The sequence below is a fragment of the Moschus berezovskii genome, chromosome 15 (assembly GCF_049115385.1).
Source record: "Moschus berezovskii isolate FMDL1 chromosome 15, NW_MosBer_1.0, whole genome shotgun sequence".
Taxonomy (NCBI): domain Eukaryota; kingdom Metazoa; phylum Chordata; class Mammalia; order Artiodactyla; family Moschidae; genus Moschus; species Moschus berezovskii.
Genome location: NC_142474.1, coordinates 16,305,777 through 16,444,082, shown reverse-complemented (window position 1 = coordinate 16,444,082; position 138,306 = coordinate 16,305,777). Strand labels below are relative to the sequence as shown.

General features: G+C 45.6%; 2 protein-coding genes across 2 annotated transcripts; both read left to right on the top strand.

The window, feature by feature from the left end:
- Positions 1 to 24,573: 24,573 nt before the first annotated feature.
- Positions 24,574 to 54,478, top strand: BPI (bactericidal permeability increasing protein). The gene is made up of 15 exons (XM_055437226.2): positions 24,574 to 24,770; positions 27,931 to 28,045; positions 29,309 to 29,437; positions 31,214 to 31,375; positions 32,833 to 32,896; positions 34,668 to 34,731; positions 36,284 to 36,375; positions 40,192 to 40,368; positions 41,374 to 41,433; positions 43,236 to 43,403; positions 44,444 to 44,511; positions 47,042 to 47,084; positions 51,121 to 51,184; positions 52,402 to 52,478; positions 54,086 to 54,478. The coding sequence occupies exons 1-15, from the start codon at positions 24,644 to 24,646 to the stop codon at positions 54,122 to 54,124; spliced, it is 1,449 nt and encodes a 482-aa protein (XP_055293201.1). The 5' UTR covers positions 24,574 to 24,643; the 3' UTR covers positions 54,125 to 54,478.
- Positions 54,479 to 67,129: 12,651 nt separating this feature from the next.
- LBP (lipopolysaccharide binding protein) lies at positions 67,130 to 101,317 on the top strand. Its single transcript, XM_055425659.2, has 15 exons — positions 67,130 to 67,269; positions 70,108 to 70,222; positions 71,679 to 71,807; positions 77,899 to 78,054; positions 79,285 to 79,348; positions 82,544 to 82,607; positions 85,100 to 85,191; positions 86,264 to 86,440; positions 88,305 to 88,364; positions 91,278 to 91,445; positions 92,942 to 93,009; positions 93,645 to 93,687; positions 96,512 to 96,575; positions 97,578 to 97,654; positions 100,040 to 101,317. Exons 1-15 carry the CDS (start codon positions 67,146 to 67,148, stop codon positions 100,082 to 100,084), a joined length of 1,446 nt encoding a protein of 481 aa, XP_055281634.2. The 5' UTR covers positions 67,130 to 67,145; the 3' UTR covers positions 100,085 to 101,317.
- Positions 101,318 to 138,306: the final 36,989 nt, after the last annotated feature.

The window sequence follows — 138,306 nt, the reverse complement described above, 5'->3', positions numbered from 1 at the left end:
TGTCGAAGGGCAGCTTGCAATCATAGGAACAACAAGGGTGGATCCAACTCAAACATTTATTAATGGGCTGAGACCAGCAGGCAAGTTGGCTGGATTCAATGATTGCCCTTGCAGTTAGCCAAGGGGAATGCCCCTTTTGGGCTTCCTAGGTGGCTCAGGGGGTAAAGAATCCATCTGCAATGCAGGAGACACAGGAGCTATGAAGGTTCGATCCCTGGTTGGGGAAGATCCTTTGGAGGAGGGCATGGAGACCCACTCCAGTATTCTTGCCTAGAGCATCTCATGGACAGAGGAGCCTGGCAGGCTACAGTCCACAGGGTCAGAAAGAGTTGGCATGCCTGAAGCGACCTTTTCTTCAGTTCAGTTCAGTTCAGTCGCTCAGTCGTGTCCGACTCTTTGCGATCCCGTGGACTACAGCACACCAGGCTTCCCTGTCCATCACCAACTCCCTGAGTTTACTTAAACTCATGTCCATTGAGTCAGTGATGCCATCCAACCATCTCATCCTCTGTCGTCCCCTTCTCTTCCCACCCTCAATCTTTCCCAGCATCAGGGTCTTTTCAAATAAGTCAGTTCTTCGCATCAGGTGGCCAAAGTATTGGAGTTTCAGCTTCAGCCTCAGTCCTTTCAATGAATATTCAGGACTGATTTCCTTCAGGATGGTCTGGTTGGATCTTCTTATAGTCCAAGGGACTCTCAAGAGTCTTCTCCAACACCACATCAATTCTTCAGCGCTCAGCTTTCTTCATAGTCCAACTCTCATGTCCATACATGACTACTGGAAAAAACCATAGCTTTGACTAGATGGACCTTTGCTGGCAAAGTAGTGTCTCCGCTTTTTAATGTGCTGTCTAGGTTGGTCATAACTTTTCTTCCAAGAAGCAAGTGTTTTTTAATTTCATGGCTGCAGTCACCATCTGCAGTGATTTCGGAGCCCCCCAAAATAAAGTCTGTCACTGTTTCCAGTGTTTCCCCATCTATTTGCCATGAAGTGATGGGAACGGATGCCATGATCTTAGTTTTCTGAATGTTGAGCTTTAAGCCAACTTTTTCACTCTCCTCTTTCACTTTCATCAAGTGGCTCTTTAGTTCTTCTTCACTTTCTATCATGAGGGTGGTGTCATCTGCATATCTGAGGTTATTGGTATTTTTCCCAGCAATCTTGATTTCAGCTTGGGCTTCATCCAGTCCAGCATTTCTCATAATGTACTCTGCATATAAGTTAAATAAGCAGGGTGACAATATACAGCCTTGACGTACTCCTTTCCCAATTTGGAACCAGTCTGTGGTTCCATGTCCTGTTCTAACTATTGCTTCTTGATCTGCATACAGAGTTCTCAGGAGGCAGGTCAGGTGGTCTAGTATTCCCATCTCTTGAAGAATTTTCCACAGTTTGTTGTGATCCACACTGTCAAAGGCTTTGGCATAGTCAATAAAGGAGAAGTAGATATTTCTCTAGAACTCTCTTTCTTTTTCTATGATCCAGCGGATGTTGGCAATTTGATCTCTGGTTCCTCTGCCTTTTCTAAATCCAGCTTGAACATCTGGAAGTTCATGGTTCACATACTGTTGAAGCCTGGCTTGGAGAATTTTAAGCATTACTTTGCTAGCGTGTGAGATGAGTGCAATTGTAAGGTGGTTTGAGCATTCTTTGGCATTGCCTTTCCTTGGATTGGAGTGAAAACTGACCTTTTCCAGTCCTGTGGCCACTGTTGAGTTGTCCAAATTTGCTGGCATACTGAGTGCAGCACTTTCACAGCATCACCTTTTAGGACTTGAAAGAGCTCAACTGGAATTCCATCACCTCCACTAGCTTTGTTCGTAGTGATGCTTCCTAAGGCCCACTTGACTTTGCATTCCAGGATGTCTGGCTCTAGGTGAGTGATCACACTATCGTGATTATCTGGGTCATGAAGATCTTTTTTGGACAGTTCTTCTGTGTATTCCTGCCACCTTTTCTTACTAGCCACCTAACTCAGGTGGGGACTCCATCTGAGAAAGGAGCACCACTTGCTGGGCTTGTCGTGTTGCTAAGTGCTTTTGCATACTGCCCTCTCTGTGGTATATTGCCTGCGTAGCTAACCCAAAATGCTCAGGCTACTGTGATCATCCAGAAGGTCTCTCCAGAGAGCATGATCAAGGCCATTCAGTTTAAAGAGACAATTAGACCACTCCAGTGTTCTTGCCTGGAGAATTCCAGGGACAGGGGAGCCTGGTGGGCTGCCGTCAATGGGGTCGCACAGAGTCGGACACGACTGAATTGACTTAGCAGCAGCAGCAGCAGCAGACCACTAATTACAAAGGCTTTAATTGACTATAATTGTGCATAAGGGCCTTCTACATCTCAAGGCGAAGAGGAGTTAAGGTGGGGGGATTGGATCCCAGGGCTATTGTCACTGCCCAGGGAGAGACTCTGGGCTAAATATACCAAGAAAAAGATTCCCATAAGTAAGGGGGGCAGGGAAGGTGGGAGAACTCAGCCTGCACAGAGCCGGTAAGTTGTGCCTGGACTGCATGTCCTAACCTGGAAGTGAAATAGTCTTAGAACCGGAAACAAATGGCAACACCATAAGGAAAATCTAACAGGCCTAGGGCTTTGGACCTCCACTTCACCCACAACCATTATTCTTCATTGCTCTTCTGTTTACTGTGGATTCAATCTCTGATGTGATGTGGCTGGCAAAAGCCAAGCCCTAAAAGTTCTCTTGGGACATCCTGGGGGGAAAAAAATTGTTGCCACCTACAAAGAGGGCTCACAGTGACATCATCCAAAATTTGCAGGTAGCAACACAGAAGATTAAAATAACAGGAAAAATCATATAAAACTGGAGATTCCCTGACAGTCCGGTGGTTAGGACTCTACATTTCCACTGCAGGGAGCATGGTTCAATCCTTGATTAGGGTATTAATATTGAGAACTAAGATTCCGAGAGTTATAAGACACAGTCAAAAAAAAAAAAAAGAGAGAGAGAGAAGTAAAAACTGAAATCAGAAGCTATATTATTAAAATTCAAATCTTTCTTAAAGGTTTTATGCAACAGAAAGGAGGAAAAGAAACTAGGAACTAATTGACTATTGTGGGATTTTATCTATTTGAAGAGTCTTCCCAGGTGGCTCAGTGGTAAAGAATCAGCCTGCTAATACAGGAGACGTAAGAGACATGGGCTTTGACCCCTGGGTCAAGAAGATCCACTGGAGGAGGAAATGGCAACCAGCTCAGTATTCTTGCCTGGAGAATCCCATGAACAGAGGAGCCTAGATGGGCTACAGTCCATGGGGTCAGAAAGGGTCAGACATGACTGAGCACATGCATTATAAATACTGAATTATTATTCTTGGCTGCCAAAACACATTGAGCAACTGGTATCTCTGAGGACCCTAAGTTCCATAAAGATTTATCCAGGCTACATGCTCATTGCCTTCAAGACACCAGAGATCCTAAGTCCCCTCCTCTTTCCCTTGAAAGGGACAAGATTTAAAAAACACACCTTATGAGGAGTCCCTGCCACCAAGGGAAAAGCTGACAGGGTTATTGAGGCCTTCAATGAGGATCACTGCAAAATGTCTCAGTGAATGAAAAACGTTAAGATGAGACCCATCTCCCATTGCACAGAGTTGACCTGGTCCAATCTTTTCCGTGACCACAGTGACCCAAAACACCCACTCCTCACTTCCACTCCTGAAGAGGCCCCATTTGACCTTGAATCCAAGGAATTATTTTAACAGAAGTGAAAGTGTTAGTCATTCAGTCAGGTTGGGCTCTTTGCAACACTATGGGCTATAGCCCTCCAGGCTCCTCTGTCCACAGAATTCTCCAGGCAAGAATAATGGAGTGGGTAGCCATTCGCTTCTCCAGGGGATCTTCCCAACCCAGGGATCAGACCTGGGTCTCCTGCATTGCAGGCTGATTCTTTACCCTCTGAGCCACCAGGAAAGCCCGATTTTAACAGAGACCTCCCCTAATTTCAGGGCAGTGCTACTACATTTTATTGGGACTGCTGAAATCATCCAAACAACATGAAAACTCCTAGGAGAAGACTTACATTCTTTCCCTGTCCCTTGAAGCTGTAATTCTTACCATGTCTTTGAACAAACAAATGGAGATGAAATTAAACACCCTAGGAGGTAACTTAAGATTATAAATGGATCCACAGAGTTCAAACTCATTTTGGTCAACTGAATTTTTTTTCTCACTACTGATCCCTCCAGAATTTAGAAACTCTTATTAAATATTCTTATGTTCACAGCAATATAATTATTCGCCTAAATTCAATAAGAATCTGTTCTCTTTGTGACAGGACACAATTGGAATCATTGGGCATATTACAAAGGCTTTGGCTGGGACATCATATTTGAGAATGTGCGTAAACATACATACGACCAGGTTTAAAGAACTAAGGCTGACTCTGTGGAGTCAATAAAGCCAGAAACCAAGTTCCCTTAAAACCAAGTGCCCTTACTGAGTGTATGATTGATTTCTCTACCCAAAACTTTATTCCCTTGCTTGTCTCCTCTGACCTCAATCCCTTTCTGATCTCCTCTGACCTCAATCCTGTGCTAACTGAACACTAATCAACCAGAATCAGACGACTGATTGCTGTGGTCAATAAAATCATTAATGTACTAAAATTGCCATTATTAGATATAATCATTCATATACAAATTCAAGTTGTTTCTCCAAGGCAAGATGACCTAAGAGACCCCCATTTTATGGACCACCTGGCCTGAGAATTGTAAACGAAAGAATTCCTACTCCTGAAACTATGATTAAGAAATGTCACAGAATTGCTTAGATGGAGGTGATTTTCTACATTCCAAAGAAGATCCCATTAAATCCAAGTTAACCCCTTATGTGCTGATGCAAACATTAATTTCATTCCCGGACGATTGGTGGTTATTCACTCACATTCCTCTGTTAGAATCTAAAGAGGATCGGGAGGGCCAGCTCACCCTGTCAGGTACATTATCTTCCTATTACCAATTTTTTGTATTGTATGATTTTGCTATAACCAAACTTACTGTAACTCTGTGGCTATACAAATATTTTTCTTATCTCTGTTTAAAAAAAAGAAATGTCACAGAAATGTCTCAAGATGATGATCACTCCCAATTCCTTTTTTCTTCCCTTTCAATACATCCCTAACTCAAAAAGCAAGTTGGAGTGGATTTGAGACTTGTTTCTCACTTGCTTGCTCTGTGTCCTGCAAATAAACCCTTACTTTGTTGCAAACATTGCCCGTTAGCATTTGGCTTTCTGAACTAGGGGTACTTGAGCCTTTGCTCAGTAACAGCCCCCTTGGGTAAATCAGCCTGGCACATATAGATTTCCCAGTAGCCTTACCAGGTGAGTACGAAAGGTCAGGCCCAGGAACCTCAGGGTATTTGGAAGACCTTGAGAAGAGAGGAATTCATCTAAATCTATAGGTACTGCAGTCAAAGTTTGATGGTAAGTGTTTGGCCCCGCTTCCTAGATTCTTTTTTTTGGCTGCACTTCAGGGCATGTGGGATCTTAGTTCCCCAATTGGGGATTGAACCCACACTCCCTGCGGTGGAAACACAGTCTTAACCATTGGGTCACCAGAGAAGTCTATCCTAGCCTTTAAAAGTTCAGTCCGAGATTCCTTATGAAAAGTTTCAGCAAATCAGACATAAGAGTCTGTATGGTCAATCACTATTCTTACTGCACTTATATGAATAATAAGATCAAGTTTAATGAGACTAGATTTCTTTTGCAAATGAATTAGTCTCACTTTGATTATCTCTGATAGAAAAGGGGTGACTATAGAGGGAAAAAAAGAACTATGTTTCGGTAGAAACTATAATACACACTTGTGGATATTAGAGTCTAGCTCTGGTACTGGTCTTTGTGGTTTTGTTTTCTACCTGTAAACTGGACTGGATATGAACTGTTTTCATTTTCTCTGATATCTGGCTTCAACTCTCCAAACTAATGTTTCCAATTTTTCTCCTTTCTGACTTGCAATCACTGAGAACTAAACCTGCCCTTTTCCTAAAGTCATGAAAGCTAAAGCAAAGCAACTTGAAATAAACTTTAGAGAAATCACCACACCAGCTCATAAGTGGAGGATCTTCATAGTTATTGCTGTGTGGGACCCTCAGAAAGATCACCAGATGCATTCAAACTGGAAACAAGGAAAATCTATTAGATCACCACTGCCTGCCCTCACTCCATCTGAAGATACTTCAAGCTCGGCATCCAGAAATCTTCTCAACTGATTGCCTTCAAAACTCAGAATCTTTTGCTTCCATAGAAATGCCTCTTACTAAATAACCTGATGCAAATACATGCACTGTGTAGGCCTAACCTGGAGAGCCCACCTGCATTGTTCAGTTCAGTTCAGTCACTCAGTTGTGTCTGATTCTTTGCGACCCCATGGACTGCAGCATGCCAGGCTTCCCTGTCCATCACCAACTCCCAGAGCTTGCTCAAACTCATGTCCATCGAGTTGGTGATGCCATCCAACCAACTCATCTTCTGCTGTCCCCTTCTCCTCCTGCCTTCAATCTTTCTCAGCATCAGAGTCTTTTCCAATGAGTTAGTTCTTTGCATCAGGTGGCCAAACTATTAGAGTTTCAGCTTCAGTATCAGTGCTTCCAATGAATACTCAGGACTGATTTCCTCAACTGAAATAAGACACAACCCTTTAACTAAAGCAACTCGTCAGGATTAAGAGACCAATTCAATCAGATATGGAGCAATCTACCAAATCAGGATAGATTCAAACATATTTATACCAAATGGCTGAAGATGTTACAATATTTCATGCATGCATGTGTGCTAGGTCTCTTCAGGCTTGTCTCACTCTTTGTGACCCTATTCACTATAGCCCGCCCGGCTCCTCTGTCTGTGGGATTCTCCAGGCAAGAATACTGAAGCAGTTGCCATGCCCTCCTCCAAGGGATCTTCCCGACCCCGGGATTGAACCCCACATCTCTTACGTCTCCTGCCTTGACAGGCAGGTTCTTTATCACTAGCACCACCTGGAAAGCTAAAAAATATTTCGTAATATGACTCTAATCTTTGAAAATATTGCTAGGGCTCCCAAATCACTGACTTGGTTTCATCATGAGGCACTTCAAGTGTGAGATAATGGCCACGAAGTGGGTTTCAGACTACTGCCTATACAATTATTGTAGGCTCTGCTACTATGATCCTACTTAGGTGTGCAATTTCCGGGTTACAGCTTGACTTACCCCTAACTTTTAGCAACTGTCTACCCAGGCAGTTAGTTGACTCACCTTTAATTCTGTTGCCTCCATATCACAGGGTAGATTGTAGTGTAAACCTTGACAGATGACTTTTCCTTTTGGCATGGAAGTGTTTGCCTTAAGCTTTGATTACCCAAGCACCCTCTTCAAACAGGTCTATCTTGAAGAAGCAATTAGGTGAACAATCAGGCCAGCTTTCCCTACTGAGGCCTTTGTTTTAGAGATCTTGGTTGATTCCAATATATGACCGTCTGGGTCACTTGTTTTTTCTCTTCCTGCACTTTAGATTCCGGCTGTGACATTTTAAATTTATCAATAGAGAGCGAGCCCAGGAAACACACTCTTCTCCAATAAAAGCAGAACCCCCGGCTCTCACATGCATTCTCTCTTCTTTCTACTTGCAACCTTGCTGGGTGGCCTCAAGTGTGCTGTGTACTTTCCAGGACTTGTAAGTATTAAACCTTCATTTTTTTCGAAGTTTCCTAATGGTTATTGCTTAAGGGCACCTTGTAATCATAATAAGAACCACAAAGGCCATTCCAACCACTTTGCTTATTGATAGACTGAGATGAGCACAAAATGGGCGGAGTGTCTTTTCTCATGTTTATGGGTCATTTCTGCTTCCTTTTTGAAATTTCTGTTTGTATTTTTGCTCACTTTCTATTGTGTTATTTATTAGTCTGTTTTATTGATTCATAGGTGTTTGTTTACATGTCTTAGTTGCAGCTCTTTGGTTAGTTATGTGTTACAAATATAGACAATTGTGACTTTTCACTCTCTTCATGGGGCCTTTTGATGAATGGAAGTTCTCAGTTTTCAATTAGTCAAACTTATGTATTTCCTTTATGGTTTGAACCTTTTGTATCTTGTTCTTAAAAGCTTTGGTTAAAGGACCTTTCCATAAAGATGCTCTTCTACATTTTATTCTAAACTTATAAGATTTACCACTTACATTTAAATTCTCAATTCACATGGAATGGGTTTTTAATATATGACATGAGATAGAGAATTGTTTTCATTTTCTTTCTTATGAATAGACAGCTATTCTGGCAGTTTATTGGAAAGACCAATATTTCCTTCTGCATTTGCAATGTAGGTTATGTTATATACCAACTTTTCATATATGCATAAGGGAAAAAATATTAAGGAAAAAGTAGAATGAAATAAAGTGGCATGGAGGTCTTTGTCCAAGCAAGTCCATGTCTATGTATTTATCCTAAAGGAATAACTATAAATGAAAGAAAAAAAAAACTTTTGGCTCAAGGATGTTGTTTACAAGATGTAAAAACAAAACAAAAAGTCTACTTATATATCCAACAAGAGGGGATTGTTTAAATAAATTATTGTACATCCATACAAAGGAACACTGTAATCTAAGAAAATGTAGTAGGTTTTAATGTGGTGACATATGGTGACTGAAAAAAAAATGCACAACCTAAAAGTTGAGAATTATGTTTTATTCAGCAGATTTGCTGAGGACTTAAGCCTGGGAGGCAGCCTGTCAGATAGTTCTGAGGGACTGCTCTGAAGAGGTAATGGAGAAACCAGGATATACAGGAATTTTTGCAACAAAAACCGGGTAGTCTGAACATAAAAAAATTATTGTTAATTAAAGAAATGAAACATTTCAAGTTAATGAATTTAGCAGTTTATGTGTTTTGTTCACGTTTTTCATAGTGATATCAGAAAAACATAAATAAAACAGTTAGCTTTTCCTATGTTAAAAAATAAATAATATTGCATACATTAACAGGACCCAGAAATTCTACTCCTAGGTTCTTATCCAAGAGAAACAAAAGCATAATTATGTGAGTGTTTATAGCAGATCTGCGCATAGTGACCAAAAACTACAAACAATGCAGATTACTTCATGTGGTGAATGACTAACTGTGGTATATCCATACAATAGAATATTACCCAGGAATAAAAAAACACTACAGATGGATGGATATGCCTCAGTGCTATAAAAGAAGCAAGACTCAAAAGGCTATATACTCCATTGATATGATGTTTGGGAAAAGGCAAATGTATATAAAAATAAAATATCATGGGTTGCCAGTGGTAGGGGTGGTGGGAGGGGCTGATTACAAAAGAGGACAAAGAAACTTTTGGGGTTGAAGGAATGTGTACCATGGGTTTTTCAAAACTCAGATATAAACAGTAGAAAGTGTGACTGTATGCAAAGTGTTCCTATATGCAAACTACACCTCAATTAAAAAATGCAAATTATAAAAGGTGTATAATACCTTTAAGCAGAGACATTACTTTGCCAACCAAGGTCCGTCTAGTCAAGGCTATGGTTTTTCCAGTGGTCATGTATGGATGTGAGAGTTGGACTGTGAAGAAAGCTGAGCGCTGAAGAACTGATGCTTTTGAACTGTGGTGCTGGAGAAGACTCTTGAGAGTCCCTTGGACTGCAAGGAGATCCAACCAGTCCGTTTTAGAGGAGATCAATCCTGGGTGTTCATTGGAAGGACTGATGCTAAAGCTGAAACTCCAATACTTTGGCCACCTCATGCGACGAGTTGACTCACTGGAAAAGACTCTGATGCTGGGAGGGATTGGAGGCGGGAGGAGAAGGGGACGACAGAGAATAAGATGGCTGGATGGCATCACCGACTCGATGGACATGAGTTTGAGTGAACTTCGGGAGTTGGTGATGGACAGGGAGGCCTGGCGTGCTGTGATTCATGGGGTCGCAAAGAGTCGGACACGACTGAGCGACTGAACTGAACTGAATACCTTTAGAGAAAAATATGCTAAGAATATTTAATGATATAGATAAACATTCCCAATATTGCCAAATGAATATCCATGCCACACAACTGTGTAACAGTCTTCATCTGCTTGTGTGTATGTATATACACACATGCACATGAACATACACACACACTGGTAGGAAGACTCACTTCTAGCTAAACACCAGAAATAGTGTCCACATCTTTCCGAGTGGAGGGATCACAGCTGATCTTTATTTTCTTTTGCTTTTCTTTTGGTTGATTTTCCCACAATGACCACACTTGGTCCTGACTCCTTGGAACCGCTGGAGTCCAGGGCTGGCTCTGGGAGCCTGGGAGGAGGCGTCCACTCCACAGCTGGGAAAACAGCAGCCCCCAGATGAACCCTGAGCCCTGTCCCGTCAATGTTTATTTTTCCTCCTTGAGTAGACAAAGCAGGAGACTGCGCAGGGGCTGGGGGAGGGGGTGCAGTAATTCAGACCCAGAAGCCCCCTTCAGTTGCCACAAGGCAGCCTGACCATATCAGAGGCAGTGGCTCACACCTGCTCGCTCCTTCCCCATGACCTAGGCTCTAGTACATGAGGGGTATGGTCAAGAGGGTGTGCTCTGGTGCCTCCCACCCCAATTGATGCCCAATTAATCACTTATCAACTGTGTGTCCCTGAGTCAAGGACTCAGCCTTTCTGTGTCTCCGTGTCTTCCTCCGGTAACATAAGGATAAAGATGGAGGCTAGCTCATCAGGATGTCATCTGTGTATATGAGCATGCACACATGTACAAACGGCTTTGAACAATGCCTGCCACCTAAGTGCTGGGACAGATGATCAGCAGCATTGCTGTGAAAATCCCACTGATAGATGTATGAGCCTACTGGTCCCATCTCAGGGCAGGTGGTGCTCACAGGGTCACGGTCCTGACAGCCCCCAAATAATTTTTAAACAACTCAAGTTCTTCACTTGTGATTTAGAGCATTCTGAAAGGAATAAGCACCATCTCCTGAGACATTTCTTTATATATATATATATATATATATATATATATATATATATATAATTTCATTATTTACTTATTATTTTTGGCCCTGCTGGGTCTTCACTGCTGCTAGGGCTTTTCTGTAGTTGCAGTGAGCAGGGGCGAATCTCTAGTTGTAGTGCATGGGCTTCTCCTGCTTGGAGCACAGGCTCTGGGGGGTGTAGGGGCTTCAGTAGTTGCAGCTCCCAGGCTCTGAAGCACAGGTTCAATAGTGAAGGTGCACAGGCTGAGTTGCTCCTCAGCATGTGGGAACCTCCTGGATCGGGGATGAAAGCCACCTCTCCTGCATTGGCAGGCGGATTCTTTACCACTGAGCCACCAGGGAATTCCGATATATTAATACTTCTCAATATTTCCCTCTCCTCAATTGTTCACATCGCTCACCACCATCACTATCAGCTTTCTGGAGGTCTCCCGTCTCCAAACTCCCCTAATTCAGCCAACAAGCACCTACCGTGTGCCAGAAGCCAGCCGAGTTTGCTGCTGCTGCTAAGTCACTTCACTCATGTCCGACTCTGTGCGACCCCATAGACAGCAGCCTACCAGGCTCCCCTATCCCTGGGATTCTCCAGGCAAGAACACTGGAGTGGGTTGCCATTTCCTTCTCCAATTTGTAAAAGTGAAAAGTGAAAGTGAAGTCGCTCAGTCATGTCCGACTCATAGCGATCCCATGGACTGCAGCCTACCAGGCTCCTCCATCCATGGGATCTTCTAGGCAAAAGTCAGAAGCAAAACAGCTTGTTTTCTTGGAAGCAAAACAGCTAAGAACCTCTTTATCCATATGAAGATTAAGAGCCAGCCTCCAGAGCTAGCCCTGCCCTAGAACCTCTATCATTTCCCTCTTTCTCCCCGCACCGTCCCTTCTTCATCATTTTGCCACTCAGAACTCCCAAACCCCTGCAACTCCCTCCTCAGAGAGTGGGGGACGGGATGAAGCTAAGCCAGACTCTCCTTAGCAGGCAGGACTGGGCACCTCCAGTCATCAACAGCTATGTCCATTACAAATGGAGAGTTCCAGCTCCAGCCAGCACAGGAGGGGCTGAGCCATGGTGGCCTCATCTTGCAAAGGTCATCTCAATCCCATTTGGATTGGCAGCAACTTCCAGGCAGAGCCCCACTGTTGTTCACTCCTCAGGGAAGGTACACCATTGGGCAAAATGTACAGTAGGCTCTTGGTGGCTAGTATAGCCCCCGAAGATGGACCCTGGACAGATCTCATGGCCCACGTCGGAATCCACTGATGTGCTGGGGTGGCGTGTGGAGCAGGGGTTTGCTGTATGCTTATAGAGATCAGTACCCCATGCTGGCAGAGCACTCCACCCCTTTTGAAGACCCCCAACTGGCCAATCTCCCACTCATTTTGAGCTCCAGGGGAAAGGCAATGGGTACAGTGGGAGGGGGCCAGGGTTTCAACTTGTCCTCAGCTCCACCCCTTAGTAGCTCTGAAACTTTGGCAGCCTTCCAGACTCTAGGACCCTCTGTGTCTTCTGTAAAATTACAAATGTTAACTCCTTCCTGAGTGGACAGGACTCAGTGAAATGTAGTACCTGGAAACATTTTGTTAATGCTTGTCTGCCCTTTCCTCTGAGAAAAGAAGCCTCCACTTTCAGACTATCAGACACCTGGGAACAGAATCTGAGACACTGATTCATGTGCTTCTTATCACTGGGGTCACTGCTTATCTACACATGCAAGCTTGTGTACAACACACACACACACGTATGGGTATTGTTCTAACCAGTTTTCCTAATGACAGCAACAGAAAGCAGCTGTGCTGATTGGAGCAAGGAAAGAAATGTACAGAAAAGATAAAAGTTTGGCTTATGCAATCACAGGAATCACTATGCCTTAACTCTGAAGGCAGAGTGAATTAATTAATTAAAATTAATTGAGAGGCACACATAGTATTGGACTTCCCAGTCCAATACTGGGACTGAAAGAATAAAAGTGAAAGTTGCTCAGTCGTGTCTGACTCTTTGCGACCCCGTGGACTATACAGTCCATGGAATTCTCCAGGCCAGAATACTGGAGTGGGAAGCCTTTCCCTTCTCCAGGGGATCTTCCCAACCCAGGGATCGAACCCAGGTCTCCTGCTTTGCAGGTGGCTTCTTTACCAGCTGAGCCACAAGGAAAGCCCAGTAAAGAACCCGCCTGCCAATGCAAGAGACATGAGAGGTGCGGGTTTGATCCCTGGGTCAGGAAGATCCCCTGGAGGAGGGCATGGCAGCCCCACTCCAATATTCTTGCCTGGAGAAGCCCATGGACAGAGGAGCCTGGTGGGCTACAGTCCACAGGGTCACAAACAGTCAGACACGGCTGAAGCAACTTAGCACGCACACATAGTATTATGCCGCTCGCAGTGCTTCCTAATTGCTGTCTAAGAGAAGAATAACCTTTTCATGTGACACCTCTGTTCGAAATCCTTTAATAGCTCCTGTCACCAAGGTAGTCCTGGCCTCAGGCTGTGGTGGGGGCGGGGTGGAGGATCTGAATTCTTTCTAAGGATCTAGGAATCCAAATAGTTAAGGAAGGCTTGTCTGGAAGCCAGCACACATTCCCCAGGAGGGTAAGAAATGCTCTCAACCCCACCTGCTTCCCTGCTCTCACCATCCTTCTCCCCTTCCCCTAGGAATCTAGAATTTGTACTCCAATTGGCTGGATTCTAGAACGCTCATGGGTTCTTGTCTGATGGTAGGCAGGAGTCTCGGGGGCTAAAGGGCACACATCCAGGTGCCCATTTTCAGTTCTTCTGCTCTGTGCTATGTGACCAGTAAGCCTAACCCAAGCTCACTCTGGTTTTCTCCCTCTCCCTCTCTCCACCCAAGCCAGCCATTGGGATTTCTCCCCCACGCAGTCAGCCAAAGGCTGGAAGGGGATGAGACGTAGGAAGAGACCTGCCCCTTTGCCTCTGTGTTCCAGGCCAGCCTCAGCCACTGGCCACTGACCCAACTGACAATGAATCACTACTTTGCTTCTGAGTGTGACAGTCTGAGTCAATGAATCACTACTTTGCTTCTGAGTGTGACAGTCTGAGTTCAGCTCCCCAGGTGCAGAGGGAGCCAGGGGGCGGGGAACTGGTCGGGCAAGTTTTGGTCATTTAGAGGTCCCTTAGCCTAACTATCAAATATCATCCAAATGTGCCCCTGCCTCTTCATCTCAAATGCCTCTAAACCCTGAATTTGAAAAATGCAAATTCATTTTTAAAAAGTCTCTAGATTTGCAGTGGCTTTTTTTCAACTTACTGGTTGCAAACTTAACTATTATCACATGAGAATCGTTATACTTGAAAAACTTAGAGGACACTGGGCTCTGAGAACAAGACTACAACATGCCTTTGCTTACCTCCACCTGGCCTACCCTTCCCCCACACAGTCCATGGAGGATGCTCAGGGGTCTAAGGGGATGTGCTGCTGCAGGAGTCCTGACATTTCAGAGTCAATTTCATCATGCAACCTAACAAGAAGCACTTCCTCCCCTCTTTTTGAGGTCCTCGATATCCACATGCCACTTCTCAGTTGTGTGGCCTTGGGGAAGCTACTTAATTTCTCTGAGCCTCAATTTTCTCATCTGTGAAATAGAGCCAATGATACCTACTTTCAGAAACAGGTGAAGGTTATTAAAAGAGAATGTTAGCCAAGGGTTTGGCTTGGTTCTTGCCAAGGGATTCGTTTACACCTTCCAAAGACAGGACTGCTCTTACAGGTGAGGACTCTGAGACCCAGAGAGGAGCAAAGACTCGTCCAAGTTCACATAGCCGTGTAGAGGCAAAGCCAGGGCTAAAAGCCTGGCCCCGGTCCTCACTGTCCACCCCTGATCCCAGCCTGTCCAGGTCTCCGGCCCCGTGCTCTCACCACTACAAAGAAGGGCCAGGGTGGCAATGGTTTTTTCCTTACCAGCAGCGGTCTCCAGGGCTGGCTGAGTACACACCTATTTCCCAGTGTGGCTGAGGGGAAATGGCTCTGGGTGTTCCTTGGACATTTGGCAACTATGTGTTGCATTACTTCCTGTAATCATCCCTGGGGCTGAAGGAGGCCCAGCCTGCTGGAGCCAACACTGTAACCCTGGCGAAGCTTTTCAGCTTCCAGAGAGAAATGAGAAGTGAGAGGGACACACTCCCTCCCGGCTGCTCCCTGGGAGAACCTCTCTGCTTTCTGTTTCCCTTTCCCACGGAGAGAAACTGCCCCTCCTGCAAAGCCAATACCTTCAGGCTCAGAAGTGGCCTGCTTCTGTCAACCCCAAGGCTGCTCCTCCAGGGCCAAGGTCAATTCTCACCTCCTCCAGGAAGCCTCTGGGGATTGTCAGGCTGCATTTGTCCTCCTTAGGCTCCAAACAACCTATTGTCTGCAATATATGCTCTGGGCTCTGACTTTTCTTTCAGTAAATATTTTTATTGACAACATTTTTTAAAATTTTAATTTAAAAAATTGCTTGCAAGGATCTTAGTTCCTCTACCAGGCTTGAACTGGGCCTACAGCAGTCTTAACTGCCACGCTGAGTCCTGACTACTGGGCCATCAGGGAATTCTCCTAAACTTTCAATTTTTATAAAATTTTAAAGGTTGTGAAAGGTTGTTGCTGAGCCATGAAAGATGCTGGGATTCTTGGCCTCCAGAGGAGAGGAATTCAATCTGGGGCCAGGCTTGATCGCTCAGAGCTTTTGTGTAATAAAGTTTCATTAAAGTATAAAAGAGAGAAAGCTTCAGAGATAGACATCAGAAGTGGGCAGAAAGAGTGCCCCCTGCTAGCCTTTACAGGATGTTATATACCTATCAGCAAGCTGTTAATTAGAGAAAGGAGATGCCTCAAAACTCAGCGGCACCAGGCCCCTCACCCACAACATGCACTTTGAGATAACATTGGCACCAGGTGAGTCATCCTGGGCCATAGAACGATTGACATGAATCATGAAGAAAGGCAGGTTTCCAAGTAAATGTGGAGATTCACTAACACAGATTAGGGGAACAATGTATGAGCAAAACATACAGGTTTGTTGGGCCCTTATCGGTTGAACACTTCATGCAAAGATGGGCTCGATAAAGGACAGAAATGGTATGGACCTAACAGAAGCAGAAGATATTAAGAAGAGGTGGCAAGAATACACAGAAGAACTGTACAAAAAAGGTTTCATGACCCAGATAACCATGATGGTGTGATCACTCACCTAGAGCCAGACATCCTGGAATGTGAAGTCAAGTGGGCCTTAGGAAGCATCACTACGAACAAAGCTAGTGGAGGTGATGGAATTCCAGTGGAGCTATTTCAAATCCTGAAAGATGATGCTGTGAAAGTGCTGCACTCAGTATGCCAGCAAATTTGGACAATTCAGCTGTGGCCACAGGACTGGAAAAGGTCAGTCTTCATTCCAATCCCAAAGAAAGGCAATGCCAAAGAATGCTCAAACCACCTCACAATTGCACTCATCTCACACGCTAGCAAAGTAATGCTTAAAATTCTCCAAGCCAGGCTTCAACAGTATGTGAACTGTGAAATTCCAGATGTTCAAGCTGGATTTAGAAAAGGTAGAGGAACCAGAGATCAAATTATCAACATCTGCTGGATCATTGAAAAAGGAGAGTTCCAGAAAATTATCTACTTCTGTTTTATTGACTATGTCAAAGCCTTTGATTGTGTGGATCACAACAAACTGTAGAAAATCTTCAAGAGATGGGAATACCAGACCACCTGACCTGCCTCCTGAGAAATCTGTATGCAGGTCAATAAGCAAAGTTAGAACTGGACATGGAACAACAGACTGGTTCCAAGTCGGGAAAGGAGTACATCAAGGCTGTATATTGTCACCCTGCTTATTTAACTTATATGCAGAGTACATCATGAGAAACCCTGGGCTGGATGAAGCCCAAGCTGGAATCAGGATTGCCGGGAGAAATATCAATAACCTCAGATATGCAGATGACACCACCTTTATGGCAGAAAGTGAAGAGGAACTAAAAAGCCTCTTGATGAAAGTGAAAGAGGAGAGTTAAAAAGTTGGCTTAAAGCTCAACATTCAGAAAACTAAGGTCATGGCATCCGTTCCCATCACTTCATGGCAAATAGATGGGAAACAATGGAAACAATGAGATACTTTATTTTGATGGGGGGGCTGCAAAATCACTGCAGATGGTGACTGCAGCCATGAACTTAAAAGATGCTTGCTCCTTGGAAGAAAAGCTATGACCAACAATATGCAGCTAGGCAGCATATTAAAAAGCAGAGACAAAAGTCCATCTAGTCAAAGCTATGGTTTTTCCAGTAGTCCTGTATGGATGTCAGAGTTGGACCACAAAGAAAGCTGAGCACCAAAGAATTGATGCTTTTGAACTATGTTGTTGGAGAAGACTCTTGAGAGTCCCTTGGACTGCAAGGAGATCATACCAATCCATCCTGAAGGAAATCAGTCCCGAATATTCATTGGAAGGACTGATGCTGAAACTGAAACTCCAATACTTTGGCCACCTGATGCGAAGAACTGACTCATTGGAAAAGACCCTGATGCTGGGCAAGATTGAGGGCAGGAGGAGAAGGGGACAACTGAGGACGAGATGGTTGAATGGCATCACCGACTTTATGGACGTGAGTTTGAGTAGGCTCCGGGAGTTGGTGATGGACAGGGAAACCTGGCGTGCATTAGTCCACGGGGTTGCGAAGCGTCAAACAGGACTGAGTGACTGAACTATCAGTTCTGGGGCTTCCCTTGTAGCTCAGCTGGTAAAGAATCCACGTGCAATGCAGGAGACCTGAGTTCGATCCCTGGGTTGAGAAGATACCCTGGAGAAGGGAAAGGCTACCCACTCAGTATTCTGGCCTGGAGAATTCCATAGGCTGTATAGTCCATGGAGTCTCAAAGAGTTGGACATGACTGAGCCACTTTCACTTCACTTCACTTACGGGTTCTGCATCTTAAGCGGAACTGACTTGGAGAAAGACAGAGTCTAGAGTAAATACATAGTTCATTAGCATAGATTAAGACAAACATTTCCATAAGAAAGACACATTGGTGAGCTCAAGGTTTGAGAAAAGTTAAGTTCAGGTGGAACCAGGTATCATGGCAACTCATATTTTAAGAGAATCCTCCTTTTAATTTTGTATAGAGAAGGGGAAAAAAAATCTGATACTTGTTTTTTTCCTCCTGCCGCCTAAGAGAGAGATAAAAAATGTCTGACACTTGCAGCCTATTTCCTCTGTTTGGAGACCCCTGGGCTTCCTGCCTGTCACCCGCTCAGTTGCTTTCCATTTACAGCTATGACAAAATATTGGCTAGATTCCCCATGTTGCTCAGCGCATCCTTGAACCCATCTTACACCCAAAAGTTTATGCCTCCCACTACCCCGCCCCTCTATTACCCCTCCCCGCCTCCCCACTGGTAACCACTAGTTTATTCTCTATGAATCCGCTTCTTTTATATTATATTCACTAGTTTGTTGTATTCATTCCCTCACTACTGAATGTATCTTGTGATCTAAGACTGAACTAGTAATAAAAATAATAAGAGAAGGATTTACGCTCACCTCTAAGACAAGGTACCCAAAGGGGCCTTTTTATGAGACTCTAGGCTCTGGAAGAGACTTTTGTTAGCCTAACAAGGTAGGGGAGACACTCTCTCAAGAGGTTGTTGTTTTTGTTCGGTCACTCAGTCATGTCCGATTCTTTGCGACACCATGGACTGTAGCCTTCCGGGCTCCTCTGTCCATGGGATTCTCCAGGCAAGTGTACTGGAGTGGGTTGGAGTGGGTTGCCATGCCCTTCTCCAGCAGGAGATTATCTCCATAGTACAAAATATCTTTTTTCTTTTGGCTGCTCTGGGTCTCAGTTTGTCACGGTGAAGGGACACGGGCTCGAGAGGAGCAAGGGCTCAATAGTAGCAGTGCACAGGTTTTTGTTGCCCCTCAGCACATGGGATCTTAGTTTCCTAACCAGGTATCAAACCCCTGTCCCCTGCATTGGAAGGTGGATTCTGAACCACTAGACCACCAGGGAAGTCCTATGATTGCCTTTTAGATACTACCCACCCTGAGGCCTGATCTCCATGAGGCCCTATTCTTCTCCTCCCCTCCGCCCCCCAGGACCCTGCACAAACCCCTTCCTGTTCCTGCACCCCCAATCCAGGGTCAGAAAATAACTGACAACATACATGGGAAGCCAGACACCCAGAGGAAGTGAAACCAGGAGGGAAAGGGCTGGAGGATCAGGGGCAGAGGGGGAGGGAGAAGTTTCCGGGACTTCCACTAACCACGAGGATGGCCTCATCATAACACTGGGTGGGGCCTGAAGAAGAGCTGCCCCCGAGGATGGAGTGTGGGGACAAATGAGGAGACAGGTGCAGCAAGGTTAAGTGACAAAGTCAAGCTCACAAAGCAAGTAAGTGGCGAACTGGGATCTGCGCCCATGTCCATAAGGTTTCAGCCTACACCCCTAACTGCTGTGCTGTGCTGGGAGGGGCCGTTTCTCCCCACAGTGCCTGGCTGAGTGGCAACTCACAGAGGCCACGTGAGCACTAGACCTCTCCCTCTGCACATGTCCAGCCCAGACCCAAAGACCTGACGACCTAGTGCTCAGTGCATTCAACCCTAGTGTGTTTTCCTGGCGGCTCCAGGACTCTCCAACCAGTTGGCCATGATGGTTAAATTATGACTATTTCTTGAGCACTTTCTCCATGCCAATCGATTCACGCCTATTATTTAATCCCCAGAACAACCCCCATGTTGGGCATTATTTCCCCATATTTAAATGAGGAACCCAAATTTCAGAAAGGTCAAAGAAGTTGACCAGAGCAAATAACTTGGCTGGAACCATAAACTCAGGGCTCCAAGACAAATGCACTTTCTTTTGGAAAAAATCAACATCCTAAGGAGCATGGATTAGAAAAGAACCAGCCCATGAATCATCCACTCTTGACCCATCCCACCTCTAAATTTCTGCTGAGGTAGTGTATTTTCCTATGTTGTTGAGTTGGGACAACAGGAGAGCGTTTGAATGGATGACAGAACTATTCTATATTCCTATGGTGATCCTAGTTATACATAGCTGTACGTGTATTAACGATTCATAGAGCTAAAAGAAACTATATGAAGTAAATATGGCATAATGTTAAGATTTTACAAATTTGGGTAGTCTGTTCTTATCTTTATATTTGAAAGATTTTACAATAATAACAAAAAAGCCAAAACAGAGGAAGAAGAAAAAGAAGAGGAGGGGGAGACACTAGAAAAAGCCTGTTTAGATGCAATGGCTGGAGCTGCTGCAATAATCTTGCAACTCTCAATGAAAAATTAACCAGTCAATCTAAGAAAGAAATGAAAATTTTTACTTGAGCCAAATTGAGGATTATAACCCAGGAATATGAGAAATTAATCTGTGAATTTAGTTCCCCCTTCTCCATTCTTTGGCCACTGAATAAAGCTTGTATTTTTTGAATCTCAAACAAAAACAGGAACAGCATCTCAGAAACCTCGGAGAGCTGTTCTACCATTAGAAGTCAAAACACAGTTACATAAGTTTTTTGAGACAGAGGACTGTAGATTAGATGACAAATCACTGACATTTTACACAATCCAGATATTCAAGTAAAAGATGATGATATGATCCCCTTACAAGATCAAGAAAGAATGTTACTTTTAAGGAGTTGTCTTTTGATGCTGGGAGAATGTTTCTCTATAGGGCTGAGCTGGTATTTCTGCCAACAGGGAAGATTTGGTCGATGCCTAACGCAGATACACAATGCACAGTAGAAGGGAGAGAGGAAGCCAAAGGACAGAAATAAATTTTTTATGTTTAGATTTTTGTCTTGCCATAAAATATGAATTTTATTTCACACAACCATGAAAGAAGCCAGCGTAAGGGTACATCTGAGATTTAGGGTGACAGAGCAGACCAGTGTGGAGAGACGGAAAATGCCTGTTAATTAATGAATTTTTTTAATTCGCATTTTTGTTGCGAATTTGGTGGGGATTTTTTTCCTGGCCAAACAGCATGTGGGATCATAAAGGTGCCCCAACTGGGGATCAGATCCACAGCTCCTACAGTGAAAGTGCAGAGTCTTAACCACTGGATGGCCAGGGAAGTCTTGTTAGCTGTTGAATTAATCAGATCCTCAAACCTGCTCTCTCTCTGGACTTCATCTCTGAGACATGAGTGGACTGTTGAAGCCAATGTGAGCTGGGGATTTCTGTTGCTTGGGCTGAAGATACTGTCACTCACACCAAGAAAAGAGTCAGGTCTGAAGCAGTGGGGCCCCTCCATGGCCAGGGGCAGAACCGAAAAGAAGGTCAGAGGTTTGCTGATGGACTCATCTGGATTTGACTGAGCACAAGCATCAGAAGCCAGTGGGGCTGGCTTATTCAGAATCTTGCCAGTTGGTTTTAAGATTCTTACGTCGTGGTAATTTCAGTTATCATTCTGTGAGTTTCCTCGTAATACCCCTTTCCTGTCTGATATCCTCACAGAGGCAATATCTGACTGGACCCAGGGGACTCAGGAATTTGGGGCAGTTAGAGCTGCAGATATTCGAAACTGTGTAAGATAACTTTCCAAAACACTAATTTTCTGACAAGTCATCCATCTATGTGTTCTAGCATGTGTCTTCCTTGTATGGATACAGACATGGGAGTCTGGGGGCCCAGGAAGGCAGAGCTGGGGTGAAGACCCAGGGTGACAAGTTCTCTTAGAAACTACGCCAAGAAGAGAGGAGAATATTTCTCTCCATGAAAGGCACTGTGACCTTGACAGGGACATAATTGCCTTGTGATTCAGTTTCCCTATCTTCAAAATGGAAGATAATTGTTCCTCTCTCACAGGTTATTTGGGGCTTCCCTGGTGGCTCATATGGCAAAGAATCCTCCTGCAATGCAAGAGACTCGGGTTTGATCCCTGGGTTGGGAAGATTCCCTGGAGAAGGGAATGGCAGCCCACGCCAGTGTTCTTGGCTGAGAAATCCCATGGACAGAAGAGCCTGGCGGGCTACTTTACTATATCCATGGGACACAATTGAGTGACTAACAATTTCTTCACTTTTCACTGGTTATTTAAAGGCTTGAAGACAATATATATAAAGTGTCATAGTAGATGCTCTGTCCACAGCCACTGTTTTCATTCTACAGCAAGCCAGAAGGATTCTTATTGTGGTGGGTGGCGGCAGGAAGGGAGATCCTTTCAGAAACAGTGGAAAGAGAAGAAAGAAAAAAACTCAGAAAGTCTCATGTCCTCCAGGCTCAATGGGCTTCATTAGACTTTCATCAAATCAGAGTCGGGGAGACAGGGCGCCAGGGGGCTGATGAGGACCCAGCAGGAGAGAAGCTGGCCTCCCTCTCTGCAGCCCCGCCCCTCCTCTCATCACCATGGAGACAGTGCCTGCTGCCCAGTGGGGTTCCCGCCCACACTGGGCCCAGGCTGCTGCAAAGGGAGGGGCAGGGACCCAGCAGACAGAATTCTGTCTGGAAAGTTGGAGGGAGGGTGGGGAATGTGTGTGCTGATGCCACCCCGCCACCCCGCCCCAGCTCCCAAGACGCTGAAGAATTCAGGTTGGTGTGGGATGCGTCTGCGTTTGAATCCCAGCTCTGCTAGTGGCCGAGCTGCATGACTGTGGAAAGAACACTTCACCTCTCGAAGCCTCAAGCTTCACATCTGTCAAGGAAAGGGGAAAAAGTATAAGAACAAAAGCCTGGTGAAGAAAACTGTAGGGTAAGGAAGCAATGAAATACAGAGAACCGCACACACTGTTTATGAAAAAAGGGAACTTGACAAAACCGGTGTTGATTACACATTTCTGTGTTGAAAGACACACTCACTCTACACTTACCAAAAGTGGGGAGTGAGGACAGAAATACTCTAAAATACACTTCTGCTTGTCCTCTCTGGAACTGGGGATTGCACGTAATTTTTATTTATATTTTTTTGGTTCTTTCTCAAATTTTGGCCCATGAACATGGATTGCTTTGAAAGTCAGAGTGACAGTAATAGCTACCATTTGTGAGCATATTATGCATGGGGTATTGTGTTAAGTGCTTTACATGATTTAAAGCCTTTTATGTCTTCACAGTAACCCAAGGTTGGGGGTGTACTCTGGTTATCCTTACTTTACGGAGGAAATTGAGATTCAGAAAGGTTAAGGGGCTTGCCCAAGGTGAAGCCACCACACAGTGGCAAAGCTGAGTTTTAAAACCAGTTAAAATACCAGACTCAAAATTCAAGCATTTAATTATTACCACTATTGCCTCTTAGGACAAGAAAATGCTTCAGGCTCTGTTTCCTTAAAGGTTTTACTGTGGAAAACACCAAGGAAATCAAAAGTAGAAAAAAAATACAATTCTCAGTTACAAAATGAGTAAGTTCTGGGGATCTAATCTACAGTTAAGAATACTATACACTTGGAATTTGCTAAGAGAGTAAATCTTCATTCTCATAACACACACCAAATGATACCCACGTGAAGAGAGAGATGAGTTAATGAGTTTGGTTGTGGCAATCACTTCACAATGTATACGTATATTGAATTATCACACTGTACACTTTAAATGTACATTTGACCCTTAAACAACGCAGGGGCTAGGGGTGCTGATTCCCACATCCCAAACAGTCAAAAATTCGAGTCTAACTTAGAGTCAGACCTCCATATACGCAATTCCATCATATCCGAGGCGCCACATCTATGGATTCAACCAACCACAGGTGGTGTAGGACAGCAGTACATATTTATTGAAGGAAATCCATATACAGATGCACCTGCACAGTTCAAACCTGTGTTGTTCAAGGAGCAGTTGTATACAATTTTGCCAATTATACCTCAATAGAGCATAAAAAAAGAAGACAAAAAATATGATCAACTCTGATATCCCTACCACCCAGCTTCCAGGAAGTCCTTTGATGGAGGGATTTGGGTGGAGGGTTCAGGGAGCGGGGAAAGGGAGGGGAATGACGCTCAGAGCCAGAAGTCTTGACTTACACATACCACACACACCGCACACACACACTGCATATACATACACACACCACACCACACACAACCACGCACCACACATACATATACACACACCACACACAAACTCACCACATGCATACACACATCACACACACACACCACACATGCATACACACATCACACATACACACAACATACCACACCACACACACCCCAAACGTACATATACACACACCACACACAAACACACCACACATGCATACACACATCACACCACACACAATCACGCACCACACATACATATACACACACCACACACAAACTCACCACACATATATACACACACACCACACATGCATACACACATCACACACACAATACACCACATCACATACATACACAAACAACAAACACAACCACACACACAACACACATGCATACGCACTGCACACCACACGGACATACACACACACCACACACAAATACACCACACACACACACACACACACACAGGGCTCCCAGGCTCCACTTCTGGCTGTTCTGGGGCTGTGGCCCCAACCACATGGTTGGGAACCACAGGCAGGCAGCCGTCCACCCCCTCTTCCGCCCCTGCTCATGTTCCTTCCTTCTTTCTCCGTTCTCCTAACTTGCATTTCCACAGCTGCCTCCTTTATAGGTCCCTGGTTCCCCTCCAAGACCTCAAGGTTTTGGCAGCTCTGCAGGACGAAGACATGGCCAGGGGCCCTGACAGTGTGCAGAGGTGGGCGACCCTGGTGGCGCTGGCGGCCCTGGGCACGGCTGTGACGACTACCAACCCTGGCATCGTGGCCAGGGTCACCCAGAAGGGCCTGGACTACGGTAACTGGCTGCCTTCCTTTCCTTCTCTCCCATCACTCTCTGAGCACCTGCTACGCGCAGCCCTTTAAATCCAGGGTATGGCCTGCTCACTGCTCCCAAAGGCAGCCCTCTCACCCTGTCTTACAGAGCAAGAAGCCGGGCCAGGGTGAGTTACCCAAGGTCACAGAGCTGGGAAGCCACAGCCGGGGGGGATGGAACCCTAGTCTGGAGGACTCTGAGTCCAGTGCTCAGGCCCCTCATGGCCCCCCTCCCTCTACCCAAAACTGGATTCGGGCTTGGGCCCTTCACTTCCTTCCTAGCTGATTCTCAGCCCTGATACTCATCTGGCAGCCCCTGGCTCAGTCTTCAGCGTGGGCAGAGCTCAGGCTCCGTGAGGAGCGGTGGTGCTTGGCAGCCACACTCTGCACAGTAGCCAGCCGGATGCCACAGAGAGGATCCCTCCAGGCCACTCCCTCAGGCCCAGACACAGCGGAGAATGTTATGAAGCAGCCTCCCGACCTGCTCAGATCAGTGCCAGGCACTATGCTAAAAGCACAAAATGTTACTAGTGACCTTTACAGATGAGCAGGCAGACTGGAAGGAGGGAGGGGGAAAGGGGTGGCCTGGATCTGAGCTCTGGTCTGTGTAGAAGTATCGGCGTGGGGCTGCTCAATGCTGCCTCTCGGTGGCAGAGAGATGACCTGCAGAACAGTGGGGGACAGCCAGTGCCAGAGAAATCAGACCGAGGAGAAGGCAGGCTCTCAGGGGCGGTGGACCCCTGGGGAATCAGGACAGGACCGAAGTGAAGTGAAAGTCGCTCAGTTGTGTCCGACTCTTTACAACCCCATGGACTATACAGTCCATGGAATTCTCTAGGCCAGAATACTGGAGTGGGTAGCCTTTCCCTTCTCCAGAGGCTCTTCCCAACCCAGGGATGGAACCCAGGACTCCTGTATTACAGGTGGATTCTTTAGCAGCTGAGCCACAAGGGAAGCCCAGGAATACTGGAGTGGGTAGCCTATCTCTTCTCCAGGGGATCCTCCTGACCCAGGAATCGAACCAGGGTCTCCTGGATTGCAGGTGGATTCTTTACCAATTGGGCGCTCAGGGAAGCCCCGGACAGGACCAAGAAGACCTGGTATTCCATCCCTGAATTCCAACCCCAGCCCAGGCAGGACACCTGTGAATCCCAGGGTTGCAGACGGAAGGCTCCCCATGAGCTAGGAGAAAGGATTATGCCCCTGTTCTGTACCCAGACCTGGGGTGCCTCTGGTCGCTTCCTGGGAACAGAGACTTGGGCTCCAGCCTCATTCCCTCCTTCCATTCACACGCCATGCAGCCATCAGTGAGTGTCCTGAAGTGCAGCATATCGGTTCAGGACCCTCACTACTGACACTATTCAGTGGCTCCCGAGTGCCTTCAGAAGGTGTCCTGCGCTTGGCATTAGAGACCCTTCAAGACCCGGCCCCTGCGGATCCACAGATGGTGGCCATCTCACATTTTCATTTCTCCCTGGGCAGTGCCAGTCTGTGCTTGGTTTACTTTTGGACCCCCAGAAGGCCTGTCCCAGCAGGGCACGGGCTCTGGGAACAGAAGGCCTGAATTCAGATGCTGCCTCCCTCACCTGTCAGCTGTGTGGTCACCTTTCTGAGTCAGTTTTCTCGTCTGTGAACTGGGAGGTGTAACGACCCACTAGGCTTCTTCTCTGGTGGCTCAGTTAGTAAAGACTTCCTGCAATGTGGGAGACCTGGGTTCCAAACCAATTCCTTTCAACCAGACCTGCTACCCAGGATTGTTCAGATTCGTGTATGTTCAGTTACACGTATGTAACTTAATACATGTATGGAGCCCAGAACTGTGCCAGGAGCAGAGTAAGAACCTGATAAATGTTGTTGTTGTTACTATTATTCCTGCTATTGTTATTATTACTATGCTTAACTGGCTCTTAGAAAAACGCAAGTCCTGGGATCCATCATTTTACTGCTTACTCTTCTCATTTAACATGTTTGCCATCTAACTGGTTCTCTGACACTGTTAACCACATAATAACGGATGGCAGAATTCCTGACCCTGGGGACATTCATTCCTTTTAGTCATCCATCAGGTATTAAGTTCCAGTCCCTGTGGTAAATGTGGCGGATGTCTGTGACATCGGTCCCTGGCCTTGGGCGGCTTACATCTAGTAGGGGAGAGAGATATTAATCGGAAAATCACATGAATAGTTGCATAATTACAAAAGGTAATATGAGCTCCAAAAAAGGTACCCACAGCATCATGAGAAGGATAACAAGCAGGATCGCACTCTTCTGATGAACCAGAGAAAGTTCCTAGAAGAAATGATGACTAGAAGCTGACCAGGTGAAGATGAAAGGAAAAGGTTTTCTAGGCAGTGGGAAAGGTGCATGCAAAGATCCTGTGGCGAGAGAGTCCAAAATCCAGAGAGACGCAGTTTCTGTGAGGGCAGAGCACAGAGCAGATGTTCAATAAACACTCATAGGATGCATGACTGTGTGTTTGGAGTGGGTGATATTTCAAACTAAGTGTTGGCAAACAATAGCCTGTAGGCCAAATCTGGGTCACCATGTTTTTGTATGGCCCAGGGTTGCTAAGCATGGCTTTTACATTTTTAAATGGCTGGAAAAAATTCAAAAGGAGAATCCTATCTCAGGCCGTGTGAAAATGATGCATGTGCTGTGTATGCTAAGTCACTTCAGTCTTCAGTGTCCGACTCTTTGCGACCCCATGGACTTCAGCAAGCCAGGCTCCTCTGTCCATGGGCTTCTCCAGGCAAGAATACTGGGGTGGGTAGCCATGCCCTCCTCCAGAGGATCTTTCCGACCCAGGGATCGAACCCATGTCTCTTATGTCTCTTGCATTGGCAGGCGGGTTCTTTACCACTAGTGACACTGATGTGAAATTCAAATTTCAATTTCTATCAGTAAAGTTTTATTGTAACAAAGCCATACCTATTCATTGACTTACTGTCTATGGCTGCTTTTGTACAATAACATCCAAGCCGAGTGGTTGTGACGGAGACAGTAAGATCTAAAAAGCAGAAAATATTATCGGGATGTTGACAACAGCTCTTAACTGAGCCCTGCTATAGACCTTTCCAACCCCACCGTCTCTGCTATGAACCAGCCACATGCCTCTGACCTCTGCCTCCTCTCTCTCCTCTCAGCCTGCCAGCAGGGAGTGCTTACTCTGCAGAAGGAGTTGGAGAAGATCACAGTCCCCACTTTCTCAGGAAGCTTTAAGATAAAATACCTCGGGAAAGGGCAATACAGCTTCTTCAGGTAAGCCCTGTCCAGCTCAGTCCTCCATGTTCAGGACTGTCATGTGTTGGGACCACCAAGACCCAGACTCATAGAGCCACAAATTCCTAAACTCAGAGAGGTTAGAGGATCCCAAAGCTAATGTTTACATCATTCCAAGGGGATACAATCCCCAAGCTGCGTGTGGAAGAAACCACCCAAACTGTCTTTCAGGCACTCACTGTGACTCCCGAGGGGATGTCATGAATCCCCAATCTCTGTGCCAAGACCTTATGTTAACTGGGATTCGGGGCGGAGGTGAGGTTTCTATGACAGAAAACCTAATCAGAAATGACCTTAACCAGAATGTAGGGGCTCAGAGGACTGAGATGTCCCTGGAATCATCTGGCTTCAGGTTCAGCTTGAGGAAGGCTCAAATATCACTGAACCCTGTTTTTCTCTTGCCATCTCTCAGCATCTCTTCCCTCTGGAAAGGCTAATTCTCGGGTAGGATGTCCCTATAAAGAGGCCGTCAGCATCTTTTCCACTCCCAACCCTGTAGGAGGAAGGCACTGTCTTCTTACCACTCAAGCAAAACTCCTAAGATTCACTCTGATTGGTCCATTTTAGGTCCATACACACTGCTGGACCAATCACTGTGGCCAGGGAATAGAAAACACGAATGAGCTTGTACTGAAGTCTCAAGCTCCACCCCCTGAAGATGACCTGTGAAGTCAACTTTCTTGGGAGCAGCATGGGCTAAATGTGGGGAAGAGTTCCTCCAAAGTAAAAATGGCAGTTCTGTTAACAAGAGAGGGATGTGGGTGCTGGGGAGAAAACCCATAAATGTCCTCTGAAGAATTTTACACACTCACTTAGCAGATATTTTTGAGCACCGACTATGTGTCTGATTCAGCAGGCTTTGCTATTGTACAATAGGGAAAAAAAGACAAATTCCACCCCTTACAGAACATGTAGTCAATGGAATGACATCTGTTATCTTCACTGATCATCACACACCCTGCAAGAGAGAGGTTATTGTGCCTGTTTTACAAATGAGGAAACTGAGACTCAGGATGATTAAGCGATGTGGCCAGGATCACACAAAAGTAAATCGAAGAGCAGGATTCAAATGCAGATTTGTCTGACTTCAGAGTTCCCAAGGCTGCTCTCATCATAATTTTTGGGCTCTCTTAAAATGGATGGGGTAAAAGACCAGGCTGGAGGGGAATGAGTCTGCACTGACCATTGACTGAGTCCTTGTGGGGACCCCGAGGAGACTAACTGATCGTTTCTTCCTTGCAGCATGGTTATTGGAGGATTCAGTCTTCCCAATTCCCAGATAAGACCGTTGCCGGGTGAGGGGCTTGATCTCTCTATCAGAGATGCCAGTATCAAGATCAGAGGAAAATGGAAGGCACGAAAGAACTTCATGTGCGTTTCCAAGCTTGTTGTTTGTTGAGTGTGTGGGTAAGCTCTTGGTGATACTTAGAAGAGAAGAGAGCCAAGATCTCAAATATGCCCAATTTTTGCCTGGCCGAATACCATCTGCCCCCTCAGAGCTACTGGGAAAATTTTTCACAAAAGAAGTTTTAACATGCTGCTGCTGCTGCTAAGTCGCTTCAGTCGTGCGACCCCATAGACGGCAGCCCACCAGGCTCCCCCATCCCTGGGATTCTCCAGGCAAGAGTACTGGAGTGGGGTGCCATTGCCTTCTCCAAAGTTTTAACTTAACTCTTGGTTAATAGCTGAGCATGTTCCCACATCTCAATGCAGGACACCAGTAAGGCTGAGTTGGTACATATGGCTTAGGATGGAAGGCTAAGTGGGACCTTTACTTCACCCCTTTATCAGTTGGCAATTGCTGTGTTACAAACCATCCCAAACTCAGTGACCTAAAGCAAGTCATATATCTCCACTTATGTATCTGTGTTGGCTGGGGTTCCCTGCCACAGGTTGGCCTCAGCTAGGGGTGGCCCTGTTCAACATGTATCTCCTCCTCCTCCCTGGACCAATGAATGGGCTACACAGAGCATATTCTTAGTGGCAGCAGAGGTGCAAAAAGGGTAACCAGAAGCATATTAAGTCCTAGACTCTGAACTGGTCCATAGTCACTTCTACTCATATACCATTGGTCAAAACAAGACACGTGGCCAAGTCCAAAGTCAAGAACATGGAAATATACATGTATCCTCCCAAGATAGGCAGTGGGGAGGGTATGGATGCAGGGAGGGTGAAATTGGGGCAAATCATTCAAACTACAACTGTGAATCTAAATATTGGGCTCTCACTGCGGCGACTGTGCAGCAGTGACCATGGCTCAGACTGACCTGCTGTTTTAGCATTCTCCTTTGTGGGGAATCCAGGGAGTAAACAGACACTTTGATGAGGATAGAGGCGTAGGTCTGCCCTTCGTTATAAGGACTGCTGATCTGTCATTCCCCACAATAAGCATTGCTTAATTTTTCTTTTTTTTAGCTTTTTATTGTATATTAACAATGCTGTTATAGTTTCAGGTGGACAGCAAAGGGACTCAGCCATACATATACATGTATCCATTCTCCCCCAAACGTCCCTCCCATTCCAGGCTGCCACATAACATTGAGCAGGGTTCCCTGTGTTATACAGCAGAGGTAATTGCTTAATTTTTCATGTGAGCTCTTTCACATCTATCATTTCACTTACTGATCGTAAACAAATAAATAGCAACACTTCCTCACATTATAGAAGAGTTGACAAATTACATTCACATCCACTGTCTTATCCCAAACTCATTTCAGGAGGGAGTAGTTATTAACCCCATTTAATGAGCGAAGTCGTTAATTAATTAAAGACACATCCCTCCCCAAAACTCAGCTTTCTAGTGGCAAACCTCGTGTCCCACCACTGGTCCAAGGTCTGAGTAAGGAAACTGAGGCTCAGAGAGGTTGAGAAATACTCCCAGTGCCACACAGCACAGGCAGGCGCTGAGGCAGTGGCTAAGAGGAAGGTTCTGCCAGGCAGACATGGCTTCGGACTTCGAGTTGGAATTCTGGTTCCTTCACTCAGCTGCTGTGTGACATTGGGCAAGCAGCCTTCCCTCTCTGGACTCCATCTCCTCATCCTGAGTGGGGATAATAGCAAAGCCTACCTTCCAGCACTGGTGTGGCATTTGAATGGCAGAGGGGAGAAAATGCTTGCTCCAAGTCTCATCTTTGTGTTTCCCTTCAGCAAACTCAGCGGCAACTTTGACCTGAGTGTGGAGGGCATCTCTATTCTGGCGGGTCTGAATCTGGGCTATGACCCTGACTCGGGCCACTCCACTGTCACCTGCTCCAGCTGCAGCAGTCACATCAACACCGTCCGCATACGCATCTCTGGCAGCAGCCTGGGGTATGACCTCCTGGGGCTGTGGATGGGAGGAGGGACGAATGTGCATGTATGCTCAATCACTCAGTCGTGCCTGACTCTTTGCAACCCCGTGGACTGTAGCCCACCAGGCTCCTCTGTTCATGGGATTCTCCTGGCAAGGATACTGGAGTGGGTTGCCATTTCCCCCTCCAGGGGATCTTCCCAACTCAAGGATTGAACCCACAGCTCCTGCATTGCAGGTGGATTCTTTACCACTGAGCCACTTGGGAAGTCCTGGGAGGAGGGACAGGATTATCCTAATCATTCTTGTATTCAGAAAGCACATCCCAAGTGCCACTTCCATGCCAGCCTTTTCCAAAGGTCTCAGATGTAAGGCGGGGACAAAGGTTCACAGATGGAACACACCCTCCCTGCCTTGAAGGGTCCCTTGCTCATTCACTACTCATTCAGCAAACTTTTACTGAGCACTTATTATGCTGCAGGCTCTGCACTAAACACTTTAAGTGCACCAAGTTACACAATCCTTATCACAAGCCTATAGGCATTCCTCTCTCCATCCAACTAACAAGTATCAACTAAGAAACTCCTGTGCATGAGGCTTGTTCATTGTGTTCAAGAAAGAGCAGTGGTCACTAAAAATCTGGCCTTGCTGACAGTGATTGGAGGCTTGATGGATGCCTAGCACTGTTCAGACATAAGCCTTATCCCATTCTATCCACACAAAGACTCTATGAGGTTAGTCTATTATTACCCCACTTTCAGAGGAGAAGATCAAGGCACAGAAGAATAGGAAGTAGCCTGAGTTTTCATACCTAACGAGAATTGAGAAGGGATTCAATCCAGGACTCCCAGCCCCCAGATTCTTAGCTTCACAGTCCCCTGTTCTCTTGAAGCTTCAGCCTATGGGGAAGACAGACATTAATCAAATCACTGCACTAATGAATGGCTCACAAAGAATTACAAAAGGATATCAGAAGTAGGAAAAAGAGGTACAAAGTGTGGTGAACACGTAGAACAGAAGGTTCTGACCTAGTCTGGCGGTTGCCCAGTTCTTTGATGAAATGACATTTGAACTGAGATGAAAAGAAGAAGTAGGAGTTAATTAGACTGGGGACAGGGGGTGTTTTAAGCAGAGTGAACAGCGTGTGCAAAGGTCCTGTGGCAGGAGGAAGCAGAGGACACAGGAGGACATGGCAGAGCTGTGGGGCTGGAGGACAGAGAGAGAGGGAGTGGTGAGGAATGAGGCTGAGATGGGGCAGGGTTCCCGCTAGGCACCCGTGGAAGAAATAACCTCATGACCAGTCACTGAACACAGGAGAAGAAGGGTCTGATGGGGGTGTACAGAGTCGGAGCCCAGGGATGAGGGCAATTAGGCCTGTTCAGAAGAGGGAGGAAGGCTTCCCAGATGAGGCAGCCTTCTGAGCACAGCCTGGGGAGTACCTGGAAAGCCTCACGCCTGTCCCCACTTGTCGATCCAGGTGGCTGATCCAACTCTTCCACAAAAGAATCGAGTCTTCGCTCCAAAAGTCCATGACCAGCAAGGTAGGAGGGGCTCGGAGTTTCAGCCCGCCCCCGCCAGAGTGGGTGGGGCCCGCGGTGTCCACAAACCTCACCGTCGCTGGACACTTCCGCTCTCACCCAAACCTCTCAGCAGTCCCTTACAGCCCTTAGGGAGCACAAGTCCAGCTCTGTAATGTGTCATGTCAGTTTTCCTGGGAATGGAGCAAGACGCTAAGGTTCATGTCACGCACCCTCAGCAAACTCCCCCATGCTTGAGCCGCCTCTGCCTTCCACCACGTCGTGCCTCCCTGCAGAGAAACTACTGTTCTCTCCTGCTGAGCCCGCATATCCCTCCGGCCTCCTTCCTCATCCCCCACCCCAGAACCCCCTTGGTGGTGCTGCTGCTGCTAAGTCGCTTCAGTCGTGTCCAACTCTGTGCGACCCCATAGACGGCAGCCCACCAGGCTCCCCCGTTCATGGGATTCTCCAGGCAAGAAAACTGGAGTAGGTTGCCATTGCCTTCTCCACCTTGGTGGTGAGCCCCACCCAGAGAACGTGCAGCTGATGAAGCTGCTAGACTAGAGTATAGCCAAGCTATGTCCTGAGGCTGGAACTGGTATAAAGGACAGACACAGACCAGTGTGTCCCCCCAACCCTGCTTTCACTCTAGCCCCCATCCCCTACAAGCCAACTTCCTCAGCTGAGAAAAAGGGTGGTTCCTTGGGCTGCTGCTGCTGCTAAGTCACTTCAGTCGTGTCCGACTCTGTGTGACCCCATAGACAGAAGCCCACCAGGCTCCCCCGTCCCTGGGATTCTCCAGGCAAGAACACTGGAGTGGGTGGCCATTTCCTTCTCCAATGTGTGGAAGTGAAAAGTGAAAGTGACGTCGCTCAGTCGTGTCCAACCCTTAGCGACCCCACGGACTGCAGCCTACCAGGTTCCTCCATCCATGGAATTTTCTAGGCAAGATACTAGCTAGCTTCCCATTAATAAACCATCAGCTTCCAGGAAACCCCAGAGCCTGTCTTCAAAACCAAGTGAGCTTGGGTTTTCTCCAGAGGGCAGTGGGGAGCCATTGAAGGTTTTAGGCAAGGGGATGACCTGGCCAGATCTGTGCTTTAGAACAATTTCTCTGGCTGCCGTGAGAATGGCTGGAGGGTGCAAGAGCAGGGGCAGGAGTCTTGGGGAAACCAAGGTGGCTTGTGCAGTCTTCCAGATGGGAGACCTTGGTCTTCCAGTCAAAGACACTGACAGTGTAGGTAAGGAGATATCAACCATCTATCTGAAAGCACTCTGTCAAATATTAAAAGAAAAAAAATACCCATGCATGGTGGTCAAAATGCACAGCAGAGTAGATTATAAAATGGGTTTTAGAGTCTGAGTAGCAAATAAAATGCAGATATGCATCTCATGTCTGACTCTTTGTGACCCCATGGACTGTAGCCCATCAGGCTTCTCTGTCCATGGGGTTTTCCAGGCAAGATAACTGGAGCGGGCTGCTATTCCCTTCTCCAGGGTATCTTCCCGACCCAGGGATAGAACCCACGTCTCTTGCACCTCCTGCATTGGTAGGCAGGTTCTTTGTCACTAGCACCACCTGGGAAACCCCCATACAGTCATATACAGCTACTATTTCCAAGCTATATGTTGGACTCTGAGCTTCCTGGTGGCCAAAGAGAAAAGGGAAGCTTGAGTAGCTACATGATTTTCAAGGAAACATTCAAGACAAGCAAAACCTGTCCAGATAATTATTCCCAAAGGACGTTGTCCACTATAGGATGACTTCGCTGATCTTTTCTTTTATTCTCCTAAGATCTGTGAGGTGGTGACTAGTACTGTGTCCTCCAAGCTGCAGCCTTATTTCCAGACACTGCCAGGTAAGAGCTGGACAGGGCTAAAAAGGCTGGGGTAGAAGGGGAGGGGGAACCTGGAGTAGAAGGGGGAGGGGGAAGTTGGGGTAGAAGCAGGAGGGGGAACCTGGGGTAGAAGGGAGATAGGGAGAGTGTGATGGAGCCAGCAAGTTTCCTAGGCAGGCCTAGGCTTGGGTGCAAATGAGTACAGCAGGTTATTTTCAAATGGTAATTAGCATCAGATCCCTTGGGGCCAGGTCCTTGTAGCAGGTCCGGGAGTTAAATGGAAGAGAAAGCCTACAATGTTTTCCTACAATCAACAAATACCCACAGTCCCCTGAAGCCATCTGAGCCTGGTCACTTCCCCTCTCAAGGACTCAGTTTCCATATCTTTAAAATGGACACAATCTTCTCTTTCCCCAAGTGCTCAGTAAACTGTAAAGGGTTGCAGAAGGTGCAGGAAGACCCATCTGGCCAAGTGTCACCATGTGTCGTACCCAGCAGTAATGTTTCCTCTTGGCCTCCCAATGCCTCACTGAGATCACTGTTTTCTGCCAAATTTACACCAGGAAACAGGAGCTGTGACTTACCCAAATTCACAGGGCCAGTAAGAAGCAGAGTTATGATCCAAATTCAGGTTTTCCTACTCCAAAGCCTGTGCCCCAAACTTCTACCAGAGCTGCCTCCCCACAGAGCCTAGTGTGGCTGGCACGTGGTACTTGTCCATTTCAGATACATTTCCTTTCCTCCGGGCACTGCCCCAGCCCCTCCAGGTGCAGAGCCCATCTTGGGTGTGTTCAGTGCAGTTCCAGGGTCCAGGGTTTAGCCTCACCAGGCAGGAAAAAGATTTTGGTTTGAGTCCCAGCCTTGTCATTCACAAGCTTTGCCATCCAGGACTAATTACATTTTCTGAGACTAGGTTTATTCCCTCTAACATGGACATGGGTTTGGGTGGTGGACTCCAGGAGTTGGTGATGGACAGGGAGGCCTGGCGTGCTGCGGTTCATGGGGTTGCAAAGAGTCAGACACGACTGAGCAACTGAACTGAACATGGGAAAGATGGGCTAAAGGAGAAACCAATATTCATTTAATCCTCATTGATTAATGCTGGAAACAGAAACCATTCAGACTTGAAGCCAGTTTGGGCTCAGACTGGGATGTTATCACTGCAATAATGACCCCTTCTGGCTTTTGAGCCCCTGCCATGTACAGAGCATCTGCAAAATCATTAGTAGTACCCCATCCTAGAAGTGAAAACAAGTGGCTCAGAGAAAGTGAAAGGACTTGTCCAAGGTCACACAGAGTTCAATTTAAGTCCAAGTCATTCTGCTCCTTGACTCTGCTTAACCATGTCTCAAGGCTGTAGGAAGAAGGGAGGGAGTTGATGTTTCTGTGAATGTGGGGTGTGGGCTTATTGTCCTTTAAAGGGAGCTCAAGGAGGAGGGCTCCTTGGAGGCAGTGGGAACGGAATTAACACTGCAGGTCTGTATTTAACTTTAGGGGATGCTGACTCTGCATCCCAGGCTCCAAAGATGCTGCCATGGGGAGCCAGCTCATGGCCCATCTTCTTTCCCCCTAGTGACAACCAAACTAGACAAAGTGGCTGGGGTCGATTACTCGCTGGTGGCACCTCCAAGAGCCACAACCGATAACCTGGATGGGCTGCTGAAGGTGAGACTCATCAAGAATCATACATCCTCACACCTTTGCCTCAGAACCCCCACACCTGGGGGCTTCATCCTTGTTTTCATCCTTGGAAACAAATCTTACAATGACCCCACCCCCTTCCTATCCATCTTCACCACTCTCCCCAGTCCACCTTCCATGCCTTCTCCTGGCTCCAGTCACACTGACCTTCCTGCTATTCCTGAAATGTACTCTGACTGCTCCATCCCCAGGACCTTTGCACTTGTTGCTCCTTCTAGCCAGGAGGCTCTCACCCAGATATCGACAGCAGCTCTCTCTTCCCTCCTTCAAGTCTTTGATCAAGTACCCTCTCCCTAGAGAAGCCCTCCCAGACCACCATTGCTAAAACAGTACCCTCCTCTTCCCCTATATTCTGCTTTATTTTTCTCAGCAGCACTTATTACTCATGTACACACACCACACTCACAAGCCTGTCTCCCTCAATATGATGAAAGAGAAGGGGCTGTGATTGCTTTGTTCTTTACTGTACACGGCACCTAGAACTATGCTTGGCATGTAATAAGTGTTCTGTAAATGTGTATTGGATGGATGGATGGTTAGATGGTTGGATGGTTGATGAGTGGGTGGTTGGATGAGTGGATGGATGGATGGATGGGTGGATGGTTGGATGGATGGATGGTTGATAAGTGGGTGGTTGGATGAGTGGATGGATGGATGGATGGTTGGATGGATGGTTGGTTGATGAGTGGGTGGTTGGATGAGTGGATGGATGGATGGATGGATGGATGGTTGGATGGATGGATTGTTGATGAGTGGGTGGTTGGATGAGTGGATGGATGGATGGATGGTTGGATGGATGGTTGGTTGATGAGTGGGTGGTTGGATGAGTGGATGGATGGATGGATGGATGGATGGATGGTTGGATGGATGGATTGTTGATGAGTGGGTGGTTGGATGAGTGGATGGATGGATGGATGGATGGATGGTTGGATGGATGGATGGTTGAGTGCGTGGTTGGATGAGTGGATGGATGGATGGATGGTTGGATGGATGGATGGTTGATGAGTGGGTGGTTGGATGAGTGGATGGATGGATGGATGGTTGGATGGATGGATGGTTGATGAGTGGGTGGTTGGATGAGTGGATGGATGGATGGTTGGATGGATGGATGGATGGTTGGATGGATGGATGGAGTGAGTTATCCGCCTCAGGGCCTTCATCCTGCCCGTCCCCTCTGCCTGGATCCCCTCTCCTCCTTCCCCTCCTCTTCCCAGCCATCTTCCACTGTCCTCCAGTGGATCTGGGCTGGGATGTCACTCCCCCAGCAGCCTTCCCCCACCTCAGCTGGGATAAGTCCCACTTTCTGAATCCCTTCCGGATGTCCCTCCACAACTGGTGTGTCTGTTTACTATTTGCTTGTTTTCTCTAAAATACATTTAATGTCCAAAAGAAAATGTAGAAACCACATAGTCGAGCAGAAGAAATAAATAGGAGGGAAAGAAGGAGGGAATAAAAGAGAAATTACCCTAATAATATGACTCAGAGATCTGTAAGTTGACACACAAATTATATTTCTCCAATCCTCCAATCCTTTCCTCTGCTTAGACACAGAAAATTACACACACACACATACGCATGCATGTAAAAGAGGCAGAAACAAAAATACACACATGTAGGCCTGGAAACAAGTACACACAAAAACAACATATATAGACATATATATGTATACAAGTCGTGTTTTCCAACTTTTATTTATTTTTTTTTATTTTACAATATTATATTGGTTGGTTTTGCCCTACATTGACATGAATTCGCCCCAGGTGTTCCAACTTTTAAAACCAGAATGGTGTGAGGTATACATCTATCAATGAAAGGTCCTCCCCTAGTCTTTTAAGTGGCTCTGGGTCTTTCAGTGGACAGCTTGTGATAAGGTATGCAGACAGTGCCCCCTCTTGGGATGTCTGAGCTCTTTCCATTTTTTCTACAAGTGTAACCAGAGCTGGAATGAGTATCCTTGTAGCTGGGTCTCTGCCCATCTTTGATTATTTTCTGGAAGTGAAACTGCTGGACCAAATAGTATACTTGTAAAAAAAATCTAAGTGATAAGATGGAACAAAGGATTAAAACAATACCTGATTATCCCTAGCGAATGAGAATGTCCTGTTTACTGCCCCACCCCCCACCCCCACTCGGGGCTCCTGCCCAGAGGTGATAGCTGTCAGCCATGGCGGGTATTAATCTGGTCCTGAGCATTCATATACACTTAGACAAAAGTCCATCTAGTTTTACTGAGAATCTGTTTGCATTGTTCTTCACTTGCTTTTCTCACCTAGTGATATATATTAGAGATGGTTCCTGGCTGGTACATAGGTCCACCCATTATTTTTATTTTTTGTCTTTTTTGCAGCTATTTTCAAGAGTTGCTCATGATATTTATTCTATAAGATGGGTGTCATGATCATTAACAACAAATAATGATCCAGAAGCACAGAGAATATTACACATTATCACATACCCACTACCCAGATTTTAGAAGTGTTACTATTTTGTCATATTTACCTTTGATATTTTTTGAGATGAAATATTGTAGAAGTAAATAGCTGAGGCCCCCTTGGGGACCCTCTACCCTGCAGGGAATCACGCAGATGACGTCCCTATGTGTCTTTCTCGCCTGAGTTTTTATGCTTTTGCTATCTATCTCTGGTGTCAATAATTCTTATATTGTATGTTTTCTAGGCCTTTAATTTTACATAAATGGCTTCCCTCATAGCTCAGTCGGTAAAGAATCTGTGTGCAATGCAGGAGACCTGGGTTCAATCCCTGGGTCAGGAAGATGCCCTGGAGAAGGAAATGGCAACCCACCCCAGCATTCTTGCCTGGAGAATCCCATGGACAGAGAAGCCTGGCGGATTATAGTACATGGGGTCTCAAAGAACCATCCACGACTTAGCGACTAAAGCACAGTTTTACATAAATGGTATTCTAACATATGTATCCATTGACAATTTGCTATTTTATAACTCAGCATTATTGTTTTTCAGCTAAGTGAATGTTCTGTTTTTTTGCAATGTGTAGCCAAATTGCTCTTCAGAAATGTAAACATATTCCCCAGGAGCCCATGAATATTCGCACCAAAAACTGGATAGTATCAGTTTAAAATACACACACATTTAAAACAATTTACCTGTCTCTTGAATATTTTGCTAACAAATTAGCAAGTGAAAACAAACAGAATTCTCCTTGTTCTTTTAGGAGAATTTCTGCACTTATTTGCAAGGTTGAGGCAGAGACCATGGTATGGTTAGGAATGTGCTTGCCAGAATCCAGATGTTCAATCACTGACTCTGGCACTCACCTCTTTAAGTGAGCCTGGGCAAGCCGCTTCACCTCCCCAAGCCTCAGTGTGTGTTTGTGTGCTCAGTCACTCAGTCGTGTCGTGACCCCGTGGACTGTAGCTCACCAGACTCCTCCGTGGAATTTTCCGGGCAAGAATACTGGAGTGGGTTGCCATTTCCTTCTCCAGGGGAATCTTCCCAACCCAGGGATCAAACCTGCATTTCCTGCATTGGCAGGCAGATTCTTTACCACCGAGCCACCTGGGAAACGTCAGCATCCTCTCTTGCAAAATGCGGGTGATCTCATCTACAGCACAGCCTTGGTGGGGAGACACTTAGAAGTTAGCACAAGGAGGCATGCAGTGCTGTTGTTAGTTTCAGGCCATGGCTTTCTCCTCTGTGAACCGGGGATTAGTATCCTTAGCCCATATTTTTCCTGGAATGGAGACATCGAATTGTAATTCTTGAAGGATGCCCAGGCTCACTCTGCTGCCTCTGCCCGCAGGGGGAGTTTTTCAGTCTGGCTCACCGCAGCCCCCCGCCCTTTGCCCCGCCAGTGCTGGCCTTTCCCACGGACCACGACCGCATGGTGTACCTGGGCATCTCTGAGTATTTTTTTAACACGGCCGGGTTCGTGTATCAGAAGGCTGGAGCCCTGAATCTGACCCTCAGAGACGACATGGTAAGGTCAAGTGGGAGTGAATGTGGGAAGAGAGTGCAGTAGTTGGTCTGGATCTGAGTCTTGGCTCACAGCCAGGAACATTGAGGTCTGAACTCTGGAGTCAGTCAGATCTGAGTTCAAACCCCAACTCCCCTCTTTTCCGTCCTGGTGACCTTAGGTGGGTTATTCAGCCTCTATGAACCTCATCTGTAAAACACCAATAATAGTATCTTCCTCCAAAGGGTGTAAGGAAGGTTGAATGAGATATGATTACTTGGGCAGCCCCAGCACAGGCTTATGAGTGTGGAGGAAGTCCCCTGAATCCTAATGGTAACAGCTAACATTGACTGAGTCCCTGCTGTGTGTCGGTCTGTAATCCAGTCTTACCATCGTATCACCATTATGGTCATCATCCTCCATGTCTTTGTCTCTATATCTGTGGCTGAGTCCTGCTCTGGGCCTCAGTTTGCCCATCTATAGAATGAGGAAATGACCATCCTTCCCAGAGTCTGGGGGCAACGGGACCCACCCTGCTTACCAGCCACACGGGGTTCCTCCTCTGCTGCTCTCAGAAGAGATGCCAGATCCTCCCCCTCTGTAGAGGCATCAAAGGGATGCTGAGCCCTGACTTGTCCCCCGTGGAGATAAACAAAGACCATCCGAATGAGAACTCTTGACTTTGGCAGATTCAAAGGCACACGGGGTGGGGGGGGGAACACTTTATAGTTAATAAAGGGAGGGTACTGGGTAGGCTTTTACAGAGGTTGTCGGTGTGGGCAAGCTGGAGGCGGGGCTAACAGAAGCCAGACATCTTATGTGATCGATTTGGAAAGCATATCTGATTTTTCCAGCGCAAAAGTTAGGGAAGCTGGCAGTCACTGATCATTCTGGGTCAGCATTCTTCGGTCATACGTGATCTGGCCACGGTTTGTTTATGTATTCGTTCTCTCACCCCTCATATAGAATTTGCCCCCCAGTCTATAACATAATCTTTCAAGATCCTTTTCTCTTCCTCCCTCGCTACAGATTCCAAAGGAATCCAAGTTCCACCTGACAACCAAATTCTTTGGAACCCTGATACCCCAGGTGAGAAAGGACTCGTTCCCCTTTAGTCATCTCATGAGGAGGCCTGGGGGGAGCTGAGAACAGCTCTTCTGAGAGCTGCCCCCCGTCCAGATCAAGAGGCAACCCAGCCTGAGGCTGTGGACATAGCTTTGTGCAGCTCATCCCCAGTGCAGAGAAAGGCCCCAGGTACTCATGTGACCAGGTGTGAGAGTAGATCCTGAGGGCTGATCCATTCAACAAATAGTTTCTGAGTGCCCACTGCATTTCTGGAGCCCTGTGCAGGGCATCCAGCAAAACAGACCATATCCCAGCATTCCTGGAGCTCCCGTCCAGTGGAGAGAGAGAAAATTATTGTTCAGACAACCGAAACAATAAAAAAAGAAAATTCAGACTGTGATAAGTGAAAAAGTGAAAGTGTTAGTCATTCAATCATGTCATATTCTTTGCAACTACATGGATTGTAGCCCGCCAGGCTCCTCTGTCCATGAGATTTCCCAGGCAGGACTACTGGAGTGGGTTGCCATTTCCTCCTCCAGGGGATCTTCCTGATCTAGGAATCAAACCCGTGTCTCCTGCAGCTTCTGCTTTGGCAGACAGATTCTTTACCATGGAGGCACCTGGAAAGCCCACACTGGAGGTTACGACTTAAGTATATGAATTTGCTGAGCAGGCGGGACACATTCAGTCCAGCCTCTTTGATGGTGGCACTTCCAGAAATTTCTATATAGACAGTACTGGTGTGGAGGAGGTGCAACGCGTAGGGGGGTCAGGGAAAGGGAAAGAGAAACTTCGTTCGCATAGCAATTGCATTCCTTTTACTCAGACTGTGAGTTTACCTGGAGGAGGACTGAAGGCTAGCCGAGATGGGTGTGTTGTCAAAGCTCTCCTTTGTTCCTCCTTGAACCCACCACTGCTCTCTAGACTTGAAATAAGGGAAAGAGCCAAGCTAAGGAGGAATACAGGATAAACATTCAGGGAGAGGGAACAGAGAGTGCAAAGAGTTTTAGAAAGAGAGCAGATTGCAATTTTTTTAGTTAATTTCAGGATACTTTTATTCCACCCAAAAAGATGTTTTGAATTATAAATCTCTTCCTGGGATCTATCTGGGTTTGAACTCTGACCCTTACTTACTAGTTTAATGTTCCTGAGCATGTTCTGCCTGTATCTCAGTATTCTCATACATAAAATGCAGTAATAACAACTTCACCTCATAAAGCTTCAACTGATTAATTGAGTTGATGCATACAAAGACAGCGAGTCACACTTGAGGAAAAGAAGACCCTTGTGGGTGGAGTTAGAGGGCAAGTGGTAGAAGCGGTGGAGGGGGTGGGCATGGGGTGAGGTTGGCAGGGTGCCAGGTGCTGAATTATACAGTCTCTACAATTTATTCCGAAAGCAATGGGAAGGCTTCCCTGGTGGCTCAGTGGCAAAGAATCTGCCTGCCAATGCAAGAGACAGAGGTTCAGTGATCCTTGATCTGGGAAGATCCCACATGCCACAGAGCAGCTGAGTCCACGCGCCACAACTATTGAGCCTGTGCTGTAGAGCCAGGGAGCCACAGCACTGAAGCCCGAGTGCCCTTGAGCCTGTGCTCTGCAACAAGAGAAGCCACTGTGATGAGAAGCCTGTGCATCACATCTAGGGAGTAGCCCCCACTCACCACAACCAGAGAAAGATAGTTCGTGCAGCAATGAAGATCCAGCACTGCCAAAAAACAACAGTGGGACGACATTGGAAATGCTTCTGCAGGACCAGGACAAGATAGGATTTAGACATTTTTTAATCAATGGCTTCTTTTGTCGGTCGTCCCCTGTGGGTTGCAGGTGGCCAAGAGGTTCCCTGACATGCAGATGCAGCTCTTCATCTGGGCCTCTTTGCCTCCAAAACTCAGCGTGAACCCCAGCGGCCTTGACCTCATCTTTGTCCTGGACACCCAGGCCTTTGCCATCCTCCCAAACTCCTCCTTGGACCCCCTCTTCCTGCTTGAGATGGTAAGCCGATCCCAGGTCTGAGCAGACAGGCAGCCCTGGACAGGGCTCAGAGCACTGCCCTGAGAGCCAGGGGGACTGGTGCAAAGCCCACCCAGACTCAAACCTGCACTGTGTGTCCAGAGCCTCTGTCTTCTGACTTCTTCATTCTTTCCATATTCATTCTGTGGTTGGCTTGAAACAGGTATACTATTGCCAGTCTGTTCATGCATATCTTTGGCCATTCGATTACACACGTGTGGGTTTGGTCATTCATGTATTTAGTCATTCAATTATGCATTCAACTGCTAACTTGAAATCTACTCTGTCTTTACTGGTTCATACACGCATTTATTCCATTATTCTTTTGTTATCTTTGTTCAGTGGATCATCCCTTTGTATATTTGCTCATTCATTAATCACTTATTCACCCACACCTATCTTTATTTGTTCCTTCCTTTGTGCATTTAACCCTTCACTTGTTCAAGTTTTCATCCCATGGTGGACTTGATCACTCTGTCACTCCACAAACATTTGGTGGCAGCCACTCTGGCCGCTGGAGGTGAGGGCCAGACTCTCCCCAACAGCAGGTACTCAGGTGTGTCCAGCCTCAAGTTGAGACCCGTTTTCCTCACTTTGCAGATTCAGTGGGTTCTGAGGGGGTTGCCCAAGGTCACACAGACAGTGGACAGGAAAGCTGAGGTTGGGAGCCTTGGTTTTCTGAGTAAACGTGTTGAATGACTAAATGAATGAATGTGAAATAGAGCTGGCCTGGACTCCGCCTCACAGCCTGTCTCCTCCAGCCCATGGGAGTGGCCCGGGAATCTGAACTGGTCCCAGAAGCAGGGGGAGAAAAACGGTAATTGTTTGACAGTCCAGGACTCATAACAAGCCCAAAGTTGGGGAACGGAAGACTCCTTCCTTCTGTGGGTTCTGTGGGTCTGACCCAGCCATGTGGGCTCTTCTGCTGGTCTTCGTGAAGCAGACCTTCCGGTCTTGGAGGCTTTGTGGAGCCCCAGGATTCTGGGTCAGTGGACTTCACTTCCTGGCTTGTTGCTTTGCAGAACTTGAACCTTTCTGTGGTTGTTGGTGCCAAGTCCGACAGACTTACTGGAGAGCTCAGATTGGACAAGTAAGTGGGCCGGCGGGCATGGGAGGAGGGGACTGCCCATCCATTCTTTTTTTGGCTTTGTTGCTGCGAGTGTGTTTTCTCTAATTGCGGCAAGGATGGACTACTCTCTAGTGGCGGTGTTTGGGCTTCTCTTGTTGGGGAGCACAGACTCTAGGGCATGTAAGTCAGTCGTTGTGGCATGAGCGCGGGCTCAGTTATTGTCCCATGGCATGTGGAATCTCCCTGGACCAGGGATCGAATTCATGTCCCCTGCGGTGGCAGGCAGATTCTTATCCACTGGACCACTGGGGAAGTCCTGCCCTTCCAATCTTGGTGCCTGTGAGTTCACAATGACCTTACAAAGTTCCAAGCTTTCGTGTTCATTCATCCCATTTAAACCTCAAATAGGGCACAATAAGTACAGTATCCCCATTTTGCAGATAGTGAAACTGGTGCTCAGAGATGACGTGACCCACCCAAGACCATACGTCATAGGGTGATCAACCATCTCGGCTTGTCTGCAGTGACCGAGCTTTAGCACTGAAACCCCCGCATCCCAGGTCATGCCCCTATCCTAGTCCACTCATGACTGGGCAGTGCCAGTTGATAAATCTGCTCCAGCCTCCAGCCACCCCACGTCCCTGGCCTTCCTTGACACTTGGAAACCCACTTTAACTTCTTCACACCCCATCCTTGGGGCTTCATCAGCCACCTCCTGCCAGGAGACTCTGGAATCCATGCCTGGGTTTGAATCCCAGCAGAGGAGGTGGGGGTTAGAAACATGGGATCGGAGTCTGAGGCGGCTGCCCTTCAAGTGCAGCCCACCTTTGGCAAGCATAGAACTCTTCAGACTTCAGCCGTTTTCCCTGGCTGGTAAAATGAGTCCAATCACCGTTCTTTGCCAGCCGCATCATTGTATTAGTATGTGTTGTGATGTTTAGAACGCTCAATAAGCAAGAGGAAAAGAGAGAGACAGAGGGGCACACAGAAGCAGAGCAATACAGAAATGGGGGGAGACAGAGAGATGGGGAAAGAAACAGAGGCAGCAAGGGAGGGAGAGACACAGAAAAAGTAAAGCAAGAGGCAGAGGGATGAAGAGACGCAGCAGCAGGGAGACTGTCGGAGAGACAGAGACGCCGAAGGAGGCAAGTGGGGGGGAGACAGCAGAGACCGAGGGCGAGGGAGACGACAGAGGGGACGTGAGGACCCCCGCACTCCGGCCTGGCGTCGACCTCTTCTTCACTTTCACTCTGCTTGAATTGAGTCTTGACCCACATTCCTGCCTGTTTCTGCCTTCTCTCTGGCACAGAGCTGTCCTTCTTAACCTTGAGTTTGGCTCCTGAGGTTTGCATGCTGCTTATTTCTCCTGGCATCATTTTGACAAGTGTTACTTCTTTGGAAACATGTGGATTTCATTTTCCTGGAAACACCTGTGGGCCTCTCGAGTAGAGAAGCTGGCGAAAATACAGCTGGGTGATGGCTGGGCACAGACTTCCTAAAATATGCAGGAATAGGGGGGCGGGGTGAGACTCCACAGGGCAAGAATTTTCAAGCTATGTAGGGTACTGGAGACAACAGAAGCTTTGACATCAGGGAGACCTGGTTGAAATTCTACTTGGCTGATTGTTAACAGCGTGCCCTTGGGCAGATTGCCTGTCTTCTCTGATTGTCAAGGACATCATCTGTAAAATGGGAATGTGATGGCCCTTGCCTCTTGGGTGTTACAGGAATTCAGTGGGATATAGCATCCAACATAGTGAAGAAAAAGGATTCATTAAATAGCCATTTATTTATCTTTCTCCTGGATCATTGTTGAGATGTCATAAAGTCCATAAATAGGGGATTGTTTATGGACTCAAATTATTCAAAAGTCTGAGGGTTTCAGACACAGGTAGATCCAGGTGCTCAAATGATATCCTTAGGACTCTGACTCTCTTCTTGGCTCTGTTCTCCCCCATCCTGGCTTCATTTCCCAGCAGGCTGTCGCCGAGTGGTGGCAAAAATGGTCACCAGCTAATTTTGCTGGAGAAAAGAGAACACCTTACTCCCAATATTTCCAGCAGAAGTCCTTGGACCAGCATGGGTTAGTGGTCAATTCTCTGCTGTGGCAGCAGAGGTAGACTCTGCCCTTTGGCCGGCCCACCCCAGAACCCAGTATTAACAATGTAGGGGACAGATGACTGTCCCAAAGGAAAAATCAGGGAGCTGTCACCAGAGGAAGGAGGATGGATGCAGGATGGGGAAAGCAGACAACATCCACCAGAGAGTGTCCCTTCTCCTCAATGCTGTGCTGAGTTGTTTCAGTTGTGTCTGACTCTGCCAACACAGCGTCCTCTGTCAGGAGATTCTCCAGGCAAGGATCCTGGAGTGGGTTGCCATGCCCTCCTCCGGGAGATCTTCCCAACCCAGGGATCAAATCCGTCTCTTATGTCTTCTGCACTGGCACGTGGGTTCTTTACCACTAGCACCACCTGGGAAGCCCTTCTCCCCAGTAACTGAATTCTAATATGAGGCAAATGGTGGTCTCAACTTTCCCCTCCCCTTCTCACAGGCTGCTCCTGGAACTGAAGCACTCAGACATCGGCCCCTTCTCGGTGAGTCTGAGGCCCTTGGTGGCTCCTTCCTTCCTCTGATCTTGAGATAACTGTCCTGAGGGCCACCTGGGCTCAGAGCATCATTTCAACAGACCACTGATTAGTTTGCATATAATTTGCATGTGAAATAATGAGGGGAGGAGCACTGTGGGTTTTGTGTACAACTGCCTTCCATGTCTCTACGACCAAGCAGAGACAAGTAAATTTGGAGACGTAGCATCATAAAAGATATATACTGTCATATTACCTTTGAGCAAAGTGCAGTAGTCTAGGTTTTTGTCACAATGAATTTTGTGATGAAATCTTTATTTCCTCTTGAACAGCTTACCTGAATGCAGTAGTCCCCCTTATTCACAGCAGATATATTCCAAGACCTTGGGGTTGCTTGAAACCACAGATAGAAGGGAACTCTGCAAATACTATGCTTTTTCCTATACTAAGGAAACACAGGAGATAGGGTGCTGACCTCTGGGTTGGGAAGATCCCCTGGAGGAGGAAATGGCAACCCACTCCAATATTCTTGCCTGGAAAATCCCATGGACAGAGGAGCAGGTGGGTTACAGTCCATAGGGTCACAAAGAATCGGACACGACTGAGCACACATACACACACAATTGTAGGCACAGAAACCTGAGCTGGAATTGCAGCTCCAAACCTACTAACTATGGGCCCTGAGCAAGTCACTTCCACTCAACAAATTTCTTACCTTCCCTACAAGTCAAGGATAATAATTTCTGCCTGAGTTAGTGCATTGAGTTTTAAATGGGATAAATTGTACACAATCAGGTACAGAGAATCTGCTCAACAGATGTGCGTTGAATGAACAAGTGAATTACCTTCCTGAGTACCTACTATGTGGCAGGCCCTCTTCCACAGATGGGGATTTGCTGATGAGTTAGATGAGAAAACAACTCCTTCCACAGCTTCTCTTGTAGGGGAGAAATAGACAATGAGAACTGAAGAAGATCATTTTGGTCAAGATCAATGCTTTGAAAAACTTAGTGGAGGTGGGGTAGAAAGTGATGGGGAAGGTTATGGGTTAGATCCTGTGATCAGGAAAAGCCTCTCTGGGGAGGTGATATTTGGGCTGAAGGAGTCCACAAGGTGAAGATGTTGCAGGCAGAGGGAACAGCAGGAGCAAAGGCCCTGTGGTGAAACAGCTTGGCTTGCTCGGGCAATGGGGGCAAGCAGTGTGGCTGGAGAAACAGATGAGAAGTAGGGGGCAGAGAGAGGCAGGCAGACAGGGGTGGGGGCCCACCCTGAGCCTTCTAGGCTAGAGAAGCTTGTATTCAGAGGGCAGTGAGAAGCCAGCAAACTGTTTCACGCAGGGAGGGACATGATCCCATTTCCAAAAGATGCCCCTGCAGAGATGAGGAGAATGGACTATGGAGGATGAGTCACAGCATAAAGATTCTTGCCTTGGGGAGGCCGGTGTGTTTGTCCACGTGAGAGATGATGGAGGCTGGGATGAGGCCAGGAAGGAAGAGAAAGATGGCGGATGGGAGACATACTATGGAAGCAGAATTAGAACTTGGTGAGAGATTTTCTGTGCGTGGTGGAGGGAAAGGCAATGAGGAATGACTCCCAGATTGTTGACTTGAGCAGCTGAGTGAATGAATGCTAGGTCACTTACAAACAGAGCAGGGCAGATGGGAGGGAGACGACAGGTATCTCGCCAGCCCACAGAGATGATTCCACCACCTGGAATCACTGTCACCAAATAGACTCACCACTGGGAGTTCCCTGGTGGTCCAGTGGTTACAACTTCACCTTCCAATAAAAGGGATGCGGGTTCAGTTCCTGGTCAGGGAGCTAAGATCTCACGTGCCTCACAGCCAAAAAAAACAGAACAAACATAAAGCAGAAGCAATATTGTAATGAATCCAATAAAGGTCTTAAAAATGGTCCACATCCCCAAAAATCTATTTTTAAAAGCAGGATGTTCACTGCTCCCTCTCCTCCTACCATACCCTCTGGCCCTGATGGGGAGCTGCCCTGTAAACAGCAGGTCAGATGCTCTTCAACAGCTGACCTGAATGAGCCTTGCTCTTGTGACTTCCATTGTTTTTGTTATTTAGTTGCTAAGTCCTGTCCACTGAGTCGCTGAGTCGTGTCTGACTCTAAGCAACCCCACCAGGCTGCTCTGTCTATGGGATTTTCCAGGCAACAGTATTGGAGTGAGTTGTTTCCTTCTCTATTAAAAGATGCTAATTCTGCCCACAATGTCTTACTGCTCATGGCCCGAATCTGCCAGAGAGCCTCTTGCCAAACCTCTGGAGAATATTTCCTTATATCTCTGAAATGCACCCCCATCACCCAACCATGAAGTCAGTCCCAACATCCCCTCCAAATCCGATGGACATCCAGCCAGCCGTTCCCATCTGATAAGATTACAACAAACAGAAAGACCCAAAGCAACCTCATTGTATTTTCATGGATTTACTGATGCCAGGGCTCTCCTGGCAGCAGCTGGACTCAGTCAATAACTAACTTCTGCTTCTGCAGAAAATGAAAATTTGAAGTTCCCAGATTCATGGGAAGAAGGGCACCACATTTGATGAGCCCCAGGAATTACAGCCAGGGGAAGGAAACTCAATTGTTCCAGCACAAAAATGTACATATTGACAGGTCGTAAATGTCACCACTACAGGCCATCATCTTGAGGGTGTTATGTTATTTTAAAATTTTTTTATTATTGCAAAAGCAAAACGTGCATTATAGAACAGTCAGAACCTACAGATTTGCAAAACAAAACATAAAAATCACTCCCGTTTTCACTACTTACTTAATAATTTGGTATATATCCTTCCTGACTTTTTTCTATGCATATTTAATAACAGGATGGAAGTACATGTTTTCTGTAGCCTGATTTTTCTTTTTTTTTAATTTTTATTGGAGTACAGTTGATTTACAGTGTTGTGTTAGTTTCTGCTGTAGAGCAAAGTGAATTAGTTATACATTAGCCTGCTTTTTTTAAACTCAAAAATAGATCACAAAAAAAATCTATGTTGATAATTCTCAGGTGGGCCAAAAAGTTTGTTCAGGCTTTACTGTAAGATGTTTTGGAAAAGCCCAAATGAATTTTTTGACCAACCCAATTTATTTCTGTTGTTGTTGTGGGTTCAGTCACTAAGTCTTGTCCAATGCTTTTCTACCCCGTGGATTGTAGGCTCCTCTGTCCTCCACTATGTCTCAGAGTTTGCCCAAAGTCATGTCCATTGAGTCAGTGACACTATATTTCTGCCAGGTCATTTTTAATAATTACACGTGAAAAGTGAAAGTTTTAGTTGCTCGGTCGTGTCTGACTCTTTGTAACCCCATGGTCCAGGCTCCTTTGTCCGTGGAATTCTCTAGGCAAGAGTACTAGAGTGGGTAGCCATTCCCTTTTCCAAGGGATCTTTCTGACGCAGGGATTGAACCTGAACCTTCTGCATTGCAGGCAGATTCTTTACCATCTAAGCCACCAGGGAAGCCCTAAATAGTTACATAGTATCTGTTATCCAAGTGCTATCACGGTCGCCCCGGCCCCCCCACCCTGGCCCCCCTTCAGATGATTCCACAATTGTTGGGACCTGTAGGTTGCTTTTATTGTTTTGGTTCTATTTATTGCACTACCTCATTTCTTTAGGTTAAATGCCTTGGAGGCATGTTTGCTGGCCCACCTGGCATTCACATTGTTAAGGCTTCTGATGAGCATCACCAAATAGCCCTCTGAAAGGTTGAATTAATTTGCCCCCCTAGCCTTCGATGTCTAAGAGAGTGCATTTTCTTACACAAAAGTTTTCACGTTTCAGTGCTCTGTGATGACCTTCCTTGCTTCCGCCTTGCCCCCTACAAGTCTAGAATGTGATTTGCATCTGGAACCTTTAAAGCAAAAGAGATGGCTTTGGTGACCTTGAGCTGCAGTGCTTCCAGGTCACCCCTAGGTCTGTCTCTCAGTGATTCTTCCTGAGGCTGTTCTGGGTGGGAAGGCGGGTGACAGAGGACAGTTGATGCCCCGGTGCCCTGACATGGGTCCTGTCCTCCCGATCCCCAGGTTGAGTTGCTGCAGTCTGCCATGAACTACGTCTTGCCCACCGTTGTGCTTCCGATGATTAACAGTAAGGAGTTTTGGAGAAAGGATTGATTTTCAGTCCCGGTGAGGGGGGTGGATCTTAGAGCCACGGGTTATCCGGCCCCCGTTGTGGAGGCTGGAGGTGGTCCCCTCAAATGAACCTCAAGTGAAAGTGACACCTGACCCAGAAAAGGGAGGGGAAAAGTGTTGAGTTCCCCCTTCGTAAACTATGAGACCATCCACTGAGACGGAGAATAATACCTCCAGTTTTCATGGGAGGAAATGGGAGATCAGAGAAATGAGTGGTTCTCAGGTCACAGAGAAGGAAAGAGACGAAGCTGGAATTCCATCCCAGCTCTGAAGCCAGAAACTTTGGTCTTTTTCCAAGAAAGAAGGGCTAACTAAGGAACAAGTGCTAACTACGCTTCCACTCAGCTCACTCACTGGTGAAACCCCTGACCTTTGCAGAGCCGGGTGCAAGGGTGCAAATAGAGGCCCGCCCACCCTGTGATGAGAACATTGAGGCGGGCGGTCCCCACCCTTTTTGGCACCAGGGACTGGTTTCATGGAAGACAATTTTTCCATGGACGGGATGGGGGGGGATGGTTTCAGAATGATTCAAGCGCATTACCTTTATTGTGAACTTTATTTCTATTATTATTACATCAGCTCCACCTCACATAACCGGAGGTTGGGGACCCCTGATTTAGGCCACTTAGAAATTATAAATGAAGACAACGAATTGTTACATATAGACTCTGGCTTCTCCTCCTGCCTTCACAAGTGCATCTTCATAATGACCTGAGGGACTAGGCTGGAGCTTAGAATTCTCCAGAGTTCTAGGCCAGAGTGTGGTGGGATGGGGGAGCTGGCTCCTGGCTCCCACCCATTTCTGGTTTCATCCAAAACATTGAGGGGCTTCATGTGCATATCCGTCAGGTGTCTCCAGGCCTCCACACCCTAGCAAGCAGCTGCCCGGCTGTCACTCGGGCCGGGGGTGCACCAGCAGTGCTGGCACCCTCGGGAGGGTGGTCTTGCGGCTGAGGGGGCGGTAATTCCTGTGTCCGCAGTGTCCCGAGGTCAGTGGAGGAGAGAGGAGACTCTGGGCAGACTTCCTGCCTAGGTTTCTTCCCAGAGCCCGGAGCGCTGGTCCAGGGAGGCTGCGGACTGGCTGCCTGAGTCCCGGCCCCGCCCTCTCTCCCCCGGCCCCTCCCATCAGAGGTGGTACCTTCACCTTAACCTCTGCCTTAACTTCCAATGCAGAGAAGCTACAGAAAGGCTTCCCTCTCCCGCTGCCCGCCAACATCGAGCTCTTCAACCTGATCCTTCAGCCTTACCAGGTGAGTCCCCAGGGTCTCCCTCGCCAAATCTCCTACTTCGATAGCCACCTTCCTCCAGCTCTGGATCAAGCGCTGTCGACCCTTCCAACACTCCCGCAGGGTGTGTTGCTAAACAGAGAAGAGAGGGTAAGACTCAAAGATGCCACACCGCCATTAAATGAAGTCCAAAGTCAAAGCCAGGTCCCGGTTTTTAACCCCTGACTTGTACCACTCCCACACGATACTCGGTAAAAGTGGAACTCGCTTGGTGGCCCCAAGCCTCCTTTATAAGGTGGATGCATTTAAATATTTGACAGATATGTGACGCATGCCTTCCTTTGCATCCAGCGTCCTTCCATGCCCTTGGTCAGTGTCTGGCAGATTAAGACACCGGAATGGACAGCCTTCTCTTCCCTTTTCCCCGGTCTGACCCCAACAGCATCTGACACTATTTTCCTCATCCTTGGAACACTTTATTTTCTTAGCTTTGAAGATTCCCTCTCCAGGTTTTCCAGCCACCTCTCACTGTGTTATTTGGTCTCCTTTACTGGTTCCTTCTTCCCCTCCCAGAGAGAGTTCTCCAGGGTTCCTTCCCGCCCCACCCCCCCGCCTCTGCCCTTCCCCCACAATTGCTTTCCTTGTCTTCTTCTTTTTCTTAATATTTATTTGGCCGCACCGGGTCTTAGTTGCAGTATGCAGGATCTTTAGTTGCTGCATGTGAACTCTTTAGTTATGACATGTGGGATCTATTTCCCTGACCAGCATGGAGTTTCAGCCACTGGGCCACCAAAGAAGCTCCTCCCTGGTCACTTTCATCAGCAAGTGTGTGATGAAACTCTGTGTGACCGGCCGAGGTTCCAGCCTCTTCTCTGTGCCTGAAGTATACATGCTGGCTTCTTCAGCGTCTCCACTCTAAAACTCCTTACACCCACTATGTCCCAAAGAGCTGATAACTCTACAAGGAAGCCATCACCTACTCTTGCATTCCTTACCTCAGTCCAGGGCTTTCTGATGACCCTCATGGGAAACCCCCACCCAGATTCCTCGCTCTCCCTCACCCCAACATCCAGTCCATCAGTCCCAATTCTTTCAACCTAAGGGGAGAACTCCCAGAGCTAAGAGACAATAGAGAAGCTAATTGAGTGAGCAGAGGAAACACATCCCCCACATCCCCCCACATCTAACCCAGTTCAGCCTTAAAATAAAAAATGACCACCTGGGCACAACTGAATTCCTTCCTTTCTGAACATTCTTGAGTGAAGGGCAGGAAGGAGCAAAAGAGAAGTGGTTTTGCAGCCTTGACGGCAAGGAGGGCTCCCTGGAGCTGCCAAGAGGCAGGGATGACAAATGAAGGCCTTCATGGCAGCCCGGGGGTCTCCACATCTGAGCGGAAAACAGCTGCCAGGGAAACTGCTGACAGATTCCCGGGCATGGGCAGCCGCTAATGTGCTGGGGTGGGATGCCAGCCCCCCATCCCCCACTCACTCTTGCCTTTCTGTCAACAGAAAGGCTCTCTCTTTCCCAGCAGGCAAGCTCCCAAAGTTTTCTTCTAAAACCCCCAGCATTCCCACCCTCACAAACGAGGGATACTTTTCCGGCAACTGACAGCATTCTCACCTCTCCCCCAGGATTTCCTGCTGTTCGGTGCTGATGTCCACTACAGCTGAAGACCCCATTGGTGCTGGGGGGCTGTCAATCAGGAGGTGCAGGGTTGTCAGCACCCGTTCCTGACACGGCCCTGGGGCACAGGCTGCCCCCTCTGCAGGCTTTCGTCTCTAGCTCGAGACTCAGACTCTTGCAAACGTCTCTGAACTCAGCTTCGGAAATGATCTAAGCATGGAAACTTGGTCCTTTGGAAAACTGAGTGGTGTGTATTTTAGAAATTGCTTCTTTCAAGGGCTAAGGCCGCAGGGACATTTCCTCCAGAAACTGCATTTCAATAGTAATCGCAATATTTCTCTTTGTGCTTCACACTACATTAAAAAACAAAAAAATATTTTTTTCCTTTGGAATTCTGGTAATCGTGTTGTTTCTTCTTGTTTTATGTCCATTCGTTCATTGCCTGTACCTGGTGTGGCCAAGATACAATCACCTCTTTTTAGTTCTCTAATAAACCTTTTGAGGTCCCACATGCCTTCCTGAGCAGAAAGTCCCACTGTCCCTTTATGAGGATACTCCTTATTCCACACTGCCCAAGAATAATTGGAGTTTAGGTAGTCCAAAGGGAGTGCACCTTGCTTCCTAATGTCAGGCGGCGGTCCGTAGAGTGGATCTGTTCCTTGGGGTGTTGTTCCTGCCACTACAAGACGGTGTCGCTGTTGAGCAGTGATTCCCCACAGTCCACCGACTTCTGTGTATTTACTGCGACTGCTGCTCTTCTCGCCACCACATGGTGACGCTGTTGAGCAGCTAGCCCACATAGCCTGTCCTCTCTGCCCCATACTTGGGCTCCACCTTGATGGCTCCTTGAGTCCATGCTTTCTGCCCAGCCATTGTGCCTAAAGCAGAACACTAGGCTAGGAGACAGAAGCCATTGTAGTTTTTAGTCCGTCACATCCTCAGCTAAAATTAACATTTCCCTATGACTCTCCAGGTGCGGATTCCTAGGTGGTGCTAGTGGTAAAGAACCTGCCTGCCAATGAGGACATCCTGGGTGGGGAAGGTCCCCTGGAAGAGGGTCTGGCAGCCCACTTCAGTATTATTGCCCGGAGAATCCCATGGACCAAAAAAGAGCCTGGCGGACTACAGTCCATGGGGTCACAAAGAGTCAGACATGACTGAAGCAACTTAGCACACACGCTTGACTTTCCAGGCTGGTGGGAAAGCAAGATCACCAGCCCAGACCATCCTTGGACTCTTGATGAATTTCTTGGAGACCATGGGCCATTTTCTGCTGTGGGACACCAGGTGTGGCTGTCTCAGGCCATTAGATGGATTCTAACAGCAGTGTACTTAAAAGTGATAAAGTGGTCCTCCTTAGCTGCTGACATTTGGTCTGAGACCAGAAGGATAAGGAAGAGTTTGAAACAGGCAGCGGGGTTTAGCATGACATGACCAGATTTAGTTATAACGTTGTGACTTCTGAAAGAGTGGAAGGGGGTGGGAACAAATTAGGAGTCTGTTGTCATGCAGACTTCTTCCAGGCTGATGGTAGTAAAAACAGAAGCATTTGTAGTGAAAAAAAGCAGATAAAAGGTTTTGGTTTTTTTTTTTTAATTTAAAAAGAAAAATGTACATGATTCTGCTAACAGCTTTGATTCTCCTTTAATAGAGATAGGCACTCTGGGGCCAACAGCAGAAGGAAGGGATATTGATCAAGCACAGCACACTAATGCTTTCATTTAATCCTCGCAGCATTTTCCATCCCCCAGAGTGGGACCTGTTCAATCCTTTTCGATTGAGTCATTCCCTGGATTACACATCTGGCAGGTGGCGGAGCTGGGATTCCTGCCCTTTCTGCCATTACAGCCCAGGCTCTTTCCACTCCTCCCAGATGTCCAAATCTTGTCTGTTTGGGGCGTGGCATATTAAAGGAAGGACTACTGGGCTTGGTGGCCTAGGTCGTGCCCTGTAAAAGGCACCAGGCTGAGGGAACAAAATCCTTTCTCCAATTTATCCCTCAAGAAGGTGCACCTTTTTCTAGTTCAGTTCAGTCGCTCAGTCGTGTCCGACTCTCCGCGACCCCATGAATCACAGCACGCCAGGCCTCCCTGTCCATCACCAACTCCCGGAGTTCACTCAAACTCATGTCCACAGAGTCGGTGATGCCATCCAGCCATCTCATTCTCTGTCGTTCCCTTCTCCTCCCGCCCCCAACCTTTCCCAGCATCAGAGTCTTTTCCAGTGAGTCAACTCGTCGCATGAGGTGGCCAAAGTATTGCAGTTTCAGCTTTAGCATCAGTCCTTCCAATGAACACCCGGGATCGATCTCCCTTAGAATGGACTGGTTGGATCTCCTTGTGGTACAAGGGACTCTCAAGAGTCTTCTCCAACACCACAGTTCAAAAGCATCGATTCTTCGGCGATCAGCTTTCTTCATACATACACTTAATGGAAGCACTGCATAGGAACAGAAGAAAGCAGCGTGTCAGGTTAGAATAGGACGAGTGGGAGCACAGCATGGGATGAGGCTGGGAGGCTTTTAAGACTGTGAAGGGCTCGGGAAAGGACAGAAATGGTGGGGACCTGACAGAAGCAGAAGGTACTAAGAAGAGGTGGCAACAGTACACAGAACTGTACAAACAAGATCTTCATGACCCAGATAATCACGATGGTGTGATCACTCATTTAGAGCCCGACATCCTGGAATGTGAAGTCAAGTGGGCCTTAGGAAGCATCACTACGAACAAATCTAGTGGAGGTGATGAAATTCTAGTGGAGCTCTTTCAAATCCTGAAAGATGATGCTGTGAAAGTGCTGCACTCAATATACCAGCAAATTTGGACAATTCAGCAGTGGCCACAGGACTGGAAAATGTCAGTTTTCATTCTAATCCCAAAGAAAGGCAATGCCAAAGAATGCTCAAACTACCGCACAATTGCACTCATCTCACACGCTAGTAAAGTCATGCTCAAAATTCTCCAAGCCAGACTTCAGCAGTACGTGAACCATGACCTTCCAGATGTTCAAGCTGGTTTTAGAAAAGGCGGAGGAACCAGAGATCAAATTGCCAACATCCATAGGATCATAGAAAAAGCAAGACAGTTCCAGAAAAACATCTATTTCTGCTTTATTGACTACGCCAAAGCCTTTGTGTGGATCACAACAAACTGTGGAAAATTCTTCAAGACATGGGAATGCCAGACCACCTGACCTGCCTCCTGAGAAATCTGTATGCAGGTCAGGAAGCAACAGTTGGAACTGGGCGTGGAACAACAGACTGGTTCCAAATTGGGAAAGGAGTACACCAAGGCTGTATATTGTACCTTGCTTATTTAACTTACATGCAGAGTACATCATGAGAAACGCTGAGCTGGAGGAAGCACAAGCTGGAATCAAGGTTGCTGGGAGAAATATCAATAACCTCAGATATGCAGATGACACCACCCTTATGGCAGAAAGTGAAGAAGAACTAAAGAGTCTCTTGATGCAAGTGAAAGAGGAGAGTGAAAAAGTTGACTTAAAGCTCAACATTCAGAAAACTAAGATCATGGCATCTGGTCCCATCACTTCATGGCAAATAGATGGGGAAACAGTGGAAACAGTGGCTGACTTTATTTTTCTGGGCTCCAAAATCACTGCAAATGGTGACTGCAGCCATGAAATTAAAAGATGCTTACTCCTTGGAAGAAAAGTTATGACTAACCTAGACAGCATATTAAAAAGCAGAGACATTACTTTGCCAACAAAGGTCCGTCTAGTCAAGGCTATGGTTTTTCCAGTGGTCATGTATGGATGTGAGAGTTGGACTATAAAGAAAGCTGAGCACCGAAGAATTGATACTTTTGAACTGTGCTGTTGGAGAAGACTCTTGAGCATCCCTTGGACTGCAAGAAGATCCAACCAGTCCATCCTAAAGGAGATCAGTCCTGGGTGTTCACTGGAAGGACTGATGTTGAAACTGAAACTCCAATACTTTGGCCATCTCATGAGAAGAGTTGACTCATTGGAAAAGACTCTAATGCTGGGAGGGATTGGGGGCAGGAGGAGAAGGGGACGACAGAGGATGAGATGGTTGGATGGCATCACTGACTCGATGGACATGGGTTTGGGTGAACTCCAGGAGTTGGTGATGGACAGGGAGGCCTGGCGTGCTGTGATTCATGGGGTCGCAAAGAGTCGGACATGACTGAGCGACTGAACTGAACTGAACTGAAGGGCTCTGAATTTTGTTCCAAAAAGTAAGGGAAGCCATTGGAGAGTTTTGAGCAAGAGAAGGACACATTCCAAATCACATTTTTCAAAGACCCCTCCTCCTGGAGTGGGAGCACAGCTGCTAAGTAGGGGACATAACCCCGCCTCCCCTTACCCCCTCCAAGACCGCCACTTCCTCTCCCATTACTCTCTTTGGAGATGGTCAGCCCGCTCGCGTTCCTACCCTCTGCTTTCCAAGACATTCAGGCAGCCCCTGTCCCCACTATCTACAGAAATAAGTGCAATTATCTCTTGTATCTAAAGACTGGTGAGTGGAACTCATTGTGCCCTGGGGAGCTCTCGCTAATGGCTGAGAAATAGGCAGTTGTTTGGAGGTCTGGTGTGAAGAGCATCCCCCAGGACACTCCCAATTATCTGCCGCTCTGCCTGCAAAACCACTACTGGAGCGGCTTCTCCCTTCAGGCTGAGCACTGCTCGCTCCAAGTGGTGGCTAATGGGTACAGGGTTTCTTTGGGAGATGCTGAAAATCTTCTAAAATTAGATTGTGGTGATGCTCGCACAACCCTGTGAATACGCTAAAAACCACTCAACTTACCCTTGAAAAGGGTGAATGTTACAGTGTGTGAGATGCATGTCAACAAAGGTGTTGGAAATGGAAAAAAAAAAAAGAATTGCTCGCTCTGGACTGCCTGAAAGCTCATCATCAGAGCAGCTTCACTTCTGGTTAAGCATTGCCCTCTTGGGGCTCCTTCCAGCAATTCTGACTTAAACATGAAGCAGGGGTACCCAAGAGAAGGGGAGGTGTCAACCTGAGCCGTCCTGAGCTGCACAACTTTTCGAATGGTACTTAAATCTCTCTGATCCTCTATTTCCTCCTCTGAAAAGTAGAGATAAAACCTTGCCCTCCTCTTTGGTATGAGGTTGTTGGGACGAATGAGTGGTACCAGTGATAAGCCCGTGACATGGTGCTTAAGAGCAGGAGCTGTGGTCCCAGACACCATGGGTTCAAGTCCCTGTTCCGCTATTTATCAGCTGTGTGACTTTGAGCAAATAAATCCCTGTCCTTCAATCTTCTCATCTGTGAAATGAAGATCATAGTAATAATGGGAGATAGTGATGGACGGGAGACCTGGCATGCTGCAGTCCACAGAGTCACAAAGAGCCAGACGCGACTCAGCAACTGAACAACAGCAAAGAATGCTAACCGCCTCATAGACTTGTTATGAGAATCAGATCTATGTGAAATCTGTATTATGGGATCCGACAAACAGTGATCAAAGTTGGCACTAAGCATTAACAAACCACTGATTTTCACTCTACTGTAAGGACTATATCTGACTTGCCACAGTTATATTCTCAATGTCTGCCATATGGTTGACACTCAATAAGCATTTATTTTTAAAATGTCCAGATTTGAATCCACCTCTGCATGGCTCAAAGCCAGTTTGTGATGATTTTCAAAATATGAGCCAAGACTGGCTCTCTGACCCCAAGAATCAGAACCACTGCGTGGTTGGAAATCTGGGTTCAGTGATGGATTCACTGTGTGGCCGGTCTTCCCTCTCTTGGTCTCAGCCTCCCCATCTGTAAAAAAAGGCCCTCTGGACTTCCAGGAGAAGAATCCAATAAAGTGAGCTCTGGCAAATATTACAGAATTTTTTCTTGCTGAGACATTTTCATTTTAACAGAAGCTCCTTAGGGTCCCCAAAGCTATTAAGACCTGGTGAAATGAGGCTAGATTGGATTTTAGAAGCTGCCAATTGCAGAGGCAGAGAAGGGGTGGAGGGAGATATAGGAGGGTCTTTGAGGTCCTCATAGTTTCCTGGGGGGAGGAGCTGTGTGTACTCACGGCTAGTTCTGCTCCAGAGGTGTCCTGACATCCTAAGTAGGGGACACAGTCTTGAACCAAACTGGACGTCACTGACTACTATTTTTTTCTTTTTGGGGGGGTAAATCCACATGCTTCGGGGCTCATGTGTATGTGTATAGGTGTATGTGTGTGTGTTTCCATGCACACACACAGATTTGCAAGTAACCAGGTTGGAGGAGGAGGCTGCCATAAATATTAACATCAAACTCCGCAGTGCGCTACGGAGATCCAGATTGGCAGGTCTTCACAACATCCTTTTCTTCAGCTAGAGTCAATGTGCTCAGGAGTGCAGGAACTATCATAGAAAACTGCTCAGAAAATAAAGAACAAACAGAGATGTAGAATCCCTGAGCTTGGAGGGAACTTGGATCCCAGTTTGTCTCTTGTTTGCAAAGTACGGTTCAAGATGCCACCTGGGAGCTTGTTAGAAATACAGAGTTTCGGCTCCCAAAGGAAACTAATGAATCATAATTTGCATTTAACAAGTTCCCTGGCGTATGTATACATTCCACAACTTCCTTATCTGTTCAACCATTGACGGGCTCTTGGGTTGTTTCCATGTCCTGGCTATTGTGAATAATGGGGTAATAAACAAGAGGGTGCAGATATCTCTTCAACATTCTGTTTTCATTTCCTTTGCGTGGATATCCAGAAGTGGAATTGCTGGATCATATGGTAGGTCTACTGGGTTTTTTTTTTGGTAGGTCTCTTTTTAGTTTTTTTGAGAGATATCCATATTCCTTCCCTAGTGGCTATACCAATTTACATTCCCACCAACAGTCTATAAGCATTCCCTTATCTCTACATGCAGAAGTTTACATGTATACACAATGATATATTACTCAGTCGTAAGAAAGGAGGCGATCCTGCCACTTGCAACAACATGGACCTTGAGGACATTATGCTAAGCAAAATATAAGTAAATAAAAGCTGTATGATGCCATTTATATGTGGAATCTAAAAAGGTAAAGCTCATAAAAGCAGAGTTGAATGGTGATTACCAGGAGCCGGGGGTGGGGGGTGGGGGCAGGTAGGGGAATTAGGGAGATAGTGTTCGAGGCTCCAAACTCGGAACTCATAGAAAAATAAGTCCTGTTGTTCTAACGCACAGCATAGAGTTACAGACAACAATGCTCTATCATAAACTTCAAAGCTGCTAAGAGACTAGATCTTAATTGTTCCCACTACAAAAAAGAAGTGATAACTGTATGCTTGGGTAGAAGTGTCAGCTGATGTTACAGTGGCGATCTTATTACAGTATATAAATATGTCAGGTCAACACATTGTACACCTTAAATTTATCAATTACATTTCAATGAAAATAAATTTTAAAATAAGATAGGTCAATAAACAAGATCCCCAGAATCTGAGAAATGCTGTCCTAGTCTAACACCTTCCTCTGCCTTCAGAGGCAAAGTGAGGATCAGAGAAGGCCGTGGTTTTCCCCCATGTCACACAGACCATCAGGAGTAGACAGGGATCCAGGCTTCCTAGCTGCCAGCCCATCACTTGTTTCGGCTCTGTGTTTCTGCTGCTTCCTTCTCCTGGACAGCTCTTGGCTCTCTCCTCTGCAAAACCTCATGTGACCTTCAAGACCCAAGAGGATGTCACCTCTCTGCAGAAGGTGGCCCCCAGAGACATCCTCGGTGGCAGAGCAAGGTTGCTGTATCCTCATAGTTCTGTCTTTCACAGGCTACTGTCCCCACAAGAGACCTGTGCTGACCTCGGGGAAGAATCCCCAGCTCTCCATGAGAGGAGGGCGTTCGCTTCAAAAGGTCAATAACACAGAAGAAAAACTCAGTGTCCCAACTGTGTCGATCAGGGTCCAGGCAGGAAACAGAATCCAGCTCAGATGGTTCTTAGGATTCGAATGAAGGGGCTATTTATAGAGCTGGGGGACAGGCTGAAAGAAACCCATGAAGAATGGGAAGCCCCCAGGAACTAGCCTCCCTAGGCTTGAAGCAGTGGAGAAAGGAGTTGAGGTGTCCCAGTGTGAGGGGGAATGCTAGAGTCGAGGGGGAGGGGATGTCAGGAATGATGCAGCCACAGCCAGACTGAGATCCAAAATAAAGAAGGAGCAGGAAGAAGTGCCCTGACCCTCTCTCTTCCTGATCTCTGACCTCTTGCCCTGTTGTCCCATGGCTAAGCCCAACTACAGATAAAGAAATGGAGTCATCACACTCAAGGTCATTTAGTGGGCAAGCCACAATTCAAACCCAGGCCACCTGGTCCCAGAGTTCATGTCCTTAACCCTTCACTTTTCCTCTTTATGTTCATCACTCAATTATCTACTATGTGCAGTTCACTATTCCAGGCACTGTGGTTTCCAAATTCAGGGTTTCCTGATTTCCTTTTGAGACTTCGGTTGTCAGAACATAGTAAACACCATTGTATTAAAAGGAGAGGGTTTTCTCTGCCATAGGACTTGATGGTAGGGGGAGTGACAAGTGGCTTTGGCTTTTGTGGAGAAGGAGGTCAGCCTGGTAGAGGAAAAGTCCAAGGGTTCTGACCAGTGTGGGACTCACGCTGCTCCGAGGGGCCTCTGCTGGTCCTGTGTCACCAGCAGGGACCTTGAGCTGGGAATTGGCACTGAGAAATGGGATATTTCCTGCCATGTTGTTACCTAGTCCAAGCTCACTCTGCTCTTCACACGACAGGCCAATGAATCCGAGAGACGAAGTGTTGAGGCAAGAGACTTTATTCGGGAAGCAACTGACCCAGAAGATGGCAGGCTAGTGCCTTAAAATAACCAACTTACTGGGGTCTGAGTGCCAGGTTATTTTATAGATTAGAGAGAAAGAAGCAATGAGGAACTAAAGTCAAAAGGCAGAATAGAAAGAGAGGGGCAGTGGGAAGCAAAATGAAAGGGTCTTCAGTCCTGTAAAACGTCTCCAAGGGAACGGTCAGCCTTTGGAAGGGGTGTGTTAATCTCTTCTCTTCACAGGTGGGCAGGGACAAGTTCAGTTCAGTTCAGTTGCTCAGTCATTTCCAAATCGTTGCGACCTCATGGACTGCAGCATGCGAAGCTTCCCTGTCCATCACCAACTCCCAGAGCCTGCTCAAACTCCCATTCATTGAGTCGGTGATGCCATCCAACCATCTCCTCCTCTGTCATCCCCTTCTCCTCCTGCTTTCAATCTTTCCCAGCATCAGGGTCTTTTCCAGTGAGTCAGTTCTTCACATCAGGTAGCCAAAGTATTGTAGCTTCAGCTTCAGCATCAGTCTTTTCAATGAATATTCAGAGCTGATTTCCTTTAGGATGTACTGGTTGGCTCTCCTTGCAACCCAAGGGACTAAGAGTCTTCTCCAACACCATAGTTCAAAAGCATCAATTCTTTGGGGCTCAACTTTCTTTTAGTCCAACTCTCACAACCATACAGGACTACAGGAAAAACCACAGCTTTGACTAGATGGACTTTGGTGACAAAATAATGTCTCTGCTTCTTAATATGCTGTCTAGGTTGGTCATAGGTTTTCTTCCAAGGAACAAGCATGTTTTAATCTCATGGCTGCAGTCACCATCTGCAGTGATTTTGGAGCCCAAGAAAATAAAGTCTGTCACTTTTTCCATTGTTTCCCCATCTATTTGCCATGAAGTGATGGGACTGGATGCCATGATCTTAGTTTTCTGCATGCTGAGTCTTAAGCCAGCTTTTCCACTCTCCTCTTTCACTTTCATCAGGAGGCTTCTCAGTTTCTCTTCACTTTCTGCCATAAGGGTGGTGTCATCTGCGTATCTGAGGCTATTGATATTTCTCCCGGTAATCTTGATTCCAGCTTGTGCTTCATCCAGCCCAGCATTTCTCATGATGTACTCTGCATGTAAGTTAAATAAGCAGGGTACAATATACACTTTTGGTGTACTCCTTTTCCAATTTGGAACCAATCTCTTGTTCCATGTCCAGTTCTAACTGTTGCTTCCTGACCTGCATACAGATTTCTCAAGAGGCAGCTCAGGTGGTCTGGTATCCCCATCTCTTGAAGAATTTTCCACAGTTTGTTGTGATCCACACAGTCAAAGGCTTTGGTGTAGTCAATAAAGCAGAAATAGATGTTTTTCTGGAACTGTCTTGCTTTTTCTATGATCCAGCGGATGTTGGCAATTTGATTTCTGGCCTCTGCCTTTTCTAAAACCAGCTTGAATATCTGGAAGTTCACAGTGGACTGTTGAAGCCTGGCTTGGAGAATTTTGAGCATTACTTTGCTAGCGTGTGAGATGAGTGCAATTGTGCGGTAGTTTGAATATTCTTTGGCATTGCCTTTCTTTGGCATTGTCCTTCTTTGGGATTGGAATGAAAACTAACCTTTTCCAGTCCTGTGGCCACTGCTGAATTGTCCAAATTTGCTGACATATTGAGTGCAACACTTTAACAACATCATCTTTTAGGAGTTGAAACAGCTCTGCTGGAATTCCATCACCTCCACTAGCTTTGTTTGTAGTGATGCTTCCTAAGGTCCACTTGACTTTGGACTCCAGGATCTCTGGCTCTAGATGAGTGGTCACACCATCGTGGTTATCTGGGTCATGAAGATCTTTCTTGTGTAGTTCTAACAAAGGCACCTTAGTTTACATTCAAGCAGAGGGGCAGGGTCCTCCAGGCAAGGTAGTAAGTATGATTATAATAGCAAGAGCAATGAAAAGCAAGTCAACTAAACAGGGTCCAACATGGAGTCAGAATTGGTTTCCCCCCTGCAACAATATGAATACACTAGCAGCCATCTAGCAGCCATCAGACTGCAGTCACTCCCGATGGTGAGCCCTGAGGAAACTCAGGATGTGAAAACACAGGGTACTGGCCCCAGAGAGCTGAGGTGCGTGTCAAATAAATGATTTCAGTGAGTCCAGACTCTTGTATCTTCCCGTACATAGAAAAGAGCTAAATTCCTTAACTTGGGGTATCTGGTTTTCTTTAACAATAATCTTTTGATGTTCAGACCACCTGCCCTTTATTGCACAACTTCTGTATAACCTGGCTCCCCACCTCGCCTGCTTGGAGCAGTTCTCTCAGGGTTACTTGAGATGCTTTCTTCCAGGCTTGAAGTCCTAAAAATTCACACCAAATAAAACAACTCTCAACTTTCAGGCTGTGAATATTTTTGAAGTCCACAGCACCTGTGGGGGTGGAGGCCAGGCCTGGGGCCCTGGGGCAGGCTGTCAGGGTGGGGACAGGTCTAAGGTCCAAAGCTCACTACTACGGGAACTCCCGCCCCTGCAAACAGCCCCCAGTCTGGATATTCTCAGACTGATGCCAAAGGAAGGTTGACTTCTGTGTCCCCAGGAGGTCCTCACTCTCCAGACTGTCTCCCCTCCCCACCATCTCCAAGCTGAAAAAGTCCCTGGGAGTCACCTGCTCTATCCCCTTCATTTTACAAGGGAAACAGAGGCACTCGAGGAAACAAGGTTTGCTGAGGGATCCATGGCCAGGCAGGGGCAAGGTGGGAACCCTGGTTTACGGGTTCCCAGCCCAGAGCCCCCCACTTCGCCCTGGCAGGCTGAGTCCAAGGAGCAGAGGCCCCCAGGCACACTGCAGCCGGGACTTTGTCCTTGCTCTTTGCTGGCCTGGTATGGCTTTTCCTAAAGGCCACTCCTCCTCATCCTTAGGGTCCCTGCTCAGCACGTCACCTCAGAGAAGGCTTCTCTGACCATAGTTCTGCAATGGCTCCCCACAAAGCTGGTTTCAAATCCCTTATGGGTGACGATGGCTTAATCACTTCACCCCTCTTCAGCTCAAAAGGAGGTTGAAATACCGTAAAGGGCTGCTGCAGGCCGAGAGGCGGTGATGTAGCATAAGCAGCATGGTGCCCCCCACATAGTAGCTGCTCAATAAATGCTGGTTTCCTGCCAGTTCCCACCTGATGCTGGAAGAAACACAGGACTCAAAGGTTCAGCACTGCCCTCAGGAGCACCTAGGTTACTTTCAGGGGTTAGGGTGGGGACAGAGGAGTCCGAAATCCTCAGCCCGATGGATACAAACAACAGGGTACAGCGAAGCCCAGGATGGGCTTCCCTGCACTTCGTGTGGAAATTCAGACCCCAAGCCCAATTCCAGTGTCTTTTATGACCCTGCCACAGTCAGGGTGTTGAGGCATTCCAAAGACCCATCCAATTTCAAGGAGAGGGCACAATTTCAATTTCAAGGAGACCTCAGCTTTTGATGGAAAGAGTATCAAAGAATTTGTGGACATATTTTTGTGCTAAGTTGCGTTGGTAGTGTCCAGCTGTTTGTGACCCCCATGGACTCTGTCCACCAAGCTCCTCTGTCCACTGGATTTCCCAGGAAAGAATACTGGAGTGGGTTGCCTTTTCCTCCTGCAGCGGGACATATTTTTTAAAGATCACAGTTACAGAAAAGCAGAGAGTGGCTAGTGCTTCCCAGATGGAGCTCGCGGTAAAGAACCCACCTGACAATCCAGGAGACAGGAGAGTCTCGTTCGATCCCTGGGGTGGGAAGATCCCCTGGAGGAGGGCAGGCAGGAGTTCAAGGATTGGACAAATTGCCTTCCAACAACTTTTACCACCAGCAGGGTTTGAGAAAACCTGTTTCCCAATAGGAGACAGGGAGGGGGGGATGGGACGGGAATTTTTTTTTTACAGAAACAGAGTTGAGTATAACTCAACTGGCTTTGATTCCCAGTTCTGCTACCTGCCAGGGTGTGTGAGCTTAAGTCGGTGACATGGCCTCTCGGAACCTCAGCTTCCTTGTCTGTAAAACCCAGGCCTTCCTGGAAATGAACGCGGGGTCTTTTTGTGGGAAAGGTGGACAGAGTGTCACCTGGACCCAGGCCAACCCACCCTCTCTCCCAGGTGGTGCCAACGGGGCTTTTAAATGACCTGTGACCCCAACAGTGTTGCAAGCAGGTTCCAGTCACTTGGCCTCCCCTTCCTGGTCCCAGGAACACGCCCCACTCAGGAGCTGCCCCAGCCCTCAGGCCTCAGCTATTTAAGGGAGCTGGGCCCAGCCAGAGGCTGTGACGGATCCGGCCCAGCCCCCTGGGAATCCAGAATGGTGACCTTGACGGGCACCCTGCCCTCCCTCCTGCTGGGAACCCTGCTCACATTCACCTCCGGGGCCCTGGGGGCCAATCCTGGCCTGGTCGTCAGGATCACCAACCAAGGCTTGGAGTATGGTAGGGAGCCGCGGCTGTCGGCTGGACTTGGCTGACCTGCTTGGCCCCAGGCTGCTCTGGGGACAGCTGGGGACACAGAGGGACTCTCTCCCTCAGGGTGGTATAGGCTTCCCAGTCAGGCAGCCCTGGCTCGGGGTCTGGCCTTGTCACCCCACTGTTGGGCCATGTGGGCACATTGCTTGTCTTAGCCGGGTTCCCACCAGCCAAACAAAGATAAAGATTTGGGGGTGAATGTTTGGTTTGGGAGCTGATTCCACGAAAAACTGTAGCAGGATTGTCACGTGAGATGGGGACGGGAAGACAGCCAGGCGAGGTATGTCAGTGAGCCAGCTACTGTCCCTGTGATGGGAACAGTTCTGCTAGAAAATTCTTGCTCAAGTTCGAAAAAACATGCCTTAAAACTAGAGATTAGAATGGTGGTGACCACCCAGAAGGGGCGCAGAGCCTGCAGGGGTGCTGAGAATGCCCTGTGTTTTGCTCAGGGTTGGCTACATGGGTGCATAAACTTGTAAGAATTACCTCGCAGTAGGTTCCCTGATAACTCAGATGGTAAAGAATCTGCCTGTAATGCAGGAGACCCAGGTTTGATCCCTGGGTTGGGAAGATTCCCTGGAGAAGGGCATGGCAACCTACTCCAGTATTCTTGCCCAGAGAATTCCATGGACAGAGGAGCTTGGTGGGCTACAGTCCATGGGGTCACAAAGAATCAGGCAGGACTGAGTGACTAACACTTTTAATAAGACAAGTGCCCTTTAGGTTGTACTTCTACAGATGTTATACTTCAATTTCAAAGAATGGGCAAAAGTAGAACTGTATTTTATTTTTTATTGATGTATAGTTGATTTACAGTAATGTGTTAATTTCAGGTATACAGCAAAATGATTCAGTTCTTTGCAGATTATATTCCATTATAGGTTATTATAAGATATTAAATATAATTCCCTGTGCTATACAGTAAATCTTTGTTGCTTATTTATTTTATATATAGTAGTTCACATCTGCTAATTACATACTCCTAATTTGTCCCACCATCCACATTCTGTAATCATGTCTGTTTTCGATGTCTGTGAGCTTGTTTCTGTTTTGTATAATGATTCATTTGTACTTTTTTTTAAGATGCTAAAACAAAGCCTCAGAAATCATCTGTCCAAGGGCCAAGGGATTGGAGGTATCTATATACCACTACCCATGGTACTTGATGGAGAGCTGATCCTTACATATATGGAGACTCAATTGCCTTATCTGTTCAGATGGGGTAATAATATTCCCTCAGGAAGAGTTGTTGGGAGCCCAGATTGGCTGGAGACAGATAGAAGGTAATCCAGGAAGCCTTCTTGGAGGAGGTGAGGTAGAAATGATATGTGAGAGTTAGCCAGGGACAAGGGATAGCGTTTTGGCAGAGTACCAGCTCCTGCGTGTACGGGAGGGAGGGCTGCAAAGCAGTAAGAGGCAGAATGGGGGAGCTCAGTGGTCATCTGTGTACACACACCCACTCCAAGGGCAGAATCCTGGTCTCTCATACCTCCGAATAAACAGAAAGTCCTAGTGTGAATACTGTTTATACTGAAACTCTAGATCAGGCAAAATTTGCCTCTTGTTCCTTTCCGCTGTGTAAGTGTAACCAGTCCTCCAGAGCTGGACATTTTGGTTCCTTTCCATATTTTTAAACAAAGTCCACCCTGCTTTGACCTCCTGGGTGTTTACTGAGTGCTTCGTGTGTGCCAGGCACCATGCAAGAGTGCTTTTCATCCTGTCAGACTCCTTTTGGCTTTGCAAAGATCTCTCTCTCTTTTTTTAAACATTTTTCTTTTAGATTTTTCTTGTTTGTTTAATGATTTTATTTATTTATTCAGGCTTTGCTGAGTCTTCACTGTTGTACAGGCTTTCTCTAGTTCTGGCAAGCAGGGACGACTCTCTAGTTGTGGCACTTGGGCTTCTCATTGTGGTGGCTTCTCTCATTGAGGACCATAGGCTCTAAAATGCATGGGCTCAGTAGTTGTTGCACGTGGGACCCTCGGCAGGTGGAATCTTCCCAGACTAGGGATTGAACCCATGTCCCCTGCATCGGCAGGAGGACTCTTAACCACTGAACCACCACGGAAATCCTGCAGTGATCTCTTTAATCCTCATGCCACCCCAGTGAGGAAAGTACTGCTGTCATTGCTTTTGGATAGAGAGAGAATGCCAAGGTTGAGGACTTGCTCAAGGTCACCCAGCTAGAAAGATGCCAATACCAAGATCCTAGCCCTAAAATCCTTGCAGTCTCTTATACACAGGCTAGACACTGTGAAGGACAGGAAAGAGGCCCAGCCACCAAGCACACAGCACCACTCCCTCGTGGAGCTGCTGACAAAGACAGACCCTCTGTTTCCTCATCCATAAAATGGGCATGAATATAACCACCCCACCTGGAATGCAGTGATGCTCCTGGATATCTCTCCTGCCACTTGGCGCTCTTGGTCGTGCATGTGTGCTCAGTCACTTCAGTCGTGTCCAACTCTTTGCAACCCCATGGGCTGTAGCCCGCCAGTCTCCTCATCCATGGGGATTCTCCAGGCAAGAATACTGGAGTGGGTTGCCATGGCCTCCTCCAGGGGATCTTCCCGACCCTGGGATCAAACCTGTGGCTCCTGCCACTCCTGCGTTGCAGGCAGATTCTTTACCCACGGAGTTCCCTGGAAAGCCCCTGGTGCTCTAGAGGGGCTCAATAACCTGCAACCATAATAATGCTTAACAGGAAGTTGACCTCTTTCCCCAGGGCAGGTGGGAGCCACTGAAGGGTTTAGAGAGAGGGAGGCAGGCCGATCAGGCTGACTCCCAGCTTTTTTGTGTCCTCAGTGGCCCAAGAGGAGCTGTTGGCTCTGCAGAGTAAGCTGCACAGAGTCACACTGCCCAACTTCGACGGGGACGTCAGGATCAAACATTTCGGCAGTGTGGACTATAAATTCCACAGGTGGGGCTCCAAGGTGTCTGGGCAGGGGCTGTGGGTGGTGTCCAGAGAGGAAGGGAGAGAGAGCCCCAGGATGGCTTAAAACCTCTCTGGGGCAGTCAGTGGTGGGATGGTTCCTCGAAGAGTTCAGAGGGAAGTTCTGGAAGGAACTTTGGCCCTTCATTCGTTCATACAACAAATACTAATGAAGAGCCATTAGCTATGTGACCTGAGCCTTTGTTTCCTTATCTGTAAAATGGGGATAACTTTCTGCCTCTTTGGAGTGATAATCCAGGCTCTGGCCTGACACTGGATGTAGTCTGGAAGGGAAGATAGACCTTAAAAAAAATTTTTTTTAAATAAACCTTTAACCTTAGATGTAGTAACCCAACACTTGGAGCTGAGGTTGGCACACCTGGAGGTGTCAAGGAAGGCTTCCTGAAGGCGGTGGCATTTCACCTGAGTCTTCAAAGGATATTTAGACCAGAGCAGCTGATGCTTTAAAAAGAAAGACATCAGGCTTCCCAGGTGGCTCAGTGGTAAAGAATCCACCTGCAGTGCAAGAGACACGGGTTCAATCTCTGATCCTGGAAGATCTCACATGCCTCGGAGCAACAAAACCTGTGCGCCATAACTGTTGAGCCTGTGCTCTAGAGCCTGGGAGCCGCCACTACTGAGCTCATGTGCTGCAACTACAGAAGTCCGAGAGTGCTAGAGCCTGTGCTCTGCAACAAGAGAAGCCACTGCGATGAGAAGCCCTCGCACTGCAACTGGAGAGTAACTCACCCTCACCGCAACGAGAGAAAAATTGTATGCAGCAATGAAGACCCAACCCAGCCAAAAATAAATAAATAAATGTTTTTTTAAAAGCCATCAATCACTTTTTGAAGGATTGACAACGATGACTCATCACACCCCTCTCTGCTCACCACTGATGGCTTCTTTTTTATTCAGTCCATCACTAAAAATCTATCAAGCACCTACTGTGCTCCGGGCAAAGAAAAGGAAACTTGACCATTCCTTTGCCACTGACAGCCCCAGGATACGTATGGTCTGGGTTTGCTTCTCCCAGGCCTTTCGTGTCTCTTCTTGAGGCTGCCCTCAGCCTTCTCTGAATGAGTTCCCCACCTGAATGTAGGGAGAAAAGGGACGATGGGGTGCATCTCTGCACCTTACTTGGGGTCCCAGCCAGTGTCGTGAGATCTGTGGGCTCTGATCCTGACTCTGGGCAAATGCATCCCTTCCAAGAAGTTCTCTTTCCCCCTGTGTGAAAAGGGAGCCTGAACAGTGCTGACCCCCTCTGAGACCAACTGACACAGCGCATGCAAAGTACTTGGCAAGGCTGAATGGTTAGCTCAGGGCACACAGCAGGTAAGTAGGAGTCGGGTGCCAGGTCCCAGGGTGAGAGCAAGACCCCTGCAGAGACGAGACCTGCCTCTGCCTCCGCGCTGATGCCTCTTCTGTGGGTCTCTCTCCCCAGCCTGAACATTCAGAGCTGTAAGCTGCTCGGCTCCGCTCTGAAGCTCCTCCCCAACCAGGGCCTGCATTTCTCTATCTCCGACTCCTTCATCCAGGTCACGGGTGATTGGAAGGTGCGCAAGAGGATACTGTAAGTTGTCTGTGCTCCCAGGCCCTCGGAACCTTGACCTTGGCTTTCATTCCATCCTTCTTGGGCCCAACGTGTTCCTAGCTTTCCCCTCAGAGACCCCCAAGGCAAGAATTCAAGTGCAAGTACTTTATCTGGTGAGTGACTTAGGGAAACATCCAAGGACTGTGCAGAAGTGAGGTGGGGAAGAAAGGAGTCAGCTTGGCAGCTACTGGAGCGCAACCCTCCCGGGGACGACCCTCTTGGGGACATTGTAGGCAGAGCTCTGAGTTACCCCAGTCTCCTGTTTCCCATTGGTCAAGGGTGGGCTGACCTCTCCAGCATTTTGAACTGTTCTCTGACTTCTGAGGTCCTTGCATGGGAGGTGGGTTAGTCTCCTCAGGCTGCCATAATGGAATGTCACAGGCTGGGCCAGGGCGGGGGTGTGGTCAAGCAACGGGAATTTTTTTTCTCACACTTCTGGAGGCTAGAAGTTCAAGATCAAGATGTGGGCAGATTTAGTTTGCTCTGAGGCTTCTCTCCTGGGCTTGCAGATGGCTGCTCTGTCGCCACGACCTCACATGGCCATCCCTCTATGAGCCTGTACCCCTGGTGGTTCTCTGTGTGTCCAAATCTTCTCTTCTTAAGAGGACAGACTGGACTCTAGGCCACCCTAATGGTCTCATTTTAACTGGATCACTTCTTTAAAGTCTCTATCTCAAATACAGCAAATTCCGGGAACTAAGTGGCCTTTAACGTACAAATTCAGGGGACACAATTCAACCCGTAACAGGAGGGCAAATATGGGTGACCTGGCCATGCTGACGCTGTAGACCTGCTCTGTCCAATATAGTAGCCTTTGGCCCCACATCCTTACTGACACAAGAAAAGTGACCAGAACAGATGGAGATCTGTTGTAAGTGTAAAACACTAGATTGGAAGACTTAGTACAAAAAAGAACATAAGAAATCTCATTAATAATGTTTATGTTGATCACGTTTTGAAATGATAATCATATACTGTTCAAATTATTCTCACTGCTTTAATTTTGCTTTTTTTTAAGTGTGGCTACTAGAAAATTTTAAATTTACCCGTGTAGTTCACATTATATTTCTGTCGGACAACACTGCTTCAGAAAGATTCTCAGTATGTAGATCAGTATATTGGGCTTCCCGGGTTGCTCAAATGGTAATGAATCTGCCTGCAATGTGGGAGATCTGGGTTCGATCCCTCAGTCAGGAAGATCCCCTGGAGAAGGAAATGGCAACCCACTCCAGTATTCTTGGCTGGAGAATCCCACTGGCAGAGGAGCCTGATGGTCTACAGTCCATGGGGTCACAAAGAGTCAGACAGGACTGAGCGACTAACACTTTCATATAGGTCATCAATTGTAGTTGTTCAGTAGCTAAATCCTGTCCAACTCTTTGTGACCCCATGGACTGCAGCATGCCAGGCTCCTCTGTCCTCCACTGTCTTCTGGAGTTTGCTCAGATTGGTGCCCATTGAGTCAGTGATACTATCTAACCACTTTTTTCTCTATCAACACTTTCTCCTTTTGCCTTAAGTTTTTGCCAGTGTCAGGGTCTTTTCCAGTGAGTCGGCTCTTCACATCAGGTGGCCAAAGTATTGGAGCTTCAGCTTCAGCAACAGTCCTTACAATGAATATTCAGGGTTGATTTCCTTTAGGATTGACTGGTTGGATCTCCTTGCAGTCCAGGGAACTCTCAAGAGTCTTCTCCAACACCACTGCACAGTTCAAAAGCATCAATTCTTTGGCGCTCAGTCTTCTTCATGATCCAACTCACATCCAATCCTGACTACTGGAAAAGCCATAGCTTTGACTACATGGACCTTTGTCAGAAGTCATTAATATTTGCATATTAATTCAATTTCCATGACAGGAATCAGGCCATACTCTTCAAGATCTCTTCATATGACCATATGAATATCTAGCTCATTCTTCTTTTAAACTTCTTTTAATGTAATATTTTTACTGAGGTGAAATTCACATAACATGAAGTTAACCATTTTAAAGTACCCAATTCAGTGGCATCTAGTACATTCACAGTGTTGTGTGACCGCCACCTCTACCTAATCCCACAATATTTCCATCATCCCAAAAGGTGCTTCACACCCATTAAGCACTCACTCCCCATTTGCCCCTCCCCCATCCCTGGGCCACCACCAGTCAGCCTCTGTCTCCATAGAATTGCCTATCTGGGACCTTTAATATAAATGACATCATACAGCACACATATTTTTCTGGCTTTTGTCCTGCAGCATAATGTTTTTAAAAAATATTAGTTAATTAATTTGGCTGTACCTGGTCTTATTCACGGTACACAGTATCTTCAGCATGTCATGTAGTAAACTCTACTCCCTGACAGGGGATCGAACCCACACCCCCTACCTTAGGAGTGCAGAGTCTGAGCCACTGAACCACCAGGGAAGTCCCTTATGGAGCATAATATTTTTGAGGTTCATCCACACTACAGCGCGTATCGGTGCTTTATTCCTTTGTATGAATGAGTAATATTTCACTGTATAACTGGACCACATTTGACCTCATTCTTTGTAAAGGCTTCATCACATAGATGCCCGTGACTTATTGAACTTGTCCTGACTAGTTGACATTTAAGCTTAATTCCTCATTTCTTGCTATTCCCCATGATGCTTCAGTGAACTTCCCCACACAAATATCTTGACAGGATAAGCCACAGACTAAAGACTTAGAAGTAAAATTACTGAACCAAAGCTATGTAGTTACAATCAGGATCAGTTCAGTTCATTTCAGTTGCTCAATCGTGTCTGACTCTGCAACCTCATGGACTGCAGCACACCAGGCTTCCCTGTCCATCACCAGCTCCTGGAGCCTGCTCAAACTCATGTCCATCGAGTCGGTGATGCCATCCAGCCATCTTATCCTCTGTCATCCCCTTCTCCTCCTGCCTTCAATCTTTCCCAGCATCAGGGTGTTTTCCAGTAAGTCAATTCTTCCCATCAGGTGGCCAAGCACTGGAGTTTCAGCCGCAGCATCAGTCCTTCCAATGAATATTCAGGACTGATTTCCTTTAGGATGGACTGGTTTGATCTTGCAGACCAAGGGGCTCTCAAGAGTCTTCTCCAACACCACAGTTCAAAAGTATCAATTATTCGGCCCTCAGCTTTCTGTATAGTCCAACTCTCACATCCATACATGACTACTGGAAAAACGAAAGCTTTGACTAGACAGACTTCTGTTGGAAAAGTAATGTCTCTGCTTTTTAATATGTTGTCTAGGTTGGTCATAGCTTTTCTTCCAAGGAACAAGTGTCTTTTAATTTCATGACAGCAGTCACCATCTGCAGTGATTTTGGAGCCAAAAAAAATTAAGTCTCTCACTGTTTCCACTGTTTCCCCATCTATTTGCCATGAAGTGATGGGATGGGATGCCATGACCTTAGTTTTCTGAATGTTGAGTTTTAAGCCAACTTTTTCACTCTCTTCTTTGACTTTCATCAAAAGGCTCTTTAGTTCCTCTTCACTTTCTGCCATAAAGGTGGTGTCATCTGCATATCTGAGGTTATTGATATTTCTCCCGACAATCTTGATTGCAGCTTGTACTTCATCCAGCCCAGCATTTCTCATGATGTACTCTGCATGTAAGTTAAATAAGCAGGGTACAATATACATCCTTGGTATACTCCTTTCCCAATTTGGAAATAGTCTGTTGTTTCATGCCCAGTTCTAACTGATGCTTCTTGATCTGCATACAGTTTTCTCAGGAGGCAGGTAAGGTGGTCTGGTATTCCCATCTCTTGAAGAATTTTCCACAGTTCGTTGTGATCCACCCAGTCAAACACTTTGGCGTAGTCAATAAAGCAGAAGTAGACATTTTTCTGGAACTCTCTTGCTTTTTTGATGATCCAACAGATGTTAGCAATTTGATCTCTGGTTCCTTTGCCTTTTCTAAATCCAGCTTGAACATCTGGAAGTTTTCAGTTCACATACTGTTGAAGAATTTTACTTGAAGAATTTTGAGCATTACTTTGCTAGTGTGAGATGAGTGCAATTGTGTGGTAGTTTGAACACTCTTTGGCATTGCCTTTCTTTGGGATTGGAATGAAAACTGACATTTTCCAGTCCTGTGGCCACTGCTGAGTTGTCCAAATTTGCTGGCATATTGAGTGCAGCACTTTCATCTTATCATCATCTTCTAGGATTTGAAATAGCTCAACTGGAATTCCATCACCTCCACTAGCTTTGTTCGTAGTGATGCTTCCCTCTTGACTTCACATTCCAGGATGTCTGGCTCTAGGTGAGTGATCACACCATCGTGATTGTCTGGGTTGTGAAGCTCATTTTTGTATAGTTCTTCTGTGTATTCTTGCCACCTCTTCTTCATATCTTCTGCTTCTGTTAAGTCTATACCATTTCTGTCCTTTATTGTGCCCATCTTTGCATGAAATGTGCCCTTGGTAGCTCTAATTTTCTTGAAGAGATCTCTAGTCTTTCCTATTCTGTTGTTTTCCTCTATTTCTCTGCATTGATCACTGAGGAAGGTTTTTGTATCTCTTCTTGCTAGTCTTTGGAACTCTGCATTCGAATGGGTATATCTTTCTATTTCTCCTTTGCCTTTAGCTTCTCTTCTTTTCTCAGCTATTTATAAGGCCTCTTCAGACAACTATTTTGCCTTTTTGCATTTCTTTTCTTGGGGATGGTCTTGATCCCTGCCTCCTGTGCAATGTCACGAACCTCCGTCCATAGTTCTTCAGGCACTCTGTCTATCAGATCTAATCCCTTGAATCTATTTTTCACTTCTACTGTGTAATCATAAGGGATTTAATTTAGGTCATACCTGAATGGTCTAGTAGTTTTCCCTACTTTCTTCAATTTAAGTCTGAATTTTGCAATATGGAGCTCATGATCTGAGCCTTAGTCAGCTCCTGGTCTTGTTTTTGCTGACTGTATAGAGCTTCTCCATCTTTGGTTGCAAAGAATATAATCAATCTGATTTCGGTACTGACCATCTGGTGATGTGTAGAGTCTGGTCCACGTGTAGAGTCTTCTCTTCTGTTTTTGGAAGAGGTTGTTTGCTATGACAAGTGTGTTCTCTTGGCAAAACTCTATTAGCCTTTGCGCTGCTTCATTCTGTACTCCAAGGCCAAATTTGCCTGTTACTCCAGGTATCTCTTGACTTCCTACTTTTGCATTCCAGAACCCTATAATGAAAAGGATATCTTTTTTGGGTGTTAGTTCTAGAAGGTCTTGTAGGTCTTCTAGAACCATTCAACTTCAGCTTCTTCAGCATTACTGGTTGGGGCGTAGACTTGGATTACTGTGATATTGAATGATTTGCCTTGGAAATGAACAGAGATCATTCTGTCGTTTTTGAAATTGCCTCCAAGCACTGCATTTCAGACTCTTTTGTTGACTATGAGGGCTACTCCATTTCTTCTAAGGATAGATCCCACCAATCTCTGTTCCCTTTTGTGTTCGCTCAACCAGTGTTTGGTTTCCCCATATCTTCACAAGCACTGGGTATGAAAATCTTCTAAACTTTTTATCTCTCTGATAGATGAAAACTGGCATTATTGTTATTTTCATTTTTAATCACGTCTGATGTGCTTATTTGCAATTGAACTTTCTGTTAACATCTTGAAACTCTCTTTTTTTCCTCTTTTGTCCTTCCCTTATTACTCTGTATAAGCTTGTTCTTTGTGTATTAAGGAAATTAACTCATATATTAGCTCATGTGTTAAGCAAATTAGGTCTTTGGCTAGCTCACGATGCAATTTTTTTTAATGTGTATATGCCATTGTTGTTCTTTAAAGTTTTAATTTTCAGTGCTGGCAAGCTCATAACCATTTCCTTTATGGCTTCTGAGACTTGGATTTGACCTAGAAGAGCTTTTGCCCATCCCTGACCATAATAAATAGACCCAAGCTTTCTTCTTGATCTTTTATGGTCTTGTTTATAACAAATCTTCATCTTATAATAACTATATTTGTAATAATTTCTGTAGTTAACTTCCTACTCTGGTTTCATTTAGTTGGGGATTGAGATTTATATTTCCCCGCAAATGGTGGCTGACCATAGTCTACGAATCACTTACTACTTCTCCTTTCTTCTCTAGGAGACTAGATGGCTCCTTTGACGTGAAGGTCAAGGGCATCACCATTTCGGTCAGTCTTCTCTTGGACAGTGAGCCCTCTGGGAGACCCAAAGTGGCTGTCTCCAGCTGCAGTAGCCACATCCATGATGTGGAGGTGCACATATCAGGAGATTTGGGGTAGGTCACCAGGGGACACTGACCAGCTTGACCCCTGGCAGGAGCCAGAGGCCTATCCAACCCAAGGCCCAAGGCCTCTGATAAGCATGACAGTCCAGGGTACTGCATGGGCACACCATGTGCACTTGGAAGTAATTCTTTGGGGGACCTGCTGAGATGAACAGAAACAGATTTAAGTTCAGAGTATTGGTGGGTATGCCTGGCTTCCCAGGTGGCTCAGTGGTAAAGAATATGCCTGCCAGTGCAGGAGCTGCAGGAGACACAGTTTTAATCTCTGGGTCTGAAAGAACCCCTGGAGGAAAGAAATGGCCACCTATTAGAGTGTTCTTGCTTGGATAATCCCATGGACATGGTGGGTTACAGACAAAGGGACCGCAAAGGGTCAGACACGACTGAGCAGGCATTGGTGTGCCATTTCCACCAAAAAATAAAGAGCTCACCACCATCAGACAAGTGCAGTTTGGCTACGGAAAGAACACAAAGGCTTTTGGTCAAATAGGAGTTTGTGAAAAATACACAAACCCTTGAGCCAATCTCTTCAAGTCTCAGTTTTCTTGATTAGAAAAACATGAATTTGGGACTTCCCTGGTGGTCCAGTGCTTCAGACTCTGCGTTTCCGTTGCAGGAGGGGCCAGTTTGATCCTGGTCGGGGAACTGAGATCCCAGCTGCTGTGAGGCACAGCCAAAAATTTAAAAAATAAGAATAAATAAAGATACATTCCCCAAAAAAGGAAAAGAGAAACATGGATTCTGCAGGTGGTGGTGGTGGTGGTAATACAGTGTGAGCTCAGTCATGTCTGACTCTCTGCAACCCCATGGACTGTAGCCCACCAGGTTCGTCTGTCTATGGAATTTTCCAGGCGATAATACTGGAATGGGTTGCCATTACCTACTCCAGGGAATCTTCCTCATTCAGGGATCTGTGTCTCCCTGTCTCTCACAGTAGCAGGCAGATTCTTTACCACTGAGCCACCTGGGAAGTCGCATGGAGTCTCCAACCCCTCCTCTAAATCTACTGAATTTGGGGCAGGTCTGTCAGATGCACCGAATCAGGGGGTGTGCTGGGAAATGGGAGTCTGCATGCTCATTCCATTCGGGATTCTGGAACACTGCAAGGGCCAGGATGGGGTAGGGAGCCCTCTCGTGGGAATTGGCCTGACTCTCTCTGCTGCCCCACTTTCTCTTGGTCAGTGCCACCAAGCTGACCATCCACTGTACTTCCCTCCCCAGGTGGCTGCTGAATCTCTTCCACAACCAGATCGAGTCCAGGTTCCGAAGGGTCTTGGAGAGCAAGGTAAGTTTGTCCAAACAGCCTGCATTGCTGAGCCTCTCAAGGGTTGGGTGCAAGTCCTCAGTGACCTCTGGACTTGAACAGCCCCGGGCTGGCCCAGGCATATTTGGGCTCAAGGCCCAGAGAGGACAAATCAAAGTCATGGAGCTGGTGTGCAGCAAAGCTGAGGGCAAGTTGTAGGTGTCTGGACACCGAGTCTGTTCAGTTGACAGAAAATGGTCAGATGCTTGGCCAAGGGTTAAACAATAGGGAATAAAGTTGGCTTGGCCTTGCTCACTGCCCACCCCAGCTCTGCAGTCCACAAAAGCCAAAAAGGAAATCAACACTTAGGTGCCTGTGGAGACCAAGCAGGAAGCTTTGGGAGTGTGTGGACCAGGTAGGAGCTCTGGTTCCTACCTGGGTGAACGCATGAGCACCTGCTTTGTGTTGCTTTGTATAAACAGCAACAGTGTCAGTTTTCCCCGTTTAAAAAAACCCTGTGAAATCTCCAAATTTTGTAATCTCTGGCTAAAATAAAGAGGTTTATGTTAACTTTCCGTTCTCTCATTCCCCTCCTTCACCCTAAAATCCTGTCTCTGGTGTATCATCTACCTGGAGCTGCTTTTGTAGCAATGACTACTTGGCAAGAGAGAAAGTAAGGAAGAGGAAAGGGGAACAGGCACACGCCTCTCTCGATCCAAGTCTGGTTTGGCTTTGAGTGCCTCCTGGTGGTTGAAGTGAAAATAGCATGCAGACCCCAAGGATTGGACGTGGCAAGCAGTTCTGTTCCTTTTCTTGTTCTGGGGTCCCAGGGTCTAGGCAAGCTTGGGAAACATGCCAGTCCTCTTCTCAAGCACCCCGTTGCCATGTTTCCATGCCTTTCTAGTGGGACATAGTATTCTTCAGTGGTGTGCATTTATGCTCCCCTGTTGATGATGGAGACAATAATGATTAATAACAATATTATACAACAATAGTGCTGGGAACCTGGGTCTCCTGCATGGCAGGCAGATTCCTTACCATCTGAGCTACAGCTTGCCCTGAAAGTGTCACCTCCTCATAGGAGCCATCAGTGACCCTCTCACTAGGCCAGGGCCACATGCATGCTCTAGGACCCCCCTGCCCATAAATCCCTCTCCTCCACTGTATCTGTGAAGGATAGGTGATAGCTGGTTAATCAAAAAAGCTGTTTAAAGTGAGGGCTCGGACTTCCCTGGTAGTCCAGTGGTTAAGAATCGGCCTGCCAATGCAGGGAACATGGATTCAATCTCTGGTCTGGGATGATCCCACGTACAGCAGAGCAACTAAGCCCGTGGGTCACTACTATTGAGCCTGTGTTCTAGAGCCTGGGAGCTGCAACTACTGACCCCGTGTGCCCTAGAGCCTGTGCTCCACAACAGAAGAAGCCAACACAATGAGAAGCCCGGCACTGCAACAAAGAGTAGCCCCGGCTCTCTGCAACTAGAGGAAGCCCGCGAGCAGCAATGAAGACTCAGCACAGCCAAAAATAAAAATAAATATTTATTATTGTCTCACTCACACAGCCTTGAACAAAGAAAATATTTACATATGAATCCAAATATTTCAAGAAACAGGAAATGCATATTCCTTTGACCTAAGACACAGAACCATTCTTTGTAAACGGTCTCTTAACTGTCCTAGCACTGTCCTTCTAACATTTAACATGCATCAGCCACAGGTTCCGGCTTAGATTTCTTTAACCACGGTGAGAATCTAGAGATGTTTGCAAAGCGATCTCCATGCAGAATCCTTCCATATTTTCATAATTGTTTTCCTGGTAAGCTTTTCTTTAAGCAACTCACTTTCCAAAGCACTTACCATAGGCTTTTCAGAGAAGCAACTCTTTTCTCAGTCATTATTTCATGGGTTTACATAAAAAAGAATCTTTAATATTTATTTATTTGGCTACATCGGGTCTTGGTTTCAGCAGGTGGGATCTTTCGTTGTGGCACACGGAGTCTTTGGTTGTGGCACACGGGCTCTGTAGCTGTGGTGTGCAGCCTTAGTTGCCCCACAGCATCTCAGTTCCCCAACCAGGGATCGAACCCACATCCCCTGCATTGCAAGATGGACTCTTAATCACTGGATTACCAGGGAAGTCCCTACATAAGAAACAATTTGAGTGATTGCAATAGCAAGGAAAGCAAACAGGTTTGAGAATACACATTTCCATTTCTTGAGAAGCACACAATTTAACTGGGGCAACAAATTCGGAGGGTTTACTATGTGTGGTAGCCTGTTGGATGGGAGGATTCAGTCTTCCACAAGCATCTAGGGAAACAAGTGTTGCAGGGAAAAGCCAATTCTGCCTCTGTGTTGGAACTGGTTCTTTGACTTGCTTTTCCTCGCTTTTGTTATTGTATGTAATGGCCTGCCTCAGAGAATCCTGCCCCTCTGCCTGACTGTTAAATTAAAGTACCTTTGTTCAGAACCCTGGTCCACTTGTAGATGGCATGAAGGAAGAAATTAACACATCTCCTTTCCAAGGCTTGCCATTCTAGGAGATATTTGCAAGATCAGTGGCCTTTTTACTTTGTTTCCTCATCTTCCCCCATCTCTGATCTATAAAAGAACCCCACACCCAGACCCTGAGAAGATGGCTATTTTGAAGCATTAGTCTGCCATCTTCTTGGTCAGCTGGCTCTCCGAATAACATATTCCTTGTCTTACTACCTGTCTCCAATCCATTGGCCTGTTGTTCAGCGTTCAGCAAGCAGAGCAAGCTTGGACTCGGCAACACAAGGACTATTGATCCATCCAGCTAATCTGTTAAGAAGTATCTGCATTAAGTATACACTTATTTGTGTGGTTATTGCTGCTTACTATCTAATTCTGCTGTCCAATTCTAGACCCTGAGAGACTAGGGCTTCCCAAAGGAATAGGTCTTTCATGACAGAGTTTCAGGCAGTGCCTCCAGCCACGTTGCCCCATCCGGCTGCATAGGCAATTACCCAGCTCTGATTTCCAGTCCTGTGATGGACTTTAACAGGCTCAACTGGATCCTATTGGGGTCCACGTGGGGGCAGATATGTTTTTGATCATTTCTATTTTCTCGGTACCTGGCACATCATAAGCACATAAATTTTTGTAGAATCAGTGACCAACTAGCAAAGATGTGAAATGGGACTGAAGCAGTTAGCACAGGGCCAGACCAAAGTCAGCAAACTCACTTGGGCTTTCTTTTCCCATATTTTTCAGATTTGCGAAATTATTCAGGACTCGGTGACCTCTGAGCTACAGCCTTATCTCCAAACTCTGCCAGGTAGGGCACTCCACCCATCCTTGATTTTCATTAATTTTTATAAGTACATACATTAATATGTACCTTATGAAACCTTACATGGAGCAGCAGTGTTTAAAGTAAAAATTAAAAGTCCCCTTTCCTTCCCAAATTTTCTTCCAAGAGGTAAACTCTGTTTTGAGTGTGTACTCTGTTATTTCCTTTGCATGTACAAACATAAATATACACATACATAAGCATATGAATATACATTCACATGGGCTTCCCTGGTGGCTCATCAGTAAAAGAACCCACCTGCAAAACAGGAGTTCAATCCCTGGTCTGGGAGGATCCCCTGGAGAAATAAACTCCAGTATTCTTGCCTGGGAAATGCCTGGACAGAGGAACCTGGCTGGCTACAGTCCATGGGGTCACAAAGTGTCAGACACGACTTAGCAGCTAAACCACCAACACCACCATACGTTCACATATGTGTTCGTTTTGTTCATGAATATATGTGAATGTGCGTAATTATGAATATAGACATTAGTCTGTAGTAGTAGAGACATTGTTCTTCTGTAACCTGTTACCTTGGAGATCTTTTTCCATCAGTACATATAAACTGATCTGATTTTTAAAAGCGTTTTTGTGGAAGTCAGTACAGAGAAAAAAGTGCTCAAACTGTAAGTGGAGTTTTTAAAATTTTTTCACAAACTGAGCACACACACTTATCAGCTTCCAGATCAATATACAGAACATGACTGGCCTTTCAGAGTCCACTCATGTCTCCTTCTGGCACTACCCAGCCCTCAAGGGTGACCATCCTCCCTACTTCTTCCAGCAAAGATCAGCTTTGCACTTTGTACATGAATGGACCTATACAGTAATCACAGTCTTTTATCAAAAGCAGAAGGCTTTCTCTGCTCAACTTTAAAATATGAGGTCACTCCATGGACCTCCCTGGTGGTCCAGTGATTAAGACTTCACCTTCCAGTGCCGGGGGTGTGGGTTCAATCCCTGGTTGGGGAGCTAAGATCCCACATGACTTGCAGCCAAAAAACCAAAACATAAAACCAAAGTAATATTGTAACAAATTCAATAAAGACTTTAAAAATCGTTCACATAAAGAAAATCTTAAAAAAATAGTAAAATATGAGGTCAATCCATATTGTTCCGTATTGTGAGTTCATTCACTCTCCTGCTGTGTCATCCACTGTGTCCATGTCTTTCCTTTTTTTTTTAATTTGGAGAATAATTGCTTTACACTGTTGTATTGGTTTCTGCCGTACAACAACGTGAATCAGCCATAACGTCTCTCCATTTATTTATCTAAAGACCTGTTGAAGGCCATTTGGGTAGTTTCAGTTCTAAATCATTGTGGATAGTGCTGCTGTGCATATTCTAACTCATATGGACATGCATCTTAGGGTATATACGCAGGAGAGAAATTACAGGTTCCTGTGATGTGCCTAGGTTCAGCCTTACCAGATCCTGCCAAACAGGTTTCCAAAATGGTTCTATAGACCTTATTTTTTTTTTGGGGGGGGGGGTCATGCCACTCAGCTTGCAGAATCTTAGTTCCCCAATCTAGTGATCGAACTTGTGCCCCTGCAGTGGAAGCGTGGAGTAACCAATAACCACTGGACTTCCAAGGAAGTCCCTAGACTTCATTTTAATAACTGCACAGTATTTTATCTTACTGATGTGTCTCCATTTATTTAATGAACCCCCAGCTGCTGGACAGGTATGTTTGTTGTCATCCTTTCCTATTGCCAACAGCGGGACAGAGAGCATCTCATACCACCTCTTCACCTAAATGTTTAAGTGTACCTGCAGAACAGTTCTCTACAAGCAGAGGCCCCAGATCTAGTCTACACAGGTAAAGTTGGCAGGGACAGTCCCTAGACACTTGGAGGTGTTCTCTGATGCCTTCGCCCCCAGGCCTCCACACTCACTGCTGACCCCCTTCAGCAGAGACCCACATGGGCACAGATGCCCCAGCGCATGGGACAGAGAACTCCTGCCCCCCAAGGCCTTGGTGGGGGGAGTCTCTGGGTCCTCTGAACGTGGCCTCACCTTCCTGGTTATTTGGTTGGTATTGGTAGGAGGCTGGTTTCCTTGAAGATCAAGGTCTTGGTTATAAATTTGAAGAGCAATATCTTCGGTTGGAGAATTTTCCCTTTCGTATGTCTGCCTTGGTGTGAAGTTCTGGGTATGGAGGGGCTGCCAGACCCGAGCTCCTCCTGTGCTCAGGCTGTGCGTGTGCATGTGTGTGTATGTGTAAGACTCTGGAAACTGCTCAGGTTCAGGGCTAAGCACACCAGTCCCCTTGCGGCTAAACCATCAGTGAAACAGAAGAAACCATGTCGTCTCCTTCTTGGTGAAGGAGCTCTTTGCCCCAGCACTGGGCTGGGTGGAGGGTCTTAAGGTGGAGAGGCTCTGGAGACCTCTGCAGAGAGAGTGTGGTTCAGCCAGAGCCCTAACCACTTCTGCATGGCCTGCCTCCTAATTCTGTCCTTCCCCCTGGTTCACAGTCACAACAGAGATTGATCATCTCGCTGGCCTTGATTACAGCTTAATGGGGGCCCCTCAAGCAACAGCCCAAACGCTGGATGTGAAGTTCAAGGTAAGGGTCCTGGGTCAGGGGCTTGAGTGGGTCCAACCCCAGTGTGGCATTCCCTCAGCACATGGTTCCCACTGTGTCAAGGGCAGGGCAATATGGAGTGGTGGGGAGTATTCCCAGAGCCAGGATCCTCCCATGGTGTCTTACATCACTTAGGCCTTGAAACTTCCTTCCTCCCCCACCCCCTGCTCCACTCCTTCACCTATCCCACCATGCAGGTGAGATTAACCAGAGCTGGCCCTCGATGGCATTGAAGAGCTGGCCAAGAGGTCCTATAGGTTAAAACACCAAAGCTTCTGGTGAGTGTTTCATTAGGGGATCCTGGACATACACTTTGACCCAAAGGAAAGCATCTTTTTTTAAAAAAAATTTTTTTTATTGGAGTATAGTTGATTTGAGTGTCCCATGTAACTCTAGTGATAAAGAATCCACCTGCCAGTGTGGGAGACGTGGGTTCAATCCCTGAGTCGGGAAGAGCCCCTGGAGGAGGAAAATGGCAACGCACTCCAGTATTCTTGCCTGAAAAATTCCATGGACAAGAGGGGCCTGACAGGCCCCAGTCCATGGGATCACAAAGGTTCAGACAGAACTGAGTGACTGAGCACACACATAGATGATTTACAATCTGTGTTAGCTTCAGGTGCGCAGCAAGGTGAATCAGTTACAGATGTACATACATCCACTGCCTTTTAAAGATTCTGTTCCCATATAGATCATTACAGAGTGCTGAGCAGAGTTCCCTGTGCTATATGGCAGGTTCTCGTTAGTTATCTGTCTTATATATAGCAGTGTATATGTGTCAGTCCCAGTTTCCCAACTTATCCCTTCCCCTGCCTTATCCCCTAGTAACTGTAAGTCTGTTTCTTACATCTGTGACTCTACTTCCATTTTGTAAACAAGTTCATTTGCATCATTTTTTTTTTTTAAGATTCCAAGGAAAACATCTTTAATGGTGGAATTTCAGGCAGTGTCTCTAGCCTGTGTTCCCTCATCAGACTCTATAGGCTCCTAGCCCAGGTGTCTTGCACTGGGATAGACTTAGAAAAGTTCAAATGGATTCTCTCTCTCTCTCTAGGGAGAAATTTTTAGCCGAGATGACCACTCCCCAGTTGCCTTCCTTGCTCCTGCCATGAACCTTCCTGAGGAACACAGCCGAATGGTCTACTTTGCCATCTCCGATTATGCCTTCAACACCGCCAGCCTAGTTTATCATAAAGCGGGATTCCTGAACTTTACTATCACGGATGACATGGTGAGAATCACCGCAGAATAGCTCTCACAAATGACTTCGTCACTTGGTCTTCCTTCCTCTTCCCTTTCCACCGATTTACATTAGTGAAATAGTAAACTATAACTCAGAAAAAAGATCAAGAGCGGGAAAAATATGTTAGCACAATTTCCCTTTTCACTTTGGCAGCCAGGAAGCTCAAAGTTCTTTCTCCATTATAACAATTGTGGAAGATTTTCTGGCTTGCTTGTCTATGTTTTACTTTTCCCTCCTGTCTAGATCCATTATCTGTGTGTGTGTGTGTGTGTGTGCTGGGTCTTCCTTGTGGCACACAGGAGCTTCTCTAGTTGTGGAGCATGGGCTCTAGATCACATGGGCTCAGTATTTGTAGCATTCAGGCTTAGTTTTCCCATAGCATGTGGGATTTTAGTTCCCTGACCAGGGATTGAACCTGTGTCCCCCGCATTGGAAAGCAGGTTTTTAACCACTGGACCACCAGGGAAGTCCCTAGATCTGTTGTCTTCATGCATATTTTCTTTCATCCTGATGGTTTGTGGAGTTTTAAAGATATTAGTGAATGAGGCAGGATAATAGATAAATTCATGAACTGATAAATTCATAAGGTTTCATAGAATAGAAAATAAAGACCATGTTAAAAGTAAGGCACAATTATGAAGACACAGGACCCATCAATTTTTTTTTTTTTAAATCACAGATCTGTGTGGGTGCTTCTCGTAGTCAAAATGGAAAGAGTACAGGATTTAGGGATTCACAGGAAAAAGGAGAGAAAACGTCGCCTAGCATTTACCTCTAAAACAACTGTCTCCAACGTGGCTTTGTATAAAGGTTACTACATTTTATAGTGATCACATCATGAAAATTTCTTTCCGTTTCTTTCATACTTCTGGATTTTAGGCAGCTATTTCTTAGAGCTCTTTGTAAAAGCTGAAGCCTCGTGTACCATGTCAGGATGGTGGAGGAAGCACAATGCAATCCAAATTGGATGGTCCAGCCAATCCTGATAATAAATTGGAGACCAGTAGTGATGGATGGAGTGGCATTTGTCCTTTGAATGATTTCTCATCCACGCCAGGGTCATTTACCTCTCTTGTCATATTTGAGTCACGCTTCCCACCTGTGGTACAGACCTTTCCTTCAGGGAAGGGATCACAGTAGCTGTGTTTTACTGGACACCCACTATGTGCTAGGCCTTGGGCTAGATGCCTTATATTCACCATTTCATTTAGCCCTCACAATAACCCAGTAAGTTGGAACTATAATTATCTCTGGGACTTCCAGGTGGCACTAGTTGTAAAGAACCCACCTGCCAATGCAGGAGACGTAAGAGACGCGGGTTCAATCCCTGGGTCAGGAAGATTCCCTGCAGGAAGGCCTAGCAACCCACTCCAGTATTTTTGCCTGGAGAATCCCACGGATAGAGGAGCCTGGTGGGCTACAGTCAATGGGGTCACAAAAGTTGGACACAAATGAAGCAGCTTAACACATACACACACACACATACACGCACACACATAATTATCTCCATTTTATAGGTGAGGAAGTTGAGGCTCAGAGAGGGAAAGGGACTCAGCTGTGATTACATAGTAACAAAGCCTAGAGTCAAAACTAGGTCTGTGAGACTGCAAATCTCACTCTTGTGGATCCTCTGATTGAGTCCTGCATGTCACCTCCGCCCCAAGGAGAGTAGCCAGGACCCCAGGGATTCATGTGCTCACGGTGAATGAAGAACAAGCATCTCGTCGTTGCCATGGTAACCGCAAGCAGTCAAGAAGCTACATTATTAAATACCCGCCCACTTCGCCATCTCTCTTCAGACCTATAGCTCTGGCCAGAGCACCTAAAACTTCTTTGTGTCCCTTCGTTGCAGGTTCCGCCTGATTCTAACATTCGACTGAACACCAAGTCCTTCCGTGCCTTCGTTCCCAGGGTAAGGCTTCCCTTAGCCCTCAGGGTGCAGGCTGAGCCCCCAAAGCCTTCAGGGGCATTCTTTAAAACCTCCACCCTCCTCTCAGCTTGAGCAAGAGCCAGAAGGCCCGCAGCAGGGTCCCCAGTGAAGGCTGGGGTGCTACAGGTTTCCCTTCAAAGTCAAAATGACAGAGGCCCAAACCCTGTGTCTCCTGGGACCACAGGCCACCCAGTCTCTTACTGATGATCTCTGACAATCCCAAGGAATACTGACAAGCCTCACAGAATGTACCCCAATTAAGGACACCAAGCAATTACAGAGGGTGCAGTAGGGGTCAGGCCCTGTTCTTGGTGCATTACAAAAATTATTTTTTGAATGGATAATAAATTCTCATGGTTCAAGATTCAAAAGACCTAAAAGATTATAGAGTGAAAATTCCCATCCACTCCTATCCCCTAAACATCCAGTTCACACCCCAAATCTGTCAATATTATCAGATTGCACACACCCTTCTGGGGAGATTCTGTGTATATACGAACAAATGTTATTTGTCTTTCCTCTGTTTTTTTATGCAAATGGAGGTATGTTTTACACACCAGTTTTCGCCTTACTTTTTCCCCTACTGTACCAGGAGATGATTCTGTATGGGTAAATAAAAAGCTTCCTCACTCTTGTTTTCCTGGGAATCCGGGTCTGCCATTGTATTATGGATTGACCATATTTTGAGAATCCAGTTTCCCATGGAAGGACATGTGCATTTTTTCTTTGCTGCATGAGTGACACAGTGAATAACCCTGTAGCTCTGCCATTGCTGGACTAAGCTCTTTACGTGCGACATCTCATTTAATCCCATAGAAATCTACCTGTCTTCTCCTCTACCTTCTGAGTCCCCTTAAGATGCAGCTCAGATAGGCAGTAGTGTTTAAAGTTCCTTTCAGAAGGCTTGATGATGGCTGAGAGGAATTACAATGGTGGGAAAATTGTTAAACTTCAAATACTGCAGTACCTGGGTCACCTCCCTCCGTAAGGCACCCCCACAGCAGGCCCTTTCTCTCCTTAGAACCCCACAGCAGCCCAACCTGCCACCATATTGTTGGCACTAGCTTTAGAGGGACCTTGGCCACATCCTGGCTTCAACAGCCCTTTTTCCCCAGAAAGAGGAGGAAACTCCTCCCCCACTTCCCGCTCACATCATAATCAACCTGACACAGAAGCAGCTCAGCTATCCTTCTGAGGTAAAGTGATCTACCTCCTCAACCTTCTAAACATCTCCCTTTCACAATAGAATGTAGATTTTATATTTGCATAGCTAAAAGCCTCATGGAATTTTTCCTCCACCAACTTCCCCCACTACATGGAACACTCTTGACCCCAAATTAAATTTTAATTAAACAGAAAATTGCCAGAACTTTTTAAATGCTAGAATCTAGGTGTGTCATATCTCAAAAACATGGGCATATGCAGTTATCAGAGTCGGGGGAGGGGAGCTGGGCACACAGGTTCTAGAGAAGCAATCAGTTCAGTTCAGTTCAGTCGCTCAGTCGTGTCCGACTCTCCGCAACCCCATGAATCACAGCATGCCAGGCCTCCCTGTCCATCACCAACTCCCGGAGTACACTCAAACTCATGTCCACAGAGTCGGTGATGCCATCCAGCCATCTCATTCTCCGTCGTCCCCTTCTCCTCCCGCCCCCAACCTTTCCCAGCATCAGAGTCTTTTCCAGTGAGTCAACTCGTCGCATGAGGTGGCCAAAGTATTGCAGTTTCAGCTTTAGCATCAGTCCTTCCAATGAACACCCAGGATTGATCTCCTTTAGAATGGACTGGTTGGATCTCCTTGCAGTATAAGGGACTCTTAAGAGTCTTCTCCAACAACACAGTTCAAAAGCATCGATTCTTCGGCGATCAGCCTTCTTCACAGTCCAACTCTCACATCCATACATGACCACGGGTAAAACCATTGCCTTGACTAGACGGACCTTGGTTGGCAAAGTAATGTCTCTGCTTTTTAATATACTATCAAGGTTGGTCATAACTTTCCTTCCAAGGAGCAAGCGTCTTTTAATTTCATGGCTACAATCAGCATCTGCAGTGATTTTGGAGCCCCCAAAAATAAAGTCTGACACTGTTTCCACTGTTTTTCCATCTATTTCCCATGAAGTGATGGGACCAGATGCCATGATCTTTGTTTTCTGAATGTTGAGCTTCAAGCCAACCTTTTCACTCTCCTCTTTCACTTTCATCAAGAGGCTTTTGAGTTCCTCTTCACTTTCTGCCATAAGGGTGGTGTCATCTGCATATCTGAGGTTATTGATATTTCTCCCAGCAATCTTGATTCCAGCTTGTGCTTCTTCCAGCCCAGCGTTCCTCATGATGTACTCTGCATATAAGTTAAATAAGCAAGGTGACAATATACAACCTTGACGTACACCTTTTCCTATTTGGAACCAGTCTGTTGTTCCATGTCCAGTTCTAACTAGCTCTCACCAATTGCCCAGGGAGGGGTGTGGAGTGAAAAAACTCAGTCCAACCTTTCTGGAGGAGTTTGGCAATACCTGGAAGAAGCCTTAAAAATATTCTTGCCCTTGGACTCCGCAGGGAATATATCCCCCCAAATAATAGCCAAGGGTACACAGGGGCGTAGTCATTAAAAGGCAAGACTTTGGAGACAACTTGATGCCCAATAAGATTAGATTAATTGCAGTACCCACACACAGTGGAATAGAATACAGTTCAGCCAGGAGATAAACAGTGCAGGCTCTATATGTCTGACATGGAATGATGTCCAGTGATACCTTTAAGAGAACTAGGCACAGAGCATTTTGTGGAAATTAAACCAACAGGTGGTCTCAGCTTGCTCTAGCTCCCTCCAGGTTGTCCCAGCAAACCTGCTTATTTTCTTCTCTTGACATAATCTCTTCATTCCACCCTCAGATAGCCAGACTGTACCCCAACATGAACTTGGAGCTCCAGGGAGCAGTGATCTCTGCCCCGTGCCTGAACTTCAGCCCTGGGAATCTGTCCACAACCGCCCAGATGGAGATCGAGGCCTTTGTGCTCTTGCCCAACTCCGTCAAGGAGCCTGTCTTCCGGCTCGGTGTGGTAAGGTTCAAAGCCTTTGCAAATGTTGTTGCCTTTTCCTGCTGGTTCTTCCTCGCACTGACCATCTGGTTAATTCCTTAAGATCGATCTCAACTTAAGGATCCTCAGATAGGCCTTTCTCTTCTTTTTTCCTAAGTTTATTTATTTACTTTTGGTTGCTATGGGTCTTTATTGCTACACACAGGCTCTCTCTAGTTGCAGCGACTGGGGGTTACTCTCTAGTTGCGGTGTCCAAGCTTCTCATTGCGCTGGCTTCTATTGTCATAGAGCACAGGTTCCAGGGCATGCTGTCTCCAGTCGTTGTGATGCACAGGCCTAGTTGCCCCACAGCATGTGGGGTCTTAGTTCCCAGACCAGGGATCGAACCCACGTCCCCTGCATTGGCAGGCAGATTCTTAACCACTGGACCACCAGGGAAGTCCCAAGGTTGGCCTTTTTTGATTGCCCTTATCCCTGATCTATCTTAAGACACTTTCACTTTTTTCTTATGGCATCCTATTTTTTTCTTCATAGAACTTATGTCAAGATACTTCTGTAGCTCTTTGCAGGTTTATTTACTTAATGTATGTTTGTTCCACTAAGTGAGTCCATAAGGAGAAGTCCAGATTTAACAGCTAAACAGTTACAATTGCTCCCAGATGTTGTATGTGCAATTTAATGGTTGTCATTGTTATCAAAATTGTCATCAATATATTTTAAATTAAAACATAATTTATTATTATTACTGTTGTTATTTCTTAGAGCTGAATCTTGGCCCTGAGATAGCTAGAAAGGATCCCTTTAGAGCTCTCCAGAGATAAGCCTCTGTACCTTGGTGGCTCGGACAGTAAAGAATCCACCTGCAATGCAGGAGACTTGGGTTCAATCCCTGGGTCAGGAAGATCCGCTGGAGGAGGGCATGGCAACCCACTCCAGTGTTCTTGCCTGGAGAATCCCCATGGATGGAGGAGCCTGGTGGGCTGCAGTCCATGGGGTCACAAAACGGCAGACACGATGGAGCAACAAAGCGCTGTACATCTTCTCTTGGGAGTCTGTTCAAAGCTTAATTGCTATCGTAGTCCGCCATGCCACGCTAAGTCACTTCAGTCGTGTCCAGCTCTTTGTGGCCCTGTGGACTGTGGCCCTCCAGGCTCCTCTGTTCATGGGGTTCTCCAGGCAAGAACACTGGAATGGGTTGCCATGCGCTCCTCCAGGGGATCTTCCCAACCCAGGGATCGAACCTGGATTTCCTGCATTGCAGGTGGATTCTTAACCACTAGAGCCACCTAGGAAGCCCATCATAGAGAGCAATTTCAAGTAAAAATGTTCAAGTCCAAGTTCAAACGTTTCTTAGCACCTACGATGAGCTTCCTGGTAACCTACAGTCCAGTGGGCAAGTTCCTGCTGTAACTCAGTGAGGTATTTGTTTAGAGGAGACAGCCAGTTCTCATAGTTATGCATCCTGTACATGGCAACCTCCTTCATTTAGACCTGCTTCTTTTTACTGGAATTTCCAGGCCACTAACGTGTCTGCCACTTTGACCTTCAACACCAGCAAGATTACTGGATTCTTGGAGCCAGGAAAGTAAGTCAGCTTACTGCCACGTGGGGGCGCTCAACTGGGCTCATTCCATCTGACACTGCAGCTGATTCAGTGCAGCTGGAGGAGGGATATAATTCAGTTCAGTTCAATTCAGTTCGGTCGGTCAGTCCTGTCTCCTGACTCTCCGCGACCCCATGAATCACAGCACGCCAGGGCTCCCTGTCCATCACCAACTCCCGGAGTTCACTCGAACTGATATAATTGGATCCCCCTTTAACCTTAGGGCCCACCACTTGGTGGGGAAACAAACTTAAATTTTAGTCCAACTTTTCCCCTACTGGTTCTGTCTCCGTAAACTTCCTTTCCACCATTACTTCCAAACTTCTAAAGAATTTATTGCTTTTCCTTTATCTATGAATTTTAGACATTAGCAATATTGACTTCCTGAAATTACAGAGATTGAGTTCTTTTACACTGCACACTTCCCCTCTGCAAGTATTCCCAGTGAGGTCGTATCATTGTTTTTGGTTCCTCAATAATCTTTTTCGCATTCACTCTACCACACCCTTGGCCCTATGCCTTCTCCAGTTGGTGTTTCCTTCTTCTGGGGGAGCCCCACATTAGGTTTCCCTTGAACATAATGCCCACATCTCTGAATCTTCTCTGTTTTGTTATAGGATACAAGTGGAACTGAAAGAATCTAAAGTTGGACTATTCAGTGTAAGTTACTATTGTTTTTATTTAAGAAATGATTAGGGTGATAATTTAGAGTATTTACTAAGCAATGCTTTGGCACCTGTAATAGAGAAGGAGAAGAGTTATTCTCGGCCCTAGAAATCATAGAAGTCCCTGAGGATGTGAAACATAGGGCAGAAGAACAGTTGCCTCCCAATATTAGACAGTGTACAATTAAATCATTTGGTGGACAGAATTCTTTTCATTGCAAGGGGAAAAAAGGCTAACTAAAAGTGTCTTAAGCAAAGAGGAGGAATGAATAGGATCATATACTAAAAAACAAAAATAAAAAAGCTAAGGCTTGAGGTTTCAGGCACAGCTGGATCCAGGTGTTCAGATTAGTGCATCAATTTGAAAAGGCAGGGGAAGTTATTATAGGACTATATGAAATCATGTGTGTGAAACTTCAGAAAACTGTAGCGCACTATAGAATTTAAAGAATTTTTCATGAATATTTAAAAAGAAAAAAGAACATATATATATATATATATATATTAAGAGAAGAATCTCTGTCTCTCCATTCTGCTTTCATCTGTTGGCTTCATTCTCAGGCAGGTTCTTCCCATTGGTGGAAAATTCCCAAATTTCCTGTAGTTTTACTTAAAAAAAAAAAAAAAGATCATGTGCTAGTCCTCATTGGATTATTCTTAATCAAGTGCCCATCTTTAGCCAAACATCTTGGCTGGAAATTAGACAAAGCCAATCAACCAGCATGGGCTTCACCTACACTCCCAGAACCAAGATTTGCAGTCCCAAACCACGTGGACTGAGACAGGAATGGAGCATTCCCCTGAAGAAAATAGGAATTCTATTATTTAAACAAATGGAATTGATGGCAGAGCAGGCAAAACCGAGAGACGATTTCCACAAAGAGGAAAACGTGGCCATAGGGAAACGGCCCCATGTGAAAGGAGAAAAAAGAATGGGAAGATTTGCGTGGGCCGAAACGCTCAAGGAGAGATTCCTGAAGAAGGGAAATGGGGTGATGTTCCTCCTCACAGGTCAAGGAAGAGATGGAAAGAGTTAACCTACAGCAGCTGGCTACCTTTTCACCATCCTATGGATACTGGTCCTCTCAGACCCCCTTGTACCTGCCCTCCACTGACCAGACTCTCCCTAAGGTACAAGAGGACATAAACACATAAGTGTGAGAGAGACGCTGCTCACAGAGACACCGAAGGATGACTCCTTTCCGAGAATGAAGGAAGAAGTGAACAATGGCACACTAATACTGCATCCACGCGTGGCATGTAAAAACGTGCCGTGAAGTAAATTATTCATATGTAAAGAGTCACAGAAAGTCATCCTGGGACTTCCCTGGTGGAACAGTGCATAAGAATCCGCCTGCCAATCCAGGAGACATGGGTTCGATCCCTGCTCCAGGAAGATCTCACACGCCACGGAGCAACCAAGCCCGAGCGCTGCGAGTACTGAAGCCCATGCGCCTGGAGCCCGTGCTCTGCAACTAAAGAAGCCGCCCCAGCGAGAAGCCCGCGCAGCACAACTAGAGAGGGGCCCACGCGCAGCAACGAAGGCCCAGCACAACCAAAAAAGGTATTTTAAACTAAATGAATATTTGTTTAAAGTTGTGTTCCCAACGTCGACTGTAAAAACCAGACCTGCTCAGTTCAGTTCAGTTCAGTCACTCAGTCGTGTCCGACTCTCTGCGACCCCCTGAATCACAGCACGCCAGGCCTCCTTGTCCATCACCAACTCCCGGAGTTCACTCAGACTCATGTCCATCGAGTCAGTGATACCATCCAGCCATTTCATCCTCTGTCGTCCCCTTCTCCTCCCACCCCCAATTCTTCCTAGCATCAGACTCTTTTCCAGTGAGTCAACTCGTCGCATGAGGTGGCCAAAGTATTGGAGTTTCAGCTTCAGCATCAGTCCTTCCAATGAACACCTAGGACTGATCTCCTTTAGAACGGACTGGTTGGATCTCCTTGCAGTAAAAGGGACTCCCAAGAGTCTTCTCCAGCACCACAGTTCAAAAGCATCAATTCTTCGGGGCTCAGCTTTCTTCACAGTCCAACTGTCACATCCATACATGACCACTGGAAAAACCATAGCCTTGACTAGACGGACCTTTGTTGGCAAAGTAATGTCTCTGCTTTTTAATATGCTATCCAGGTTGGTCATAACTTTCCTTCCAAGGAGTAAGCATCTTTTAATTTCATAGCTGCAATCAGCATCAACGTCGACTGTAAAAAACAAGACCTGTAGATTCATATAAATCTGGATTCAATTTCTAGAAAGTCACTTTCATTACGTGGGCCTTAATTTTCTTACCTGTGAAATGGAGGCATTAATATTAACTTTGAAGACTTATAGTGAATCCAATATATATATATATATATCATGCTCTGAGTCCTATACCTGGCACACAATGAGTGTTAAAAGTTGGGTTTCATAATTTTTGTTTCAAATTTAAAATCATTTTTTGTTATATAAGTGATTTCGGAAAACATTTTCACTGCAAAAAGAAAAATTAAATACTGAATTTGAGGCTAAGCCAAACCTTGATGTTCTTCCTAGAGGAAAGAGTGTGTAGGCGTGGTGGTTGCGTAGTCTTCCAAATTTTTCTATTGCTTTGTACACATATGAATGTGCATCTCAAAATAGTTTTATTTTATGAAGCAATAGCATGATGTTGGTATCTACCTGAAATTTGCTTTTTCTTTTTTTCAAGCCTTTTGCCATGTCAGCAGTTACAGAACCACCCACCCCCAAGGGTGGCTCTTTGTAGGTTTGTTGGTGGGCAAGATAGTACATGTGGTTACGGTGTACCTCTCCTGTTCTCCACTAGGTGGAGCTGTTGGAGGCACTGCTCAATTATTACCTTCTCAACAACTTTTACCCCAAGATCAATGGTAAGAATCACTATGGACTTTTCTAAGTCAAGAGTGGACACTGCTCTTCGGGGAAAAGAAAGCTGGAACCAGGGCTCTCCTGCAGGCTGCATGATCTGGGCGAGTCACTTATCCTCTCAGTTTCAGTGGCCTGTCTGTGAGATGGGAGTGTTGAAGTCTGCCTCATCTTCACGGTTCTGAGGGCTGGGGACACGGGCAGTTTGGGGAGCACAGGAAACCTCCTCCTAAGAGAGAAAGAAGGGCTCACAGAAGTGCCCACACACACCCTGAAGTGACAGGTGGAAGACTGAGAACCAAGTTAACATGAGAGCACAAGGCAAGGCGCGTGCATGCTGTCGTGTCCGACTCTTGGCGACCCCATGGGTTGTAGCCCGCCAGGCTCCTCTGCCCGTGGGAATTCCCAGGCAAGAATTCTGGAGTGGGTAGCCCTTTTCTTCTCCAGGGGATCTTCCCAACTGAAGGATCAAACACACGTCTCCTGTGGCTCCTGCATTGGCAGGATTCTTTACCACTTGAGCTACCTGTCCACCTCTAAATTTACATTTCCCAGTCAGTTGCCAACTCCTTAGTCAAAAACTAAAGCTTAAAGACCTAAACCCTCTTTCCAGGAGGCCCTGCTTCATTTGGCTGCAGTAGAAAGCAGGACACAGGTAGGCGGCCAAGAGCAAGTACCCACTAGCTTCTTATCATGAGTGGACACTGCCCCATCCTTGCCTCTACCTCCACAGAGCACCGTGGCTGAGAGTTCAGGCTCCTGTCAGCCTGCCTGGCATCAAGCTTCAGTTCTTCCACTTTCTAGCTGTGTGACCTAGCACAAGTTACTTGGCCATTCTATGCTTCAGTTTCCTTATCTGTAACTTGAGAATAGTAATCCCAATCTTTGGTTATAATTAAATGGGAATATACTGTGTATGGAGTTTGCAGAGAGGAACTTTTTTTGGTAAAATTTTCTCCATAATTATTTACTAACCAATCTCCCAACGTTCTGCCTCTACCCTCCAGATAAGTTGGCAGAAGGCTTCCCCCTCCCTCTGCTAAAGAAAATTCAGCTCTACGACCCCATTCTTCAGATCCACAAGGTCAGTGGGTTCAGGGGGCCTCTGAGGATTTGGGGATGGGATTGGTGAGCTTTCCGGGTTGGCAGGCTATAACTCAGGGGGTGGGACCCAGCCCAGCCCTGCAACTGGGAAAGCCTGGACAGGGGTGGAACAATTTGGGGTCAGCTGGGATGTCATGAAGACATCCACATGTCCTTTATAAGTGGCAACTAATAAAGTGTCCTTTATTAGGGCAGGAAGGATTTGACACAATCTGTGTCACAACTTTTCCACCCCCACCCCCACCATGGGTGACCAAGGGGAACCTCAGGATGAGCTCATTTTGAAAATACAGCAGCCCTAAACATACCAACAGTTCAGGTTCTGAAAGGCATTTTTACATTTTTGAAATTTCTCATTTCTTGGGATTTCCCTAGTGGTGCAGTGGTTAGGACTCAGCACTTTCACTGCTGAGGGCCCATGTTCAATCCCTGGTTAGGGAACTAAGATTCTACAAGCCTCATTGCATGGCCAAAACATAGAATGGAATAGAATGGAATGGAATGGAAAGGAATAGAATAAAGTGGAATAGAACAGAATTTCTTCTAATTACTTAAGTGGAAGAAGTTTGTCATGGATTCATGTTTGGTGTGCTGACCCTCATAAACCCATTGCCCCACCACACCCACAGCCTGACTTATGATGTCCTTCCTTCCAGCCTGTTGTTTTCTCTAAGCACTTTTTGAAATTGTTTGTTTTGGATAGTTGCCTTGCTAGCTCTGACTTGTTTTTTTCTTCTCTTTTTTTCTTTTTGTTGCAATTGAGTCTCCTCTCCACCTGTGTTGAATACTGTCCCAACCATGCCATGAACCATCATTTATAACTATTTGAATACTGAGGAATATGTCTTATTCTTCATTAGACTCTCCACTATTCTGGCCGAGCATTTTATGTGCCCTCGGTGCCCCACGGTTCAGGTTATCTTTCTAGAACCGCATCTGTGAGGTGGGATGACTGGGTTAGCAGCTTTGTGAGCATTTAAGGACATACTGCTTTGTGCCTGATACATAGTCAACATCCAGCAAATAACAGCTACTGAACAGAGTGTCAGGCAGCAGAGTGATCAGAAACACTGAAACAGACATCACCTGGCACATTTGAAAAACAAATGTCTGGAGCCCTTTTGGACCCAGAGCTAGTCAACATCCAACCCTTATTGAGAGTTTGTAAGGAGTGCGACAGATCATTGTTGAAAGCAAGGGCTGAGTGACAGTTCACTCAGCTGGCCTCAGTTTTCTCCTCTGTCAAATGAGGTGTAGCCCAAACCTCACTGGGCTCTTGTGAAGATTAGAGCTTTTAGCTGTTTGGCATAATGGAAGTCATTAGAAGATTTGTTAGATTGACCCTTAAGCAACATGGGTTTGAAAGTCCCCAGATTCGCTTATATTCAGATTTTTTTTTCAATGAAAAGTGAAAGTGAAAGTCACTCAGTTGTATCCAACTCTGCAAATCCATGGACTATACAGTCCATGGAATTCTCTAGGCCAGAATATTGGAGTGGGTAGCCTTTCCCTTCTCCAGGGGATCTTCCCAACCCAGGGATCAAATCCAGGTTTCCCACATTGCTGGTGGATTCTTTACCAGCTGAGCCACAAGAGAAGCCCAAGAATACTGGAGTGGGTAGCCTATCCCTTCTCCAGTGGATCTTCCCGACCCAGGAACCGAACTGGGGTTTCCTGCATTGCAGGTGGATTCTTTACCAACTGAGCTATCATGGAAGCTCTTTTTTTCCCCATAGTAAATACTAAGTTTTTACGCCATCTGCACAGCTAGTTGAATCTGGGCATGCTGAACCACAGATGCAAGGAAGCATGGGTACAGAGAGCTGACTGACTGTAAGCTCTACATGGATTTTCCACCCATGGAGCATCAGCGCTCCTAACCCTCATTGAACAACTGGTCAACTGTATATATAATCACACGCATTCGAATTTTGAGGTCAACTCTGCCAATGTGTTTTCACCCCAAAAACCAGGGAAAGAATTGGATTTTGCTCTGAGTTCAGAATTCCCGTGCCGTAGGTGATGGAGACTTACGAGGGGGTAGGAGAGTAAACCCCAGCAGCTCACAGTTTTGTGTTATTTGCCAAGGAGAGAGAATTTAGGTGACATGAAGGACATTTATGAGGTCTGCCAGAAAGCAGCAGCTTGGGAAATGACAGATAAATTGCCACCTTAGAGAAGGTAGCCGGCAAAAGCTGTGCTTTATGGAGACCTTGGGGACAGAGACACACGCTCGATTTATGTGCTGACCTGGTTTCTGACAGAGCATGTGCTTCCCCAGATGTAGGCCTCCCTTTAAATCAGAGATGCGTCTTTTTGGAGTAGAGGATGCTTTCACCATCCCATCCTGTCTTGTCTCTCCTAGGACTTCCTGTTTTTGGGGACCAACGTTCGGTACCTGAGAGTTTGAGGGCAAGGTGAAAGACAGGGCTTGGAGGCCACAGCTGGATCGCCAAGTTGCATTTCCAGATGTGCAGCACTTCCCTGGAGATTCTGGGAAGATGAAGACGTCTCTGTTATCAGCCGTGGGGACCTGGCCTCTGCCGCTACCCTTTCAGCAGGGGCACCCACGCCCTCTCTGACTCCAGACTTTCCTTTCCCACCAGAAGAGACCATCCTCACCCACCAACCTGTCCTATCTTTAAGGGCAGCCGCTGTCTTTTTTATTCACCGCCAAATCTGTGCCTAGCAGAGTGCTGGCACTTAGTAGGTCCTCAGTAAATATTTATTGAATGGCTCAATGAAAGAACCACCTGGTACTTCAGCTGAACTGCCGTACCACCCACCCTCTGCTACCTAAAGGGTCTTTGGATGGTCAGCTCCTTTTGTGGTCTCCAAGGATGAGCCCTGACTGCATTCTCATTTCTCAGCACCGCTGTTGTGGAAACCTCCATGAGGGAACATGGGATTTTGATCCCTGCCCAGCCCTGGAGCTGGTGCTGATGCTGGCTTTCTCAGGCACTTTTCTATCTCAGTTCACGGACAGTTCATGGGCTCCTTTCAATATGCCCCCCTCCTTCCCTCCCTCTCTGCCTGCTACAGACAGAGGAACCAGGGGATCTCCCAGAGCAAAAACTCAGCCTCCCGCTGCTTTTCCTGCATTGAAACTGGTGTAAATTAGGAGGAAATGGATCTGTCTAGGTTTTGGGTCCAACCCAAATATAAAGCTCATTCAACTGCTGTTTATGAGTCTCAAGCCTGAAGGAAGAAGCCGTGATTTCTGATTACTGAACAACCTACCTTTGATCAGACTTTACCAAAGAGTCATTTACAAGTTATATAGTTGGGCCCCCAGGGACTGGGATTCAGAAAGCTTGCTGGATATTTTTTTAATTGTGTTATTGAGCAGATGGATGGAGCTGCCGGCTAGCAGATAATTCACAGGGAATAGACCCATTCACCCTGTGTGTGACAGAGATGAACTCCAAGTTGGGATGATGCACTGTCACCCAGCCGGCGGTGGGGTAAGCCATGGCTTCACCTCATCCTTTTTGTGCACTTGTTCACCACCATCATCCGCCCCAGTGATGGACTGTGAAGGGCTTGACTTCATCCAGCATTGGCCAAGTGGACTTGGGCAGGTCCCTTTCCCCTTTCCCCCACTTTATCCTATAAAATAAGGATGTTAATAATAGTATCAATGACCCAGGACTATTATAATGAGGATATTAGTTGATCCATGTAAAAGGATTTATTTTAGTCCTACTGGGGATTCAGTGATTATTGCCTGGACATCCTTACTAAGCATCTCCTGTTTGTAGGCCCAGAGCTGGCCAGCACAGGGAAAGGAGAAGCAGCACAGACCAGCTCCGGTGCCTGCTTTTCAGAACTTTGTCTTATGGTGGAAAGGGTCAGTCTTGATCCCAACACACTTGCTCTGGGCCCCAGGGCAAGGGCTCTCAAAGTCCTCACGTGTCAAATTTGCTGGGAACCCCTCCTTGCATGGTGACTAGGGACACAGTGGGTTTATGTCCAGCTTCCAGGGGTGGGGGAAGAATAGGGTATAACCAGGTCCTGGTAAACAGCTGATGCATTTACCACCTGCCTTCCTCTGGGCTCCGTGGAAGCAGACTCTGAGACAAGGAGGTGGGGACAAGTAGTTTATTGGGAAGAGGATCCCAGGAAGTAACCAGCAGAGGAGAGGAAGTGAGTGGAGAAGGAAAAGCAGGCTTTAAACTCTAAAGTTCAAAAGATTCATGACCAAACCAGTTTCCACCTTAATCCACCCTGGGACCCTGGGAGCCAGTGTTGGACCCTCCCAGAGGATCCACCCAAGGACCAAGGTTGCCAGGATGCGGTACATCATCTCCCATCTGTCACTGGTTGAGGGGATCTCTTGGAGGACATTAGTTCTCCGGTTCTTCTAGTGTAGACAGAGTGGGCTCTGGCACTCGTAGAAACCTCTCGGGCAAAGAAACATAAGTGCCAGCAAGTAGAACTCAGGTTGGCATGACTGACTAGTAAGATAGGTGGGGACTGCATATGGGCCCAAGCTTCTGGATGTGATATGCGACTGTTTGCCACATTGCTTGTAAAAGCCATGGGTTGGTCTCCCCTGCATATTTTAATTTTTTAACGTTTATTTGTTTGGCTGCACCGGGTCTTAGTTGTGGCATGTGAACTCTTAGTTGCAGCAGGTGGGATCTAGTTCTCCCAGCAAGGATCGAACAGAGGCCCCTTGCACTGGGAGGGAGGGATCTTAGCCATTGGACCACCAGGTATCCCTCCTCTGCATATTTTTAAGAAACTCAGCCTACTTTGCAAGCAAGTCCTCATTTCATAGCATTCTAGGTTATTCCAGGGCATTCCAAGGAATGGCTCCAAGAAAGGACTTGGGGAAGCCCAGTACTTGATGAGTGTGGGTCAACCAGGTTTGCTATGAGACAGGGGAAACAAGCACTTATTTATGAAAGTACAAAGAATTTCTCATTCACAAAGCAAGGAAAAGCCATTTTCTACCCAGTGAGACTAAACACATTCACTTAGTAGCAGAGCCTCAAGTTAGACGGTCATCGTGTCTTGCTGGGGTGGCTCCAGAGCCAACATTGCCAGCCCTGGGGTCCTCTAGCAGGTTCTGACACCCTGAAGTCTGACTATAGATATGCAAGTATCCTCAGCATCTCAACCTTGAGACAGCATATGCTAATATTAACAGTCAGAAATCTGGGCTATCGAAGAACCATCAAGAGACTATAGAAGAACCACTGATAGCCATTGTGCTATAGACTTCACCCCACGCAAACTAAGATGCCACCCTGGAGATGCTCTTCCTAGCTACGAAGGGCCTCTTCCCCTCTTCACTAACTTCCCAAGAGCCCTCCTACAGCCTCACACTGATCCATATTTGTGTACACACCCAGACAACTTCCCCTTTCTTAAAGATGCATTGGATTTCCTGGTGAGGATGAACCACAATTTTTTTAACCAACCCACTATCAACTGGTCCTTAGGTTGTTTCCAATACTTGGCTTTTATAAGTGAGAAGCCCAACTCCTCATTTTAACTGAAGTCCAGACGACAGAGGATGAGGTAGTTGGATGGCATCACTGACTCAATGGACATGAGTTTGAGTAAGCTCCAGGAGTTGGTGATGGACAGGGAAGCTTGGCATGCTGCAGTCCATAGGATCGCAAAGAGTCGGACACGACTGAGCGACTGAACTGAACTGAGCACTTACCCAAAAACTTACGTGAGATTTCTGAGGCCTTACTGTAGGCAATGACAAAGGCTTGACCTGACAGGCCTCGTGGAGGAAAACTACCCTCCCCACGCCAGTCTTGGCGCCCAGTCAATTCACTGCAGTCCCCAGGGGAGCTGCAGAGACTCAGACACCCTGGCTTGGCATGCACCTTGCATATGTGCATTCCTAACCCAGAAGCCTTCATTCCTAAGTCTCTTTACCTGAAACCTCGGGCCAAGGTCTTTAGATGCCTCTGCCAAGGACCCTATCAGAGAGCGAAGCGGGGACCCTTGAAGACTTTTCCCTACAATGACTCGTTGTTGTTGTTCAGTTGCTAAGTCTCCTCTGACTCTTTTACAACCCTATGGACTGTAGCCCGACAGGCTCCCCTGTCCATGGGATTTCCCAGGCAAGAATACTGGAGTGGGTTGCCACTTCCTTCTCCAGGGAATCTTCCCAACCCACAGACGGAACCCACGTCTCCTGCATTGGCAGCTGGATTCTTTACCACTGAGCCACCAGGGAAACCCTTAATGACACATGCTCAGTACTTGTCCACTCTCAGCACCCTTCCCACTCCCACCCCCTGGCTCAGGGTCCAGAAACCTGCCAGAGGCTTCCGTTTGGGGATCCCCATCAATGAGATGACCCCAATGTCTACACCAATCCCCCTGCCCCACCTGCACGCTGTCCAGTGGAGGAAATGGAACAGGGGCATTGGTGCTTTCTCTGGTTTGAGCCTCTTGCTTATATTTTGGGTTGAGTGACTAAAGGCTTCACTGTGACTTTCATTTGGGCTTGTTGTTGCTTTAATCAACTACACTGACAGCCCAGGTGGCAGCCCAGCTCTCCAACTCAGCTGAACTCATGACAATAAATAATATTTCAGGGAATAACCTTATCCATACATTATTTCTTATTCATGCATCCACACATGTTCAGGAGCCAGCTCATCCATGAAATAAATGTCCAGAAATGGAATTCGGTCATTTAAAGAGAGTCTTCCATCAGTTTAGCAGCTGGGTATTTGCTCTCAGTCTCCTCTTCACCCTCCCTGCTCTTCCTGAGTGTACAGAAGAACGGGCTCCCTCAGGATCACAGCGTTTGCTTGAGGAGGGTTGTATAGTAAAGAATTCAACTTGGCTCAGAGAGAGGTCTGGGCTTTGTTCTTCTGGGGACTAGATCCCTCACGCCATGAGGCACCTAAGCCTACACACCACAGCTAGAGAAGCCTCCAGGTGCCACAACTGAGACCTGAGACAGCCAAGTAAATAAAGAAAAGGGGGGGCTCTCTAAGAACGCCTCCTGACAAAATCCAAGTATGGGCAAGAATGTGCAGTAACGGGAACACTCATCTGCTGATGGTGGGAGCGTAAGTTGGTACAACCATTGGAATGACCTACTACAGTTGAACGTGGCTATGCCCCAGCAATCATACACCCAACTGAAATGCCCTCATATGTTCACCAAGGACACTTACTGGTGTGTTCATGTACACTCGTCATCACAGCCTCCAATTGAAAATGACCCAAATGTCCATCAGCAGTGGATGGACACAGGGTGAAATAGTCACACAATGGAATATTACGCAGCAATGAACACAAAGGAACTTCAACTGAACATTTATATGCCAACAACTCATTTAGCCACCCCATTTACAGTCCCTCTCTCAAGAAAGCTATGTAACTTCATTTTCTGGAGGGGGGTGTGTCTCACTGCACAGCTTGCAAGATTTTGGTTCCCCAACCAGGGATTGAATGGGACCACAGCAGCAAAAGCACTGAGTCCTAACCAATGGACCACCAGGGAATTCCCAGTAGCTTCATATCTTTGGCTTCTCTATTGGTCAGTTTGTAATTTCAGAAATTACATCTGTACTTTTGTTTCCTGCTTTGTCAACTATATATAGATTGCATCTCTTAATTTCTCTTTACTCACAGTGACCTAGGACCTTTCTGAGCCCAAGTTTCCTCAGCTGAAAAAGAGCAGATGGGAAAGAGTCTAACTTGATAGCTAGTCATGAATCCATTTCTCCTTCTTCCTGGGTGCATAACTGTTTCCCAGCCTCCCTTGCAGTTAGATATTACCTTGTAACCAAGCTTTGGCAAATGGAATGTGAGCAGAGGTGATCTATGCCACTCCAGATGTAGCCCATAAACACCCCCATATGAGTCTGACTCTCTCTCTCTCCCCCTCCCCCGCCCCCAGCCAAATGTTCACACCCAAGGTAACTTGAGATAAATGTCCTGAAGGTGACAGAGCCTGCAGCAACCTGGGTCCCGGATTGATTGCTGGGTCATGAACTTCTGGTACTATGTGGAATAGAAGTGGCGATTAGTGGTCATCTTGCCTTATTCCTAAGGGAAAAGCTTCCACTGTTTCACCACTGGATATCTCTGGAGAGCTTTTCATATATGGCCTTTATTAGGTTGAAGTAGTTTCCTTGTTTTCCTAGTTTGTTGGGTGTTTTATCATGAAAGGCAGTTGAATTTTGTCACGTGCTTTTTCTGCATCTACTGGGATGACCATGTGATTTTTATCCTTCATTCTGTCAGTATGGTGTTATTGTCATCTGTTGAACCATCCTTGCCCCACACAGGTAAATCCCACTTGGTCATGTTGTATGATCAATTTAATGAGCTGTTGAATTTGATTTGCTAGTATTTTGTTGAGGATTTTTGCATCTATAGTCATCAAAGATATTGGCCTGTAGTTTTCTTTTCTTGTACTGTCTTTGACTTTGATATCCGGGTAACACTGGCCTCACAAAATGAGTTTGGGAGTGTTCCCTCTTCTTTAATATTTTGGAAAAGTTTGAGAAGTATTGGCATTAATTCTTCTTTAAATGTTTGGTAGAATTCTCAGTAAATCCATCTGGTCCTGGGCTTTTCTTTGGGGGGACATATTTGATGATTGATTCACTCTCCTTACTAGTTGCAAGTCTGCTCAGATTTTCCATTTCTTCATGATTCAGTCTTGGTTGGGTATATGTTTCTAGGAATGTTTCCATTCCTTCTAGCTTACCCAATTTGCTGGCATATAATTGTTCAGAGTAGTCTCTTATCCTTTTTTTATTTCTGTGTCATCAGTTGTAATGTCACCTCTTTCATTTCTGATTTCATTTACATCTCTTTTTTTTTTTTCCTTAGGCTAGTGAAAGGTCTATGAATTCCATTGATCTCTGTAAAAAGACATCTCTTAGGTTCATTGATTTGCCCTGCTCAGTTAACCCTTTTTTTTCCCCCAGCAAGAAAATATGCACCTAATTAGATCATAAACAACCAAATAATCTCTCCTGGTACAGAGTTTTAAAAGCTTGTCATCAGCTTCACAGCTCATTTAGCAATCAATTGTGAGGCAGTGTGAATTCCTATTTAAATATTTTGTTATCTTATTTCTCCTGAGTTTTCATTCTAGCCTCTGTAAGTAGATTATACTTTCCTTGAGGGCAGGAAACAGATATTTTATACCTTTGTATCACCCATGGCTCATTGAAATACTGAGTCAGGCACTTGATATGTATCTGGTGATTTGATTTGAAGTCTCTTGTCACTTAACCCAATTTTCCAATCTTTTCCCCAGCTATGGGCTGCCCCAGGCCCTTTTCACACAGCGTTTCCAATTTTAGTCTGCTGTTAATTGTCTCTGTACCTTTGCCTTTGCTATACCACACATGCTCAGTGGCCCAGTATTTCCCTTCTCTATCACTCCTGTTCAGATCATAGAACTTCCCAAAGGATGGCTCACCTGGTTCTCACTCTTTGCAATGGCTCTAAGCTCCCTGTTGATGCTCCTGAGGGTACTCAGCAGGCAGGTGAACCATGAAATGTTAACTCAGGAGGGTGGAAACCCTGGGCAGCAGGAAAAAAGAGAGGACCTAAAAAGTCTACACTTTAGAGGGTAATCAAGATTGCAGGGATTAGCATAGCTAACATTTTGGGAATTTCCTGATGACTTTCCATTTCAGGAGAGTCTAGGCATGGTTAAATCATGCAGAGAGGGAGTATCCAATGGAGTGGGTACTTCAACAGAAAAAGACTCTTTTAGCTCTAACGAGATGAAACCAGTCAATCCTAAAGGAAATCAACTCTGAATATTCATTGGAAGAACTGATGCTGAAGCTGAAGCTCCAATACTTTGGCCACCTGATGTGAAGAATTGATTCATTGGCAAAGACCCTGATGCTGGGAAAGATTGAAGGTGGGAGGAGAAGGGGATGACAGAGGATGAGATGGTTGGATAGCATCATCAACTCAACAGACATGAATTTGAGCCAACTCTGGGAGATAATGAAAGACAGGGAAACCTGGTGAGCTTCAGTCCTTGGGTCACAAAGAGTCGGACATGACTTAAGAACTAAACAACAACAAGCTCTAACATTCTTTGATTCAAACTTACTTACCATTATGTATTGAATTGTATCCTCCAAAAAAGATATGATGAAGTCCTAACCTCCAGCAACTCAAAATGTAATTTTATTTGGAAATAGGGTATTGATGGAGATAATCAAGTTAAAATGAGATCATTTAAGATGGTCCCTAATCCAATATGACTGAAAGTGAAAGTGTTAGCTGCTCAGTTGTGTCTGACTCTTTGCCACCCCATGGACTGTAGCCCTCCATGCTACTCTGTCCATGGAATTCTCCAGGAAAGAATACTGGAGTGGGTAGCCGTTTCCTCCTACAAGGGATCTTCCTGACCCAGGGATTGAACCTGGATCTGCTGCATTGCAGGCAGATTCTTTACTACCTGAGCCCCAAAGGAAGCCCCAATACGACTGGGGTCCTTATAAATTTGGACACAGAAACAGACACTCACAGAGAGAAAAGATGATGACAAAGAGATCAGACATGCAGTTTCAAGCCAAAAAGTGTTTGGGGCTCCCAGAAGCTAAGAAGAGACAAAGAATTCTACCCAGAGTCTCAGAGGAAACTCAGCCCTGTGGATCCCTTAATTTCAGACTGCTGGCCTCCAGAACTTTGAGACAATAAATTTCTATAGTTTTAAGCCACCCAGTTTGTGGTACTTAAAAAAAATTTTTTTTCATTCTGGTAAAAGTCATATAAAATATACTATTTTAACCATATTTAACTGTCAGTTCAGTGGCACTAAGTATTTTTGCATCATTGTGCAACTCTCACCATCATCCATCTCCTGAATTTTTCACTTTCCTAAACTGAAACTCTGTCCCCAATAAACACTAATTCCCCATTCCCCATCCCGACCCCACCCCACCTCCAGCCCCTGGCATCTACTAATGTACTTTCTGACTCTAGAAATCTGACTATTCTAGGTCACAGCTGTCCTAGGAAACTAACAGATTTACCTTCTCCATGCTGCCTTCCCTTTACCCATAAAACAGGAATTTGATGTCAACTTCAGACTTCCCTGGTGGCTCAGCAGTAAAGAATCCACCTGCCAAGGCAGGAGATGCAAGTTTTTCCCTGGGTCAGGAAGATCCCCTGGAGTAGAAAATGGCAACCAACTCCAGTATTCTTGCCTAGGAAATCCCCATGGACAGAGGAACCTGGCGGGCTACGGTCCACAGGGTCACAAAAATCAGACAAGACTTGGTGCTAAGCAACAACGTCAACCTCACAGGAGTGGGAGGGTTTTCACTGAGATAAAGATACCAATGGGTTTTTAATATCATGCAAAAGTTAGATTCTCACTGAGTTTACAAAGTAAGCACAGCTGTTCCAAGGGTGCTTTTGAGAGAAAAATCTTATAAGTGTTCCTTGGGAGATGGCCTCCTAGTTTGCCATGTTCTTTTCTCAGGAGAAGATCCCAACTACTCAGCTCCCTCAGGACCAGGACTGCCGGCCCCTGTGAGTCTCAGAAGTGCTGAGGAAGACAATCTGCTGGTGGTAGCTGCTGATGCTTAGTGTTCAATTCTTTGGAAAAACTCTTTTTGCTTCTTAGAAGATACAGTTTCCCTAGTCTGTGTGCCAATATCCACAATATCCATAAACAAAACAGAGCCCCCTCCCAAATCTCACTCTCTAAAGCTTATATTCAAGTGGAGAGAACAAGGTAATAAAAAAATCATAATAAGTTAATTATACAGTAGGTTAAGACATGATAATGGTTTTGGGAGAAAACTGAACAAGGTTATAATCCAATCTTCATTTTGTTGCTCGAATAGTCCCAGCTTTAAACCATTAGGAATGATGTCAGGTTGGTTCCTGGGTCCTTTCACTACAGTCCCATCACCTTCTGAGCACTTCCTTACTTGCTAACATCATAATATATTCCAAGCTCATGGTTCACTTTTTCTGCCCAAGCTCTGGAATTAAATATTTCTCCTAGAAACCTGTGTGTGTGTGTGTGTGTGTGTGTGTGTGTGTGTGTGTGTGTGTGTGTGTGTGTGTGTGTGTGTGTGCGTGGGCTTCCCTCGTGGCTCAGACAGTAAACAATCTTCCTGCAATGCAGGAGACTCAGGTTTGATTCCTGGGTCAGGATGATCCCCTGGAGAAGGGAATGGCTACCCACTCCAGTGTTCTTGCCTGGAGAATTCCATAGACAGAGGAGCCTGGCGGGCTACAGTCCATGGGGTCGCAAAGAGTTGGAAATGACTGAACGACTAACACGCAAAAATGCACACACACACACGTGTGTGTGTATATATATATATATATATGAAAATGGTATTTAGAAACCAAGATCTGGGCACTACATCTCTAAATGTGCTCATTACTACTGGCTTGTCAGTGCCTTCTGAGAAGACAGAACTAGGAAATACACATGGGTAGGCTAACATTCATACACATATTTGTATTTATTTCTATGTTTAACAATCTATAAATATATGAAAACAGAAATTGGGCTTCCCTGGTGGCTCAGTGGTGAAGAATCTGACTGCCAATACGGGGGCCACAGGTTCTATCCCTGGCCTGGGAAGATCCCATGTGCCGAGGGACAAGTAAGCCTGCGCGCCACAACTACTGAGCCCACACACTGCAGCTACTGAAGCCCACTCACCCGAGAGTCCATGCTCTGTCACAAGAAGTCACTGCAATGAAAAGCCCACACACCACAACTCGAGAGTAGCCCCTTCTCACCACAACTAGACAAAGCCCACGAGCAGCAATGAAGACCCAGTGTAGCCAAATAAATAGATAAAAATAATAAATAAAATTTTAAAAAGAATCCACTGATCAGGAATTCCCTGGTGGTCCAATGGTTAGGACTTTGTGCTTTTACTGCCACGGCCCGGGTTCAATCCGTGGCCCCACAAGGCATGCCAAAAAAAAAAAAAAAAATCTGTTGATCAGCTTGTGTGGGTCTATTTCTGGACTCTGTTTTGTTCCCTTGATTGTGTCTATCCCAATGCCACTGTTTTGATTACTGCAGCTATATAGATAAGTAGTAAAATCAGGTACTGTGATTCAGCTACATTTATTCTTCATTTTCAAATGTTTTAACTATTCGATCTCCTTTGCCTTTAGGTATACATTTTGAAATCGGCTTGTCTGTATTTACAAAAATCCCTGCTGGAACTTTGATAGGAATTATGTTAAACCTATAAGTAAATTTGGGAAGAAATGTCATCTCTGTTACATTGAATCATCCAATCTGTGAACACAGTCTATCTCTCCATCTATTGAAGCCTTTGATTTCATAATATTTCATTGTTTTTATCATACAGATCCTGTACATATTTTATTAGATTTATATCTAAGTATTGCATTTATAGAGCTATCGTAGATGGTATTGTGTTTTTAATTTCCGTTTCCAATTGTTCATTGGTAATATAGAGAAATAAGACTGATGTGACTGATTTCTGTGTGTCAGCCTCCCATCATTTGACTATAGGTTTTTTATTCCATAACAGCATTACTGGATTCTAACTCTTAATCTCTCATGAAGAAGTTCTGCTTCAATATTCATAGATTAAATTGGTCCATGAATTTCCTTTTGCTGCTTTGTCAGGTTTTGATATTTGTCTTTGCTCAGGCTGCTATAACAAAATACCACACATGGTGAATTTCCTTTTGCTGCTTTGTCAGGTTTTGATACTTGTCTTTGCTCAGGCTGCTATATATAACAAAACACCACACACGGTGTGGCTTTAACAACAGAAACTTGTGTCCCACAGTTCTGGAGGCTGAGAAGTCTAAGATCAAGGCGCCAGCCAATTTGGTTCCTGGTTAGGGTCCAATTCCTGGCTTGCAGATGGTCATCTTCTGGCTGTGTCTTAACACAGCCATGAGAAAGGGGATGTCTCTCATGACTCTTTTTCATAAAGTTACTAAAGGAAATCAAGCCTGAATATTCACTGGAAGGACTGATGTTGAAGCTGAAGCTTCAATACTTTGGACACCTAATGTGAAGAGCTGACTCATTGGAAAAGACCCTGATGCTGGGAAAGATTGAAGGCAGGAGGAGAAGGGGACAACAGAGTATGAGATGATTGGATAGCATCACCAACTCAGTGGATATGAGTTCGAGTAAATGCTGGGAAACAGTAAAGGACAGTCAAGTCCGGCGTGCTGCAGTACGTGGGGGTTGCATAGATTCAGACTGGATTTATCGAGTGAACAACAGCAATCCCTTCACGAGGGTTCAGCTACTTCTATAGCTATTAGTCTTTTGGGTTTTCAATGTCTTCTTAAGCCAATCTTCATAAGTTTTATTTTTTTTAATTTATTTTGGTTTTAAATCATCTTGATTTTCAAGAGGAATAACATTGCATCATATTAAATAGGCTTTCATAATTTTCCCCCTTACCTTTATACTGCATAATATCATGCAACAATGGAAAAGGATAAAGTAAATCTATCTGTGCTGACATGGAATGATCTACAAGACAGAATGGGAGGGGAAAAAGCAAAACTCAGAAAAAGAGAGAATCCATTTTTAAAAATAAACCTTTAGGGACTTCCCTGGTGGTCCAGTAGCTAAGACTCAGCATACCCAATACAGAGGGCCTGGGTTCAATCCCTGGTCAGGGAACTAGATCTCACAAGCCACAGCTAAGAGTTCGAACGCCACAACAAAAGAGTCTGCACGCTGCAACGAAGTGAGACAATCCCGCACACTGCAATTAAGACCCAAATAAATAAAGCACAGCCAAATAAATAAATATTTTTAAAGGTAATTTAAAATTAAAAACAAGCCTTTGTTTTGGAATTAGGATCTCCTTTTTATATATAAAATGGATATAAAATGGTCTGAAAAGACACCCACTAATATCTAAAGGAGATCAATCCTGGGTGTTCATTAGAAGGACTGATGCTGAGGCTGAAACTGCAATACTTTGGCCACCTCATGTGAAGAGTTGACTCACTGGAAAAGACTCTGATGCTGGGAGGGATTGGGGGTGGGAGGAGAAGGGGACGACAGAGAATGAGATAGCTGATGGCATCGCCGACTCGATGGACATGAGTTTGAGCGATCTCCTCCGGGAGTTGGTGATGGACAGGGAGGCCTGGTGTGCTGTGATTCATGGGGTCGCAAAGAGTCGGACACGACTGAGCGACTGAACTGAACTGGATCTAGTTGTGAGCAAGAAGGACTTTTCCTGTGGGCCTCTTTTTAGAGGGACTGCTCATATTCCCTCCAAGTGCACCCCACCCACAGAGAACACACCTGTCTAGGGCCTGAGACTTCCTTCCAGTCCAGCCTCCTATTCCTGGGACCCAGAAATTCCTTCCAGAGTCTGCGGGGGCGGCAGGGGGGGCCTCGCCCCAGGTACATCCTACTGAGGATGGAGTGCCGCCTTGCTGTGACCACTGCTAGGCCCAATCAGTCACCAAACAGCACTGTTTGAGGGGTGTGGGATGTGCAGATTGGAGTCTCCATGTATGTATACAAGAAGCTCTGGCGGTGTAGACAGAGCCAGCCACAGGAAGAGAAGGGAGGCCCTATCACCATGTTCTGGGAAGGAACTCTGGAGAGTCCAGAACTTTTAAATCCAAACCCGGTTTCCCAGGTCAGAATGAAAGTATATTTGTCCAGGTAGGAGGATAGACCATTTTATTTAACTGTTTGGTGGCTGGATCTACAAAAAATAAATAGATCTATGGCAGGTGGGCCTTGGTTTGACTCTTGTCCTGGACACCACCAATGTCATGGAGGCTCTGGTTCATCCTTGCTACTTCTGGACTTCCCTGGTGGTCCAGTGGTTAAGAATCCACTGCCAGTGCAGGGTACACGGGTTCCATCTCTGGCCCAGGAAGATTCCACATGCCACAAGCCCCTGTGCCACAACTATTGAGCCTGGGCTCTAGAGCCCACAATTTCTGAAGCCCACAAGCCCTCGAGCCCATGGTCCACAACAAGAGAAGCCACCACAGTGAGAAACGTGTGCGCCGCAGCTAGAGAAAGCTGTGTGAAGCAGCAAAGAACCAGCGCAGTCAATGATTAATTCATTAATTAATTTTTAAAAAATCACGTTACTCCTGGGAGAGGGGTGGAATTTGAAGGAGGAAAGGGGAGAAAAGGTGTTATGGGCTGAACTCTGTCCCCGCCAAAATTCATACATTAAAACCCTAAACCCCACCCCCACCCCCTGTATCTTAGAATGTGACTTTATTTTAGAGATGGGGTCTTTTAATGGGGGTGATTAAGTTAAAATATTGGCTGGACCCTAATCCAAAGTGAGTGGTGTTCTTATAAGAAGAGAAACCTCGACACGCAAAAGGACACCAGAGGCTCATGGACAGAGGGGTGAAGGGGCAGCAAGAGGGCAGCTGTCTGCACGCCAACAAGAGAGACCTCAAAGGAAACCAGCCCTGCAGGCCCCTTGAACTTGAACTTCCACCCTACAGAACTACAGGAAGGTAAATTTCTGTTGCTTAAGCCACCCAGCCTGTGGCATTTTCTTCTGGAAGCCTGAACTGACTTTAACTTTTTACTCTATTTTTTCTTCTTCTTTGACTTTTATCTCTAATGCCTGTGTATCTGTGCATTATTTATATAATTAAAAGATACATATTAAAATGTTCTTTTATCATGCTTATCTTTCATTTCTCATCCTAATTATGTCTTCTCTGTATGTGGTCTTTTCCCCTTTGGTTAGGCTAGCTAGTGGCTTCTCTGTTTTACTGTGTGGGGTTTTTTCCTGCAATGAATCAGCTCTTCCATTTACCAGCTCTACCTTTGTTTTGTATTTCGATTGATTAACTTCCGCTTGTCTTCATTCTGCCCTTCTTTCCTTAGATGCATTCCGCTGCTCGTTTTGCATCTTCCTGGTTGGAATGCTTATTCATTTATATTTGTCTTTTTCAGAAAAATAAGTGTTTAAGATGAAATTTCCCTGTCATGATGGTTTTAGCTGTATCTTATCGCTTTAGACACAGAGTGTTTGCATCTTTTCTTTCCAAACTGGTTTGAACTTGCAATTTTGACTTTCTTTTGTTCTCAAATGGAGTTTTAAATTTTGAGGTAGGGGGGTTGCAACTAGAGATTGTCATATTAAGTGAAGTAAGTCAGAAGAAGAAAGACAGATAGCATAAGATATCACTAATATGTGGAATCTAAAATATGACACAAATAAACCTATCTATGAAACAGAAATAGAATCACGGACCTAGAGAACAGGCTGGTGGTTGCCAAGGGTAGGAGGCTGGGGGAGGGATGGAGTGGGAGGTTGGGGTTAGCAGATATGATCTTTTATATATAGAATGTATAAACAACAAAGTCCTACTGTATAGTACAGAAAACTATATGAAATATCCTGTGGTAAAACATAATGGAAAAGAACATTTTAAAAATAACTTGTATACATATATATATATATAAAATCACATTGCTGTATAGCAATAATTAACACAACACTGTAAATCAGTTATGTTTCAATTTTAAAATAAATAAATTTTGAGGAGGAGGTTTTACTTTTTCCATGTGCTTTGGCTTTTGCTCATTTCTACTTTTTAATTCCTACTTTTTTTATCTGATGGTCAAAGAGGTCTCTGCTATTTCTTTTTGGGGAGAAAGGTGCTGATATTTTCTCTAGGCTGTGCTGTGCTTAGTCACTCAGTTGTGTCCAACTCTTTGCAAACCCTGGACTACAGCCTACCAGGCTCCACTGTCCATGAGGATTCTCCAGGCAAGAATACTGGAATGGGTTGCCATGCCCTCCTCCAGGGGATCTTCCCAATCCAGGGATCAAACCCAGATCTCCCACATTGCAGGCAGATTCTTTATTGTCTAAGCCACCAGGGAAGACATTTTCTCTATAGCCATGGTCAATTTTTCTGAGCATTCTCATGGGTGTTTCAATGAAAGATACATTTTCTGTTTATGTATTCATTTATTGACATGATGCCATATTATCACTAATATCAACCTGATCCGTTGTTTGATTCAGATCCTCTGTATCCCCCTGTGGCTCTTGGTAAAGCCCTTTTAGCCAGTGTGAGTCAGAGGATTCATCTCTGTTCAGCTGGCATTGTATAAGGATAATGGCAGAGTGTCCTTCTCACCTCTCTCCCACCTTGCCCTTGGCTTGTTGGGTTGATACAGGAGCCAGCTCAGAGAATACAAGGCTGTTAATGTTATGGGGTCCTCCTGCTAGCCCAGGCTCCCATCACCCCAGGTCTTGGGGATAGTCATAAGGTACGACCTTCACTAACATGCTTGAGTCCTCCGCTGTTCTGAGTTCTCATCTTTCCAAGTAAAGATGTTGGCCAGACCCTTCCAAACCTTCTCACTTACTTTTAGGAAACCTGTACCTACATGATATCTGAAAGACAGACAGAGGCTCCCCATGTCTTCCTTAAACATGTTACAGACAGTTCTGTGTATCTAGAGGTGCTTTTGACCATTTGCTCAACTCTGCCATGTTCATTACAGAGGACACGTTCTTCTGCTACTCGCTCCATCATTTTGTCTCCACTGCTGCTATTGGTCACCTGAGAGATGTTGGAAGGGGTCATCAGGGCTGTCACTCTGCCACCTTCTCCTCCTCATACACATCAAAGCCAATTGCTTCTGTCTCTTGCCACTTTCTGTGAAAGCCAATATCTATCTGGATCTTCACTAAATTGAGAGACTATGTGCTGAAGTGTCTGACTCAAAATAAAAGCTATTAACTCCGCGGATCCCTGGGGACACCTCAAAGGTCAATCTGAAACTAGAGTTCAGCGGGAAGCCCGTGCGCCTGCTGATGAGGACAGACATGGCGTGTTAAGACACCGTTGAGACAGAATACAGTGGCTTCAATCATATACCTCGGGGACAAAGATATGCCTCCTATTGTGTCCCCCACAGGCAGTTCAGTGTGGCTTCCAAGTAAGCTGCCACTGTGCTGCCCTGGTTTAATAATATTCCTCTTATTTTCCCCAGCAATACCAAGGAGTCTGTTGAGCTGTCTATAAACACAGTATTCTCAAATCTCCTTTGCTTATTCTTTACTGTTTTACCTTTCTCCTTCCCATTTTGTTCTTTTTTTCTTTCTTCTCCTGTTCCTGTAACAAATTCGGAAGTACCAGTATTTCCAAAATCCAGGATGTATTTTTATGACTCTTTTTCTTTGCTGAAGATCTTATTAACTCTTTCTTCTTGTACTGTTTTTGCTCAGTCGTGTCCAACTCACCGTGACCCTTTGGACTGTAGCCCACCAGCCTCCTCTATCCATGGGATTTCCCAGGCAAGAATACTGGAATGGGTTGCCATTTCCCGACCCGGGGACCAAACCTATGTCTCTTGTGTCTCCTGCATTACAGGCAGATTCTTTGCCTGCTGAGCCATCAAGGAAGCCCCTATTAGCTCTTTCTTTAACCATAATTCTCATCTTCTCATAGTATTTTACAAAACAGAGGAAATTCCCATTTACTGTAACTGGCAATTATTATATAAAACATTCTTCGTGTGTATTGGTCAGCTTTTAGCAGGTTGTGCTACAGAACAAACAACTCCAAGATCTTAGCAGTTGAGCCCCACAGTGGTTTATTTCTCACTCACATGACATGTCGGTTGCAACTCTGTGCCGTGTCCTCTTCCTTCTGGGTCCAGGCTGCAGGAAGAAAGGGAAGATCAAAGTGCAAAAGGGTTAAACTAGCCAAATCTAATACCTTTTAGAGAGCTTTTCCAAGAGCCCACCCTTTCCTGTTTTGTGTGGGTCATCCGTCAGCCTCCTACAGTGCAGGCAGCTGCTTTAGCACCTGTTCCTGCAGTATACAGCAGCCAGCAGCACAAAAGGCCAGTAGCTTCCCCCAGCATCCTTACCTTTCGCAATTTCGTATTCAAGTGCCTTCATTGAGATACGTCAGTGGTATCAGGAAAGTTTTCTCTGGTACGAGAGAGGGTAGTTTTCTGACAAGTTCTACCAGTGCAGACCTCAGGGACTTCTCCGCAGCTCAGTGAACCACAGTTGTGCCCAGTCCAACAGTCTGGACCTCAGGCTGGAGGAGGACGTAGGGGAGGGGAAGCTCTGTCTCAGCCCTGAGTGTGGAGACTGCTCCTTATACCTGCTACTTCACTGTATTCTTCAGAGTTCTCTTTACTGCTTACTAGCCAACCTCTCCATCTCCCAATTCATCCCACACCCACCCTTTTCCATTACTTCAACTCTCTGTACTAGTCAATAATTCTTTACATTAAACTTTTCTGATTCAAATTACCATGTGGTTTTTCTCCCCTGATTGAATTCAGACTAATATCCTGGCCCAGCTCACATCTCATTGGCCAGAACCAGCTGCCAGTACCAGGAAATGTAGCTCCTTAGCTAAACGAGTGGCCACTTCAACTAATCCAGGGTTCTAGTAAGATGGCAAAAGGGGAGTTGAGATCTTTCATAAACAATAGGCAGTGTCTGCCTCAACAGCAGTACGTATTGATAAGGACGACTTCAGGATCTCCAGTCAAACTTCTCTGTTTCTAGGACACTTCCCTTGACCACACCCATTGGGGAAAACCTCCACCTGCCCACATCTCCAGGTGAAAATTCCTACCTGTCCATGTCTCTAGGCTCATTTCACACCATCTTTCCCAATATCATGGATCCCTTCCCTTGAAAATCCCCTCAATGCAATCTCTTAGAAAAGGATTAAGCAGAAACAAATTCAACACGTATGGTTTGTTCTATTATGAGCATTACACAGACCGAATGTCCCACAGTGTCCCCATGAAACAAGAGGGAAGGGGGCTGGGAACAACCTTTAAAAGAATGACATAGTCTTTGGAACAATATAAACTGGTTAGAACCATATAGGTCCAAGATGGTGGAAGATTCGACTTCCAGTAGACCTTGAACTTCATTTTATGCTCACTATAATACATTCAGTTCAGTTCAGTTCAGTCGCTCAGTTGTGTCCGACTCTGCGACCCCAGGAATCACAGCACACCAGGCCTCGCTGTCCACCACCAACTCCCGGAGTTCACTCAAACTCATGTCCATCGAGTCGGTGATGCCATCCAGCCATCTCATTCTCTGTTGTACCCGTCTCCTCCCACCCCCAATCCCTTCTAGCATCAGACTCTTTTCCAGTGAGTCAACTCTTTGCATGAGATGGCCAAAGTATTGGAGTTTCAGCTTCAGCATCAGTCCTTCCAATGAACACCCAGGACTGATCTCCTTTAGAATGGACTGGTTGGATCTCCTTGCAGTTCAAGGGACTCTCAAGAGTCTTCTCCAGCACCACAGCTCAAAAGCATCAATTCTTCGGCGATCAGCTTTCTTCACAGTCCAACTCTCACATCCATACGTGACCACAGGAAAAACCATAGCCTTGACTAGACGGACTTTTGTTGGCAAAGTAATGTCTCTGCTTTTTAATACGCTATCTAGGTTGGTCATAACTTTCCTTCCAAGGAGTGTCTTTTAATTTCCTGGCTGCAATCAGCATCTGCAGTGATTTTGGAGCCCAAAAAAATAAAGTCTGACACTGTTTCCACTGTTACCCCATCTATTTCCCATGAAGTGATGGGACCAGATGCCATGATCAGAGTTTTCTGAATGTTGAGCTTTTAAGCCAACTTTTTCACTCTCCTCTTTCACTTTCATCAAGAGGCTTTTGAGTTCCTCTTCACTTTCTGCCATAAGGGTAGTGTCATCTGCATATCTGAGGTTATTGATATTTCTCCCGGGAATCTTGATTCCAGCCTGTGCTTCTTCCAGCCCAGCGTTCCTCATGATGTACTCTGCATATAAGTTAAATAAGCAGGGTGACAATATACAACCTTGACGTACTCCTTTTTCTATTTGGAACCAGTCTGTTGTTCCATGTCCATATGCTAAATGACACCAGGGCCCTGACAGTTCCGAAAGAAAAGTGAAAAGTGAAACTGTTAGTCACTCAGACAGTTCTGAGGATAATCATATAAGACCAAAAAGTGGGTGGTAGCCTAATTTCTGGAAATCTCCACCCCTTCAGAAAAATAATTGAAATAATCTTCCCACTCATTAGCTATGAAATTACCCAGCCCATAAAAATTAACCACTTCATATTTTGGGGCCTCTCACCTTCTGAGATGGCCCACACTCTAAGGAATATGTATGTCTCCAAATAAAACCACTTCTTACCTATTGCTTCGTTTCTTGCTGAACTCATTATGTGCTGAGACATAAACAGTCTGAACTGTGTAAGTGAGAAAAGGAAAAACAAATATTGTATATTAATGCATATACGTGGAATCTAGAAAAATGATACAAATGAATCTATCTGCAAAGCAGAAATAAAGAACAAACATATGGACACCAAGGAGGGAAAGGAGGGGTGTGATGAACTGGGAGATTGAGATTGACATATATACACTTCTATGTACAAACTAGGTAACTAACAAGAAGCTACTGTATAGCACAGGGAACTCTATTCAATGCCTGCGGTGACAAAGAGGCAGTGTACGTATACACGTTGCTGATTCACTTCGCTGTACGGCAGAAACTAACACCACCCTGTAAAACAACTAAACTCCAGTTAAAAAAAGAAGAAGAAAAAACCTGAACTTCTGTAGGTCTTGAGACCAGGTATGTGATTTTAATTAAAAGACAGTGGGTTCAATCCCAGTCTGGGTTTTGGCCAAGTTCAAGTCCCAATACAAATTGTACAGTTTCACCTCCAGTCTTTGAAATCTCCCCAGTCCTCCCAGCCTCCCAAGGTCTAAAAGACAGCCATCCCATTGGCCTTCCGTGTGCTATGGCCCAAGTCGTGACTGCTTTCCTGGACATATGAAGCCCCCTTAATAGGGGAACTTACACTGTGTCTGTCCCTTGCAGCTCCCTGTTCAGTTCCCCTGGCCCCAAAGCAGGAAAGAGCATCCCCCTTTCTCAGGAGGTTCTCCAAGTTCTCAGAGCCTGTGCCTTGATGAATTCATTATTGCCCCCCATCTGCTCCTCTAACTTAAGTATAAGTTCCAGTCAAGATGGTAGCAGGAGGTGGTGACAGGGACTTACTGTGTGACCGTGAGGAGGTTAACAATCCCCTCCTTGGGGGTAGTTGTGAGTGTTAAAAGAGAAGGTAAGAGTCCTGCTAGTCACCCAGTACATTCTCAGTAAATACTGGTTGGAGTATTATTGGGATATTATTTTACAGTTTCTGGCTAATTCTTCAGAAAGAGGGGTTTTACCTCAAGGAGTTTGGGAAACTCCAAATGAGTTCTGACCATTTTGAGGTCCTGGGGCATCAAGGGAAGTCACTGTGAAGGGACAGGAAGGGAAAGCAGAAGACAGGTTGCTTAAGCACGTTAGCTTGAATTCACAGGAAGCTTCACTAGGAGATCTTTCCAGAAGCAACACTGAAAGGGTAGACTGCACTGCCATCTATTGGCCATGTCTTAGATTGCTATGGCTGAAAGGAACATAGCCAAGTAGACGATTGGTCACATAGAATGTTGGTTAACCACACAGCTTCCCCAGTCACATTCTCAGGGGGTACTGGGTATGTTTATTGAGTTCCTCAAGGGAATCTCATGCACGTGGTCCAGTGCTCCCTACCTCTTCCCATGAAGGGATCCTATTTTAAGGCATGAGCAAAAGTGTTTACAGTGATGTGATGCACTGAAACGCACTCCTGCCCGAAACACCTAACCTGAATCCAATTATGAGGAAACATCAGAAAAACCTAAATGGAATGACTGGCTATACTCTTCAAAGATGTCAAGGTCATGAGAGACAAGAAGACTAGAGAACTGTTACCAACCCAAGGAGACTAAAGAGAAAGGACAATTGACTGTAATATATGAACCAAGATTTTCTTTTGCTATATAGGAGATTGTGGGACAATTGACAAAGTCTTCTGATAATAGTATTGTGTCAGTATCAATTTCATGGTTTTGATCATTGTAATAAAACTATGTAAGAGAATGTCCTTGCTTTTAGGGAATAACCACAAGTATTTAGGGATAAAAGGCCATCAGGTCTGCATCTGATTTGCAAATAGTTCAGGAGGGAAATATATATAATAATTACATATAATTATTATATATATCTATTATATATAATGATTAAACATATAATTTTGTTAAAGAGTATTAAGGAACTCTTTGTACTATTTTTGAAACTTTTTAACAGTCTGAAATTATACTAAAATAAGTTTGAAAATCTTTTTTCATAGTCCCACTGAGAAAATGGTGACATAATGCCACCATAAGTTCAGTCACACATTAAAACCTCACCTTTTTACAGAGCTCTTAGTAGACACTGGGCTTGTGATAATTGTCATGGTTTATCACAGCAATCCTATAAAAGCAAGGCTATTATTACCTTCCAATTTTCACATGAGGAAAGCTTCACCTCAGAGGGGTGAAGTGATCTGCCCAAGGTCACACAGCTAGTAGGTGATTGAACTGGAATGGGATCTCTCAATCCAGAGTCATAAAAATCCAACTAGCAGCACATGGAGGACAGAATTCACATTATTGAAAGGGCTGGGGACCACTCCTGTGGTTGCCAGATTGAACTCTACCATTTTCTCAAACATACCTGGCCTTGACTCTGCCTCTGTCCAGCCCATTGCGCCTGGATGCCCTTCTCAGTGTCTTCAATGTCCCTCCCTACATATTCCTATGGGCTGAGACACCTCTTCCCCCATAGTTCCTTCCCAAGCCCTGTACCTCGGCAGGCGCTCTCCCCACTCTGCAGTCCTGTAGCCCTACACTTGTCTCTCAGACACTATCCCATTCTCCATCTCCCACTATAATTCTTTGGTGGAGGCAGAAGAGTGTAGCTATTGCTGGCTCTAGCTCTGGACTTGAACAGGCCTGGCTTCTAAACCTGGCTCTGCCATTTACTGGCTGTGTGTTCTTGGGCAAGTCACTTCACCTCTCTGAGAATCTCAGAAATAAAACAGAGTTATGATAATGCAACTCATTATAAAGAGAGAGAGAGGACTTCTCTGGTGGTCCAGTGGTTAAGAATCTGCCTGCCCAATGCAGGGGACATGGGTTTGATCCCTGGTCCAGGAAGATTCCACATGCCATGGGGCAAAGAAGCCGATGCGTCACAGCTACTGAACCCACACTCTAGAGCTCACGTACTGCACCTACTGAAACCTGCATGCCTTAGAACCCATGCCCTGCAACAAGAGAAACCACCGCAGTGAGAAACCCATGTGCGAACCACAACTAGAGAGTAGCCCCTGTTCGCTGCAACTAGAGAAAGCTCTAATGCATCAGCGAAGACCCAGCACACCCCAAAAATAAATACACTTTTAAAAAAGAGAGATGAGCTATTACACGATCTTTCCTATAACATCTGGCAAACAGCAAGTACTTAAAAAAATGTTAGTTACTATTCCGATGTCCCATCTCCATAATGACTGTTTTAAATTTTTTCAGATGAATCAGTTATAAGCATGTGCCAAAGTTTTATTTTGATCATGCCACAAAGCCAAGTCACAGTTCTCTTTTGTTAAGGACATTCCCCAGGAAAAGAGGATGGTTGGATAAGCATTATTAAACTGAATACAAGACAAAGAATGTCTGATAATCAGCTGAGTGTTTGGGTAGCTGATTTCCCCAAGGAGGTTCTAATCTTGTTAAAGTTTATCAGAAAATTGCTTAAGCATTTATCAAGAATGCTAATTTCCTCCCAGAAGGCATTTGTGAATTGCATCAAGCAAGAGAGTTCTACACTGGATCGTGATGGGAACACTCTTCCCTTAATCAAATTCATAATAATCAAGGCTGACATTACTTGAGGATTCACTATATGCCCAGCCTTGTGTGGTGTCACAGGCCTAGCCTTGAAGCAGATCATGGGTGCATTTTGTCATTGTCCCCTGCTCCCACTTCGTTCAGGGTCAGACCATGCAGGAGGCTACAAAATGTCGATGGAATGGGTGAACAGGAGCAGCAGTCATCACATCTCAGGCTTTTGCATGATGTGGGATACGCTCTTCTGTCCTGCACACCACCGAGATGGAAACAAACGGGTTTCTGAGAGCAGAAACCATCCACTGTACCCCCAATATAATGGGATATAAGCAGGTGCTATTCGGGAGGACATGACTTGGTTAGGCTTTCTGGTCCAGTACTGTCAACTAAATCCTTACCAGCTAGATGACAAGGTGCTTAATTCTGGCCACAGAGTCCAGCAGAGCAACCAAAGGCTCATTACCAAGCATGGATGCCTTTCCTCTGACAGACAATAAAGAGTTGGATCCAAGTTGCTCATTAGCTTCTTTAGGGACTTGTTGGACATCTTGCCACTGTATGAACAAACAGATGGACTTGGCTGTTGGCCGCGAGGCTATTTAGGAAGGAGCAGATCTACCTACCCATTGTGAGAAGCAAAACACTGTATCTGAAGGGGGTGCACTGCCTCCCAGCTGGTTTTGGAGGAAGTCAGGGGTCTTCAGAGTGTGGTGCCCTGACCAGCAGCATCAGCATCACCTGGGGATTTGTTAGAAATGAGAAGTCTTGGTCCCTACCCCAGACTTATTGAATTGAAAGTTCTGAGGTGGAGGCCAGCACTCTGTGCTTCAACAAACCATCTAGGGACTTCCCTGATGATCTGGTGGTTAAGAGTCCACCTGCCAATGCAGGGGATACAGGTTTCATCTATGGACTGGGAAGATTCCGCATGTCAAGGGATAACTAAGCCTATGGGCCACAACTACTGAGCTCATGCTCTAGAGCCTCCGCTCTGCAACAAGAGAAGCGACCTCAATGAGAAGCTCAGGCACCACAATGAAGAATAGCCCCTGCTCATCGCAACTGGAGAAAGCCTGCACACAGCAACCAAATAAAGATATAGAGCAACCAAAAAAAATAAATTAGATATTTAAAAAAACAAGCATTCCAGGTGATTTGGGTGCACATTCAAGTTTGAATTGTTCAGTTCAGTTCAGTTCAGTCGCTCAGTCGTGTCCGACTCTTTGCGACCCCATGAATCACAGCACACCAGGCCTCCCTGTCCATCACCAACTCCCGGAGTTCACTCAAACTCATGTCCACAGAGTCGGTGATGCCATCCAGCCATCTCATTCTCTGTCGTCCCCTTCTCCTGCTGCCCCCAATCCATCCCAGCATCAGAGTCTTTTCCAGTGAGTCAACTCTTCATATGAGGTGGCCAAAGTATTGGAGTTTCAGCTTTAGCATCAGTCCTTCCAGTGAATGCCTAGGACTGATCTCCTTTAGGATGGATTGGTTGGATCTCCTTGCTGTCCAAGGACTCTCAAGAGTCTTCACCAATACCACAGTTTAAAAGCATCAATTCTTTGGCAATCAGCTTTCTTCACAGTCCAACTCTCACATCCATACATGGCCACTGGAAAAACCATAACCTTGACTAGACGGACCTTTGTTGGCAAAGTAATGTCTCTGCTTTTTAATATGCTATCAAGGTTGGTCATAACTTTCCTTCCAAGGAGTAAGCGTCTTTTAATTTCATGGCTGCAATCAGCATCTGCAGTGATTTTGGAGCCCAAAATAATAAAGTCTGACACTGTTTCCACTGTTTCTCCATCTATTTGCCATGACGTGATGGGACTGGATGCCATGATCTTAGTTTTCTGAATGTTGAGCTTCAAGCCAACTTTTTCACTCTCCTCTTTCACTTTCATCAAGAGGCTTTTGAGTTCCTCTTCACTCTCTGCCATAAGGGTGGTGTCATCTGCATATCTGAGGTTATTGATATTTCTCCCGGCAATCTTGATTCCAGCTTGTGCTTCCTCCAGCCCAGCGTTTCTCATGATGTACTCTGCATATAAGTTAAATAAGCAGGGTGACAATATACAGCCTTGACAGACTCCTTTTCCTATTTGGAACCAGTCTGTTAAGTTGTAATATGCCTCTTCTTCTCTCTCTTCCCCTCCATCTTCTCTACCTGCCCGCCTTCCATCATCCCCCTTCCTTTCTCCCCTACAACAACACCTTCTCTGAATCCCCTGGGATTGAATCTAAGTACTCACCTGGATTGTGAGACTACTGGGGGATCACCAAGAAAGATGCAAGATGATTAAACTCCAGAAAATTGTCACATTCTCTCAGCTGAACCTTTGAGAGCAGGCCTACCTGGATGAGCAAGAAGACACTTTGATGGTGTCTGAGGCCACAGTACCACACACTTCTGAAGCAGAAACAAGATCAGGTCAGAGTTTGGAGTCTGTGCCCTCCTGGAGCCAGCTTTAGCTGCTCAAAGTTGTTTGCAGCAAATATCTTAGGGGAAGAATAGCAAGTGGAAGAAGAGGTGGAGAAATGGCTGTAGGTGACCACAAAGAGGCCTGGCGCAATGGAGCCATTCAGAGAAAAATACAACCATTGCAGCACGGATCTATGGAAATACATCAGCATGTACTGGGCTCTTGAGTAGATTTTTCTGAAGGTCTGGGAGCTGATACTCAGGAGATGTTCAGGGAAAGGGTGGCTGTTGAAGACTGGAGAACTTGGGACACTCATGAGACACCCACAAAAAGAAGACACAGTCCACTGATTCATGTATATATGTATATATATACACATACACTTAAGTTTTGGCTGTTTCAGGTCTTAGTTGCAGCTCTCAGGCTCTAGAATGTAGGCTCAGTAGTTGAAACATATAGGTTTAGTTGCCCAGTGGCACGTGGGATCTTAGCTCTCTGACTAGGGATCGAACTCACATTTCCCACACTGGAAGGCAGATTCTTAACCACTGGATGACCAGGGAAGTCCCTACTAATTCTTTTATTTCTTTATTTTTTAAAGTCGCTCAGTCGTGTCCAACTCTTTGCGACCCCATGGACTATACTGTCCACGGAATTCTCCAGGCCAGAATACTGGAGTGGGTAGTTGTTCCCTTCTCCAGGGGATCTTCCTAACCCAGGGATCAAATCCAGGTCTCCTGCACTGCAGGCAGATTCTTTACCAGTTGAGTCACAAGGGAAGCCCGAGAATACTGGAGTGGGTAGCCTATCCCTTCTCCAGGGGATCTTCCCGACCCAGGAATCGAACCGGGGTCTCCTTCATTGTGGGAGGATTCTAATTCTTTTAATAAACATTTGCAAATCACCATGGCGCATGTTAGATTTTAGGCAGAGGGCAGATCTAGTACCCCACTCTAGTACTGTGATCCCTTCTAGCAAGCTCTCCAGCCAGCTCCACAGCCATCTCTGGGTCTGCTTAGACCACTCAGGATACCTGGCAGCTCATAGAAACTAAATTCCAAAGCCTCTGCTATGGACTGAGCTATGTACTCCCCAAAATCAGATGTTAAAGCCTAACCCCCAATCGACAGTAATAGGAGTAAGGAACTAATTAAGGTTAAATGAGGTCATAAGAGTGGAGCTCTAATCTGGCAAAATGAGTGTCCTTACAAGAGACACTGGGCGTATATACAGTGGAATACTACTAAGCCATAAAAAATGAACTATTGTCATTTTCAACATCATGGATGTACCTGGAGGGTGTAATGATAAGTGAAATAAGTCAGACGGAGAAGGTCAAATGCTGTGTGTTATCATTCATATGTGAACCCTAAAACATAAAATAGGTGAGGGATTTTTCTGGTGGTCCAGTGGTTAAGACTTCACCTTTCAATGCAGGGGTACAGGTTTGAGCCCTGGTGTGAGAGTTAAGATTCCACATGTCTCTGGCCAAAAAATCAAAACATAAGACAGAAGCAATATTGTAACAAATTCAATAGAGACTTTATCCACATCCAAAAAATCTTTAAAAATAAATAAGTAAATAAAATAGGTATAACAACAACAAGAGACATAAGGGAAGCCTTCCCCTCTCCCCTCTCTCTGTCAGATGAGGACATGGTGAGAAGGGAGCTGTCTGCAAGGCGGGATCTACGACCAACAGGTGCCTGAAAAGATGTTCAATGTCACTAATCATCAAGGAAATGCAAATGAAAGCCACAATGAGATATCACCTCACACCTGTTACAACAGCTTTTAGCTATTATCAAAAAGGAAATAATGAGCTTCAGTTGATGTGGAGAAAAGGGAACCCTTGTTCTCTTGGTGGGAACGTAAATTGGTGCAGTCACTATGGAAAACCGAATGGAAGTTCCTCAAAAAAATTAAAAATAGCGCTACCATACGATTCAGCAATTTCATTTTTGAGTATTTATTCAAAGAAAACAAAACCACTCATTTGAAAAGATATATGCATCCCCATGTTAGCTGCAACATTATTTACAAGGTATGAAAACAACCTGAGTGTCCGTCAGCAGATGTATGGATAAAGGAAGTGTGGTATAGATATTCAGCTATAAAAAAGAAAGATATCTTGCCAGCTGTGACAACACGGATGGACCTGAGGGCATTACGACAAGTGAAGGAAGTAAGACAGAGAAAGACAAATACTGTATGATCTTACTTATTTGTGGAATCTAAAGAAAGAAGAAAAAAATAAGCTTATAGATACAGAGAACCAAATGGTTACTGCCAGAGAGGGGGGCAGGGAGTCGGCAAAATGGGTGAATAGAGTCGAAGGTACAAGCTTCCAGTTATAAAATAGGTAAGTCATGGGGATATGATGTACAGCATGGTAACTATAATTAATAATACTGCATTGCATTCTTCTTCTGTGTTTTTATTTATTTACCTTTTTAAAATTTATTTTTGCTGCATTGGGTTTTCGTTGCGGTGTGTGGGTCTCTCATGTGGAGCACAGTAGTTGCAACGCGCAGGCTTAGTTGTCCCATAGCATGTGGGATCTTATATTCCTCGACCAGAGATCAAACCTGCATCCCCTGCATTGGAAGATGGATTCTTTTTTTTTTTTTTGGAAGATGGATTCTTAACCACTGGACCACCAGAGAAGTCTCCTGATTTGAACTTTTAGAAAGCAATGATCTCATACCATTTTCGGGAAGATGACTTAAGTTTCTGTTATGATGATTGTCAGAAACATTTGTAAGAAATAATCTAACTTAAGTTTCACTTGCATTCATGAAATAAGCTAGATTTATTTTTTTGCTTGCATGCTTAAATGGTTTTGCCTACTCAGGGAATTCTTAAGTCCAATCTCCATTTTAATTTTTAACATTTCTTTAAATTATTGTTTGTAATATGCAGTCCAATCTAAATTTAAATAATATGATGACAATGAGACACATGGGGAAGTCTCTTGAGGGGGCTTCTGGTAGTTTTTCTTTCCTAAGAAAGAGATACGAGAAGAAATGGTGTTTCTGTTTTTCCTGTGGGTGCTGTCATGTCTGGATACACCAAAACAAACTTGAAACCAACCAGAAGATGGTTAACACATAGAGATGAGCAAGTTCAAGAGAATCACAGGGAAGCAGAGCAGAACCATGAGTACACTGCACCTGCAGCCCAACGGAACACTGACCCTGACACTGTTATAACAGATGATAAATTTTCTTATTACCCAAGCCAGAGGGCATCATGGATTTTGATTCCTTGCTGCCAAAATCCTGATACTCACCCCTACTAAAATTTAAGGTCCATAGGGTAGCAACTCTGCCCATTTTGTTCCTGGCTATATCCCCATCCTCTAAAATACCACCTGGTACATGATAGATGCTCAATAAATCCTTGTTAAGGAATTAAAGGATGAATTCGTTAAGTGGAAATAATGATATCCATTTGAGATAATTGATGTGAAAATCCTTTGAGAAATGGAAAGCACCAGGCATAACAACCCATTATTAACTATCACGGTTATCTGGGAAGAGCAGCAGCCACCATTCCAGGCAGAGGGTTTGGCCTGAAGCTTTCTGTTAGTGCTCAGCATCCACCGTTATTGCTCAGCACCTGCACAGCCCAGTGGTCCTCAAATATCAGCCCCTCCTTCCCCACAGTCACAATTTTTCCTGAGCCAAAGATCATTTATACCACTATGTACTAGTTCATTAAGTCCACTTTATTATTATTTGTGTGTGTGTGTGTGTCTCTAAGTCTTCATTGCTGTGAGGCTTTCTCTAGTGGCAGCGAAAGGGGCTACTCTTCACTGCAGTGTGCAGGCTTCTCATTGGGGTGGTTTCTCTTGTTGCAGAACACTGGCTCTAGACGCATGGGCTTCAATAGTTTGAGGTACATGGGTTTAGTTGCTCTGCAGAATCTTCCCAGGAATTGAACCCATGTCTCCTGCATTGGCAGGCAGATTCCTATCCACTGTAGCACAAGGGAAGTCCTCATTAAGTTCACTTCACATTAGTATGCTCTCTAAACTCAGTTTCTTCCTAAACAATACTATTCACGAAACCGCAGTTTTGGCCTGCTGGTTATATTTTTTCTAAACTGGGTTAAAATAATTCTCTGTCAAAACTTAAAATATGCATTCAGGAATCATCTAAAGTGGAGGTTGACAACCTTTTTTCTGGAAAGGGCAGATAATGTATATTTTCAGTACCGTGGACCATATCTTCACAACTACTCAATTCTACTGCTGTCATGTGAAAGAGTGCGTGCATGCTAAGTCACTTCAGTCATGTCCAACTCTTTGTGATCCTATGAACTTGCATCCCAGGTCTAAAGCCATCTTCAATACCACCAAAATTGCAGGTCAGATTTGGATAGCAAGAATAGAGTTGGAAAAAAGGTCAATTCAGGGATCAGGGAATTTGATTTCAAACCTCTGCCACTTACTAGCTGTGTGATCACAGGCAAATACACATTTTCTAAGAATAAGTGGATCCATCTGTGAGATGAAGATGGTCGCGAGAATTGGACACAATCATTAATACAAAGAAGCTCTCTGGAAGCCATAAATAAGATGTATATGTGAGGGGGCTTCCATGGTGTTCCAGTGGTTAAAACTCTGAATTTCCACTGCAGGGGGCCTGAGTTCTATCTCTGGTCGGTGAGCTAAGATCCCACATGCCACAAGGTGTGGCAAATAAAAGTTATGTGTGAGTAATTGCTCAGGAGATAGAGTCCCTGAAATTAAGCAGGTATCACCCTTCCTACCTTTCTCTTTCCACCCACAGCCCTCCTTCTTCACCAGGCCGTATCCACTCTTCTCCTCCATCTTGGTACCTATTCACATGAGGAAACACACATGTGTGTTTTTTGCCCCCCTTGTCTGCCTTCCCCAGTGGACCACACAGCAGGACGCATCACATGCCCAGCTCAATGTTCCCCCAACCATGTCAGTACTTGGCCTGGAGCCTTCCCAACCAACACCTGCTTCCTCTTAAGTTCTCTTCCTACCTTCTTCTACTTGAACATCAGATACACCGTGGAGGAAAGTTGGATGGAGACAGCAGAAACATTTCCAAGTTCATGGGTTTGAAAAAAAATGCCCTCTTAAAGCTGGATGAGAAATCACTGCCAAGGCTTCCAAATGTCAGAGTCTCTGGATGTACTCTGAGAAGCAGGAGGCCGCAAGTGTCCAGGTGCTCCAACGCTTTTCATTTCTGTTCTATTTCCTCCTTCTTTAAGGGAAAGGCCATCTACACTTTTCCCCCAAGCAGCCTTGGGGGAAACTTAAGCCTATACATGGGAAATCATCAGAGATTATTTTCTTATATTTTTAATCCCCCCTTACTTTCAGGCAAGCTAGTTATATGAATTGCCTGAATAAAAAGGACTAATGGTCCTCCTGCATGTTCCTTTCCTGCTAAGTTTCCTTGAGCGAACACCTACAGTTTGCCCACAGAAGCTAGTAGAGAGTGGATCTGGGGACACAGAGAGAGAAGGCGAGGGTTGGGATGAATTAGGAAAGTAGTGTGACGTATATACACCATCGTGTGTAAAATAGTTACTGGGAAGCTGCTGTGTAACATAGGGAGCCCAGCCTGGCACTCTGTGATGACCTAGCGGGGTGGGATGGAGAGGAGAGGAGGCCCGAGAGGGAAGAGGGAGCGTATATGTATATATTTGTGACTGATTCTCATTGTTGTATGGCAGAAACCAACCCAACATTTTAAAGCAAATTTCCACCAATTAAAAACATGTTTAAAAGAAGCATATGCTATGTATGGCTGATTCATGTTGATATATGCAGAAACCAACACAATACTGTAAAGCAATTATCCTTCAATTAAAAATAAATAATTTTTTTTGAAAAAGAAGCATATGGGAAAATCTTCAGTCTAGTAGTGATGTAATGAAAGACATCAACCCTATGCCAACTGTGTCCCCTGTGTAAGTGCCAGGGGGAAAGTTCCTCAAGTCTGCAGCCAGGAAATAAATGCTTTGCTTCTTATGAGCAATTGGTACTTTTTCTATGCCATATATAAGTCTTGTTTTGCCACTTTGCTTTGGCTGCAGGGAAACTCAGCGTCTACCTCTAATAATCTCCTACACACAGACTTTTCTTCCAACTTCACCTCACTCTTCTAACCTTATTTTCTATCATCCTTGATTTCTTTATTTTCAGCTTGCTGCTGCTGCTGCTGCTGCTAAGTCACTTCAGTCGTGTCGGACTCTGTGTGACCCCATAGACGGCAGCCCACCAGGCTCCCCCGTCCCTGGGATTCTCCAGGCAAGAACACTGGAGTGGGTTGCCATTTCCTTCTCCAATGTGTGAAAGTGAAAAGTGAAAGTGAAGTCGCTCAGTTGTGTCCAACCCTTAGCAACCCCATGGAATGCAGCCTACCAGGCTCCTCCATCCATGGGATTTTCCAGGCAAGAGTACTGGAGTCGCTTGCCATTGCTTTCTCCGCTTACTGTCACGTTATTCTTTTTGTAAGTTGCTTTAAAGCCTATTTAAGTGGATTGGTTATAGACATAAAAACACTTTGAGCCTGGTGTGCATGACTGACCAGAGTTCATCTTGGGCACCTGAAAAAAATTAGTTTGAATACATCTGAGCCCAAAGGCCAATGTCTTTGAAAGCAAGATCTCCTCCCTAAGATTTTGGATAATACTCACTCAACAAAGTTACATTTTGTTGAGTGTGTAACCTGCTCCCTCTAGGTCCAGGGATGCCATGCCTCAACCCGAAACGTTAAGTGCAGCTCCTTGGTCCCTAAAAAAACAGAAATGATTTTTAAATGTAGGATTGTCACATCTTGTGGATAAGAATCCACCTGCCAATGCATGGGACGTGGGTTTGCTTCCTGGTCTAGGAAGATTCCAAATGCCTTGGGGCAAAAACTTGTGTGCCACAACTGCTGAGCCCATCCACCTAAACCCTGTGCTCTACAAGAAGAGAAGCCCCACCGCAATAAGAAGCCCATGCAATGCAACCAAGAGAAGACCCCACTTGTTACAACTAGAGAAAGCCCTCGTTCAGCAATGAAGACCCAGCACAACCAAAAACAAAATAAATTTTTCATGTATTAAAAGTGCCATGTCATTCAGCCATTGCACTTACGGGTATCCAACCAAAAGAACTGAAAGTGGGAACATACATATTTGTACACCGATGCTTGTAGCAGCGTTATTCAAAATAGCCAAAAGGCAGAATCCATCAAATGCCCATCAACAGATGAATGTCACATAAACACAATATGGTATATACACACAAAAGAATATTAATCAGCTATAAAAAGGAATACCATTGGGACTTCCCTGGTGGTCCAAGTGGTTAAGACTTTGCCTTCCAAAGCAAGGGATGTGGGTTCGATCCCTGGTTGGGGAACTAGGATCCCACATGCCTTGCTGCCAAAAATCCAAAACATAAACAGCAGCAATACTGTGACAAATTCAATAAAGACCATTAAAAACGGTCCACATCCAAAACTATTTTTTTTAAAGAAAGGATTACCATTGACATATGCTATAAAAGGATGAACCTTGAATACAGTAATGACAAGTGAAAGAAACCATTCACAAAAGGATAAATATTGCATAATTCCACTTACATGAAGTACTTAGAGTAAGTCACACTCATAAGACAGAGAGTAGAATAGTGGTTACCAGGGGCTGGGAGGAGCAGAGGATGGGAAGGAGGTGTTTGATGGGTAGTGAATTTCAGTTTGGAAAGATGAAAAAGTTTGGAGATGGATGGCAGTGGCAGTTGCACTACAATGGGAATGCACATAGAATTGCCACAGAACTGTACACTTTAAAATGGTTAAAATGGTAATTTTCATGTGATATAAAACATATTTTCCCACAATCCTTTAAAATGTTTAAAGTAAGACAAACATTGTATGATATCACTTATATGTGGAATCTAAAAAATGGTAAAAATGAACTTGTCTATAAAACAGAAGTAGAGTCACAGATGTAGAAAACAGTTTTACGGTTACCAGCAGGCAATGAGAGGAGGGCTAAATGGGGAGACTGGGCTTGACACACAGCACACACAGTTCAGTTCAGTTCAGTCGCTCAGTCGTGTCCGACTCTCCGCGACCCCATGAATCACAGCACGCCAGGCCTCCCTATCCATCACCAACTCCCTGAGTTCACTCAAACTCATGTCCACAGAGTCGGTGATACCACCCAGCAATCTCATTCTCGGTCGTCCCCTTCTCCTCCCGCCCCCAACACAGCACACTAACAGACATAAAATAGGTAAATAAGTGCCTGCTGCATAGCACAGGGAACTCTGCTCAGCCTGAAACTAACACAATATTGTAAATCGACTATTCTCCAATAAAAACAATTTTTAATGTTTAGTGCCACTCCTCTGCCAGTTTTAACCAAAGGGAATCCACTAAAACAAAGATTTCTAAACATCTCAGAACTTACCAAAGAGTTAAGGGACGTTCAGAGGAGATTACATAATGCACCACCCAGAAAAAGATTCTCTAACCTACATTCCGCATTGCCATTCTGAAAGGTCCCTGGTGGTCACCATGAAGCCTGAGTTTTCTTTGACATTTTCACCGTACTCCTCTCCCTCTTCCTCTTGGTTCCTCTCTGGTCCCTCCCCTCCTCTGCATTTCAACTCAGTCTGTTCTGAAATTTCCATTTCCCCCCTCATTTACAATGTAAATAAGTTCAGTTGTCTCCAATATCTACAAAATTGCATTCAGTGCCTTCCACTGAATGGAAGCTACCACCTTTGGAAGGCTCATGTGATTGTATGTACCATTATTTCCCAGCACCCGGTCAGGTTGAACTTGAAAGAAAGTGTTCAAGGATATAAGTGGCTAAACAAAAGGTTAACTCACTTCACAGCCTGGATAGTACAGGTAAAGGGATGCTGCTGCTGCTGCTGTTAAGTCACTTCAGTCGTGTCCAACTCTGTGTGACCCCATAGATGGCAGCCCACCAGGCTCCCCCGTCCCTGGGATTCTCCAGGCAAGAACACTGGAGTGGGTTGCCATTTCCTTCTCCAATGTGTGAAAGTGAAAAGTGAAGTCGCTCAGTCGTATCCGACCCTTGGCGACCCCACGGACTGCAGCCTACCAGGCTCCTCCATCCATGGGATTTTGGTCAACCCATTAACATAAAGACCTGATCCAAATCAAATAGCCTACAAGAACCACATAGATTATTCTGCCTTTCCAAGGCAAACCCCTCCATTGGAATGCTTACTCTCTTCAAGATTGTGTTTTACTGATAATCATCCTTCTCAATTCCATTTTCTCCTCTGTCCTCCCAGTGGCTCTATGTGTCAAGAGAACATTGGGTTCAAGCATTGCAGTTCAAATGTCCAATGAACTAAAAAACAAAAGTAAGCTTTCCTCAACTCCTACCAGCCCAATGGTTCATTGTGCATGCTAACTTGCTTCAGTTGTGTCCAGCTCTTTGCGACCCTGTGGACCGTAGCCCTCTAGACTCCTCTGTCCATGGGATTCTCCAGACAAGAATACTGCAGTGGCTTGCCATGCCCTCCTCCAGGGGATCTTCCCCACCCAGGGACTAAAGCCACATCTCTTGCATCTCCTGCATTGGCAGGCAGATTCATTACCACTGGCGCCACCAGGGAAGACCAATGGTCTTTTATTTCATCTCACATTTCTTTAGAAAGAAGAAACCTGTAAGCAAAGTCCTCAACAATGGGTTCTGCATCCACAGAGGCCAACCTCCCAAGGCACAGACAGAGTGGGGAAGGATGAAGGGTAGATCTATAGAGGCCGGTGGAGACTATCCAGCCACTTTACCCTGGCAATGCATCCAAATACAGAAGCCTCTCATATTTATATCTTTAGCCCAGGGACTTCCCTAGTGGTCCAGAGGTTAAGAAACTTCACCTTCCAGTGAAGTGGGTGCAGGTTCCATCCCTGGTCCATCAGCTAAGATCTCACATGCCTCACGGCCAAAGAAAAAAGAACAAAACATAAAGGAGAAGCAATATTGTAACAAATTCAATAAACATTTTAAAAATGGTCCACATCATCAAAAAAATCTTAAAAAAATAAAATGTAGAGGCTGGCCAGATTCAGATTTGAGTTTGTGTCAAAAATACTATGTTTCTGTGTGCTTCTGTTAGCATCAAATCAGGAGCGATAGAATATCATTTGAGTGCAGTAAGCACACCTACTGTCCAGATCTTGATTTCTAAATACTATTCTTCCATAAAAATAAACCAAGATCCTTAGAGAAATGATGGATCTTGAGGCTGAGGCAGACAAAGTATAAGGTGAATGTGAAATACCTTCTTCCCCCAGAAAGTAAGGAAGTGCTCTAAGAAAGATGGAGACATGTCACAAGGACATGCAATCCAGCTTAAATCGACTCCCACTGGACAAATCTGGTATAACTCAATATCAAAATAAATGATGACATTAAAGAATTATAACCCAAGGAATAAAATAAAGATCCATGAGTCTGCACTAATATAAACAGATAACTATATAAGTAAATAAGAAGGAAACACTCTTCCTTCAAAGTACAATGTCAATTAATATGCAACTTCATATTAGGGATTTAGTATGAAGTAATTTAAAATTTATAGAACAGTTACAAAAACAGAACAAAGATCTCCTATATACATTTCACTAAAATTCCCCAATTGCTGTTTCACTATATTTAACCACCAAAACAAAGTCTTGCATAACTGAATTACAGTATGCAAATTTCCACCCTCATTTCCCAACCAACGTCTCCTTATACATGTATGTTGGCATAGATATGAAAGCATATCCTTACAATAATTTTTTGGCAGTGGAATTAATGGGTTAAGTGTCCTCAACTCAAATATTATCCAGTTGCCCTTTATAATAGCTTCCTAGAGCTGCTATAACAAATTACTACAAATATGGTGGCTTACAACAACAGAAATTCATTCTCTCACAATTTTGGAAGCCAGAGTCCAAAATCAAGGTGACAACAGGGCTACAATCCCTCCAAAGACTCCAGGGAGGATCCTTCCTTGCCTTTCTCAGCTTCTGGTGAGACACACTCACCAGAAATACTCCTGGTGTTCTTTAGCTTCTGACAACATCATTTAGATTTCTGCCTCCATCTTCTCATGGCCTTCTTCCCTATGTGTCTCTCTGTGTATCCTCTCTTCTTTAAGGACACTCTCACTGGATTTAGGGCCCACCCAAGTCCAGTATGACCCCATCTCAATCCTTATCTTAATCATATCTGCAAAGACCTTATTTCCAAATAACGTCACAGTCTGAGGTTTTAGTAGGAATTTGGGGGGCATACTATTTAATCCACTATACTCCTCTGAAATATGTGGATTTATACTTTTGAAATGTGGTACTGAAGAAGACTTTTGGGAGTCCCTTGGACTGCAAGGAGATCCAACCAGTCAATCCTGAAGGAAATCAACCCCGAATATTCATGGGAAGGACTCATGCTGAAGCTGACGCTCCAATACTTTGGCCACCTGATGCAGAGTCGACTCACTGGAAAAGACTCTGATGCTGGCAAAGATTGAGGGCGGGAGGAGAAGGGATGAGGTGCGTGGGTGGCATCACTAACTCAAGGAACATGAGTCTGAGCAAACTCCGGGACACGGTGAAGGACAGGGAAACCTGGCATGCTGCGGTCCATGGGGTCACAAAGAGTCAGACACAAGTAGCAACTGAACAGCAACAAAATTACTCCCGGAACATGTGTGCGTTTGGCCCCACATTGCTAAGCTTTAAAAAAAATTGTTGTTTAAGATCAGCCTCAGTGGCTTCCCTGATGGTCCAGTGTTTAAGAATCCGCCTGCCAATGCAGGGGACATGGATTCAATCCCTGGTCCGGGAGGATCCCGCACACCACGAAGCAACTAAGCCTATTCACCTCAACTACTGAGTTCACATGCCAAGAGCCCACGCTCCCCAACAATGAAGCCATCACAGTGAAGCCGCACACCACAAAGAAGACTAGCCCCCACTCACGCAGCTAGAGAAAGCCCTTCTGTAGCCATGAAGACCAGTGCAGACAAAAATAAATTAACAATAAAAAAAAAAAAAACAGGATCACCCGCAGTGAACTATCCCATGAGGGGACCCAGAAATTCCTAAGAAGTTCTCTGGAAAAGCAGGTGCCCAATCACATCTGTGAACTCCTGCTCCAGCCCTCCCGTCCTGCAGCTGCCTCAGGCCCAGTGGTTCCTACATCTGCCCTGGGTGACTTCCAGAACTCCTGGGAGGAAGAGGAAGTACTTGCCCTCTAAACACCCACACCTCCTTGTTCTGCAGGTCAGTGAGAGGACAAAGTTCCATCCCTCCCCATGAGGAGGAATTACAACAAACCTTGCTGACACATACAAGCAATAACTTCCTGGCAACCATGACAGTCCTCAGGGGAAACCCAACCCAAGAAAACACAGTCCAGCAGCCCTTAAGATCCCATGCCGTCCCTCTTCTTCATATTCATAAGAATGTTGTG

Excerpts from the sequence above, each read along its gene's own strand:
- BPI (XM_055437226.2), top strand. The coding sequence starts at position 24,644 with ATGGCCAGGGGCCCTGACAGTGTGCAGAGGTGGGCGACCCTGGTGGCG. Across the intron at positions 41,434-43,235 it reads TTGGAACCCTGATACCCCAG|GTGGCCAAGAGGTTCCCTGA; the intron begins GTGAGAAAGGAC and ends TGTGGGTTGCAG. Across the intron at positions 51,185-52,401 it reads TGTGCTTCCGATGATTAACA|AGAAGCTACAGAAAGGCTTC; the intron begins GTAAGGAGTTTT and ends CTTCCAATGCAG.
- LBP (XM_055425659.2), top strand. The coding sequence starts at position 67,146 with ATGGTGACCTTGACGGGCACCCTGCCCTCCCTCCTGCTGGGAACCCTG. Across the intron at positions 79,349-82,543 it reads GAAGGGTCTTGGAGAGCAAG|ATTTGCGAAATTATTCAGGA; the intron begins GTAAGTTTGTCC and ends CATATTTTTCAG. Across the intron at positions 82,608-85,099 it reads TTATCTCCAAACTCTGCCAG|TCACAACAGAGATTGATCAT; the intron begins GTAGGGCACTCC and ends CCTGGTTCACAG.